Source organism: Cricetulus griseus, chromosome X, assembly GCF_003668045.3.
Source record: "Cricetulus griseus strain 17A/GY chromosome X, alternate assembly CriGri-PICRH-1.0, whole genome shotgun sequence".
Classification (NCBI taxonomy): Eukaryota; Metazoa; Chordata; class Mammalia; order Rodentia; family Cricetidae; genus Cricetulus; species Cricetulus griseus.
Window position 1 is genome coordinate 80,350,312 of NC_048604.1, and position 144,179 is coordinate 80,494,490.

Here is a 144,179-nt window from a genome sequence, read left to right on the forward strand (position 1 = left end):
AGACCTTATGTGGATATATATGGCCCATAACTGAGTGCCATATGTAGCAAGCTTTCTGGTTGGGACCACCAGCCTGCAAATAAATACACAGAGACTTCTTATAAATTACGAAAACTTTGCCCTTTAACTTAGCCTTGTCTCAACTAGCTCTTATAACTAAAATTAGCCAATTTATACTAATATATGTGCTATCATGTGACATTAACTGTCTTCCAGCTTGCATTTGCTATTTATGCTCTGTGTATCCTGGCATCTCCTGTGAGCCTAATTTACCTCTCCTCCAACTTTTGCTCCCCAGAAATCCTGCCTATACCTCCTGCCTAGATATTGACCATTCAACTTTTTATTACGTTAATCATAGCAAATACATCTTCACAGTGTACAGATAACCCAAAACAGTGGGATTTTGAAACCTCTAAGCCTGCAAGGCCACATATACTAATCTTTCTCCCAAAGTTCCACCACCTAGTGACCAAACAGTAAAATATATGAGCTTATGGATGTTATTCTTATTCCAGGCACTACAATAAGAAAGCTTAAGTTTATACTATCTTGTTGAATGCTTAAAGTGAGATTGCTCAAAATTCAATGAGATGCAATAAGACAATGTAGAAAAGAGTATCATTGATCAATATATGCCTATTTGACATAACTTATGATACAAGTTTTGAAATAAAAATTACCATTTTTGAAATGTTCTTACACAGTTAACCTGTGGTCTGAAATAATCTTACATTGCATTTGTCAGTAGCATCTCCATTGCTGAAGTCTCTTGCCATTCTTGGCCCCCAAGATTCTAAGATTCTAACTTCAGTCTTTGTGTAAATGTTTGTGCTTGGATACACACACACACACACACACACACACACACACACACACACACACACACACACACACACACACACAAATTACAAGTAGATTTCATTCCAGTGTCTTATATGATTTGACCAAGAGCAGTCTTTTCTACACTGTGTTGAAACATCTCACTGAACTTTACAAAATGCTATTGTAGGTACCTAAGAAGATGGTATAAACTTTAGTTTGTCTATGTATTTTTACAGAAATGAATCTAAGTACAACTACTACATTTCCCCAGGAATATACTGCATTTTACATCTTATATAGCCGGCATCTTGCTTGAGAGCATCTCTTGTTCTTTCACTGTAACCACCAGACACCTTCCTCTCTGGAATTCAGCTTTCTTTCCAGTGATTGACACCCTTTTATGCTTTCAATTTTATGCCACAGCAGAAGCTCTTGATGTTAGAGTTAATTTCTTACTTCTCTAGGTGGATAGTGTGAATTATATGCAGTATGAAGAGCTCTCTCCACCCTAAGCTATAGGTGTTCTTGTCTTTTAAAGATATTCCAACTTTTCTTTCAAACCTTCCTTCTATTTCTTTCAGCATGGATTCTGATGGGTCAGGAAACCCAAAGAATATTTCATCCAATCATAGTTTTTTTCTTTGTGTTCAAAGTGGGTGTAATCCTCAAATCGATTTAGTAGATGTGTGAGAGATTTTTATTGCAGCATTCCAATTTAACACACAAGAGAAAAAATAGAAAATTTTGTTTGTCTAATAACAAATTCTGAAATGTTTAGACGGTTATATAGTTGAGACTGAATCCTCTTTATTTACCTTTGATTTTATTTAATTTTATCATGAATCTTCTCTCTATCATTGTATATCATTTCCATTCTCATCTATTAATCATTAGCCACACTGTCGACAATTTTCCTGCTCTTCAAGTTGAATGTTTTTGCAAAACGATCTAGTTATAAATATCATATCCATAACTTTTAATTTGGAGGGAAAGCAAGATGGTTTCTGAGCCACATTGGATGTTTGCCCTAATGTGTATATGGATGGCATTCATTGGACTTACTGGATTATTTAAAAAAATTGAAGTTAAGAGAGAAACAGGAGATACGTTTGGGGAGCCTGAGGGAAAGAACTGGATACAGATATGACCAAGAGTCATTGTTATATGCACAGAATGAAAATAAATTATTTTAAAATCCTTTTCTTGGATGTGTTCCCTAAACAACAGATCAAATGATCTGAGCATTCTTTTAGTATCACTGGTCCTTATTTTTCTCTGCACATAGTATTTACTGTTATTTGATATCATGGTGTTTATTTAATGTTTTTCATCTAATGGGTCAAAGGTACAAAAGAGATGGGACAATATCTGTCTTGTTCTCCAATACTTCCATCATATAGTGTCAAGGAAATAATACAGTTTCCAGAAATATTTGCTGGGAGAATGAATGAACACATGCTGAATTTCACATTTCTCAAATCCTCAGTTATTTCTGGCCCAATTTTTCCATCTTTGTTTTTGGAAACTGCATTTATCCCATGGAACCTTCCTTTTCATGGTTTCAAACCCTTCTCACTGCTCTTAACCATGCCACTCTATGAGTAATATACCTTTCCTTTCTTACCTGTATTTCTGAAGGGCTTCCCACGTCCTCAGTTGGACTTTTCATGTGTTTTTGTAGCATACTACTTCAAAGACTGCATTCCTTTCCAGACTTAAACTTGCTACTTCCACAGCAAAACCTTTCTATTTAGTCTTTTGAAACTGTCCCATAACCCCATAATTGACTTCTTAGCTTTGATGTTTCTGTATCAGCAAAAACTGTCAGCTAAATCCCTGTTTGCTTATTGTTTAATGCATATTCTCATTCCACTCTTAAGGAGACAGAATATATTCAGATCAAAGGCTCCCTCTCCTTAATTTATTTACTTAAACACAAGATCAATTTGAAAATTTCTTATGAATTTTGTTTGGTTTAAATTGCATAAATATATAATTAAAAATTTTCCTAATCACAATTAAATGCACTCCCCAGATACTGTATACTGAGAATGTAGCACTGATATTAATAGTTTTAGGGAGGAAGAGGTGTTGGTAAGCCATTCACTATTCACTTCTTCCTTTCTTATCTCCTTGTTTTAATAGGATTTAACAGTTTATTTTAAAACTTCTTAACATTTACTTATCTGCTGCATGTGCATACCAATGCATACAGATGGAGGAACCAGGAAAACATATAGGCATATGTTCCCCCTTTACTACCTTCACTATGTGTGTCTTGGGAGTCAAACTCGAGTTCTTAGGTTTCAAGAAAGTACCTTTATTTTATGATCCATATCACCATTTCTCATTTGCTTTCTTTTGTTCCCATTTACTTTCTTTTGAAAACAAAAATTTTATGTCTGCTATACCTAGTTGTTACATTTTAAAAATATAAAAGTGGAAACGTTGAGTAAATTCTCTTTTTAAATATTCTTATATTTGATGGTCAATCATAAGACTATGATTTTGAAGATCTAGGCAGAAATAATCTACTTAAATATTTTTATATAGCATTAAGTCCTTTTTTCAAATATAATACTCTTTCATATTACTATTGCCCAGGAAATTCATTGGTGTTAATAAATTTAAACTGTACAAAATTTTACTGAATAAAAGCATCAAATAATCTACCTGTTTCAGTTGTACTTGTAACACATTTATTTCTCTAATATAAGATTTTATTAGTGAGTTAAAAAAGAAGCAAAAATGGAACACAACAATGGTACTACACAATCCCCTACTAAAATTTTATCTGTGTGATCATAAATCCATTTATGATTTTTATTACTCAGTTAGTAAAGCAATTCTCTCAGCAAAAATAGGTTATATCTCTATCACAAAGTTTATGAAAGGACCCCAGGCACCTGTCAAATTCTTTTGTCATGAGGCAAAAGTGCTACTGCATAACCAAGGAAATTGGTTATAATCATAAATGTTTTCTGTGAATTAAATCACTAACAAAACTCAATCTTTATCAACAGAATTTTAAACTAAAATTCTGCTTTTTTTCAAGATTCGTTGGAATGGCACACTACTAGGTATCCCATTATTCTATTATATATAAGTTTCTAGCCTGATTTGGGGTTTTGAAAAGAAACCAAAACTTAGCTCTTCCTCAAAGATAGTATCTACTCTATAATAGTGGCCTTATACCTTAATGTTGAAGAGTTATTCATGTGGGGTATATGCTGGCTAGTTTTATGCCAACTTGGCATAAACTAGAGTCATCAGAGAGAAGAGAGCCTCAATTGGAAAAATGCCTCCAAAAGATAGAGCTGTAGGCAGGCTTTTGGAACATTTTCTTAATCAGTGATTGATGGTGGCAGGACCAGCCCATTGTTGGTAGTGCCATCCCTGGGCTGGTGGGCCTGTGTTGTATAAGAAAACAGGCTGGGCAAGGCGTGGGAAACAAGTCAGTAAGCAATGGCTCTTCATGGCTTCTGCACCAGGTATTGCCTCCAGGTTCCTGCCCTTTTTGAGTTCCTGTCCTGACTTCCTTCAATAATGAACAGTGATCTGGAAGTGTAAGCCAAATAAATCATTTTTCTGCCCAAATTGATTTTTGGTCATGGTGTATTATCTCAGCAATAGAATCCCTAACAAAGACAAGACATGAGATAAATATTTTCAGTCAATGAAAAAATGTCAGAAAAGTCTACCCAATTACCAGCTTTATAACGTTCTATTGCAGAAACAAACATTTTTTTACTTCAGGTGAAATTCTTAACTCACCTATGGAGTCTGCCTATCTATCTATCTATCTATCTATCTATCTATCTATCTATCTACCTATCTATGTATCTATCTATCAATCTATCATCTATCCATCTATCTTCTTCCTTTTACATTGTGGCACTTAGGCTGAACTTATCCTCTGGGTTTCTTTATATGGGTCATGCCGTAAAAATATCTATTTGAGCACTTGTCAGGTCAGATTTTCTGAGAGAGCCATTATACTGTTATGTATCCTTTGTCCTTGTCAACTTACAATATTTTCATTCATTGTCCTTGTACAAATCATGGAAGGAATTGTTATGTATGGATAAAGTTATGGATTTTGTTGTACCAGCTCCTACTTGGAGAATTTATTGCAAGGATGTTTCATAATGGCCTGGCACTAGGTCAGAAGCTGTTATCAGTAAATCAATTTATGTTACTCAGTGTGGTTCATGCAGCAAGACAGACAGCATCAGGCTAGAAGCTTTGAGAAGGCTAAATGTTTCTTGGACACTAGTGATATTTAAAACAGATCTTTATTTCCTGCCTACATTGCACTGTGCCAGTAGAAATGAGAATAGAAGAAAAGCAGAAGGTTGGATTATTGGTTAAGGAATGACTCTTTACTCTTTTACCTTTTATCTCAAAATTGAAAATCTGGCTTTGAGGAATAAAGCCCCGATGTCTAAATGACAAAGCAGAACATCCTCCTGAATGCATATCTATTTCTTTATTGTGGATCATTTAACAAATGTAGGAATAGTTTTACATATCCTTTAAGTTAATAAGCAGTATTGGGAGAAGAGAAAAGGAAAGATCTTTGAGGCTGTGCTTTAGAAACCCTTAGTGTCAACTAGAACTAAGAACATTTAGTACTTCTTTTGTTTCTTGCTGAGATGCCCTGTTACCAAAAAGTCACAGGCTTTAGCCATTTCCCTTTAACTATACAAGAAGAAAAATCGTTTGAACACTGTGCACATTTTAGGAAGACTCAAAAAAATAAGGTCAACTTTTTCAAATGTGTCCATGTCACTTTCGGCTTGTCCTCTCTTTTCTCCATTTTCAAATTTCCTCTACTTTAGATGGGAATTAATTGTGAATATTTACAATAGGATTAGAGATAAATTGACTCTCTTCCTTTTAAAATTCTTGTCTGAGACAAATGGAAAACTCACTTTATACCATATAATGGGCTATGTTTGATTCCTGTTCTTTTCAGTTATCAATTTACTTTGAGAAGCCACTCTCTAAAAATAGTCTCCTGATTTCCCACGACATTACTACTGTTGAAATTTCATTATATGTTAGGCAAAACTTCCTCAGACGAATGTTTACTGAGTCATGTTGAAATGGTGACAGTTGTACTCCTGCCCCAGCCTACTAATAGACTCTTCCAAAGGTGCCCCTGCAAACCAAGTTCATTGCAACATCTGCACAAGCAATTAGTAACACCCTATTTGCCCCTCCTATGCGATATTTCTTTCTCTCACCATTAGACCTGTTTCCATCTTCTTGAAACCTTTTTAGTACTCACATCACATAAATGTTAAAATCCTCTATCATCATCATCCCAATGTTGCTTTAATCTATATATTCCCCCACCACCTCTCCCTTATTTGAACCATGCATTTGTAACCTATCGCACAGGACTCTTATTATTCATGCAGTTGTTTATTTTATTATTTCCCTTTGATTCCACACACAGTTTATAGTCCTCAGAGAGTTGAATCTAAGTTATCATTCACTTTTAAATATTGTATTGTACCTTTACTTAACTTTCTTTAGAATAATTATGCCATTGTGAATGAGGCAAGGTTACGCATCTTCTCTGTGGAGCTTTCCATGCCCACTACTTTGGTTGGAACATAAATATAAATTGTGTGAATCACAAGGCTGGGAAGTCCTAACTGCATGTGAGCAAGAAGCACAGTCTTTACACGGTAACCTGTTACTTGGGTAGATCTGAGGATATTAATGATGAAAAGGAGTGGCCAGAGGAACGACTTTTCCCTTCTCAATTGCAGCACTGTAAGTAAGTGACTTCTGCTAGATCAAATAGACTATTTTGGGGATTCCTGCTCACCCATCTCCTCTGTGTTTTCAGAGCTGCTGTAGAGCTGTTAGAACAGTGAACTGACGCTTTTTGACTTGCCAAACAGTGGGAGCTTTCTATTTAAATAGTTATCCCTTAGAAGAGCTATATTAGGGAGCTCAAAGGAAAGGATTTAAGGGCCCACACAGAGTAGAGAGGCAGCAGATCAGCCACCTACTGAGTCCTTGTTCCTTCCAATGCTTCAAACTACATATTTGTAAGGCAGACAACCTCCTGCTCACAGAACTGTGTGCTCCTTGCCTGCCCTTTTGTGTTTAGCAAACACATGGGAAGGACAGGTCTTTGCTGCTAATGTGTCTTTCCTTGTTTGTGGTAAGTGATGCCATACAGCCAAGTGGGCAGAGATCCAGGTGTGTTTCTGGCATCCAGAGATGTGACCATAAGAAGAATTGCTTTTAGAGTGGAGATGCTCAACTATACACATTTAATATACATCCTCAGAAAATATGTAAAATGACACTAGACTAAGAACTCAAAGAAAATAATAAAAAATGTAAACCAAACTTTCTTGTCCTTTGTTAAATGGATTCATTTAATTCCCAATTATAATAAAGTTTACCATTTAATGATAGGGGATCTTCTTTGTCATTTATTGTGGTCACAATCTCATTATTTCCTTAGTTTTAAAGCTGTGAGACCTTTAATAATTTCTTTGAGAATCAATTACATTCTCATGTTTAATTTACTTTTCTTATACCCATTCCATTATCTACACTAAGACAACAGAGAAAATATGTTAGCACCAGGAAACTCGCTGTCCTAACAAATAAAGGCTTCTTTTCAAATCTCATTGAAACCTGACATTCAGAAGTAGGCCAAAAAAATAGGCCTAGATATGCACTCAGATACCTCCTTTCGTATTATCATTAAACATCCACTGGAAGTATCTGCTTCCTTGGTGGGCACTCTGCATTCTTAGACTAGGCTTTTGGTTTTTGTTTGTTTGCTTGTTTGTTTTGTTTTTGCCATTCTGTGCATATATGTGTGCCTTGCAAAGAGAGAGAATATATATAAACTATTTCAAGAGCCAAATCTAACATAATAGTTGTCAAATATTCTCCAACTTCCTTTCTTCTTTTTAAGTGAGTGCACACCATGCCTCTTTTTTCAGTCCTTTCTGCCCCTCCTTTTTTCTGTAATTATTATATACCATGACTTACAATTCTTTTCAAGAGCTAATTTCTTCCTTCTTATGGCTTCTGCAGTTTAAAAGGGGGTAGTTCTGAGGTCTGCTCTTTCACAGCTCCTTTGCATACTTCTCAAATTTAGTGTGTCAAACTTAACCCACCCTCTCATCTGGTGTCATTGGTGTGTAAATATTGTTCCCCCTTGGGAAGTATTCAAGGGTGAGTCATTTTGACAGCCAGTAATGTGAATCTTAAGAGCTTTTAAAGTGTTTGGGACATTCTATACGCTACCCGAAGCCACACACAGCAATTACTCAGATCTTAGCATTTTGTCCTTAGCTGCCCTGAAGACCAATGATCCCTCCTTTTGGACTCTGTTTTGTTTTTATCACTGCACTGCTGGTAGCTCTCATCTTAAGGTAACTAGACCCACAGAAAAATCTAACACAGTGAGCTAAGGTGACTTGCTAAGACTGAAGCATACACTTTGGATAGCCTTAATTTGTAAGGTATGGTATGCTTTCCCACTCCAAGGAGTGCATCATATTTTCTTGGCTTTGTATCCAGCCAAATCAAAATAAATAACACAGGTGAAGAAGCAGAAGTTGGCAGCTATGTGGTTTGTGGATTCAATTGTTCCTACATCAAAAGGTTGATGAACTGTGCATTTTAAACAGTTCTTGGTTCATGACTCTCTTTAACAGATTTGAGAGGAAGGAAAGGTGAGGCAGATGTGAAAGAAAATGGCCTAGGCTGTTCAGTTTTGTGTTATAGATAAAAAATTTATCCAAGGTAAGTTGAAGAGGTATAATCTAAAGACTTGAAAACTCCAATTTTAAAGGACAAAATGGAAAGGTCGGGAGTAAATTCAAAGCAGCAAGTTTACAGAGACCTCCTCCTTTGCTGCTCGCTGATGCAGCTCTTCTGTGGAATAGAAATTTAAATAGAAAACTCACAGTGCTTTGGAAGCAAAAACATTAAGACATTGCTTTAACAGCTTTACAGATTTTGCCATTTTCATCCTGCCTACAGTGCTAAGAAGTGAGCAGTAATCTCTAGGGTGGGAGCACGGCCCACGGTCAACACCTATGCTCAGTCTGTGCTTTTTGCACTTTCACTTTTCATTTTCCTTAATCAATATTTACCATGTGACAATCACAGCTTCAGCGGCTTCTGTTTTCTACTGATCTTTCTGTTGCCAGTCTTTTAGACTTTCAGTCATTTCTTTGTGTATAGTAATTTCTTTGCTAATTCTTTTACAATTAGCCACATCAATTATTCGTAATTTTTAGGATCAGGTGAACATTTAAGAAGCTGAGATTTATTATCAATGAGTGACATTTAAAAATCTCCTCCAGTATACTCTTCATTTACCAGGTCATGTCATTTTCTTCATTGCTTATTTTAAGCAATGCTATTTCAGGTAATTGTCCTTTACAAGGTTAACTACTGCTGTGTAACAAACCGCTACACAATGTAATCTATTAAGCGCTAAGCTCACCAGTTCTTCTGGCTTGTCTGGACTCAAATGATTTCACTGGAGCTTGGCTCTGACACTTGTGTGTTGGCTAAGGATGACTGATCTGGGACAATCTCAGTCACATGTCTGAAAGTTGGCTGTATGTCAGCTAGGCCATGTGTCTCTAATGATCCAGCAGGTTTGCTTGAGCTTGTTTTCCCACAGTGTTCATAAGGTTCTGATGGAAAGAGGACAAAGAACACATGTATTTTCTTGAGCCTAGGCTCATAGCTAGTATGCCATGACTTCTGTTGACTAAAATGAGCCCCAGGCCCATCAGAGTCAAAGAGAAGGCCGATTAGTTCTATCTCAGTATTGAGCAGAATTGAAAAACTGTATTACAAAACTGCAAAGTTGTAGGGATCAGTAAAGAATTTTCATCTTTTTTTGCCATTTCCTGCATGTACTTAAGCTTTAACCATGACATAGCTATCACAAGCAATTACTTTTGGGGAACAATTGTTTTGATATGCAGGAAATATTGCTGCATCATACTTAGGAAGAAAATTGCATCACAGAGAGGATTTTTTTGGACACCATAGTTCTTTACAAGATTGAAAATTGCTACAGTCTTAATAGAGTGTCTTAAGGAACCATTTATACTTTTTTTTTTTTTTTCGAGAGAAGGTTCATTTCTTAAGTGCATGATTTTTACTCTTCCCACTGTGGACTCTTGTGTTATTTCAATTAATGTGACTCCAAATGAAATGTGTTCAATTGCATTAAAAGCTTGACTCATTTTCTTACTTTGCATCAAACCCCACTCTCTGATATCATAGGTATACAAAAAGTGTTCTATGCGTGCTTAAGTTTTCTTCTTATTGTCAACTATAAGTGTTACCCATGAGCTTTGTATTGTCTGCTCAAAAAAAACCATCTTATTCTTTTAAGAAATTTTCTTATCTGACTAATTAGAGAGTTTTTGAGGTGTTTACGAGTTGGCATCTTTTGGGGTACCATTTTATCCTAAGGAAAAGTGCAGCAAAATAAATGTATATTTTAAATAATTATTATTTAAATTTTACAAAATCAAAATGCCTTACAAAAGATTACTACTAATAATACATTATATTTGAGAGGAGGTGACACTTCCAAGGGCACAAAATTATTTCTTTGCACAAATTCAGTGAGCTTCCATCACAAGTGTACCTTGTATACAGTGAGTAGAATGGCAGAAGAACTAATAATGTGAAAAAGAGAAACATGCATTTTTATTTTTGACTTTGTTTTAATAATATATTAAATAATATATGATATTAAATAATAATATATGTAATAATATAAAAGAAATATTAGGTTTGTGGCTGGAAAAAACTTGAATGCCTTTTTGGCATAGTCCTGTGTGAAGGCCCTGTTGATGGAAAACATACTATATTGAAAGAATGCAAGTCCATTGCTAACTGGCATGTTAAGTGGTCATCACAAGAGGTGTTTGAGAAAAAGCTTGTTAACAGTAAGAGAACTTACTGCATGACAATACTTTTGTCTTCAGGAAAGACACAGTCTGCCTCAGATAAAATAAGTACAATGAGCTATGAAATGTGCATAAATATACATATATAGTGGGATGATTGTCTCAATTACTTTATTCATTATTGTGTTAAGATATGTGATAAAGAATTACTTGAGAGAGTTAGGGTTTATTTTAGCTTACAGTTTTATTCATTTATTTATTTTTTTGTAAATAGATTTTATTATTATTAGAAACAAGCTTCTTTTACATGTCAATCTCACTTCCCTCTCCCTTCCCTCTCCTCCTCCTGTGCCCCCACCCCCCATCCCAACCCCTTTCTGATCCCCAGGGAGGGTGAGGCTTTCCATGGGGGAACTTCAAAGTCTGTCATATCATTTGGAGCAGGGCCTAGACCCTCCCCAGTGTGTCTAGGCTGAGAGCATATGTGGATAGGGCTCCCAAAGTCCATTCATATACTGGGGATAAATACTGATCCACTACCAGAGGCCCCATAGATTGCCTAGACCTCCAAACTGACATCCTCGCTCACGGAGTCTGAAACAGTCCAATGCTGTTTTCACAGTTATCACTCTGGGGTCCATGAGGAACCCATTGTTCAGGTCAGATGTTTATGTGGATTTCTCCAGCCTGGTCCTGACCCCTTTGCTCATCACTCCTCCTTATCTTCAAATGTATTCCAGAGTTCAGCTCATTGTTTAGCTGTGGGAGTCTGCCTCTGCTTCCATCATTAGCTTACAGTTTTAAAGGATGTAGTCCATTACAATGAGAAGTCATGGCTATAGGGTTAGAAGCACTTGTTCACATTGTATCTCATAGTCAGGAAGCAGAGAGCAATGAATGCTTGTTCTAAGCTTGACTTCTCTTTTTTCATGTTGTTTAGGACCTTAGAGGGAAGAACAAACAGTGTCATCCTGGAGAAATCTTGCTTCCATTAACCTAATCTTTATGAACATGTTCTTAGGATCATCTAGAAAAGTCTAGATTCCATTAAAATGGTAATCTAGATTTCCCACCACAAGGACATAGAGAAAAGTCAATTTGTTTCTCAGTATAAAGGCAACAACATGGTAATTTTGTCCATAGGAGGAGAGCTAAACATGCTTGATGTTATCACCTGAAACAGGAAAGAGCTAAGTATCAGAATTACTTCACACATACCAGAACACTCTGTACCATAGCATTCAAGGGATAATGCCACATTTTTTTTCTGATATGAAATTCTATCCCTGACCCATTACTGACATAAAGCTTGGACATCAAATGAACAACTGCCAAGATTGTTTTTAATGATAGGTATCCATGACAAAGAGAGGCTCCAATTGACTAACATATTTTCTTTGCAGCCATCCCATTCCCCTTGTGACAGGTTTGAGCAGTGTGGCAAATTAATATTTTAATATTGTATGTAAATTTGATTCTCCTCAGCAAATTGTTTCATTAATTTTTCTAGTTACCTGATGTGTTAAAAAACAGGCAAAATCAGTTTGTTAATTCTAGGATGATTATTGTTACAATAGAAGTCCATAGTAAGAAATTAACAAAAAAACCTAAAACAGTACCAATAACAGAGACCGAAGACAGACAAATCAATATCAAGACACCCTGTTTTTATCTTCTGTATCATGCAATGTTTTGCAGTCAGTGATATATATACTATTTTGTTTTATTTGTTCTCATCCTCTGGCTGATCTTGGCTTCATTTTTGTGTCAATTTTCCCTAGCTTTATGTCCAAATAGTATCTATTTCCTTTTCACAAACCTTACTTCACCCTTTATCATTCTCTTACTGGAATAACTACCCCCAATAATCTAGCCAGGGTATTGTTAATCAGTTTCTTCCAAGGGTTTATTTGAGGTTTATTTGATCATCCTCAAGTAGATAATTGTCTGTCTTTAGAGCTGGATTAAAAGGCAAAGAATGTAACACAGAGAATTGGAAACCATCCTGTTGCACTGTCTCTATATCCTTGCAGGCAACATAGGGACACTTCTTCAGAAACTTGAAAGTATTTCAACTTCTAACTCCTGTCTTTTCCCCCCATTTTTCAATCCTTTCCCAATTCAAGTTTCCCATTCATATATTGCAGTTCATCTGTTCAATGAATTTTAAATGAGATAAAAATAATTCTTCGGGGAGATATTTCACACTAGGTTTGGAGTGAGTGATCTGAAATCCACAGAAGATGCATTATGAATAGATTTTTGCATATGAAGGTATTTCTAATGGAAATATACGTGGAATTATTATGTACGGGTTATAGTTACTTCTATAAATTACTTCCTTCAAGGCATTGATTAAATGCTGGTTGCTTGATGGCTTCTTTAATTGAGCTTGCATTCAAATAAGTGAGATTGCATTTTAATTTGGATTGCATAATAAGCAGGATTGAGACTTAAGTTTAGATACAGATTCACTTAGACACTAGCAAATCATGAATCAACATGTTCTATTTGACATCAGATCTGTCCCCCATTGAGTATACCTAGCCCAAAAATTGTTTATATTGTGTACCTTCACTATTTGAATTGTGTATGCTATCATCTGAAATTGTCCCAATATCGATAGCAGATAATATAATAGATAGCATGAGAATGGCATTAGCATGAATGCTTTTTCCATAAATCTTATAAATATAAACATAAATAAAATGTCATCAGAGAAATCAGCATGGTGGTGCATGTTTGTAATCCCAACATTATGGCAGAGGCATCAGAAGTTAAAGGAAGCTAGCTATATAACAGGTTCAAGGTCACTTTTTGCCATATGAAATCCCATCTCAAAAAATGGGTCATCAAATGTGTTTCCCTGTCAAGCCAGATATATAGTAACCTCTCATTCACAGTCTATGAACTTCTATTGTTTAAAGCTGAGTAAATCTCTCCCTTAATATGGTGTGTTATCCACCCTACCCCCAGAAGAATGTGTAGGCTCCATTTACCCAAATGTGGTCAGTTACTGTCTACCATGGGTCATGGTTAAGGAAATGTGGGCCATCAGTGTGATTTTAGAAGATAAGGACTGTCCATGCAGCATCTTTGACCTTCTGGACTTATTTCTTTTCTCCAAGAGCATAACATCTAAGAATATAATATCTATAAGATATTGGACATTTTCAGTAAAAATATGAGCTATAAGTTAAGAAGATCAGCATACTATTTGTTAACCTAAAAGATTGTACTCTGCTTTTTCTTAATAAATTTAGATTTGAGTGCTTTTGTGAATGTGAGATGATGAATAGTAGACAATTAGATTTCAGAAACATTATGATCACATTCTGACCCGTGATTATCTTTATACCAGTCCTTCACCTTTCTCTGCTTACTTGCAGGCTATTATTTTAGTGTTTATCCTCTCAATCATGTTATTTGAAAATGTAAATTAGGGTCATTGTAACTTAGGGAAAATATTTAGTGTAGGGCTAAATAGACATGATTTTTATTATATATATCTTGAAATATTATATTTAGAACATAACTAAAATAACCCATTTTGAGGAGAGGAAGAAATTTCCATACCAACAATTCTATAATTTTTAAAATATTATATTTATGCATTTATTTGTGTGTGTATGAGAAAGACACACACACACACACACACACACAGAGAGAGAGAGAGAGAGAGAGAGAGAGAGAGAGAGAGAGAGAGAGAGAGAACCTGTTTATAGAGGTCAGCGTCAGTTGTCAGTTTTCTCCTTCTATAATCTGGGGCCAAGAGAACAAGATCTAGTAGACAGCAGCTTGGTGGTAAGTGCCTTTAACCACTGAACCAAATCACTGACCTCAATTTGATAGCATTAATAAAGATATACAGAGGAAGTGGAACATTTTGAAGAAAGGATTTCCCCTATCATTTTCCCCTACATCAAATATTTTTGGTGTATATTATGAAATGTAACAACTAGTTCAGAATTCAAGATCTGAAATGGTATAAAGTAGGAAATACAGGATACTAGAATAGAGAAAATCCTCATGAGTGAGGGAGTGAGGCATGGCATGATGGGTATTGATGAGGAGAGCATTCCATCAAAATAATTCATACTACCTTTGATTTCCCAAGAACATGTTCACAATTTATTGCTCATGTGAAATTTCTAACTTGTGTTATCTTGATCTTTCCACAATACTTATTCTCTTAATAGGTTTCCCTGGAAGCCTATTGAATGAAAACCTACTGCTGTGGGAATATAACTCCTAATGGACTTAAATGCAAATGCTTTGAGCAATAATAAAAATACAAGTGCAGTGGAACAGTGGTGTATTTGTTTTCTCTCTTCATTTAAGAACAATTAGATGATCAGTGCAGGATGGGAAATGACATTCTTGTACAGGAGAACTGAAAAAGTTAATACTACATGCCCCACCAGTAGGATGGAGTGGGTATCAGCATGTCATTTCAAACAGCGTTATTTTATTGACTGGTGAATCACTGGACGCACATTGTCTTTAACACATTGGCGGGATGTAGAAATTTTGTTTACCTAATACACTAACAAAAGTCCTTTATAAATCACATACATCCCACATAGTGTGTTAGGCAGCAAACGTGACTCTAATCAATACTTTCTTACTGACATGAGATCATCATGTGTAGAAGAGCCTGGTTTTGGTGACCATACAGACAGAGGCTTTCGGTTTTTCCTTTTTGCTTTTTTTCTATTTTGAGCCAGAATTTCACCTTGTAGCCCTAGCTGATGTGGAAATATCTATGTAGATCATGCTGGCTTGAAACTCACAGAGATTAACCTGCCTCTACCTCCTGGGTTCTGAGTTTTGAGATTAGAGACATGTGACCCCATAGCTAGTTCTTGAGTCTGTTCTTTCATAAATCTGCAATCATGGGCACTTTGCCTAAACATTCTGATCCTCAGAGTTTTCCTTTGTAAAGTAGGACTCCTTTCTCTAAGAGAGTTAGTATGAAGATTTAAAAACTACATTGAGCACTTTAACACATACCCTAGCATTAAATGAGAGTTCATTATGTATTAATTGCCTTCTAATTTCCCACATGAGAGCAAAGTTTGTCATTCAATTGAGAAGAAATCTCAGAATCACAGCATTATTGCTTATATATTCATTTGTTGGTCCCTTTGTTATCACTGAGTATGTTATTTGCATTATATAGTTCATCAGTGGTGTGTATAATTTGAATTAAACTAGAAACAATATCATTACCATCAATGTTGATACCAATTCGATTACCTGACCTTCAACTTGGTGGGAAGCAATACTATGTTTTACAATTATGGAATTAAAAACAGTAATAATCCTCATATGCTGTAATAATTACCAAATAATCAAATCAACAGTTAATTGGATGCTTGGTCATATTTGTTGCTATAAACAGGTGATGGAAATAACTGTTAGATAGAAAGACAAAAGAAGCTGACTTAGAGGCAAAGATTCTAATGCAAGCGATATGTTAAGGAACTGCCTCCAGGAGTAAGACAAGTAGCATAGAAACAGGAAAGATTCAATTTTAGGTGAAACACCAGACTCAGCTTGTATCATGGATAAGTTCTTGAAGAAAAGCTTCACTTCTGAGTTTGTCTTGTGTAAAGGCATAGGTTATTGTCATTTATTTAGCATAAAACACATGTTTTATGCTGCTACCTCAAGGCACATAAATCCCCAAGAACTTCTGACTCTCAGGGTAATGAGGCTGCAGTGTTCATAGTCAACACTCAGAAGGAGAAGCTGTGTTTACAAAGCTCAGAAGAGTTATTGAACAGAAGATACCATAGGGAAAAGAGATGAAATGCATCATGACACAGAACTAATTGTGTCCAGTTTACTTTAATGGTCCCTAGCATTTTATGTTTCAGAAATATTCAAGGAGCATCAGGGAATTATTATTTCCCAGTATGGCAAGGTGGTTTTTTTTTAATTGGACAGTATGCAAACATCAAAAGAATTAGCTGAATTGAATGTTATGTAGCATGGAAAGTTGATTTCATTGTGCCTTAAAGATTTTTTATAGCAAAGCAAATATATGAACAACTATTTCTCTGGTTATCAGTATCATTAAGGTATAGGATATGTAAAGCTGCAGATTAGTGATTTATGATCTTTACCATCTTATCAAACATCAAAGACCCCTTTTAGTTACGAAACAGTTGATACAGGAGATGTTTAGAAATTATATATATAGCAAATGGCTAAACTGCCTTCCTTGTGCAAATCCAAAACCATCATTTCTTCTCATAAGACCAAGTTTGCTATTGAAGAGCACTAATAGACTCCATCATATAGTAGGATGCCATTGGTATTAGTTACCCATTGCTGTGTAGAAAATATGTTGTTCCAATCCTAAAAGAATTGCAATTATCTATCATCCTTACATTTTCCATACTTTGGGGACCCTGAAATAGCTTCTCTGGTAGCTGGACGCTTGTGTCTTTCATATGGTTTCCAGGGAGGTGTTAGCTAAGGATACAGTCTTCTGAAGGCTTGACTAGAACTGGAGGATCTCCTGTGCAGGTAGATCATTGAATCCATTGTCAGATTCGCATTGTAGCTTGGAAGGAAGCCTCAGTTTCTTGGCTACATTTTCCTCATCACAGAACTTCTTAAAGATCTTCACAAAACAAAAATTGATTTCTTCCAGATAGAGTGGGTCAACAGTGAGCAAGTTGGAAGTCAGAATGTATTTGGTGACTTTGCCTTAAAATACACATCATGTCATGTCCACAATATCCCATTATTATATGATCACTCTACTCAGTGGCTGAGCATACTGCATAGGGACATGGAAACCAGGAGCTATGGATCATTGAAGCCTATCTTGGAAGTAGATTTTCATGCAGTGATATGCTGATTTTCTTTTGTATAACAAGTGTTAACAGTTTTCTTTTCTCCCCTCTGAGGATTTGCAAAGTACTTTGTTTTTGCCACCCAAGAAATTTTTAATTAAAAGTGGCAAAGTACAATCCAACATCACATTAGTAAGAAATTTGGAAGTTACTGAATATTTAGGAGGAAGATCAACATGAGGAATTATATCACACAACTCTCAATGTCCACAAAATTTAAATTTCCTTTACTTGTTCCTGCTTTCCTTTCCTAAGTCTCTCTCTTCTTTGTATAGCTGTCTCAATTTGCTTTATCTCTTTCCCACATAGCTTCTAAAACCTTGTTTGTTGTGCCAAATATTCGTCCCTACTCATGAGTTTATAAACACATTCCCATCATGACAAAATCTTGACAGCCTTCTCACTTTCTTTAGAATGTAAGGAGCAGTCTGCCCTATCATGAAAGATTTTGGAGATGGGTGGGTGGAGTAGCTTAATGATATTCGTGCAACAACAAAAAAGTTTGTCTCCAAGGATGCAAGGAAAGAGTACAATATGCTGTCCTGTATTTATAATATGTTTCTCCTAATATTTTTATCTTTATATTATGCGCCTCTGGATTTTATATCCAGGGAGAACAGTGATCCTTAAGTTTTATGACAATTGTATTCTTGTTTAAGGATATAGCTCTCAACGCTTTGCCGTTGTGTTTCTTGCCCCATTATTACTGAGCACTTAGACAGCTAGTCAACATCCTATTTTGTTTAGAAACAGTCTCATGATCAGTGTTTCAGTTCATCTGATTCTGGAAGCCACTTGAAAATTTTGGTGCTTAAGGACCCAAGCCAGTCTGAGAGGATGTATACAACTAATGGATTCTAGGTTGGTTTTCCTCCCTAATACACACCACATCCAGTCCACTGTCTTTAGCAGAAATGATTCACATTTGTGTTAATTGGCTCTAATTGACTGAGGGTCTTATGATAAGAAAAACCATGAAAACAGAGGTTTGTCTGCCAGCATAATCCCTACTAATGAGCTCCACTTTCCTTTGATGCTCATGATTTTCCTAAACACAAAACAAGAAAATTAAAGAAAAAAATACTCTTTCAAATTCTAAGGGAGACCATCATTTTAATTTTGCTACATTTAATCCATAATATAATTTTGTGGGCATTAAACAATCATGAGTAATGTTTTTGCCCTGTAATTGCTCTCAGTTTTATTTGAAGGAGAACAAATTTTATAACAACTGAACATAGACAGAAAGTTTGAGAAGCTAAGTATAATTAAGGTTATTTTATGTTTGTTCTTCATTTTCAGTCATCCATAAAATATGAGATATATTGATTATATAGTAATTGAAGGCTGAAAACAAGAACCTAAGAAAGATGGCAAGGACTTTGGTTTTATGGGTAGTACAATATCTTTGGCAAAATATGAGTACAAGAGGGAGGTGGAAATGGGAGAGTTAATTAAGAGGTAATTACAGAGATAAATCTGGAAGACACATTTGAGAAACCCTTTCATGGTTTCTTCTGACTGTAGTGGCCATTGAGCAGCAGGAAAGTTTATATTGATGGCATGAAGTAGGTATAGATGAGGTAAAGAGATATATGATGAAATATTACTTTAGGGAAAATTAAGCTCATTTACCATATGTATGGTAGGTAAATGAAAGAGAAAGTGGAAACTTGAATAATAAAATTTAAAAATACAGAAATGTGAGTTAAGATTATGACTATATCAATGTAACTTAATGTTCTTTATTTTTACTCATTTATTTTTTGATAGATTAATGCATGTATATGAGACATTCTGGTCATACTTATCACCTCATCTCTTAGCCCCTGCTACTTCCCACATGCTCCTCTCTCCCTTCTACTCCTCTTCCCGCCTTCACATATGGAACTATGTTTTTGGAGTTCTTACATCTAGGATTTGAGAGCTCTTCTTTGAAAGTGTGATGGTTACATTGATTTCTTGATTCAGTAATTCCTTCTAATTTGCTGATATTTATATGGCACACTCTGAAAACTTCATTTATCTGTAGGTCTCTGTAAATTTGGTAAAAATGTTGAAGCTTTTAAAATGGCCTTGGTAAATTACATAATTTTGCCAGTACATTGTATTTGAAATTGTTACCAAAATGATTTTGACATGGTTTTTACTTAGTGGCAACTAATATAAATAAGGATTCTAAATGTTACTTCCAGACATGTCAGTATACATGTATCATTTTATACTCATATTTTGTTACATTTTAATTAAGATGATTACATAATCATACTCCCAAACTCATGTTTTCTAAAGTAATTCTCATGGTAGATTTGTTTAGTGTGATACTGTATATTTTACCTTTCTAAAGAGCAGTGCAGTGTGGCAGTACTGAATATACATGTGCTTGTGATTTTCTCCTCTGTGGGATAGAAACAAGTCAGATGGATATAAAGAGAAAATCCTACAAGTAATACTTTTAGAGCACTTCTTAGTAGCAATTTCAATTTGTCACCAGCACTACATGTATTCCCAACTGTTACTCCTTTCATTCCATAATTTTTATTCTCAGATATTTCCATTTCATATCCCAAAGATAACATTTGCTCAAACATAAAAATAACATTTAAATGCCTTTACATGGCTCTTGCAAATTTATCTCCCAGCTCTTGTTTCCCTTAGTTTCCCAGTAGCTTTGAAAAATACCCAAGTTGGCTGAATTCTAAACTGAATGACTGTGACATTCCCATCTCCACAGTAGCATAATTCCAAATGCCTGTTTGCTAGTTTCAATTGATGGCTAATCCACCCTCTTAATTTAACATGACTAGCATGGAATTCTTGCTTATCCCTCTACTTACATGATGAATCTCTTATTGTTTCTCTAGTTTGTTCATTGTTCTATCAAAACATGGGTGCCCAATTTAAACCTAATAAATTTAACATGCAAATATGAATACAAATCTATTGTTATTAATAACTTCCAGAAACCAAGTTAGTACTGCAACGTGGGAGTATGGCCATCAACTGGGACATGAGAAAACTACAACTGACCTAACTTCCAAAGTAGATTAACTCCCTCAGCAACCATCAAATGGATATCTTAATTCTTCTCATTACCGAAGTATACAAGTATGTAAGTTCCCAGAAAGCCCTGATTGAAAAAAAAAAAACCAATATATCCCTTTAAGAATTTGGAAATGTTATTCTCTTGTCTGATTTTCATTCTGTTCTGTATAGTTCTTTGATTATGCAAATTCAAGTTTCTAAATCTACTATCAGGATGGAATATCGAAATCAGAAATATAGGGTACCCACTTTCCCATGTTCAGGGGGCCTGGCTTGGTCCTTTGCTGGTCCCCATGCTGTCTGGCTCAGGTCAGCTGTTTCTTGCTCAGTTCAGCTGTTTCTGTGGGTTTCCTCAGCATGGTCTTGACCCCTTTGCTCATCACTCCTCCCTCTCTACAACTGGATTCCAGGAGTTCTGTGGGGCCTCTGGCAGTGGAACAAGAATTTATCCCTAGTTCATGAATGGACTTTGGGAGCCAATTCCCCCATGGAGAGATACTCTCTCAGCCTAGATACCCAGGGTTGGCGGGTGGGGCAGGCAGGCCTAGGCCCTGATCCACATGATTTGACAGACTTGAATGATTACCCATGGAAGCTCCCTGGGGAGTGGATGGGGGTGAGATGGGAGGTGGGTGGGGGGCATGGGAGGATGGGAGAGAGATGGAACTGGGATTGCTATGTAAAATAAGATTGTTTCTAATTTAAATAAAAAATAAAAGAAATGTAGGGTAGATATTTATTTTGTTTCAGGTCATAGATGCCATGGATGAAAGATTTTACTGTTTGTATGGACAGAGACTGCTAGAGGGCAGGCAGATTTTATTATGTGGACTTGTTTGTTGGATACATTTGGTGGAGTGGCTTTGGAGTGCTTGGTATGGAAGATGTGACTCAAAGGTGAGGGTTTTTCTTTTTAGTTAAAATTATATATTGTGTGTTGTCTTGTGTGTGCTATAATGCAAGTGTGAAGGTTAGAGGATAACTTACAGGAGTTGGTTCTTCCCTCTCAACAGTTTAGGTCCTGGTGATGAAATCAATTGGTGAGGCTGGGTTGTACTTGTACACACATTTCCCTCCAGAAGTGGTGTTCTCTCTCTCTCTCTCTCTCTCTCTCTCTCTCTCTCTGAGTGTGTGTGTGTGTCTCCCTCCTTCCTTCCCTCCCTCCTTTCCCTCCCTCCCTCCCTCCCTCGTTTCTTCCTTCCTTTCCTTTTTTGTGTCTTGAGACTTGGTTTTTCTATGCAGCCTTCAATATCCTGGAACTTGCTCTGTAGACCATTCTGGACTAGAAACTAGCGATCTGCATTTCTCTGCCTCCTGAAGTTTGGGATTAAAGGCATGCTTTGGCTTGCTGGGCTTCCTGAAGTGATGTTTGCCAAGTAGGTTCCTAGGCTTTTGGTATAAGTAATGATATAGGAAAAAGTCTTTTATCATGTGCATATACTAGTTTTGGAACACATATTATTTAACATAGTTCTAATTTCATAGAGAAAGGGAAGTGCATTTCTTTTTTCCTTTATTTTATTTAATTTAGAAATGAGATTGTTTTTAAACATTTGAGCTTAAAACAATTATACATGTCTTTGCTTATAATCACTGGAAACTCCCTTGCTACTTTCAAGAATAAACCAAAACTCAGAAGATAATCTGTCTGTTATCTCCTCATTCACTTCAATTCTCTCTATTCTTACACTTTCTCTGTGTAGTCCAATCTATACTAGCCTTTTCCAGCTTGAATAAATTATGCCTTTTCCTGGAATTTGCTGGTTGCCTCTGTTTAGAATGCTTCTGTTATTCTTTCCCATCAACCATTTTTGCCACAAAATTATTTCTCAGGAAAGACTTGCTAGAATACCCATCAAAATCAGCTTGTGAGTCCAACATCACTTTGCCTTGGAATTCATGGCATTCACTTATACTGCTTTTAGTACATAGCCCAGGTTCAGCTCTAGTCATGGTACTTATTAACCTTCAGAACTTTTCCATGTTACTCTGCCATTCTGTCCCCCATTCACAGGGCATGCTTTCCCATCCATTAAAATCCTTCAAGAAGGATGTCAGAATCCATACATTAAATGCTTTGTAGATTCCTGATTCCCCAAATATTAGCCACAAGATGTGTTGATAAAAGAATTGTAGCAAGAGTAACTAGTAACTTATTGGAACTTGGATGTCTTTCTGAAGGGAGAAGGCAGGATCAGAATTGGTTGAGAATTTTAAGTTTCATTTCAGTCAGTAGATTTTACATAATGGGAACTTTACCCTGTATGCTGGTTTTGAGCTCAAGCGTTACTAAAATGAGGGAGGACTTTAATATGATTGGGTAAGTAAGTCCTAGTAAGATTGGGTACTCCGTGATTTGTAAAACCTCAAAAATTGGATACTGAGAGAGAAATTTAAGAAGTCTAATTGTTAAAGCTGTATTTGCTCTGTGGAAGAGTTGATGGGTTTTTGGAGAAGACACTATGAAGAATACAGAAATAATTCATGTTTCTAAGCATCAACATTAATAATGTCAGAAGAAAAATGCTACATCATTACAGAGGGATACAGATAGACATCTTGGGTCCTTGATGTCCAAGATGAAAGTAGCTGTGGTTCTCAACCTAAAAAATACATAGAATAATGCCTGTCACATGATAACAGCTTAATAAAAGTGAGTTAAAAATAATTTTTTTGTTTCATTTATTATTCACATAGAAGCCATATGTTAGGCACTTTAAAAATTCGTAAGCACCTGGTGCAAACAGTGTTTGGCCCAAAGTAGTTATTAAGTGAATTCTTATAGAATTGCTGATTGTCTTTACTTACATTTACACTAAGTTGTTACACTAAGTTAAAAATCATATTAGAAGAAATATCTTTAATTCACTGCAATACCCAGGGGCATGTATGGATCACACAGTACCTAACATATAGTAAGTACATAATGTGCCTTTCATTACCTTCAGTATATAAAAAAAAAATCAGCACAGGATGCAAATCTTGTCTCAGCTCTTTACTGAGTCTGTTGATATAGAAAAACAAGAAAAAGGAAAGGAATTATAAAAATTCTAGTTTTAAAAGAATTGAACAGTCACTTTTCTTTTAAATAGGGTTTATGCCAAAAAGTCATTTCAGATCATTTATTCTGAAAAAATGTGTTTAATGAATAGCAAATTGGTGAATTACGTGTATATTTACTTGACCATGGAAAGTTATTTTCCTCTTCTGGTGTGAGGACAGTTATTTGGGTCTGAGGAATTAACCAGTGATAGTTGTGAGGAAGTTTGGGGAATGATGAATTCAGCCATTTTATCTCCCCCAAAGTCAGTCAGTCACCATCATTGGAAACCAAATGGAACTTGTTCTTATGTTGTCACTTCCTGTTAATGGAAGAAGCACATATGAAGCTAGCACTATGTTAATAAGGATGGGGCTGCTCTAGGGCCTGTGCATAAATGGGTTGTTTCTACAACAAATCACATGGGTATGAGGAAGTGAGTGTGTGATGCAATGTCTCTCTACTTGGTGAACATTTTCCAATATCAGTTCCCAGTTCTATGTGTATCTTACATGAGAGAACTATTTTCTAGTAGACATCCAAGCTATAATTGTTCTTCTATTTGACTATGACATATTACTTCAATTTGAATTGTTAATCTAGAAGTTTGTATTTTCTTACTGGCCAACCCAAACCAGAATACATGAAGGAGATTATGTCTTGTAGCCTGTTGTCTTCACTTGACAGGCAAACATTAGCCCACTTATTTCATATTCATGTTGCTTCTGTACTTCAGGGGCAATTTAAGTGCCATGAATTATAGTCTGAGATTTGTAATTATGAACTTAGCAGCATTAGTGTGGGTTGAGTCCAGGTCTGCCTAAACAGACATCTGGGACCAGCAAATCAGTAACTATTCTTAGAGGCATGAATCAAATGCAATCCTGTTTTGATTTTCTCTAGCTTTATAATTTCATTGGGAGAGAAAAAACTAAAAGGAAGTTTTTTGTTTTATATGTATGATATAAAGATTATTTCACCTGTAATACAGTGTGAAGCTAGCTTTAGAAAGTTGATTGCTCAACTGGATCTTCTTTCTCCAGGGAAGTGAAGAAGAGAATATACCAGTAATAGGATGAAGAATCTGTTACAACAAAGTAGTTGTAAAATGACAATATGAAAAAACCAAATTAAGCTCACATAATATTTTTGTAGAAACTGCAAGCTAAGATATTTTCGCAGTTTTGAGTGCTTTAAAAGAGACTTAAAAACATGACTACTTCATCAGGCATGATAATTACACAAGATTCAAGTTTCATAAGGTATTACAGGAATAAAAAGATACCTATTTATTTATGAATACTTTGCCTCTTCTTCTTGTCTGTGGAGCTTCAACAGCAAATATTTTCCAAGAGTGTTTACTATCTGGCCCTTTCCAGGAAAAATGTGTTGAGACAAGACCTAGAAGATCATTCAGATCTCTTTCTTATCAGCAACATGCTTTTCTTTATCTTTGTTGTATCATATTTTATAGATGCATAGGGTTCTGATGAAGGGGCCTAGAGTGTTGGTCCAGTGGATAGACCACAAACTGTTTTTTTTTCAGAGGCCCCTAGTTTAATATCTAACACCCAAATTGTGTTGCTTACTGCCTCCTTGTAACTCTAGCTCCAGGAGTTCCAAATCCTTTGGACTCCATTGGCACCAGCAATTGTGTGCACACCTGACCCTGCTAGAGTCACATACACAAATATAATTAAAAGTAATAAATGAAATATTCACAAAAATAATCTGATCAAAGCACATTGAAGTAATTCAGGACTTTATCTATTATGACATAAATAATCCATGTAATTTTGCTTACTGGGATAATTTATAGTTGAGAACATACGATTTTGAAATAATCCATATCTTTCATCTTTCTTTCTGAATGCTGTTTTGTGTTTTCCACTTTATTACATAACAGCATCTTTCAAATTATATTTTCAAGGGATAACACAACTAACATGGCTCCCCTGTAATGTAAATATTTTAGCATTATAAAGTATCATGATTATAAGGATGCTTAAGATACCATCTAATCTTTCCTTCTCCTAGAAAGAATTGAACATTAATTCCCCTGGAAAGATTTTGGCTTACTGTAGTCTTTAGAATTCTCAAAGACCATGCTTAATCAGTATTGAAATGATTTGTAACTTGGGTGCCTATGTCTGACTAACAGTACATTTAGTGTTGTTCTGTGTTAAGGCTTTCCATGACTTATTAATGTGGTAGTAACCTCAGTTACTTTAACCTTGATTCTTAAATCTGGCTGTGGATCTTAAACCCTGGGAACAAAATCTTCTCAGATGGGGCCATGATTTAAGGGGCAGAGTATGCATACTATAGTTTCCTTGCATGCTGTGGAGGCCTTGTGCATAAGAACAGGATTCTTTTTCAGTGAATTCTCATAGCACAGACCTAACATGTTGAAAAATATTCTGCCAACCCCTTTGTGAGCATCTTTCTTACAAGAAAAAAGGGGAAGGAGGGTGTATCTAATTGAATGCTTTATATTGGAAAGCAATCAAGTTTCTCTGTGCAGGCACTTCCCTGTATGATCGATAATAAATTAGCATTTTATTTATACTGTATAATGCAGTTCTTTTCAGAAGTCTGATTGGAAAGGCAACTACTGTTGTGTTCTCCAAAGTGGTTTTTGATGGAGTGCTAATTATGCTCTACCTCAAGTGCAGTGATAAGGGGGGACTGCAATCACCTTACTGTAGAAGGTAGATTCAGATGATGAATCTCTCAAGGTAGCTTCATGCTACATTATAGGTAGCAAGGAAATGTGAAATCATATTTGTGAACAAAGAAATAGTACAATTTACATATCATGAACTGCTTTTGCCCTTGTAAAACAGTCATATAACCAGGGAATGATTTTTTTTCTAGTAGAGGGGAAAGTAACACAGAAGAAAATGTATATTAGTTCAAAAACTGTCTGAATATGGGATTAACTGGTGCATAGCATGACTATATTTTAAAGTAAATCTAGCTTGAATGAGTTTTTGTTTCAGATGGAATAGTAACTTAATAAATTAGTCCTGAGAAAAGCTATATGTCACATTTATCAAAGAAGAAAATAAGTGCAAATTAAGGCAATATTTTTCACTTGCACCAAATGAATCTTGTCATCTAAGACTTTGCACTTTTATTTTAACTTGGCTCATGGAGACTTGATCCAGATATTTTTTAATATAACACAGTATCAATTTGCAATACAGAATAAGTGATGGGAGAATTGTTTAACTCCACTACACACACACACACACACACACCACACACACAACACACACACACATATATATATATATATATATATATATATATATATATATATATATCTTCCATGTCTTGAACTATTATTTTCAATCTCCATTTTTATCATCAAAGACTTTGGGCATTTCAGCTTCTCTACCAAATATTAATGGATGAATTGATATATGCATATGTGTATTCAGACATGACGGCGCTGTCATTGATATAGGATCATAGAGTTACTATTACTATGTGGGCTTTTAAAGCATGTACAATCTCAGAAGGGCAACTATAAGAATGTGTTAAACCTAAATCCAAGCTATCATACTTGTACTGTCACAAAGATTCTTAGGAATCTTGCTTTGATAATCATAGCATTAAATTCAAACTTTTAAATAAGGCAACTAATGTCATTTTATAACCAGGTATTTTACAAAATGTCACAAGTATTAATTATATAATATATAATTCATTTTATATTCACCATTATATCAAAGATTACTACTATAGTATGTAGTTAATAAAGATTTGTTATATTCTGAAATTAATCATCGTAGGGGTTAAGGAAAATAATTGCAACTTACAGAAGTTCACTTGCCCAAGGTCATTATGCTGGCACAGGTTATGGCACCAGTTATTAGTTTCTGCTTCAGGAAGTTAAAAATGGATCCTTACTGTCTCCACTCATCTGTTCCCTCTCCTGATCTTTCCTCCCCACCCTCCATTTCTTATAGTGTGATCTCCTTTTAAAAAACTGTTTCAGCAGTGTATAATTTGGTGTACTTCCTTGGTAAAATAAACTCTTTAAAATAATAATAGTTACTTGTTATGGAAGATTTAATGTGGCATAATAAACTGCAAAGAATTCTTTTCACTTATTGACTTACTTATTCTTAGCAACAAATCTACAAGGTAGGAGTTATTATTCTCACTTATAAAATGCATTATATAAAAATATCACCAGTGATTTTTAGACTTTTATTATGGTCATATGAAGTTTAAGGAAACAGATTGTGTCTAGTCTCTCTCTCTCTGTCTCTGTCTCTGCCTCTCTCTCTCTCTCTGTCTCTGCCTCTGTCTCTCTCTCTCTCTCTCTCTCTCTCTCTCTCTCTCTCTCACACACACACACACACACACACACACATCTCCTTATTTCCAACATATATAATTAAAGGTTTTTATTAATACAAAATAATCCACTTGGAATTCAAATGTGTTTGGAGGAAGACAACAATTCTGCATGGAACTTAATTGATTGTTTTAAACATTGTGTCTGTTATTTCTGATTCTAACAATCTGCCTTTTCCATATATGGATAGGAAATATCACACCAGAGAAAGAAAGTGTTAATATGTCTTTAACAACTGTTATGCATTAGGCAAAGTACTTGGTGCTTGACATACTTAAATGTCACAAGAATCTTTTGAGACTCTTTTAAACATTCTTTAATTAAAAATGAGGCAACCAGGGTTCATAGAATTAAGAACTTTATGCAAACATTTTAGTTTGTCACTGAAGAAAATGCAGGTAGCCCCAAAAGACTGCCAGAATCCTTAGATTTAGGGTTGTATACGAAGTCTGTTTAAAATAAAACCATTTAAATGGGTCTTGAGTGAAGACAAAATTAGGGAACTTTTTTCTTGTGAGCTGGGGAAAAGGTAGAGGAAGTGGAGATGGAAAATCAGGTCTGTTTGGGACCAAATTTAGTTCTGTTTAAAACACTGAGGTTCCTCCAAAGAAATTAAACTCATGACCTTGGTCTACATGAAATGAAGCCAGACAAATTAACCTGACATGTACACTTATATAAGAAATCCTTGAAAAGTTGGAGCTGATGAAACCAAGGAACCATAATTCCTGGGAGAAAATTCAAGTGGTAAAAATACAGATTTGTGAGGTACTTTGCTATACCATATCTGGCGCTATCAGGATCACAAAAACCCACATGAAATTGGGAAATTTTGATTTAGAATAATGTAATCCACAAACCATGGGGCTATGTTTTTTTATTACCTTTCTTATTTTAAACGTTGAAAAAAAGCTCCTTTCATGCCCCATGAGGGTTTGGGGGACACCACCAACAAACAAACCCACCAGACACTTCTTAAGAATGATGTGTGGATCACAGGAAGTGCATCTCAGTTAAACACAGCATATACTGTAAGTAGAATTTGATTTGAACAAAATTTCTAATGGGAATAAGCAAGTTGTCAACAAGCTAAGAAAGTAACTACTTCATCTTTAAAAAGTGTCTGTAAAGGTGTGAGTACACAATAAGCTTTCAAACAGGTAACTCAAAAGATGCTAAGATTTCTCTCTCACCAGAATATTTACATACATACATACATACATACATACATACATACATACACACACACACACACACACACATATATATATATATATATATATATATATATATATATATATATATATATGAGAGGGAATGGGAAAAATAATTTTAAAACTCAGTGAATTACTCTTGGGTTATAACTACCTGGGAAAGAGAATAGGCATTTGTCAAAGCAAATTGTAGGATAAGAAGTTGTGTTAGTTAGTTGGTCTGGAGTTTCTAAATGACAAATATTTTCTGCTTTCTGACTGAGACTCTTGCTGTGGCTTTCCCATTCCCATGCCAGCATTCTGCAGCATCTAAGTTAGACTTTACCAACCTGGTCTGGGCCTTCTCCTGTCCTGTTCTTCTTACTACTATCCCCTTTTGCTGCCTCTAGATTGGCTGAAAAACCTACTGAATTGACATTTCCAATGTGGGGTGGCACCTCTTTATGAGATACAGAAGATTGGAACTGGAAGGCATTTACACACAGTGTGCACGCGCACCCCCCACACACACACACTCTGCCCAATAATTTTATCAGTGCTTATTCTCAGCTACACAACTATTTATAATCTCCCTTGCTCCTCTCTGAATTCCAGATCTATCACATTTCTTTATGTGTCTGACCACTTGGCTCTGTATGTGGAGGCTGAATCTGCTTCTTTCTCTTTCGCTATATCTCATGTTGACCTCTAACTTCCTATGCAATTGTTAATAGCCTTGAACTCTCAATCCTCCTTTTCCGACTTCCTGCATGCTAGGATAATAGCCATGCTCCACCACAGCCCTATTTGTGGCATGTTAGGATCAAAGCCAGGGTTTCATGCATGCTAGCTAATCCGACTACCAGCTGAGCTAAATTCTCAGTCCACATATTTTTTGCAAAGTGTTTCATGCTTTCTCTACTTATCTCTAGGACTGTTCATTAAACTCTCAACATAGGTGAAACCTCCTCATAAATATAGTAGATAATGAGCATATTTTTACAGTTATCTTTTTAAAATTCATTTACTAAAGTCCTCAAGCCCTACCAGACTATAAATTACACAAGGTATGTATTATACCTATATTTTGCTTATTATTATGTCCTTAGCACATTGTATTGGATTCTGCATTTAATGAATAAGGAAGACTTGTTAAATAAATAATTTGAGATATGTAATATTTCTATGTTTAAACCCATTTCCCTACTAAAAAAAGAAATCAATTGTCAGTACTTTGCATTTCAGACTATTGCTTACCAGTGATATATATTGAAATTTTGCTTTTGGCATTGTTCCTCATATTTTAGTTCCAGTAAGATTCAGCCCCTAATGAGTGCCCTACCCTGCCTGGGGAGTGGAGGGTGGATGGGGTGGGGGGTAGGTCAGGGGTAGGAGAGTAGGAATGGGGGTGAGGGGAGGGAGAGGGAGAAGGGATTGACATGTGAAACAAGCTTGTTTCTAATTTGAACCAATAAAATAATTAAGAAAGAAAGATTGTGAATATGGGAGATTTACTATTGTGGCATTGCTCTCAAAATATTCTGGGAACATTTGAATACAAAGTCTGATAATGGAGAAAAAGAAATAAAGAGTCAGAAAAATTAAAAGATATTCCTGATGTAAAGGATTTGAATATACTGACCAAACGAAGCACCAAGAACATTTGATTAAAGATGAAATAAATAGATGGACATTTCCATATTTGACATTCAAATTTCAAGGACATTTTCTTTAGCGAAGTAGTCAAGTGCTTTACAATATACGGGTGGTGTAACCCAAGTTGAGCATCAGAAGCATTTTTTTTGTCTAAGTTTTGACACAGTCACCATCAGTAAAGTATTACATATGAAATATTGAAATTCAAATTCATTTGTTGTAATATTTTATTTTTTGAAATAATAGGGTATGGACTTAAATCTAGAAATGTATATTTCATAATACAGTGATTCAGAAAAATGTTAAATTTCCTAAGTATTTACTTGGAGCACAAAGAAATTTAAAAAAAGAGATTATTCCCTATCTGCAGAGTTCTTAGGGAACAGTTCTTAGGTGTTTTGGAATATTTGTGTACATTGTAAAGATGTGTCTTTGCCTGAGGCATCTTCTGCTTAGTTTAATAAAGATATGAATGGCCAATAGCTGAGCAGAAGATAATAGGTGGGAATTCAGGGGAGAGAGAGGAATCTGGAAAAAAGTAGAAACAGAGATGCCAGGAGACACTGAAGAAGTCAGAATTACAGTACAGAGAAAAGCTCAACAAGCCACGGGTGAGAATGTAGATAAATATAAACAGATTAATTTAAGCTATAAGAGCTAGTTGGAAAAAAGCTGAAGCTAAGGCTGTGCTTTGCTACTGAATAAGTCTCCATGAGAACTGGCAGCCCCAAAGAGAAAGTACTACTATACTTAGGAAACAGATGAAGGGTGATCTTAACTATTAGAGCAAATTTCAACTGCCAGTAGGCTCTACCATTTATATTGAAGTCACAAGTAAATATAGAGATGTGTCACCCTGGGAATGGATAACATGGAATAAGCCAAGAAGGCCAATGGAAAGAAGAAAGTATTACAAGTACAGTTTTAAAATAGTTTTGGCAAGGAAAGGTCAGGGGAAAGCAGAGTAAGCTATAATAATATTTATAACCTAAAGATGGGCCAGATCTAAATGTGTACTTTGGCCTCTTTCCATCCTAAGATATTCTGTATTACTAAACGGTGTTATGATTTATAATCATTTCTAGGTCTAGACTGGTTCAGGCTCCCTGGTTAGATTTATTTTTTTCATTTTAGAGAGAGAGAGAGAGAGAGAGAGAGAGAGAGAGAGAGACAGAGAGAGAGAGAGAGAGAGAATGTGTGTATGAATACATGTGTATAGATAGGGTTCTCTAGAGAAATAGGACAAATTGAGTGGAGATTTATTATACATTTGTATTAAAAGTATTTCTTTTATCATCTTATGTTAAAATAGAAACAAATGTTGTCTCACACTGAGGAAATTTGGAATTCGTAGTTGAATGGTCCTTGAGGGCAGGTGCCTAAGCTGTCAGTAGTGTCACAGTGGATGTCTCACACTGGAGACAACCTGTGTGCCTTGGTAGTCACAGTCTGGTACCAAAAAGCTGGAAGGTTCCAAGAGCATTGCTGATCCTTTTTCAAGGATCAGCTGGGAAATGCTGCCTCTGATATTAGGGAAGGATAGCAGCAGCTGAAGCAGCAAAGGGGTCAATCAATTTTGCAGCAAAACTGAAGACTGACAGGAGGGATGACTGAGCAAGCAAAGGGTGTGAATAATATTTCTTCTTCCTTGCCCTTTTTCATCTGGTAAGCCGGGAGAGGTGCTGCCTGTACTCAGAGTGAGTTGTCCCACATCAATTAAGAGAGTCAGGTCTACTCAGTTGAATATAAAATTTGACAAGTTGACTATCACAGTGTATGTGGATACTCGTAGAAGTCAGAAGGCATCAGATACTCTAGAGCTGGAGTTATGGGTAGTTGTGAGCCAATCAATTTGTGTGCTGAGAACTGAATTTGGGTCTTCTACAAAATCAGTATGGGTTCCTAATTGCTGAGTCATCTTTCCAGCCCAAGGATCCCTGCTTCTAAATCTGCTTCTTTCTTACAGGAAAATGAGCCATCTAGAACATAAGCGACCTATGTAATTACTCCATAAAATATAATTTAATCCAAGGAGACAAGTTTGTCACTAAAATGAAATAAAAATACTAGCATTTCTGATAACACTTAACCTAATTAAGTACACTATCATGGGTATCTTCAAGATAAATATGCTATTTATTCAGGAGAACAAAATTCAGTTGAAGGTAGTTACTGTATCATTAGAAAACAGAAAACGGCATTTATGTCAAAGTCTAGCTAATAATATAAAAGATCAAGCAAATGTTCACTGACAATTGCATACTGATGGAATTATTAACTTGTTGTGGTCAAATATGAATCAAAGTGTTTTTGAACAGTTGGAATTCATTATGCTAAGTAATTTTCAATGTAATGCTAGAAAAGATTAGTAATTTATACTAAATTAATATCTCTCAGTGAACATACTCTTTGAAATGTACTTGTTTTTTATACTTATAATGTTCTGTGTTTAAGGATAAAACAATCTGTTTTTAAAGGGTTGGCACTAGCTAAAATATAGACTGTATAATAGTCAATTTTTCTAGCTTAAAATTCTAATAATTAATGATGGAGCAAATATAAATAGAATGAATTAGTGATAATCAAGGACAGCTAATTGTCACATAATAGCTGCTGGATGTATTACAATAAAACATTTTTATGCTCAGAGAACACTTTGTATTGTACAATGCTGTTATGTGTTAAGCCTGTGCATTTTAAAATATGGTACATATCTTCAAATATCTGTCCCATGTTCTAATCAAGTTGTGCTACTTGTCCTTGTCTAGAAGTAACAGCTGCCTGAATTACAGGGAAAGTAATAAAACAACATCTCTATGCAGAAGAGATATTCACCTCCAACCTTTTTTGGCTAGGAGATTGATCTAAGAGGGTGAAGAGTGGGAAGGCCCTAATTGTCTGTTATATCAAGTGTTACACATTTAGATGGAAGTTGAAGGAAGAAATAGAAGAGTAGTTTTGCATATAGCCTGTATGATATGGGTATGGACAAGATTTTGTTTGCCAACCTATTTGGAAAAGATTTAATTATTTAAGACCCGAGAAAGCTTTAACCTTTTGAATGCTTGTCTTTTATACTCATCACATAGATCAGAGTGAGTGAATCTTGGAAAGAATCTCTAAGGAAAGCTTCAAGTAGGCACCTGCCTTGTGGTTTGTGTTGTAGGAAATCTGCTAGTAATGTTAAAGATTATGAATTAGACAGGCTTGAACATAGATACAGGGCAATTTATTTCAAAACCTTGGCAAATAATTGAGATAGCAGGTAATGTACATAAGTGGATAAGAAAACGTGAAAAGTCTTTTGAAGACATGATTTTATAGAGTCATCAACAGCTGGAAAGGGGTGTGACCACAGCCAGCATTAGAGAATGATTTAGACTTCCAGGATTCCAGCTTAAAGCACTGTGGAAGAGTATCATTTCCTAAGAGAGGAGACAAGATATAATGGTGTTTGTAGTTTACTTGCTTTGTTGCTTAATTCATTGACCTTATTTAATTAATATTCTGAGGACTGTTGTATTTATAAGCAGCAAGCAAAACTGCTAATACATTTATTATAAACAGTGCATATATATCAATTTTACTCTTTAGACACACACAAATCTGATAATGGAAGAGATGAAGGAGGTGAGCAGCAATACCTTTGTCCTATTTTTGAATCACATTCATATTGCACAGAAAATAATACTACCATCATTTCACAACTGAAAATCCTAGTTTACAGAATCCCCCTGACTTAGCAGAAGGCACCTGCCCTATTTTCTCAAAGTCAGAAATCGGCAGTATTGCAGTCCAAACCTGGTTGTATATCTGAGGTTTTGGTCTTTGAACTATGTGTAAATTAAAATGAAAAGAATCAAAACAATCAATGTATTGAAAAGGAAATGATGCAAATTTAAAAAGTGGGCTCATCATTAGCAAAAATGCACAGTCCAGTGGAAGGGAAAGGACAGACTTATCCACAAGCAGTACCTGCCATCAGCTAGCAAGTTCATTATGCTCTCTAAAGTAGGTGGGTGAGAGGTTTAAACAGGATATGAGCACCTGACAGAAGTCAGTAGATTGATGGTGACCTCTATATAGCCTAGAAGTGAATTGGTGTCAATTTTGAACCGAAGCACACTTTCAGAATTGTACTTCATAATGTGATTTGCCATAAATCCTCACATGATTCCTGCCTGGGTGGGTAACGGAGAGTAGTAAGCTGTTAGAAGCTTTTATAGAAGTGCCACTACCTAATGATACAACTTCTGGATCCAGTACTTTCAAATGGGCTTGTTTCATTTTTTTTTTCAAGTAATTGGTATTGCATTTAAGAAAGACAATCTAGCTGTGCTGGATTGGGAACAGAGGCACAAAAACTGGCCCTTCACTACAGATCATTTGAGAAGGAATGTTATACAGCATCGAAAGTGGGGGAAAGGTGAGGACATCATAGGTGTATTTGTACTCTGAGTAACATAGACTTCCTTTCATAACTGTGAAGTATTAGATAACTGTCTTCACACAGTCATCTATTGACCCCATATACAATTATAATCAAATGATTTCTGTCATCAGACATACACAATAGATAAACCAGTTTTGTAATTTAACAAAAACACTCAATTTATGTAACATATTAGCAGACACCCACAACTAATCACCGAACTGAACTGGAACCCAGATGCAGAAAAGGATGAGTGAAGAACAAGGGTCCACACCAGGTTGGTGAAACCCACAGAAACAGCTGTCCTGAACAATGGGAAGCTCTTGGTCCCCAGACTGATAGCTGGGATACCAGCATGGGACTGATCCAGACCCCAGGAACATAGGTTTCAGTGAGGAAACCTCAGAAATCTACGGGACCTCCTGTAGTAGTTCAGTACTTATCCCTAGCATAGGTGTGGACTTTGGTAGCCCATTCCACATAGAGGAATACTCCCTGAGCCAAGACACGCAGGGGGTGCGGGGCCTAGACCCTATCCCAAAGGATACGATAGACTCTGATGACACCATATGGAAGGCCTCACCATCCAGGGGGAGCATAAAGGGTATGTGATAGGTAGGGTTTTAGTTGGGGGGATGGTAGGGAAGGAGAGGAGGGAGAAGAGAACTGGGATTGTCATGTACAACAATCTTGTTTCTAATTCAAATAAAAAAAAAACAAAAAAATTACCAACTTGTTTTCTCCTCAAAAGACTGTAACTATTAAACCCCTTAATTACTTCATTTTCACTCTCAGTGTAACATTAGCACTTTAGCACTTCAAGTAAAAAATGATTAATGAGTCTGATAATTCATTTGCATATGGATTACATTGCAGCTTGACATAGCCCTGAAGCCTATTCTGTGGTTATAGCCATAGACATACCTTCCAATCAAATTATCTTATTGCATATAAAATGCACAATCATTACAAAATATACATAATTATATCCACTCCTGTTTTTTCTATACAAGTGGAAAGAAAATAAATCAAATGCACTCAAATGTTGATAACTTTTAAAACAAAACTATAAATCCATAGGGAATATCTTGATTTTTGTGAAATAGCTGTGAGGGCAAATTCAATTGTACTTTGAGGTCAAATGTCACATATCTAAAATCATATCTTCTTCAAATGTTTGAGTGTGAAGGAAAACACTCCCAGTTTCTATACTATATCCAGGGAAGAGTGTTATCTTGGAGAAAAGAACATGGACGTCTCTATTGGGATTCATGGAATAAGATTTTGTTTGAAGTGACTGAAAAAACATCTGTAGGGGACTATTTCTGTCTAACAATCCTTGACTTTCATTGGTGGCACGACTCTTTTAGCTGTAATGAATTTAATTTTCCCATCTCCAAAATTCATACTTGTCAGCTATTTCTAGAGCTTAATCTCTTAAATGTGATTGGGATACTGTTTTTGTTGTTGTTGCTGTTGTTGTTGTTGTTGTTGTTGTTGTTCCTCCCTTCAGTCTTCCTGCTGTATTTAGCGCAGTTCTGGCTGATAACTCTCTTTTCTGTACATGCTCTTCACCTAAAAGCTGAGTTCTATTCTGACTCAGTACCACATTTGGAAGGACACATGAACTTTTGCTCAGAACTCAGAACTGTGCTTGTCAGGTTTGTTGTCATGACACCACATCATAGCCACTGAAAGGTAAAACACGCAGTTCCCATGGGCCTCCCTTTGTGCAAGGGAAAAGCAGAACTGTAGACTGTTTGTGGACTCTAAATCATGTCTCTCAGCTATTCTGTTCAAGTAAGTAAAGGGACAGCATAAATATGTATTGGCTTCCATTTGCTTATGTGAGGGAGACATTTAGTTTTGGAACAAAGCATGCATTTGTTCCACAGAAATGGACATGGTCAAATTAGTGCAATGAAAAATTTAAAACTGTAAATAGACTCTACTAAGGCACAGATAATATTATTACTGACTAAATCTAAACATTAATTTGCAATTATATGGTTATGTGTTGTTGATTTTCTTTTAGATATTGTAAAGAAAAACACTCAATTAATTTTTGAAAAGCTGACTAGGATAAAATTGGGAGTCTATAACTAGAACCTTAGTTGATCAGCTTGTTAAAATGCAGGACTCCCGCATAAGGGAACTTTAGTGTAAGTATGTCCCAAGAATTATATGAAGTATACTTATATTAAAAAATCTAGTTATTTATCTAAAATACCAATTACATCAAGGGTCCTATATTTTTATTTACTAAATGTGGAAACCTTACTTATAAGTGGCATTTTATAGGTTGCAGAGAAAATTTGAAATATTGCATTTTGTGAGGTTAGTGACTAATGAGATTATTCCCATATCTCCAAATGTCATGGAAGTGGGAGGAAATGTGAAAAAAGAAAATCAAGAGTGGGTGCCACTTCTGGAGCATGCTCATATACTCCAGAACTTTCCTACGATGACTTGGCCTCCGAGGGCCTAAACTAGCCTGCTTCATGCCCACACAAATCTACTCTGGTCTACACAAAATCACACTAGCCCACACAGTAAGTATCACAAGAGTCCACACAGGACTACTGTCTCCTGTACTTGCCTGCTCAGAGTACTTCCCCAGCAGATGGTGCTGCTCTGTGGAGTTGCATTACAGTAGTCTTAACACGAGACTCTATTACATACTGTTCCTGTTCTCTTTTCGGATATGATACCTTTGAAGTTTGATACTGGCATTGCACACATAAAATGTTTTTGTGATGCTACTGCAGGATTCCCAGTGAAAAAAGAATATCTCAATGTTTCCTGTGTGTAGGTAAAACTTCTTAAAATGAAGCAGTGATTTCCTCTTATTTGTGGATTGGACCAATGAAAATAATTTACTATAATGAAATATACCTTGAACATGTGGAAACTGATGGTAAATACATTTGGCTCCTTCTATAAAACAGGAAACCCAAGAAGAAAATGTGTTAAAGAAATAGTAATTCTACTATTAGGAAGACACTTAAATACCTCTAAAACAAAATGGATTAGCTCCAAAGGAATAAACAAAGTGTATTACTTTTTGGTGTACACAGTATATTGAACTCAGGGCATAAAGCATATCTGCTCAATCTACTGCTGATCTACGTATTGAGTGGTATTAATATAAAATATCCTTTGTTTTTTAGTAATTTATCTATTTTTTATAGCTAGGTCCATACTAGTGTTAAAAAAGAATAGTGATATGGATGAGTACACAGAAACACATATAAAACCATTTCTATCAGCAGAAAACCAGGAAAGTTTGTATCTTTTCTTAAAGCACCTCGTATGAAAAATATATCTAGTATGCATGAAATGTTTATATCAGGCAAGTGTTATATCCATGTATTTTTTTCTGGCAGTTGGTTTCTCTTGCTATATAAAAATAATTTAGTATTAACTGATACTAGCAAATAGTTTTCACATGTTCTTTATTCAGTGATATTACACAAAAAGAAATAAGTATAATTCAACCATTCATTCAGAGCTACATTTGTTAATTCTTCTTTGTCCAGCAGTGGTTTAATTCATGTGTTCTATACTAACAACTTTTGTCTGGAATTCAGCAGTTTCATCTTATTATAGATATCATTAATGACTTTTAATGTCATGGAGAGTCTCCTTTATTACTTTTGTTCATAATTTTAACCCACTTAATGTAGGCATTTTGCTGAAGTGTAGTAGCACATGGCTATAACCTCAACACTCAAGGCAGAGGAGACTTATGAGCTAGAGGTCCATTTGTGATATGCTGAGGCAGATAGATGAAATGACTAATGAAATAAAGTAAATAAAAAGAAAACCATGAATGTTTCAATGTTGTGTACAGTTTTTTTGTCTTTTATTAATAAGACATTAATCACATCAGTTCTTTGGTCTTTTAAAAATCAATTCAAATTAATACATGGAATTATTTGTTCATCTACTCTTACTGCCACTGGATTAAAGAATTTTGGGAAATCAAATAAATTATTTACTTTTGTCCATGTGTATTAATTGTACAAAGTATAATTTAGGATGGCATTTCCATAGAAGCCTGTGAGGTATTTTGTTTTTATATCTCTTCTAATATTATTCTTTTCTTATTGAATTTTGAATCCATACTATACCGTGTGAATTACATATATATGTAGGCAATAGATGTTTCATCTATAATGGATGTAATATTTAATATTCTAAACTCCTAGTCTTACATTGCAAATATATTTCTACTGACACAACTCTTAGAGTACCCTATTTCTCCTACTTGGAGGTCTTATGGAACTTGCTTCCTTTAGACACTAGTAATTTACTATCATACTATGCTTTATTTAGAAAGATATTCAGTATATACACTCTTGCCCAGGGACAGTATATTGTCGTCATGAGACTGACAGTAAAAGACACTGAACTGAATTTATGTCCTACACATGAGCTTGCTACTAAACTTCTCTGTGCCTGTTTTTATAAGATTTTGAAAATTGTAACATTTATTCTTTCTCACATTGGGTAAAAAGATAACAAAGAATTAAGTATTTGATGCATGTTTCAAGCCAATAAGCACTCATAAAATTTGCCCTCCTCTATTATGTTGAACAAAAATGGACTTATTGTAGCATACATTATTTTTTAGATAAATATAGATAGTAGAATCTCTGATTATTCAGTAAGCAAACTATCTCTCAAGTGTTGTTTTATTTCAGGCCAGAATTAATTATTAAGCTAATCTGGGATAGAAAGTTATTACAAAGTATAATAGAGAATGTGACATGCTGAGATGGCTAGAAAAAGGCATGATATAATGCTGTAACTAGAGCAGATAAGCTAAAACTAAGGCCATAAATTTTAAAAACAATGGGAAAGTGATAAACAGAGTGAATGTCATTGTAGGAAATTCAAAGGTTACATTACAGATATTGCTGAGACTTGAGGCTAAAAAATTATGAGGTTTCAATTATATGGACTTGGTTGATTAGATACTTTTTAGGCACAGGAAGAGAATCACGGCTGTATTCCCATGTAATTTCAGAATGTCACCATTATAAACACTTTGGCATTGGTGTTATTTTATATTTCCAGACATGCCTCCAATCTAGACCATAGACTTTTTCTATGTCTAGACACTGACCATGGCATCACTAGGAGTGGGTCTGAGAAAGTAAGTCTTTCCATGCTGAAACAAGGGATGCATTGTACAGGATAGAGTCACTTAATCACCTTACTCCTCAAAGCAAAGACAAGACTGTCTTAATGTTCATAGTCCTGCACAGTTTCTGGTACTTTGAACAGACTCAATAAAATATATTAGGTGGCCTGTGAAAGGCTTGTGATTTTGGATGAGTGCTCAATTAGAATACACTCCAATTCCTTAAGCTTGAGATATGAGAAAATGTAGACTTTCTGGCTTAAAGAAAATCTAGGAAGGAGATCAGTCTCAACTACAACATCTGGGGAAAACAGGGTTCCCTCTTTAGTTCATACCTATAATTTCATCCTTAATTTTATGTGAATCCTTGAAATTTTCACAGTAAAGTTTCTCTTAGGCACTGATGTAATGAAATCACAGCAGGGGGTGAAACTGAGTCTCACCCACAGCTTCAACACTCTCTGATATAAGGCTGAGTTAATCACTTCATCTTTAACTATTCTTACCTTCAACCCAAAGCATGCACATTAAAACAACTTCCTCATAGGAAGCCACCACATATGAACTTTATAAAATACATTCATACATCTTTAAGGACAATATAAATTGTAATTATTATATTTATTAGTTATGCTGTGTGCTGACTTATATGATCCAAATTACATTAATCATGTTGTGGTACTGAGAAGACCTAAACAATGAAGGTTATGTTTCTATGTGCACAGTTAAAGCAAAGTAACTGTATGTATCTACTACACATGTCCACACTTATAACCCTTATTGAATAGCAGTATATAAAATTAAATTTATAAATTTAATATATAAATTTAACATATAAACTATATAAAATTAAATTTGTGTGAAATTTAAATCTGTGATGTCTTAAAATGCCCACACTATCTTTCAATTCACATGAAATTTAGGTCTTCAGCTTCCTAAAGTGCCCACACTGATTCCTTTACTTGTAAATTATAATTAGTGTTAGTACTCAAGTCCTTAAAAAGTTTTTAAATAAAACATCATCAAATAAGAAGGGGAAAGGGACAAGATTTCCTAAGCAAATTGGGAGCACGGAAAGAAGGGGGAGGGAGCTAGAATAATGAGAAGGGGAGAAGAAGAGAGGTGAGGAGGACATGAGGGGACAGAAAGGTTGAGTTGGGGGAAGAATAGAAGAAAAAAAGAAAGGAGATACTGTAATAGAGGGAGACATTTTAGGTTCACAGAGAAATCAAGCACTAGGGAAATGTCTGAAGGTCTACAAAGATGACACCAGCTAACGATCTAAACAACAGAGGAGAGGCTACCTTAAATGCCCTCTCCTGATAATGAAATTGATGACTGGCTTATATGCCATCCTATAGCCTTCATCCAGCAGCTGGTAGAAGTATCAGCAGACACCCACAACTAATCACCTAACTGAACTGGAATTCAGTTGCAGAGAAGGATGAGTGAAGAGCAAAGGGGTCCACACCAGCTTGGTGAAACCCACAGAAACAGCTGACCTGAACAATGGGGAGCTCTTGGTCCCCAGACTGATAGCTGGGGTACCAGCTTGTTTGGTATCCAGACTCCAGGAACATGGGTTTCAGTGAGGAGACTTTGAAAATCTACAGGACCTCCTGTAAAAGTTCAGTACTTATCCCTAGCATAGGCATGGACGTTGGTAGCCCATTCCACATAAAAGGATACTCCCTGAGCCAAGACACACAGGGTGGGCCTAGGCCCTATCACAAACGATATGATAGACTCTGATGACCCCCTATGGAAGGCCTCACCCTCCCTGGGGAGCAGAAAGGATATGTGACAGGTGGGGTTTTAGTTGGGGGAGTGGTCGGGGAGGAGGGGAGGTAAATGGAACTGGGATTGACATGTAAAACAATCTTGTTTATAATTCAAATAAAAACATCTGCAAAAAATAAAAAATAAAAGGTCAAGATAATCCTTGAAATAATAACAAACACATAATGTCAAGGCCCAATACATAACTAATGAGAAAAAGGGCTAGCTAGTTATATTTTTATATATAAACAGAATCAGCATTGTAAAAATCTGTTCTAATACACATGCCATCTTGAATAATAGATTATATTTAATCATCCAAGTAATGCATTTAGTTTTTCATTGCAGTTCTTTTACTGTGAAGACAAATTCAGTTGGTCATCCAGTGTTCACATTACGCTTAACAATTGCATTGAAATTTATTTTCAATATTTTCCCCTATTGACCACATTGTCTGGTGAAAAAGATGTTTGGATTTCTTGACCAGCTGGGCAGCATGGTAATAAGGATCATTCAGCAGCAATGTCTGGACTAAATTTATTAAATAAGAGGAGAATGTGCATGAACCAAGCACATAAGCTTAACAAATCTGGTCAGCAAAAGAAATTCATTTTGGCAACAGAAATTAAAAAGCATGCTTTTCAGTAACTTTTGCCAGAGTTGCTAGACCAGAATCTGGGCCTTCCTGCTGATCCTTAAATATGTGGGGGATTTTTAGTAGAAGGAGTGGTGAAGTTACTGAACTGTTGTCTCTGCCTACCCAATTTAATACGAAATATTATTGAAATCAGTTAGTCTGCATTGGTATTTATTTTCCAATGCTTTTCTAAATGAGTTTTGTAGTATTCAGAGCATAGTGTTAAATTGATTCACCTATCTCAGGATGAGAATCGTAAGCAATTTTGATTAGCTTTTCTCTATTTTCATCTTCTGACACATTCTGTTATAACGAAAAAAATCATAGCTGTATGTTTCTACTGAAAATAATTTATATTCAATAGTATTTTTGTGCCTTCACATAACATAATTTCTGCAGGTTTGAGCATTAACATTTATAAATGTATGGATATAACAATATTAAGCAAAATTTCAGAGACATTTTATACTTCTCATAATACTAAAGTTTATACTTCATCCTTATAATTGAACTTAGCAAACCAGACTTACTCTTGTGTGTTTCTATAGTGAAGCAAAGAAGGAATGTAAAAGAAAGAATAAAACTAGGCTCATTTTTGTATGATTACTAAACACAGTAAATTAAAGGTATCTTGGTACTATGGGAGAAATAACCCTACTGATAATTCAGTTAAAAATTGCTAAGTGAGTGAATGCAAAGAAAAGACAAGCCTTGGTATCATTCCTCCAGGAAAACATCTTGCTATAATAAAGGTATAATGACCACCAACATGGGGCAGGTCTGTAGGCTGTTTTCCTGCTTTTATCAAGGAGTCTTCTAATACTGTTCACCACTAGCGTCACCTTCCTATCTTTCTGTTTAGTTCACTTTTGGGAATAGGTTCCTGGCATCTAATCTAACTTGTATTAATACTATAATTTTGCTCTGGTTCATGAGCCTCATACACAACACCTTTCTAATAGCAAAATTAAAGCTACTTGCATACCCTCTTCAGCCTACATGCAATTTATCAGATATTTTAATGCCTTACTGGAAGCTCATCTCAGTCTTTTAAAAATTCATTTATTGTAGTGAGCTCTCCTCCCCCTCTCTCTCTCACACACACACATACACGCACACACTCACGTACTGCAAAAGCTCACCAGTACCTCTTCCTCATTCACTTAAACAATCTAAAATAACTGTCTATTATGTGTCAGCAATGGTTATAGACTCTGGGGGTGTGTCATGAGCACAACAAATACATATTTCTCTTTTCATTTTTAATTTTATGCCAGGAAAATATTTTGAAGGATGAATTTTACAATCAGTTATTTTCACTTGTGTAATGGTCTTTATTCTAGATTTGTTGCAACTGTCCTAATTTTGAAATAGTCTGATTATTTACTTGTATTTCATGTGGGTGACCTAATTTGGTTTTGAAAAATACAGTCCCCTGAAGACACATTTACTTTGAAAAAAATAAGGACTTTGGAATTTTTATTTTTCCTGAATGAAGATAGATTTATGCATTGATAGATACAAAAAAGTAACTTCAAAATAGTTAACACATTTAAAGTTAGAAAATAAATATACTTATTGTAGAGATACTTTATTTAAAGTTTAACTCTTACACCAACCAATAATGCAACATGAATATCCTGGTCCTTTTTATAACATGTAGGCAATATATGCTTATTTTATAAACCTAAACACTTGGATTATTTGTTTCTGAAAATATTAATTCGAAATGAGAAATAAATATTCCCTTTCAATTATGATGCAAAACATAAATACTGAAAAATAATAGCCTGCTTAGTGTACTGTAATGGCTAATCCTGCTTGTCAACTTGACATAGCTAAGAAAAAGGACTCTCAATTGATTATCTGCATCCACTGTTTTGGCCTGAGTGCATATATATGAGGCATTTTATTGGATGCTAATTGATATAGTAAAGCCAAGACCACTGTGGGTGGCACCATCACATGGCATATTGGCCCGTGCTGTATAAGAGTGGTAGCAGAGCATTGAGCCAGAAAACAAGCCTGTAAGCAGCATTCTACCATGGTCTCTTCTTCAGGGTCTCCCTCCCAGGTTCCTGCCTTAATTTCTCTCAAAGATGGATTCTAAACAATAACTCAAGTGATGCTGTTTGCTTTTGGGCAGTGATTCATCACAGTAACATAAAATCAAACTAGGACATGTATATAAAGAAATTTATGAGAACATGGGTATATTACGTTCTGTAGTGAGTTTACATCTCACCATAATGATATGCCAACATTTTGGACAGATAATTTTTGCCTATAGCACCATCAATGTGTAGTTATTTTTATCTCTTCCTTTTATACTTATATGCTTGGTTTTAGTTACTTTTCTATTGCTATGAAGAGACACTATTAGCAAGACCACTTACAGAAGAAAGAGTTTACTGGGTGCTTTCTTATACTTTCAGAGGATTAGTCCATGACCATCATGGCAGAGGTTATGGCAGCATGTAGGTAAGAATGGCACTGTAGCTGTAGCTAGGAGCTTACATGCTGAGGTAACAAATATAAAGCAGGGAGAGAGACAGTAAGAGACAGAGACAGAGACAGAGACGGAAAATTAGAACCAACTGGAATGCATGGGCTTCTGAAACCTCAAAGTTCAATCCCATTGACATACCTCCTCCAATAAGGATGTTTTCCCTAATCCTTCCCAAACAGTTCAACCAGCTGGGACCAAGAGATCAATTATATGAGCCTATGCGACAAGTCTCATACAAGCCACTATAGGCTTTAAATGCTTAACAATTTTATCTCATTTCTTTTTTCTAATATTCCAGTCCTTCCTCACTCTACACTGATGCTCATAGGTACATCTCACAGCACCCATAATGGATGATCTTGACCAGCATTATATCTCTGACTTTTCATATGATGATTGCTTGAGCATTCCGATCACATTGTGTATGTTTTCCAAGTCTCATTGGGTTGGTAAGTGCAAGCATTACTGTTGTTCTTAGAGATGAGTTATATTAGGAGAAAAGTTTGTAACACAAATTCTCTTTGGTCTTAATAATCAAAACTTGGAGTCATCTATCGGGGATGAAAGCTGAGGGAACAGAGAAGCAGAGCAGACAGCCACTAGAGTTCTTACATCTACCAATGCTCAGACCAAAGGGGTGATCCTATCCTCAGACTGCATCCTTAGACTGACTGCTGCTCAGACTACCTGAGGTCCTGTCTCCTCCTGCCTTATATTCCTCTCTCCTCCCAGCCATATTACTCCTGTCTCCACCTCCCTAGTATTGATATTAAAGGTGTGTGATCCCAAGTGCTGGGATGACCTATGTGTGAGCAGTTTCTCTTTTATACAGATTCATTCTCATGTAGCACAGGATAGCCTTAAACTCAGAGATCTCTGCCTCTGTCTCCCAAGTACTGGGATTAAAGGTGTGTGCCACCACTGCCTGGCCTCTATGGTTAACTAGTGGCTTAGCTCTGCACTCCGTTCTTCAGACAAGCTTTATTCCTTATAGCATAAACATAATATCATCACACATATTTGCTGATTATATTGTCTTATAACTGAAGACAGTCTGTGCAAGAGTCATCCTGAAGAGGACATTTTTACATATAATTGCCCAGGAAACTATTCTTTGGGGACCTCCAGTTCATAGGGAATCCCTATATGACTTCCACCTGTGAATTTTGAGACATGGAAAATAGAACTCAGAGAAAATTGGAGTGGGCAAGAGAAGTTACCTGCTTAGTGCCAGTGAAGTAAAGAAACTGACATGACTTGTCACAGTAAGTGGGCCTCATTATCCCTCAGTAGTTTCTACCAGACTACCTAGTAGAAGGAATTATCTTCTTCCTGAAGCATAACATATAAGCAAAGGAAAGTAACTCTTTTTGATCCAAATGGGCAGGGGGTAGAAGTGATTAAATCTGAGAATGAAAAAGAAGAATACACTTAATTATGATAGCTTTGATTGGAACTACATGAATTGTTATCAGAAATTTTAGCACAAAGTCCTTGGCTTCTAAGGCAGTCTCAACAAGCTAGGCTTGGCAACCCACTTGCCAATTACAGAGATTAGTAATAGCAAATCCAGAAGTAGATTTTATCAGTGTAGCTACATTGGGAAGAGGAATAAGTGAAGGAGTCCAGTGATGACCAAATTATTCCTTCTTTTTTTAAACAATCTAATTTTACACATCAATCCCCCGGTTCCCTCTCCCTCCCATCCTTCCATATGGTCCACCACCCCCCAAAATCCAACCCCACCCACTCCCCAAGGATATTGAGGCTTTCTATGGGGGATCATTGGAGTCTGTCACATCATTCAGAGGAGGGCCTAGACCCTCATCCATGTATCTGGGCTGCAATATTATCCCTTCACAGGGAATCGGCTAGAATGTCCATTTGTGCTCTAGGGATCAATAATGGCTCCACTGTTAAGAGGTCCCATATACTCCCTAGGCCTTCTAAGTGGCACCCACATTCAGAGGGCTTGGTTCTGTCCAATGCTGGTTCCCCAGCTTTACAACTAGGGTCCCTGTACTCTCACTTGGTCAGGTCAGCTGTTTCTGTAGGTTTCTCCAGTATGGTCTTGACTCCTTTGTTCATCACTCCTTCCTATCTACAACTGGATTTCAGGAGTATGGCTCAGTGCTTCGCTGTGGGTATCTGCTTCTGCTTCCATCAGCTACTGGATGAAGGCTCTAGAATGGCAATTAAAGTAGCCAGCAATCTCATTATAGGGGAAGGGCATCAAAGGCGGCCTCTCCAATACTGCCTAGATTCTTAGTTGAGGTCATCTTTTTGGATCTCTGAACATTTCCCTAGTGCCAGATTTCTCTTTGAACCTATAAGGCATCTCTATTCTTGCTCTCTTTTATTCCTCCCCTGACTCAGTCTTCCTGATCTCTCTTGTTCTCCTCCCCCTCCTCTTCTCCCTGTCTCCTTTTCCTACCCTGTCTCAAAAAACCAAAAAAAAAAAAGAAAAAGAAAAAAGAAATAAAATATATAATAAGTTTAGTCCTGAGGTTTTCTACATTAAAACTACAAAGTCTATTTCTAATGCACTATACTAGGTTGAGGTTCAAGTAGAGGGGAGGAAATATGTATAATTATTTCTGGTCAAGGTGTGGTTCTCTCCCATCACTGATGTATGGCTGTCTAAGTTAAGGTCCTTGTTGTACAAGTGAGAAGCAAATTACTTTTGACAAAAGCAACATCTATGTTCCTGTTTTAGGATCAATTTAGTTCTTCCTTGTTTGAAAATGGAAGCTATTCATTTAAATTCTATCTAGAATAGGGCTAGAATCCAGCTACAACATTTTCCATAACATTTATATTAATTTTGTCTAACAAATTTTCATGGATTCAGGGTAGTCTCTCCACTGTTGTTTAGATTGTTAGTTGGTGTCAACCTTGTAGATCTCTGGGCATTTCCCTTGTGCCAGATTTCTCTTTAAACCTATACTGGCTCCCTCTATTATGGTATCTCTTATCTTGCTCTCTTCTATTCTTTCCCCGACTCAATCTTCCTGCTCCCTCATGGCCTCATATCACCTTCTCTTCTCCCCTTCTCTTTCTCCTAGCTCCCTCTCCCCTCCACCAATGCTCCCAATTAGTTCAGGAGATCTTGTCCCTTTTCCCTTCTCCATGGGACCATGCTTGTCTCTCTTAGAGTCCACATTCTTTCCTAGCTTCTCTGGCAGTGTGGATTGTAGGCTGGTAATCCTTTGCTGTTTGTCTAACCTCCTCAGCAATCTATGGGGCCTCTGGTAGTAGATCAATATTTATCCCTAGCATACAAATTTACTTTGGGATCCTACCCCACATAAAGGGATACTCTTTAATCCTAGACACAATGGGGAAGGCCCAGGTCCTGCTCCAAATGATATGACAGACATTTAAGATCCCAAAGGAAGGCCTCACCCTCCCTGGGGAGCAGAAAGGGGATGGGATCGGAGTTAGTGGGCAGCAGGGGAGGAGGGGAGGGAGAGGGAACTGGGATTGATGTGTTAAAACAAGCTTGTTTCTGATTTAAATAAAAAAATAGAAAAAAATCCTGGATGTAGTACCTCAAAAGAATCCAACATTATTATCTTTATGTCATGGGTGTCATAAGCCTGGTCACATTGGGCTAAAATCAAGGTTGACAGAGCTTTATGTTTTCCTCTAGGCTTAAAAGCAGAATATGTTTCCTTCCAGGTTTTCCTCATCTGTCAGCATTTTGGTTTCTGCATTCTCTCCAGCTGTAATCACAGCAGTGCCATTCCTATACTTGTATTGTTAAATATTTGTCATGTATCTGACTCTCCTACTTTCTTCTTTCACTTACAAGAATCCTTGTGAAACCACCAGATAATGCACAATGATTTTCTCATCTGATGATCCATAGTTTAATCATACCTGTCAATTCTGTTTTAGCATTTATGTAAGGCAACATGATCACTTGTACAAGGTATTTGATCATATACACCATTATTCTGTCTAAGACAATTTGGCAATTATTCTTTAAGGAAAACAAAATACACACATTTCTCTTCAAAGAATTTTAATATTTTATTGACAAATACTTTAAGTCATGGAAAAGGGTATGTTATACTTGTAATATTTACTAATACTTTATTATGCAAAATTTGTTCTTACTGTCCCCTTCTTGGATGTGCAACTGAAACTTTGAGGAGAAAATTTTGAGAATAAAAGATGCTTCTTGGATATGAACTCCACATGAATTCAATTATAATTTCAGTTTGGGCAAGATCATAACCACTAAATGACTGAATATGCTAGTGAAAATTTCTTTAACCCCTTGAGATTTGGTTGAAATGTTTAAAGGCTACTGTGATATATGTAAGTTGGTTTGCAACTAATATTAACTAAGTTGAACTTCTTCAAAACTTCCCTTGCGAAAAGACATCATTATTCTGTATGTATCTTTCGAAATACTGTAAAACTTTGTTTTTTTCAAACTGTGTTAAAATTCTGCCTATTTTAATGTATTTCAAACCAAATTTAATCATAGGACTTCCTCTAGTTTTCTTTTTTAAAGGATTAGTTTATGTGTATGAGTGCTTTGCTTACATGTGTGTTTTTGTACTACATGCATGTCTCGTGCCTGTAGAGTTCAGAAGAGTTCAGAAATTACCTGGAACTGAACTTGTAGACAGAAAGGAAGGTGATTTATATTTTACATAATTGTAATGCACTAGAAGCCAAATAATTAGTATAAGGGGTATGAATACCTGATGATTATTGACCAGTTAAGAAACGTGAGAGTATTATCAAAGTATCATTTTTATTATTTGGAATGTGGCATCACTGTGTAAAACAAGCTAGCTTGAAACTTGCTATGTAGCTCAAAATGGTCTTGATCACATGCTCTTTTTTCTTCTGCCTCCTGAATGTTGGAATTATAGGAGTCAGCAACTGTAACTCCTGGCTTATATTTGAGATAATTATTGAAGATAGGAATCATGTTTTATTTTCTTAACAGTGTTTATCTGTGGGATGCTTATAACTAATCATCCATAGCCTTTTTTGTAAGGTATTAGTAAACCTAATGCTGGAAAACTTCATGCTCAAATAGTAGAGTTTAGTGAGGAAATACTTTTACTTGTGAGACTTTAGGGTAGTTACTAGTTGTCTTTTAAATATTTTAGTTATTTATTTTCAAGTCTCTTTACCTTCATTTGATGAAATCAAATATAACTTTTGTTGAAATCAACTTGTAATATTTCTGCTTTCAATATTTGTTACTTTAGAATCACAAATATTAGATGTTATATATCTTTTATAATTATTACTTTACCTCGTGCAAATATTTTTTAGTGTTCTTCCTATCATGATTCTCCCAGTATACTAAAGATGTTCAGATTTTTAATATATAGAACAATATGAGCACTATGAACATTTCTTTATATAAACAAATTTGCTAGATTATGAATTTGCTTTTTGTCAAAAGGAAATTTAAGTTATTTGAATTTATGTTTCAACTACCCTTTGTTTATTTGAAAAGTTGATATTTATTAAACTTTTGCCATATGTAAGGTCTAATGATAGCAAGAAGTTTATCAAGGCCTAAAATTGATGCTTTATTTTCACAGCACATAAGTAGTTCTATAAGTTATACATTTGCAGAAATAAGACTTCCATTGCAGAAATTATGCTTTACAAGCACCTATCTTGTTCCAATGTGTCATATTTATTTATCTTTATATTAACACTTGCAAGGTACTTTTATATTTTAGGTTCCTCTTAACTTTGTGAGTCAGGTATATTATTTACAAAAAGGGAAATAGATCTTAGAAGAGCTCCAAAGTTTTTAAAACACATTTTTACATTACCAATAAAATAATTAATGTGTGCTGATTTTGAAAGTGCAGCCCTTTCCCATGAATATATTCACTTGGTTTGTCCTTAAAGGTTTAAAGTGTATGTACATATATATGTGTGTGTCCATACATGCATATTTTTTTGTGTATATGTTTCTTTCTGTGTGTACATGCAAAAGTCGTAGTAAAGAAGCTATTGTATTCTTGTCTCATTCTACTTAACTCCTTTGAGTCAGTGTTTCTCCTGAATTGGAGCTGCAATTTTTCAGCAATGCTGGCTGCCACAATCCTCTGATCTCTTGCCTCCTTTACCATCCCCAGCACTGGGGTTACAAAGCACACATGAGACCACACCCTACTTTTTACATGAGTATTGGGTTCCAAGCTTTGTCCACATGGTTATGCCACAAGTGATTTTAACCACTAGAGTAATCTCTGCGTCCCTAGTTCTTCAGCTTTCAAACATCTATTAAATGATAATTCTAGGACATTGCAAGAATCTATGAAAGCACCTCGAACCTTGAAATTTCTGAGAATTTTTATCCACTAGAGAGTTTTGGAAAGATTATGCATATTTTTATAGTCAAATCAATATTGAGAGAATTATTAATAAAGCTATAATATAAACCACACTTTAGCCATAATATATTTAATATACCATTATATATGCCACTGTGAGGAAGAAAACATGAGTCTTTTGTTATGAATGCCATACATACAGATGTGAGGCCAAATATATTACATTTTTATTTACCCTAAAAATAGTTAATCTGAAAGCACTTAATTTAATTTGAGGAATAGGTATTAAAGTCATGTCTGCTATCACTACCCCATAATCTCAGCACCTTGAGGGAGAGGCAGGAAATTGCAATGTCAAGGCCTGCCTGGCATACAGAGGGAGTACAAAGTTAGTCTGAGAAACTTATGAACCATAATTTTTTTTTAAAAAATATATAAAAGGACTAAAACTGCACTGGTAGAACTCTTCAGTAGCATGCATGAGATGCTGGGTTTAATCCCCAGTGATGGTAAAAGTAGATATGAACAGGAAAATGAGAAAGGTTTTTCTAGCCCATTTATTTAGGTTATTATCAAAGTTACTTAAATTATTTTTAATATTCTACTTTGCATGGTGTGAGAATTCGAAAGCTCCTTTCAAATATTTATTTTTATCATTTTCTAAATTTAAAAACAATCTTTTCTCATTTTACATACCAATACTATTTATCACTACCTCACCTCCTTTTGACATTCCCTTCTTCTCCCTCTCAATGAACTGGAACTCTGGCACCTTCCTTCGTGGCAGGATCGAGCCCTCTCCATTGGACCACCCTGGGAAAGGGAAATAGACAAGATCCCCTAAAATATTTCTATAAAGGTTGTTTATTACTTGTACATTTCTGTTTTTCATTGCTACACAATCAAGCTATATTTGATGATGTAAAAGCAAATCTTTATTAGTTTCTAAATGAAATTCCTGTCTTTAAAATGGCAAGGAGAATGTTCTTGAAATAATGCCACTGTTCTCATAAAACCCAGTGAAACTTTGACAGTTTTTGCTGTGTCATGAAAATTCTTTCACAAATTTCTAGGCAATAATCCTAAAGTAAATAATTTGGTATTTATGTGTACCTACACTATTTGTGCATAAAATGGGAATTATAACCTTTATGAAGGGGAAACTTTAAAATATTTGAAGATCAACTAATGCAGCACATCTGAAGCAGAAAACAACAACAACAATCATCTATTTCTTTTAGTTGCCTTAACTGCAAATGTACATATAGAAAGACACACCGGGAAGAAAGTATATGCTGAGTCTTTCCTTTGAATAATGACTTCTATTTGGTGCTTATGAAAAATTTCTTTGAATAAGAAATCCCCTTAAATTTTAATAATTAACTGCTCATCAGCAACTATCAAGTTATTAATTAGTTCGCTCACAATTAGGCTTTTTTGTCTGAAAGTCATTCCCAGGAAATATTATAAGTGTCTCGCTGGATTATTTGTGATGTTCTAGGAACTTAACATTAGGCACTGGGAACTTAAAAGTGAAAATCCTTCACACATGTTTATTTTTTTCAAATAGGCCAGCTGTAGTGTTTTATAGAAAGTATATGTTTTGATAGGTCAATACATTTCTACCCTTAGAACCATCTTCAAACTGTAATTTTATTATTATGTTTAGTGTCTGTGTGTGTGAGAGAGAGAGAGAGACAGAGAGAGAATGAGATCTACAGAGACAGAGAGAGAATACTTGTGGAGGTCAGAGGACAAGTTTCAGAAAGAAGTTAGTTCTTTGGTTCTATTATGGGTTCTAGAGACTGAACTCAAATTTTCAGGTCATTACAAGGCTTTGTGGATGAATCATTTTCACCCACTACACCACCTTATTGGATCAGTACTAAATTTAATATTAACACAAGCCTACCAAATTATCATTGATAATTTTATGGTATACAAGTCACCCTTGTCGTAAAGTTCATATGTAAACTTAGGTCTCTAAGCATCTCTTCATAAAGAATAATCAAATGCAGAATAGGTGTCTTTTCTTCTTCCCTTTTTTGAGAATCACAAATAGAAAGTGCTTCATGTGTTATGTTGAAGATGGTTGCTATCTGGCCTTACCAATTGATGCTCTGAATAATTACACTTGAGCTGTTGTTTCCCACTAGTTTGAGCTTAGCAGACATGGGTCTTGAACTTTGTTTTGGAAATTATTACTGTTGGACTCTCTCATTTTGAATGAAATTTCCCCTCCATTGTGCTTTGTTCATATTCTCTTCATTCTTTCAAAGTCCCACCCCCTCCTCAACCCAGACTATTTTGGTCCTGTCTTCATTAGATGAAAGGCTTCCGGATGAGATCATCATGATCACTTTGTTGTCAAATCCACTGCAAATTTTTCATTCATCTTCCACATTTGATCTCTTTGTAGCAATACACACTTGACCATTCTCTTCTTGAAGTGCTTGCTTCAGATTTTTTCCTGTGTTAGAAAATTATCCCAGTTTCTTTTTCCCCATTCCCTTTCATTTTCTTTTTCTGTTGAAGGTATTTTCTACTAGAGAAAAAAACTATTCTCTTCCTAGGTGATTTTGTTCACTTTTCATGTGTAGTTCTCATCATGTCCTTGATAAACCACCACAGGCTAGGTTGCAGCCCAGACATATGTTGTTCCATTTCAATGAATCAAAAATAATCAAGATAATTTTATGCCCTTACTACTTGTTCCTAGTGATCCAAGTAGAAGGTCTTTCTTATATCCTATGCTACCCATTCTAAATGGCATATGATTCACTGTCAGTTTGCCTGGATTTGTAATCATTTATTTATCTAATAACCTGTTGAGTAGAAGTATTCCTCTTTCTCTGCTTCCAGGTTACTTTTAATGCAAGCAAGTGTGGTATCACCACCATAGATCTGTCTTCCTCCATGCCTTTTCTGACATGATGGAACATATTCAGACAAACTGAGACCCAGAATAAGTACTTCTTCTTTAAATTGCTTCCAAGATGCTTGGTCACAACATGAACAGTTAGTAATACATGGGGTGGTTAGCATTTGACTCATTGTCCATCTTTGTTTCAGAAGGAATAAGAGAATTGATATCAGCTATTACATGATCCTTATAAAGCAACATGCTTTACTTTTTAACAATCACTTAACAAAATCAATCATATAATTCAATCTAAAATAAATTCCCATTCAGAACCAGAATGAAGAAATTTACCAGTGTTGTCTTACTTCTTTTTTTAGAACTTGTGAATAGCCCAGTGTGCTAGTTTGTTCTAAGGCCCCTTACTCACCCTTATCAACCTTGGCTATGGTTCACAAAGACTATATTTCCCTGGCTATGTTTTATTCCTGTGAGTTATAAGTAGTTTTGGCTACTTGAAGGTATTCATGAGAATATGAAGGGGCAGAGGTGTGGAGAAATAAAATTATTCAACCCATATCTCTTTCTATTTGAGATAGAATATCCAGCATCAGTAGCTGCTTTGACTCATCTCCCAGCAGACAGTACTCTTGCAACATGATCACATGGCTTTGAAGGCCTTATAATAATAATTCCTTTTGGATTCCCTCTTCTGAAGACTCCTTCGTTGTTCTTTTTTTTTTTTTTTTTCATTTTGGCCTTTCAGGCCTTGCAACACATAAGCAAACACAAATTCCCTGGGTTGGGGCATGCAGAGATACTGCAGACCATATGAGTGCATACATCTCTTGCAAAGACCTGAATTCAATTCCCAGCCCTCACACTCATGAAGACTGTGAATAACTCCAGCTCCAGGAACACTTGATGCTTCTAGCCTCTATGCACACCAGCCTTTTTATACAACTTACGTATACATATGCATATACATATACATGCACATACACATACACATACACATATGGTTAAAAATAAAATTTAGAATTTCTGGTAATGTTAACACAGACTCTGTTATGTTTGTATAATTTGTTTTGAGACAGGGTCTCATTGATTAGCTCTGGTTGTCTGGGAATTCACTATGTAGATCAAACTGGCCTTGGACTTACAGAAATCAGCCTGCTCTGCATCCTGGACACTGTGATTAAAGGCTTTTGCCGCTAAGCCTGACATGGCCTCTGTTTTTGAAGAATGTCTGAGTAATGAATCTATGTTAGGATGTTCAATCTTAGTCTGTACCACAGAAAACAGAGAATGAGAGGTTCTTGATGACAAATTATTATAATTGTCTTGTTCCCAATTTATATTTAGTTTGAAGTCATCCTATCTAGCCAGACCTCTACTATGAGATCTAGAATCTTTCCATGATACAAGGGTACAATATTCTCAGCATATCAAGATACCAGGCACATAATTGACTCTCAACACACTATCTCCTTCTCTTCCTTCCTTTATACACTTTGTGTATCAGAAGAAAAACCTAAGGGTAATTGCTGAAACTTTATTTCCCCATAGGCTGCACAAACATTCCTGTAAATATAACCTTATCCTTTTACCATATCAGCAAATATCCACAGCAGTATTCATAAGTATATTGATGAGGTGCTAAATACCTCTTTTTGTGTCTACATCTCTTGTTTTCAATGCTGTCCCCCTTATCTAATTCCTGTTTTCTATCAGATAACATTTTCATCCTAACCTTTTTCGCAATATCATGTTTCAATTGCTCTTATAAGGAGCTAGTCCTTTCACATAATCCTACAAGACTTGGTACCAGCTATCTCTTCAGCTTTATTTCCACCGACTTCATACTCCATATCTCTCCTGGTCTCACCAGAATTTTAAGCATTTTATCTTTCTTTATGCTTTTTACCCCAAACAATCTCAGACTATTAAACCCATAGTTGTCATTGCTAATATGTTAACATCTATTTAGTACTCTTATTTTCTTCAGTGTAATTGCCTCAGCAAAGACTTCCTTAACTAACTTAACTATTCATACACCCTGTTGTGCAAATGAGGTAAAGCCTTTGCACTTTAAAGCCATGCAGCCATACCTATATTTTGATTTTATACACTTAGTTATACACTGTAGGATGATGAGAAGTCAATACTTTTGTTAACCTGTATCCCAAGCTGTTAGGGGAGAGTCTGGTAAACAATTAGCAACAAATAAATGAATAAAGATACTTCTCCCCTGTCTTCTTTCTCATCTTTCTCCCCAACTCTCTCCATGAAGAAAATTTTCTTCTACTCTGTACCTAATGTTGAGGTGTGGTTGTCAGATAATCACTTTGTAGTTAATCTATGGGCAATGAATGCTAAATACTCATCAGTCTTTTTGTTATCAATGGTGTTATCCTGGCAGGACATTTATAATAGAAGCTAACACACAAAAGTAGAGAGAGAGAGGGTACAGATATTGAACTTAAAAATGTCGATTTTTTATGCTCATCTTTGACATTTGTTTGCTGCATGGCTCTGAACTATTCCAGTGATCCTGTAAAGTCAGTTCTTCCTTGGTGTAATAAGGAAAAATCACACATGTCTTAAGTAGTAATGGTATGGATAATGAAAGAACTTGACATTTAGAAACTCAATAAATAGGAGTCACTTTGGCTTTCGTTGAAAGCATTAAGTAATTACCAATTTTAATAAGGATTATTAAGCAGCACAGGGTATTGAAAATCCATTACAAAATACTCATATGAAATATTTAAATCAGACAAATTTGATAGTTGATAATTACAAGGTATGATTTTGGAGGATAAAAATACACTTTAGTAAATACCTTTAGGAGTAATTTGTATGTGGTATATTAATCACTATATACATGTATGTGTGTATGCAACTTTTTTGTCTATGAATTCATTTAATCTATATTTATATTTTCATTGATGCCATTTAAGTTGATAATTCATATTTGCATATGTTTATTGTATACCACTTGATATTTGCCTTTACATTTTTATTAACTTACTATATATAAAATGCTTGAGGGACAAAGGACATTGTAGTTTTTAATTTTCTAGAAATGTAATACCACTGGGATAAATGCCTTGATCTCTTACTTCCATAGCAGGAAAGTGGAGGAAGAAAAATTGTGTGCTTCATTAATGGTACCCTTAACAATGTCTGTCTTTGTGGAGGAGGGATTGATGTCATTTTTGGCAACTACACAGCTGATACTGTTCTGTTACATTGCATCATATCCAGTACATTCCTGATACCCTTTCCAAGTGGTAAACAACCCTTCCCAAGGCAGCTTTGCCAGAGCTCTGTTTCGCTATCCAACAGGAAATCACCAAGACAGTCTTTTTTCTCTTTGTTTAAAAAAGTGTATGTTTTTAATGATGATTTATTGTGTGTGCCATCTGCAGATGTGCTATCCATTGAAATTTGCCAGAGTTAGATTGTTAATTTTTATAAATTATTGCCATTATATCATTATGTTTTTGCCAAAAGATTATTATTCCATATAACAAATCTAGGGAAAGAAGTTCCAAGGCTGAAATGGAACCCAGATTTTTGACAAACAGTGGCAAAATACACTTTCCTGATTTGCAGGTATTTCAAGTATCAAATTAGGTGAATCTTTTTTTTTAATTTTCTCCATCTGAATTGACTTCAAGTGAATTTTCTAGAATTATTGGGGCTTCTAGTGCCTGAAATGGCAATGATGACTTCCAGAAGGAATCAGCAGGACTGACAATGTTGATGAAGGAATGCTTTAGACCCTTCATTTGTCAGCAGGAAACCCTGTTCTGTGATCCATCTATTGAGTACTTCCCAGCGCAGTGCCTGCCTGTTTTACTTGGAAGACACTAAATGCATCTTTTCAGTCGATATTCAATTATGCAGGACAAGAGATGCTGGTGAAGTAACTACCTGTTGAGGAAATGCACTTCCAAAATGAGTTGTTAAGACTTCTGGCTCATTTCATCTTCTCCATCTCTAGGTGAATAGCTGCCCTGTTGCACTTGTTGATCACACAGAGATGAATAGCTGTCCTGTTACACTTGTTGATCACACATGGCTACCTTCTAGCACAGGGTCTCCTGGGATGCATGTTTTTTTTTTCTTTTCTTTTCTTTTGGTATTACCTTACACAGCCACATTCTTTGAAGTTGTTGGCTTTTGTTACCCAGGGAACCAGAAAACTTTCTCTGGTTTTAATGTACTTTTCAATCTCTACTTATAGACCATTGCCAATCAGCTGTCTTGTTTTATTTTGCAGTATTTTTTATACCAATCTGTATGCTTTCCCTGTAAATTTGGAGAATTTGGATCAAGTTCCTTTTGCAAGGAGTCTGACTAGGTATTTTAATTTAAAAAATTAACCGTCACTCCTGTTTTGTTCCACTGGAAATTGACTTAACATATTATTCACTCTGGCCTAATCTGCCCGACAGGCATGAGGATATTGCTTCCTAAGCCATCTTCTAATTTAAAAATATGAAGATTTCATAGGTCAACACATAGGCAGTATGAACTGGAATGTTTTAGCATATTAATTGGGCTCAGAAGAATTCACCACAGTTAATGAAAGTTGTGCTTGTTATCTAAGATAAGTGGAGAGTACTGCTGAACCTTTCTTAGGACAATTAAAAAAAAACAGAATCAAATATTAATGTGAAATAGTTAAGCAATTAAAAGATGGGTTGTAATTCATATTGTGAGATGTTTAAATCCATTTAATTTAATTCCTGTATTCATCAACCAATTCAGATATATTCATATCGCAGTTTAATTGGCAGACTTAGAATTTCTTGCTGGCTAGTAGAAAAAAAGCAAGGAATTTCTGACAATGATGCATTATCCATAAAATTTGTTTCGTTACTAGTATACACAGCTATTATTTTCCTTTGGTCCCGTTGTGTCTTCCTATATTTTTTTTTGATCTCACTTGATTTAACCAACAATATCTCTTGATCTTTAGTGCTTGTTTTCTATTCATTCTTAATAAAAGTTCAAAAGTAAGAACACGGCTTTATATTGCAGGCCTCCTGGTATGTTGCCCATTCTAACTTGGTCACGATCCTGGACCCAGGCTTCAAATATGTTTGTGGGAGATGCTTTGGGCAAATGCAATGCTCCACATAGCATGCCTGCTAAGATTCAAAAGTACATTGCCATTAGTGAGCAGATAATAAAGAACGTGTTGCTTTGTCCTTAATCATACATCATAAATAACAGTATTAGAAAACCACCTTCTGGCACAGGCTGGGAATTTTATGTGCCATTCCTCCTGTAACACTGATGTTCAGAGGAAACACAAAGAGGCTGTGTGCTACCTCTCTGGATCACACCATTATTCAACAACACTTTGAATCCTATCAATTCTTTTGTACAGCCCATATTTATTTTTTTGACACTATAATAAATTAAACTACAGGACATGAATTTATTACTAATCAAAAAGTCCACATACTCTGCATTTCAGTCTATTAATGCTGTCCTGTAAATTAATCTCAATTTCCTTTTTTTCTTTTTGGAGTATCTTTCTATCAAACCTAGGGACTTCCCTACGCTAGATAAGCACCATACCACTAATCTACATCTTCGACCACTAATCATAATTGTGGCTCTGTTTCCTTTTCAAAGGGGTAAGTTTTAAGTGTGTGTGTGTGTGTGTGTGTGTGTGTGTGTGTGTGTGTGTGTGTGTGTTTAGCAATAAGAATTAAGGAAGAGGTTATAAAGTTGAAAGGCAGTGGAGATTGTTGGCAAAAATAAAGTATGAAGCAGAATTGATTTACGTATAGTTCTCATGCATAAAATTCTCAAAATAGTAAAATACATACTTAAAAAGAAAGTTATTTCAGTGAGAACATAAAATTGACACATGTTAAAAACTTAATGTGCTGTTTCAATATATGTAGCTATTGTGGAATGGTGAAATCAGGTTAAGTGGCTTTTGTTTTTTTTAAAAGCTGGTCATTTCTGACTTAAAAGTATGAAACTATAATAATATAAAAAATCATATTTAGTTACTTATTCCACAAATTCAACAGCTATTTCTTCAGTTTCTATTATGCCTAGCACATATTAAACATGATGGAGTTATACTAGCCATAAAGGAAAATTCTTCTTTCATAAATTTACAAATTTAATTTATATATTTGATGAACTATGAAAGGAAGAACCACTTATAGGAATTTATGAAGCCTTAAGTTCAACTCAGTTAAAAACAGCCTAGCAATATATGTGTATATGTTTCTATTTATTTATATATAATGTATATATATAATATGCTATATATACACATTTACAGACATACTGTGTAATGTGTATGTGTGTTTATATATATAATATAATAAATATAATATATGTTATATATGCCTACATATATATGTGTAATGTGTATGTGTATGAGAGTGTGTGCAAATCAGTTAAAAACAAACTAGCAATATAAGTATGTGGGAATGTGTGTGTATAGTGGCACCCAAAAATGGAAGTAATTTCATTTACTATTCTAAAGATATTAACACAAATTTACTTGCAAACAAAAATATGAAAAAAGGATATTACAATTTTCCCTGAATACTATTTTAATTTAAATTTAAATATTTTGATAATTTCTTTTATTTATTATCATCTCACACAAATGCCTAACTTTAATCAAAACATTCTCATCTTCCTTTCCTTGCTTTTTATTATACTCTGCTTCTATCATTATTTTCCCCTTGATACATATCTACTGCTCCTTACAGCCACTCCAATTAAAGTCAGAACACATTAGAAACTGAGTGTGTGTATTTGCATTTACCCCCTCTGTGATCTTATATTTATATTTAAGAATCACAGGCCCATTCTCAAATAAAGAATTTTATCACCTATTAGAAATATTTTATGAATTATTGGCTTTTCTATGTCCTGCTTTTTGCACTCAATAGTAACACATGGGAATATTTGTATGTCAACAGTGAAAGCACAGATGTCTTGTATTCTTTTCTTGCATAGCCACACTTTGCCTTAATAGGAACATAACATTCCTTAATAAAATGGCACCTTTTATTTTGTTTTTACATTATTTCCAGAGGCAAGTCTTAGGCTTTGATAATACAAAATTAGTATAGATAAACATCTTTAAATATATATGCTTAAAGAATTCTTTATCTTTGGGAGAGATTCCAAAGTGTGCCAATGCTTGAATAAAGGATACGAGTTTTATATTTTCATGTAGCTGGTAACAGACTTCTTTAGTGAAACGTCATGCATAACATATTGCCATTATTGCTCTCTCTCTCTCTCTCTCTCTCTCTATATATATATATATATATATATATATATATGCTAATTGAAACTCAAATATGTGATGAATCCAAGGTGTTTCAGTGAGTGCTCACCTGTGCATACAAATTTGATTTCATCTTTAGTAAGTAGTAAAGTTATATGCTTGCCAAAAAAAAGTGACACACTGGAAGACAAATGTCACACAATTTCAATTGTATGTGTAACCTAGAAGTGATGAACTTATGGGAACAGAGAGCAGAATTGTGGTTATTGGGCTTCAATGTGGGTCTTTTAACAATGGGGAAACGATTGTTTTAAGGATATAAAACTGCAGTTGGACAAGAGGCATGGACTCTGTGAAGTCTTGAGGTCTACTGAGAGCATGATAAATATGGTTGATAACAATATGCTATATTTTAAAAGTTGTGAGATAGTATACTTTAAGTGTTCTCAAAACAAAAATGATGAATATGTGTGATATAACATGTTAATTGGTTTAATTTAGCCATGCCATTGTGAACATACTGTATTGTGTATCATAACTGTGCATGACTTTATTTATGAGCTAAACACATAAATGAAAAAAAATCACCATTAAATCGGGAAGAAAAAAAAAAAGAAACATCATGCCATTTTTGCTTGTACAAATATGTTTAGTCCTTTCCTTACATGTATACAAGCAAGATTTGAGAAATTTATAATTTTATAAATGTGAGATAATTGTAGAGTTATTACTCATTGCTAGCTTGAATTTGGCTCTTTTCTTATACATTTAAACATTTTTAATGATAATCTGTTGCCCTTTTAGATTTTTCTCTCTAACTGATGTGCTTCAGAAACTTTTGCTATTTTTTTGTTATGTGTATCCTTATCAGTATGCAAGTGCACTTTGTATGTTATAGATTTGAACGGTGTGTGTTTTCACTTTTGAGCTTTTTTTTTTCAATTCTATCATTTACCTTAAATTAATATATTTCCTATTAAAAGAATATTTGGGAAACTTTGGGCAATAAGTGTATGTTTTATAGGTTGGTCATCTTCAAGAAGTACTCTTTTCCTTGTGAGAGTTTACATTTTTTTCCTCTAGAATTTTTATAAAAATATAATAATTTGAGTTTTAATAGTTACAATTATTTGATAGATCATGTATAAACAAAAATGCATGATTTAAGATGAATGTACTTTTAATCCTACAGATGAAAGAATATTCAGTTATCATATATTTTAAAAATCATTTTCCAACAAATTTCACTGCAACTATTTATTTGAAGTGTTTTTATTCTATAGATTTACCATTTCTCCATATACACATTGCTTATTTTTATTGAACAAATATTCAGTTATGTCTCTTCTCTAAGTTCCATAAAGGGGAGAGTGGAATAAAAGTCAAGATAACATTTTAAGATGGCTTCTGATTGACAGAGATCAAGCATTCAATTACAAATACACCCAAATCACAAAATCCTGACATCTATTGATGACTCTTTCAGTTAGAATTTGATAGTTTCCAACGTTCAAGTGTACTATGGTTCACTTTTCTTAAAATCAAATGAAGAAGCTTTGAGATCAAATTGGGGATTCATTCATCTCCAGTGTCCTTTCTAGTTCTCATGTATGGCAGCACACTGTCATATCTACTGTCTGAGGCTGTTGTATATCTTTGTCTTCTGCCCAATGGATCAAATGTCATAGCAGAATAAGGTAGAAGGGATTGAGGGAAAGATGTAATGAATATGAATAACTAGGTATATTTGATGTCTCCAATCAGGAATAGAAGTAAAAGCCAAGTGATGATTCAGTCTTCATGATTTTGTATAATCACTGACAAGGAATTGTGTCAGGATTACACCATTATGTGTCCATTCTGATACCTGTGTTTCATAGGTGTTGCAGCTGGGTAGGACTATTGCATGCTTTCCTCCTTTGAAAACTTGTATGGTAACTTCATGCACTGTGCAAGCTATTCCTCAGAGAGGAGGGCTGTAAGTCATATATTGTTCAGGAGATCTGGTTTGTGTGTTCAAAATGCATGGTGTCTTCAGTGGTCAGGACATAATCTTCAGCCCCTGGCAGGTGTCCTGAGTGTTACATGGACTTTCCTGATAAGCTGCTCAAAAGGGGTTTCTCATGCCTGGTATTTGGGATTTTGTTAGATAGTCTGTGCCTCTTGAGAGTTTTGTAAACCCATGTTTTATAACTTCACTTATACTATACATGTATATCAATATCAATATATATATATATTTGTGGTAAATACATAATAATATTATGTATGTCTTTTTCAAAAATCCTTAGGATAATTTCACTTTGCTTTTTCTCCATGTGCATTGAATTTCTTCCCTTTCCCAATTTAAAGCATACCCTCATTTTACCCAGTTTTCCTTCCAAATCTCTTAGGCCCTGCTATTTGTTTCTAGTGCTCCACTGTGTTGTCCCTTTTTAATTTTCTTGTTTCTATGATTACTCCATGTTATATGCATCCAAATCTCAAGAGTTGGAGCTAGGAATCACAGATGAGAGATAAAACACATTGTTTGTCATTTGGGGGGTCTCGATTACCACAATCAGTATGAACTTTCCAGTTTCATCCATTTACCTACAGAATTCAATTTAATTTTTCTTTATAGCTCAATAGTATTACATAGTGTATATATACCATATTTTCATTATGCATTCCTTGGTTGAAGAACATTTAGGTTGTCCCCATTTCCTAGCTAGTGAACAGAATAGCAATAAACATGGCTGATCAAGTATATGTGGAGTGGGATGTCAAGTCCTTTGAATATATATATATATATATATATATATATATATATATATATGTGTGTGTGTGTGTGTGTGTGTGTGTGTGTGTGTGTGTGTATGTATGTATGTATGTATGTATGTATGTATGTATGTATGTTGATGACTGGTACACCTGAGTCATATGGTAGATTTATTTTTAATTTTTGAGAATTCTCCACACTGATTTCTAGAGTTGCTGGATCAGTTTGAATTCCCACCAACAGCAAACAAGTGTTTCCTTTCCCCTACATAAAGTTGTCAAGTATAAAGACTGAAGAAAAGACAGCAACTTCAATAGATGGTGCTGGAAAAGATTGGTATCCACAAGTAGATTAATGCAACTCGATGTGTATCTTTCACCTTTCACATGTTTTCTTGTTCTTTTAAATATTTTTCAGACTCTTTGCTCTCTAGTCTCTTTACTTTATCTTGTATTCCTGATTTTTCATCTTCTCAAGCTTTTCTACTAGTAAGGGTTTCTCTTGAGTTTTCTACTTGGATTGTTGAGTTTTTCAATTCCATCTTCATTTCAACTTATGTTAATTATTTCTATTTTTAGTGAATTTGGTTTTCAGATCCTCTATTATCTTTGCTATTTCACTCAGCTTTAATGTTTTGGGGGCATCATTAAAGCATTTAGTGTTTTTGAGTTCAGTCTTTAAATTCATTGAGCTGTTTGTATCTGTTTTAAACTCCTTGAATTATTTGATGGAGTTTATTACTGTTCTTTTATGTCTTGGGTTCTATCTAGGTATTTCTCAGAACAGAACATTTCTATAGAACTGGTGAATTTTCATGTGTGTATGGGAGACATACTGTATTGTCTTTTGATACTGTTTTTTTGACACCTGGTCAAGTGGACTTCTTGTGTTGGTTTTGTGTCTGATGTAGCCACAGCCAGCAGGGCTGGAGACACAGGATAGGTTTTCTGACTTGAACTAGGTTGGGTCAGAGCACAGGACGTGTGCTCCAGGCTAGGTTTGAAGAATGGATCTGGCACAAGGAAGCGAAGGGGGTGACATCAGCAAGCAGCTGTGCATAAATACAGTTTGTGGGAAACTGTTTTGGGATGGACCTTTGTCTTTGCATCACATGGCCTGGGTAGAGGATCTCTATTAAGGAATGACACAGAATCTGGTGAGTTCAAAACTCTGGGAAATGGTTGTGATCCCTCATTTTTTTATTTTTTGGGGGCTTCCATTGTTATTTAGACATTTCTTACTGATACATTATATGAATTATGGTGGTGAAACACAAATTTGAAAATTCATTTTCATGAAGAATTTGAGTCACTTCATAGCTCCTTATTACACTATGTGCAGGTTTTCTTATGCTAATGGTAATTTTTGAATATTTAGAATCATCACTATCAATTGGGATAATAAAAATTAGTCATTTTAGTGCATATGTGTTATATGCAAAGCACCCTGGAAAATTGCTTTTAGAAACAATGAAAAAACAATCTACCACTTTTCATGTCACATCACAAGTATATCAATAAGCAGCATACTTTGCAGACATACATTATTCATAATTTATATTTAGTGCATACATATTTTAAAGCAAAATAAAACATTAAAATGAAGAAACAATTTTGTCATGGACAGACATTGGAACACAAATAAATTGAAGTCTACATAAATTACCATTTATTATTGGCATAGGTATATGAGTTATGAAAACCAATGGAGGTCATCAAGAAAAGAATTCTTGGTATATTAAGTCATACAAGACTTCATAGAAATAACTCATAAGTCTTCAGTATCTCAAAATATGAATTCTGTTCCTATGAGCTCTTTTGTATGGTCAATTTACCATTATAATGCATTTACCAAAGCCTTGCCTGCTAAAGCAGGCCTCCCTCTACTCCTGAGAAAAAAAGGGATGTAAATTCAAGGATGGCCTACTCTATTGAGTCAGATCACAGCTAGCCCAAGCAACTCTTAGTGAGACCTTGCCTCAAAATTAACAAGAAATTAGAAGGCTAGAGATATAAATCCATGGTAGATTGTTGCTGTAGGATGCATAAGGCCCTAAGTACAAATGTTGTAATAATAAATGAATAATCAAATGACAAACCAGTTTTAAACATTCGTCATATTATTTTTAGGCATAACCATATGACTTTCATTTCCATAGTTTTTTTCTCTTTAACATAACCTGTGGATTCATTCCTATATCTTTTGTCATTATTCATAAGGGCACAAGTATTAGATGGTCCATATCTGACCACAAAATGCACTGAACCAGAGAGTGGTTTCCTATCTGAGTTTTATTAGAAATAAGCTATCTCAAAGCTAATAGAATTGTAACTTGGTGACCATAGTCTTTTAACATTTCAACAGAATATGCTTATTTTTCATTTGGTGATATAAAATATGCCATCACTCTTATCAGAGTACTGGGTACAAATTTTCTAGTCAATGTGTCTGATACCAATTTAAGTTTAGCCAATTAAGTTCACTTAGCTTCATTGACATAGGTATTGTTTCCAATTGTGGCCACAATAAGAACATTTATCCAGAGCAGCAAAAGCATAGTATGAAATAGGTAAAGTGATACCTAAAAATGTGGGTAATTTTCTTAATAGGTAGATAGGTTCACACAGATATTTCATCCAAACATTTTCTTTGAACTGAATTTTCTTTCCTGTATTAGAAGAGGACTGCAGCCAATGAAGATAATACATGCTAGATGAAAAAGACCCTGGCAGGTGCTTGTTGCTTCATATTCCCTTTTCCCTCTGTTTATTGACACCTCACAGCAGAAAAAGGGCTTGAGTAGTCTTGTCTTACTGACAGCTGTCAACTGCTAAGGAACCATATGCAGTGATTGTAAAGTTGTCACCAACTACGTATGAACCATATGCAAATGGTGAACAGAGAGACAGACAAACATTTTGAAGCAACCAAAGCCCTTCATTAATGTCATACTTAAAAATAGGTTATTTAAATTAGGTCACCGTCATCTTATCTGCATTTACTTTATCCTTTCTAACCAAGTTGAGGGACATAAGAAAATATATACAAATGAAAAGATGTATGTCTTAGTTGTCTAAAATCCAGATCTGGAAGAGATTTTATTGACAGTCATATTTATTTTTCAATTTTATGAATGAAAGGGAAATTGATACTAATCCATTTGTTGCTAATGGTAGAAATCTTGAAAAAGTAAGTTATTTAAAAGAAGAATAAAGTTCTAGATTTACTTGTGTACCAAAAATTGTCTATTGTCTATCAAAGAAGAACATGAGATTTTTAATCATTATTTGATGTGGGATTCCGTTTACTGATTAATAACAACATAATGTTCTTCTAGGCATGGTGGCATATGCATATACTCCCAGAACTCTGGAGACAGAGGCAGGTACATTTCTGTGAGCTTGAGGACAGCCTGCCTTACAAAGAGTTCAGGGACAGCCACATTTACATAAAGATACCTTCTATCAAAACAAAACAAGCCAAAATATTGTTCTATAAACAGAGACAGTGACAAAGTACCTACTTACTTTACAGAGGGGTGTGCAAAGTTTATATCTAGCCTACATACTTCTAAAGTAATGTATAGTAATGGTAATTATTAACAGGTGGGAGAGACTTTACATATGGAAATCATTTTGTTCTTACATCATTTGTATGATGTAGGTAGTATCACTGTCCTTATTTTACAGATAAATAAGATAAACCTAAAGAAAGTAAAACATAAAAAAATTAGACAGCTGAAGAAAAGACAGTTGAGTCTTTTGTCTCCAGTCTGCTTGTAGATTGCTACTCAAACCTTAAGTGCTAATCTGTATAACATCAAGTTAATAATGAATTTATTTTATATGATTTAGATCATTTTTCCAGTGAATGACCTAGGTGTGCAAATAGCACTCATGAAATACTGTATGTATGTGCTAAATAATTATTCAATCTAAAAATAAATGAATGGATGAAACATACACAGTGAATGACCACCATTCCTTTAATATTCTGTAGGAGGAAGTTATATGCTATAATATAAAGATTACAGATAGTTGTAATATTTGAAAATGATTAATTATGAGAGTGCTATAAGTCTTCTTTGTAAAATCCATATAGCAAAATACTGCAAGAGTCTTGATCTCCCAGGAAAAGTAAATGAATTTTATTGAGTCTTTTCTTGAAGAATACATACATACATACACACATACACACACACACACACACACACACACACACACACACACACACACACCACACACATATATATATATTATATATATATATATGCCTAAAGAAAAAAGTCCACATGTCTATGAGTCTTAGAACTTTCCTTGATTATCATATGGTTCATGTGAGCCGAGACTTAGCAGCCTAGTGTTTAATCCTTATAGCTTTATCTGTGCCTTCAAAACCCTATACCCAAATCTGGTGATATCACTGAGTGAATTTTTTACAGAAAACTTGCACAACAGGAGATGTGGGAGAAGAATTTAAGTAGAGTTGGGAAAGAGGATTAAAGAGAGTAACTTCACACTGAAATGAATGTGAAATTAACAGAATGTATTATGCATTGAAAATTTTAAGTCAAGAACATAAATCAGTGTCCCTGCTTAAAAACCACTCCATTCTTTTGTCTGCCTTAGGAGCATGAGACATTGGGGACTGTTCCTGGAGACACTTTTACTGAAGTGATGTTTTTTGTGAGATGTGCTAAATCTTATAAACATTTAAACTGTAGATAATTCCTTTAAGTATCTGTGGTTTGGATTCCACGTTATTTTTCTTTGTGTTTGTTGGGGAGTTATTTGTTTTTCAGTGTTCAAATTATGAATCAGGGCCACTATGGTCTTCATATTTGTAGATTATAGATTGTTGTAAGCAAAGATTTTATTCATAGGTTACATTGAATAGAACATAGAATAAAAACAATTTAAAAATAATTAAAATGTTTATCACAAATTACCTTAAAAGGTTATCATAATACAGAAGAGAAAACCTGTAGTTGGTACTTTAAGAAAACTTTCAGTACAACTGACAGATTTTCAAAAGGAAGAAACTCCAATATATCAAGAAACCACTGACCTTTGCAAGTAATCATTGCTATGGTGGCTCTAACAAAGAAACAATCTCAAATGCAATAATCAAGTCATATATGTTTAGATAATGGCTACCTCACTAAGTCATTGTTAATTAAAAGAAAGAGTGCTTTCAACTTTATGCTGAAATACAATGAAATTCAGTAAATTAGAAAAAAATCTCTCCATTTCATTATTAAAGTAAAGGTGATAACCAGGGGCACACTACTTATCATTTTTAAAGCATGTGATGAACTTGTATCACAATAAACATTTATTTTTTTCTAGTTATTTATTGTGATTTTCTTACCAAAACTAAACAATGTAGTTTCCCAATCAGATTGGTGTGTTTGTGTGTTCTGTTTATGAGAAAACGTTGAGAAGATGTCTAAAGTATTGCCTGGGTAAATAAAAATCACTAGCTTACTATCATTTAAATTCATCCAGAATCTCCTTATTAGACTCTCATCTTTATTTTTAGCAGTTTGAACTTCCCTTGACTTAAATTTTTACATTATTTAGAGACACTTAATATTTTCTAGGAGTGGTGAACACTGTTATAATATCAGAAGAAGGGGAATGAAGTAAAAAGGTGAATATTCTGAAATAATTTTGGGTTAAACTCTGTGTTCATGAAACAACAGGCAATGATTTATCGATAAGTATCTTTATACTCAATATTTCATACATACAAATTTTGCATATTGCTTAATCCTTATTTATAACTGTGAAATGACTGTCCAGACTACTGAAATATGGCAAATATAATTACTTATATATTTATTCTTCAAAGAATTATATAATTTATTACAGCATTCTGTGTCTTATATTTATTTTTATTCTAGTGTAAGCAATCTTCATTTATTTTATCATTGCTACTCAAAAATCAATCATATTTCTTCTCTCATAAATGTATCATTTATCTATTTGTACCACAGAATGCCTATGCACTTCAAAGACACACACACACACACACAGAGAGAGAGAGAGAGAGAGAGAGAGAGAGAGAGAGAGAGAGAGAGAGAGAGCCTCTCCAGATATCTGGGACTGAGATACAAAGGCAAATTCAACAAAAAGATACTTCTCTTGGGCACTTTTGTCTAAGTGGAAAGTAGAATATAAAAAATTAAAATTTCACAAGGAAAAAAAAAATTCCAGGTAAGTTCACATTAGATGTGGTTATGTAAGGAAGAGTAGTTAGACATCATCTTTAATGAGGTTGTAATTTATCCTACATGAATGAGCCAGACAAACGTAGATACTGGAAATACATGCAAGGATCACATGGCAGGGCCAAGTTTTAATGTTTGAATAACAGTAAAAGGAATGTGAGTCAGTCACTTGACAGGTGAGTGTAATCACAGGTCAAGACAAGAGAGATGTTCATAGGCCAGTTCATGATTGCCACTGGCAGTAAGGTATCATTTTTGCTCTAAATACAATAGGTCTAATACAGAGTTATAGCTCTAATGGTATAATCATTTTTTATTTCAAATTTTCCAGAATGTTTGCTTTTGGAAAATGTTTTGTGGCCAGCTGAATTTGGTATTGTGAAGTATGTTAGGAGGATATTACAGTTTTCTCATATTGATCTACAATTGTGAGAATTTAATTAGTGAAATTTGATAAATTTCAGGCAATTTTAGTGACAGAGACAATGGGACACACCTCTAGTTCTGCTTGTAATCCAATAGAAGTGCTCTGATTATAGTTGATAAATCTAACCACAGTGCCAATGACAAATTTGAACCTGAGGTAAGAAAATTAAGTATTGAATAAAATCTCAACAGGAAAAAAACACTATAAACAAAACCAGCACAATCAATCTTTAAAAATTTAAATTCATGAATCCCCTTTAAAAGGTGCATAAGTTTTAATTAGATTTACCAGTCTCCCTTAACTGTATAAAATTTTCTGTAAAAAGATGTTTTTCCTTTCATGAAAAAGTTCTTATTCTTATGAGTCATACATTCTTTTTTATTTTTTATATTTTTATTATAATAGAAAAAGTTTCTTTACATGTCAATCTCAGTTCACTGTCCCTCCCCTCCTCCCCTGCCCCCCACCAACCCCCTATTCAACCACTTTCTGCTCCCCAGGGAGGGTGAGGACTTCCATGGGGAATCTTCAATGTGTGTCATATGTTTTGGAGAAGAGCCCAGACCCTCCCCAGTGTGTCTAGGCTCATAGAGTATCTGGCTAGGTAGCGAGGGCTCCTAAGTTCATTTGTTCATTTGCGTACTAGTGGTAAATACTGATCCACTACCAGTGGGCCCATAGATTGTCCAGACCCCCAAACTGACCTCCTCATTTAGGGGCTTTGGAACAGACCTATACTAGTTTCCCAGCTATCAGTCTGGGGTCCATGAGAAACTCTATGTTCGGGTTAGCTGTTTCAATAGTTTTCTACAGACTTGTCTTGACCCCTTTGGTCATCACTCCTCCATCTCTGCAACTGGATTACATTGTTCAGCTAAGTGTTTTGCTGTGGATGTCTGTATCTGCTTCCATCAGCTACTGGATGAAAGCACTATGATGGCATATAAGGTAGTCATCAATCTCATTATCAGAGAAGGGCATTTAAGGTAGCCTCTTGACTATTGTTTAGATTGTTAGTTGGTGTCATCCTTGTAGATCTATGGACATTTCCCTAGCACCAGAATTATCTTTAAACCTATAAAGGTTCCCTCTATGATGGTATCTCTTTTATTTCTCTCCTCTATTCTTCCCCTGACTAGATCTTCCTGTTCACTCATGTCCTCTTCCCCCCTCCTCTTCTCCCATTCCCTTTCTTCTAACTCCCTCTCCCCTCTCCCCATATTACCCATTAGCTTAGGAGATCTTGTCCTTTCCCTTTCTATGGGGAGCCATGTATGCCTCACTTAGGGTCCTCCTTGTTTCCTAGCATCTCTGGCAGTGTGGATTATAGGCTGCTACTTCTTTGCTCTAGATCTAGAATCCATATATGGGTGAGTACATACCATTTTTGTCCTGTTGTGATTCAGTTACCTCATTCAGGATGGTTTCTTCTAGTTCCATACATTTGCCTGCAAATTTCAAGACTCCATTGCTTTTTCCCCCCCGCACAGATACTTATAAACAGTTCCCTCCAAATTGGTATTTTTCATGTTTCCTTTACAAACTGATTCTTACATACCTACTACTATTTTAGTGGATGTTGCCCCTTTCTTATCGGTATTTACTCCTCAATCACAGCAAGAATGATTAGTTCCTTCTATGTATATTTTTTATAACCAGTGTAGGCTGGATTGCTTACCCACTCTTCTCGACTCTCATAGCATATGTCTGTCACCTTTTAAAATTCATTGGAATTAAAAAAAATATAGGATCATCTTTTCCAAAATATGTAATATATATATATATATATATATATATATATATATATATCTATAAATACAATATATAATATATTCACAAATTATACATGTAATCATATATATATATATATATATATATATATATATGTGTGTGTGTGTGTGTGTGTGTGTGTGTGTGTGTGTGTGTGTTTTCTGACCAGCTAATTTATATCAACATAATCCAATAACCTGTGTGATATTTTTGTCTATTTAGCATCTGCATGCAATATAGTTAATAAGTTTGAATATCAACTCTGTAATTTCCAAATAAATGAATATTCCAGAAACATCTATTAAAACTTCAGAATGAACTGTTCCAGATTATATAGAATAATTAGAGTTATCTGGTACACATAAACCAGATATCATGCCTCTGACTAATTGCCTTAACTACTGTAACAGTACCCGGAACAACTATTTTGGTGGCAATGATACCATGAAGAAATATTTGCATTCATATGTATGATTTCTACCCAAATGATGTTAAAACCATATACTTATTCATATGTAGTCCAAAGTCAAAAAGAAGGCAAAAATACCCACTAATAATATGAAATGTGGTGCTGTTGACAGAATTTTGTAGTACATTGCCTGTGGTGAAATGTGTTAGTGCAGTTGGCAGGATGTCTTTTTATTTTTTTCAAAACATCAATTTTTTACCTAAAGTCTCAATGAGTATTTCAAATAGAGTTGATATTTAGAATAGAAGGAAGTATTCTTGTCTAGCAAACTGGTCAAATTATTGAGAATATCTACCAGTTTCCCGAGTGTTTCAACAATAATTAGATGTTTAAATGAATGGATGACCTACAGCAAATTTCTGGAATTATGCACATTTACAGACAAGTAAAAGTTTCCATACTTATTTATAAGACATTCCTTTCTAGAGGAAAATTTTTTACTTGTACCCTTAAGTCAATATCCTTAATGAGTACTTAAGGCAAGACTCAAAAGTAAAAGCATTGTAAATCAACCAGTTTGTGAACAATTTTGATTGTCCTTCATGTACATTGAGTAATGTTAGGTGTTTTCAACCATGTAATTGTAATGCATAATTCCCATCCTCAAGGAAACTGAAGTTTTATGAGAAGATTTAAAATATCTGTAAATGAACTTGACAATATGCAAGTACCAAATAATTTAATAGAGTTGTTCTCAGCCTTTGAGGTGCAACCTTTGAGGATCAAGTGACCCTTTCATAGGAGTCACATATCAGATATCCTGCATATTAGATATTTACATTATGATTCATAATAGAAAAATTATAGTTGTGGAGTAGCAATGAAAATAGTTTAATGGTTGGAGGTCCCCACAACATGAGGAACTGTATTAAATGGTCACAGCATTAGGAAGCTGAGAACCACTGATCTAATTATGAGTAAAGATTTAGGAAGCCTATCTAGATAAAAGGATTCCAAATGCTTCATATCTTGCAATACAAGTAATCATCATTAGAAAGTTAGTGGGAAATACTGTGCATTCCTCTCTTTCCAATGAAGAAAACAGGCACATAGAGATGTTAATGGATAAATGAAGTTCACTGTATTTAATAATGGAGCAGGCTATTAATCCCCAAATCTGTATGCTTAATAATCATCACAATCAGTAATCTAATACGATAGTGATTAAATAAAGAGACTTGGAAGAGCAGTAGGAACTTGCCTAGCTTAGAGTGAAGGAATGCTAAAGATGAATAGAGGAGGAATGGAGTGGGTTTGTATGGGTGTGTAGATCTAGAACTATGGTTGTGAGGAGAAAGAAGTGACCATATTTCAAGCACCAGCTTAAAAGTAAAATGAAGTTGGAGCACTGTGAATATATGTATAGGTAAAGAATGGGTAGCAATTTCTATCCAGATGATTTTTCACAGGAGACTAGTAGATATTAAAGAGGAATTCCAATTGCTTCATTTTTGTATGCAAGTAATTTCAAAGTCTGTCAAAGTTTAAAACATACATGGTTTTTTTTTGTGAGGGGAGTGACCAGGGTTTTCACAACTACTAAAGCATTCCACAGCAATACTTATGTTTCATTGTTTTTATACTATAAAGGTGTGACTTCTGAGGCAGTGTCTAGCCTCAAACTTGCTACATAGCTAAGATTAGCGAACTTTGAATTTGTAGTTCTCCTGCTTCTGTTTTCTACGTATTGGTGCTAGAGCTGTGTGCCACACACCTAGCTCATTGTATATAAAACTGAAAAAAGTGATGAAACAGATAGTTCTGCTAAAATTAAATGGTCACAAAACCAATGCAAAAGTCATAAATCTTTGAAAGGGCAGGTACTAATGAGTAGCAGTGAGTATTGGTAGGGATGGAAGGTAGATTGGAGATGATAGAAGGAGAGATATTAATGGGAACATAGTATACACATGTATGAAACTTTCAAAGATCCAAATTAATTAGTAAAAATGACCCTGAAAATGAGAACTACTCTGAACTGAAACATGGAATTATACCATGGAGTATTAAAAATTTGAAGGTCATTAATTTTGATACTGAGTTGTGGTTGTCATTATATATGAGATTATATATATGCATATATATATGGTTTATGAGAAATATGTATAAAATGATTTTAACTTCAAAAAGTTAGAGCAAAATAATTTCCAGAAATGAACTTTTGGTGTTGGCTATGTACCAGTCCAAGTATTTGGAACACAGTAGTAAACCAAACAGGAAAGCTTATGCAAACAAGGAGATTTCCTGGATGGAATCAGGAAATGGCATTCTAGAGAAGAGACAATACACTAAAATTGTAAGAATTAAAGTATGTCAAATAATTTGAAATAAATAGCATGTAAAAGCACAAAGAAAATATGATATGTTTGGGACTATTAAGAGACTAAACTGTGAAGGTAATATAATATATTGTCAAGCTAAACATCAACCCTGAGTTGAAATTTCAATAAAGATGTGAAAAATCTGAAATAATCACAAAGTTGGACAGCACAAAGAAAGAATCTTATGGGTTACTTGTTATAATTTACTTCTGTATGAAGAAAAACAGTGGTAGAAATTTGAGCAGAAAAGGGATTTGATATAACATTCTAAATGGATCATTTGCATTATGTTAAGAAATGTCAAAAATCAGAATGGGAGAGGTGTACCATGATAGAAGCAGAGAGACCCAAAAGGTAGATTGCAATCAATCCAAGGGAAATATTACTGTAATTCAGGCCTTGGTGTTACAGATGAGATAATCAAATGAGTAGAGGTCGATGAAAAAGTTAAAATTCCCAAGGAACCCTCCAAGATTATAATGTCAGATACAAGTTTTGATGGATTTATAACATGCTGACAATCAGCTTGACCAAGGAAAGGGCACTATCACTAGGTATATCATTTTTCCACAAATGTCTGATACTTCAATTTCAGCTATGATGTGTACATAATAAGTAATTAATAAGTAATTACTACTGCCCCTATAACATGAAAGAGTTTGACTAGTAAAAAACAGCCAATTTTCTTTTACTTATCTGAAAACTGAGCTTTCTGGAACAATTTCCTTCACTCTGCCCAGAGAAGCACATTGAGATATCTGCTTACTTGAGGGTGTAGCCTGTAAATGCCTGTAAAGAACATTAAACTAGAGTCTCTCATGGATTACTTTAGGACTATTGTGAGACAGAAAGGATGAATACATTTGTCTTTACAGCTTAATAGTATTCCACAGTGTATATATACCACATTTTCATGCATTTTGAAGGTAACATTTAATTTACTTTCCTTTTAATTAAATAAGGATCCAAAGATTTTGTTGCATTTTTAAAAAAGAACATTGGCACAATTATAAGTTCTGATGCATGCTAAGTGTCTTTGAAAGGAGATTTAATATGTCTGTTTATATCCTATGAGTGTGAGAGAAGCTACGATACCAAAATATTATAGATCATATATTATGTATTATGGCAGCACAGATCAGAAAATAATGGAGCTAGAATTTTCTAAACATATAACATGAGCCTTTTCATAGCATGCAACTGTGGAGAGTTATGAGACAGAAACACTCTTTTTTTTTCTCAAATTCATCCATATTTGCACTAATCAGTACCTAAGGATCTAGAAGTGAATTAACATGTAAAAGACATGTGGAAGGAAGGCAACCAGTTACATCAAAAATGGACTATATGTTACAAAAGACAGAGATATCACTGATGGGTGCAAGTTCTGATTGTACTCTAGAAATTCTAATCATGTGAAGAGGACCCTTGATTGAGATGTAAAGTTTCATCTTTTGGGAAACCAAATAATACACACAGCAGGAAATACCAATATTACCTTCATAGACACATCTTGTAAAGGTGAGTCTCAATGAGTATTCTCAGCATTCAGAACACTGTTATCACACATTTAAGTAAGTAGGTCAATGTTATCATTTATACATGCTTTTATTGCTTTAGTGCTGAGTTTTTATGATAATTTTACAAACGCTTCACTAAGAATACACTGAAGTCCCTAGCTGGTTTTATCTTCATTTCTGTTTTACCTGAGAACTCTTAACTTTCAGTCCTCACTTAACAACTTGAGCAGCTTTTCGTCCTTTCCAAATTACACAGAATATCATCTTTTTTTCCTTAAATCACTGGCATTTTATTAGATAAATTGCATTTTTCTGAAAATTTCGGTGGTAGTATCGTTCTTATATATTTAATTATTTCCTTGTAAAATTTAAGAATAGCATTACAATAGCACCTATATTTCTACCAAACACTTGCAGAGAGCTGGACAACATTGTGGACTTCTAACATTCATTGCAAAAAGAAAGGAAGAAAGTAAAGAAGGAAAGCAAAAAAGAGGAAGGAAGAAAGGAAGAGAGGGAGGGAGCAAAAGAGGAAGGGAAGGAGGAAGGAAATTTAGGGTTAATATGCTACCAGTTATGTCTCCAAAAATGGCCATGTTTTTACATATTGTAATAGGTGTGAAGAATTATTAGTGGTATGGGTGACGGATCTTTTAAAGAAAGATGAGGATATTTTGCAAAATGTGATTTAGGTCCTATTTATGATTATACTCAGGTAGCTGTCAGTTGAGAAAATTAGATCATGTTAAAATAATTTGTGAATAATTTAGCATATATTGATACCCAAATCTCACTCTTGATATTTGAGGCAATGGTGATGTAGTGTATTCTTTTTAGTAGATAATAAAGCCATCTACATTGTAAAGAAAGTATTTTCTTTCCCCTCTTTTTGGTGATACTATGACATCCTTAAACTTTTAATCTTATATTTCAGTATGTTAAGGTGATCAAAGCTGCATTTTGGATAATAACCCTGGAAATGCTGGTGCTCTGTGAATATGTTAATTAACACATATGAATTCAAAGTATGTATTCATGAAATTATTTAAAATAATATATTAGAAACCCTGAAAAAATCACTCAATAAATTCAAAGTGTGTATTGAGAAGTTGAAGTCCTGAGTGAATGTGTGTTATCAATACGAACAAGGCTATGTCAAGGACCCTAATGTTTCAGACCTATAGAAATAATAACGCTTTCTCTGGCCCAGGCTCAGGGGAATGGCAAGGCCATCCCCTCCTCTGATTAGATAGAGCACAGATGTTGACAGTGTATGCAGAAAATATCAACCACATCTTCCTCCTCCAGAATGAATGCAATCTGAGACTGCTCCACTACAGAGCCTGCCTACTGGGATTAGGTACCTGGTCTCCTTTAAAGGTTTAAAATAAAATAAACACTCTGTCTTTCCAGACTGCAAATGCATCATCATTGGAAACCATGGCCCACCTGATCCAAACTTTTCTGTATGTGTGTTTATCATTTCTTCATTCCCCATTGCCATTGTCAGGTCAATGCCAAACTGTTCAGGTCATGGCAAAGGTATTCTTGCCATTAAGGAGCATTTTCTTTTGAAATACAATGACAAATAAAAAAATCCAAGAAGAATCATGAAATACAATACACTATGTATATTAATAAATATTTGAGCACATACTCTCTATAACTAGTACAGTTATAGTCAACTGGAATATACCACTGAAAACATTATATATGTTAAAATATGTATTATGTATTCATATATTCCATATTCATTTGAAAGATTTTGTTTTATTTATTTTTTTCTCTTATTATTAATATCTTTTCATCTATTCATTTCTACTCATAGGATAAATTACTATTCCAGTTCATTTCATATTACTTGGGTATAAGTTTAATGTATTTATGTGACCATTTCTTTTTATGAATACTTTGCAGAAATGGAACTTTAATAAAAATACATTAACAAAACAAATGTATTACTGTAAATCATAGACATGAAGATAGTATTTAGGTAAAATTTCAAAATGTGATATAATATTAAAAGCTAACATAAACAGATTTACAAGATGACAAATGAAATCTTTACCCCTTTTGAAGGGATGCCCTATGCAATGTTGACCTCTAAGTCTGTACATCCTAAGCCAAGGAGAGGATTCTCCAGAGGATATGCTGAAGTTTCAGGCCATACAGTGAAGTAGTAAATGCATGTACTTTGGAACCCATCCCCCAACTCTTCCCCAGGGATAGTGAGGCCCTCCACAGTGGACTTCAAAGTCCCTCATATCATTTGAGGGAGGGCCTAGGCCTTCCTTGCTATATCTGGGCTGCAATAGTATCCCTCCTTAGGGAATGGGCTCCCAAAGTCCATTTGTGTTCTAGGGATAAACACTGGCTCCACTGTTAGAGGTCCCGCAGACTGCCTTGGCCTCCTAGCTGGCACCCACATTCAGAGGGCTTGGTTCAGTCCAATGCTGTCTCCCCAGCTTTATGACTAGGTCTCCATGCTCTCACTAGGTCAGGTCAACTGTTCCTTTTGGGTTTCTGCAGCACCATCTTAGCTGCTTTGCTCATGGCTCCTCCCTCTCCACAGCTGGATTCCAGGAATATGGTTCAGGGCTTAGCTGTGGGTGCCTGTCTCTGCTTGGAACAGCTACTGGATGAAGGCTCTAGGAATGGTAACCAAGGTAGACATCGATCTCGTTATAGGAGAAGGGCATCAATGGCATCCTCTCCACCACTGCCTGGATTCTTAGGTGGGGTCATCCCTGTGGATCCCCTATCATTTCCCCTGTGCCAGACCTATCCAAACCTGTACTGTCTCCCTATATCAAGGCATGTCCTTTCTTGCCCTCCTCTATTCCTCTCCTGTCTCAGTCCTCTTGTTCTGCTCACCTTCCCCTTCTTCCCTTCCCACCCCCTCCCCCCGCCGTGCTCCCACTTTGCTCAGGGGTTCTGTGACCATTTCTTACAGGATTTACTATATCATTTTCTTCTTTTGCTATTAAATACAAAACTGAATTATTATGAACATGAAGTATTTTAATGCATCATAATGAAATCTAAAATATAAATTGGAAGTTGGTCAATCCATGTGAACTTTTCTAAGGTATAGCTTTAATATGTAGCTCTTTCCAAAAGTCTCTTACTATGGTAAACATGGAACAAGTTTATAAACAAAATAAAACTTCCCTTTGTAAATCCCGCAATCTATAGACATTTTACAAAGGTGAATACAACATTTTGTGTTTGGATTACAGGTTGACTTGAAGCAAGTTGTGGTAAATTAATTGTGGTAGATCTTTGTCTTTTTTCATTAATTATTATTTTTTATTTTAGAGGCACTCATTTACATATCCATCCCCCATTCCCTCACCCTCCCATCCTCACATGTTGTCAACCAACCCCCCAAACCCATCCCCCACCTCCTCCTCAGGGATAGTGAGGCCTTCCACAGGGGACCTTTAAAATCTGACACATCAATTGAGGGAGGGCCTAGGCCCTCCTTGCTGTATCTGGGCTGCAATAGTATCCCTCCATAGGGACTGGGCTCCCAAAGTCCATTTGTGCTCTAAGGATAAACACTGGCTCCACTGTTAGAGTTCCCATAGACTATCTTGGTCTCCTAGCTGGCACCCACATTCAGAGGTCCAGTCCAATGCTGTTTCCCCAGCTTGAGGACTAGGGTCTCCATGCTCTCACTAGGTCAGGTCAACTGTTTCTGCAGGTTTCTCCAGGTCTGTCTTGGCTCCTTTGCTCATCCCTCCACCCTCTCCACAACTGGATTACAGGAGTTTGGCTCAGTGTTCAGCTGTGGGTGCTGTTTCTGCTTTGAACAGCTACTGGATCTAGGAATGGCAGTAGTAGATCTTTGCAAATAAATAAAAAATAAAAAATTAAATAGATATTGAACTTTGTAAGTCTACAAAACAAACATGCTTTTATTTGTTTCAACCATTAAGATTTTAGGGTTGTCTAAGTATCAGAAAGTTTCCAGAAAAAAAAATGATAAGATTCTTCCATGCTTGGGTACAGAAAAAGTCTCCAAATCCCCATATAAATTTCATAAGGCTCACCTCAATTTTTCTTTGTTATTGCAATGACACTGGGTTGAAACACCATTTTTTATAAAAACATATGTTTATAGGAATTTGGAAATTGTAAGGGCTTTAAGTAAAAATGATTTGCAAGTACTGTAGGTGCAGTCACTATGAACGCTCAGGCCTGATTGTTCTCTTTTACTTTGTTTTACCAAATATTGCATTAGATATAATAATATTTAACACATAGGGTTGTTATAGACCAAGAATATTATGAAAGTGGAGAAAGTTCAATGTGACTCATAATGAGGACACAATGGATATTGTTATAAAGCACCTACTTACTGATAAAGATAATATTACAGAATAGTGTGCTTCAAGTCTAGCATATAGTTAAGGATCTAAGGGATATAAACTCGAAGTAGGGAAAACAAAATAAATGCTAGAGATGAGAATAGTCTTTTAAATGTAAGCATTGCATTTCTTTTCACAACAGTATTGTGTATTGTTCATATATGATACCCATTTGTAATGTTCATTAAGCAGAAACTGTCTCATTGATGACCTTCAGTAAATTTTGTATTGATTATTAGCATTTTGAGGAGTCAAACAAGAGGCAATTTAGTTTTTCCAGTATATTACTCTCTGAATAATAGAAAGGTGTTACCTCTTGTTGCTGTCAAGTGGAGCAGATTAAAGGCTAGTGCAGCATGTAAGGGCTGCTCCTCCAAGGAATATACCAGTTCAAGTGAGAAGTGTGCAGGGGGGGGTCAAATGTAGACAGTTCTTCTTAGGAAGGAAAAGAGAGCATGGTATCTGGGGAAATTGTTTTGGGTAACAATATTATTGAGTGAATTTAATCATATTTCCCCTAAAGAATGAATGCATGCTAGTGGAAAAATATGAGGAAAAAGAAATTATTTACAAAAATCCAAATAATGCCTTTGTAAACTGACAAGTTACTTGTGATTTTTCTTTCCCCTCATCCATTAAAAGTACTCATTTGTAATAAAAAACAACCTGACATGCAATTTTAAGATTCATCTTTATGAGGAGTTGAGAAGGACTCAATTTGAATTTTCTTTTCTAACTTGAACAACTGCCAATGTCGTCTCTAAGATAACTAAAATGCTCCCATATGTTTCTGATTATTTCTAGTATAAGATAGTCATGGATTGTCATTCTGTCAACATAAGTGTTATTATTGAAATTAACAACACTGAGAACAATGCAACTCTGGTAATAGTCACTGCTCTACATGTTTGCTGAATTGGAAGGAATGGCAGATTTTAGTCACATATTTTCAATGATATGCAATTGTTTCCTTCAACCATTCTACAGGTTTTATTTTTGGCATATTTTATTTATTCTTCAAAATGTTCACACATGTGTAAAATACATCTTGACTATATCCTCTCTCCACCACGTATTCCAAATCCCCTCAAGAATACCCAAACATCACTCTCAACTTCATTTTCTGTTTCATTTTTATTACAATTTTTAAATTAGTTTTAAACTAGCACACAAAACAGTAGGTGCATTATGACATTTTCCCACAACTGACAAAAGAAAGTGTACAGACAAAGTGAGTGTGGAAGGAAAACACCGGTTCAAGCCACAGACATAGAACAATGTGTCCTTGAAACATGCACATAGAAGCTGATTTTTTTCTTAAAAAATTAATAAAAATACAAAACCCCTGCATCCTTCCTTTTCTTCCCTACTCACTCTCGCAGAGTTCAAGAGGAAGCAGAAATTTTGAGTCAGGTGTAGATTAGAAGAAAGGACATATGACAGGTAGGATTTTAGTTGAGGAGTGGTAGAGGAGGAAGGGAGGGAGAAGGGAACTGGGATCGTCATGTAATTCAATCTTGTTTGTAATTCAAATATATAAAAAAATACAAAACCCATCCCCATTTAGGCCCACAGTTTATCTCAGCCTTTGTTTTACATCTCCCTGTTTTACCCCTTTGACTTTCATGCTGGCTAGTCTTATGTTTATTTGGCACAAAAACTGGAGTTACCTGAAAGGAGGGAAACTCAATTGAGAAAACACCTCCATAATATCCAGCTGTAAGGCATTCAGATGTAAGAGATTGATGGGGAAGGGCCCAGCCCATAATGGGTGGGGCCATGCCTGTGCTGGTGGTCCTGGTCTCTGTAAGAAAGGAAATAGAGCAAGCCAGGGGAAGCAAGCCAGTAAGTAGCACCCCTCCATGGACTGATGCAGCCTCAGGCACCTGTGCTGTTTGAGTTCCTGTCTTGACTTCCTTTGGTGATGAACAGCAATATGATCAGTAAGCCAAATAAACCCTTTCCTCCTTAACTTACTTTTTGGTGATGGTGATTTGGTGCAGCAATAGAAATCCTAACTAAGACAACTTTTGATGAGGCACAGAAATAAACCATTGTCCTAAACCTTTTCTGTGGAGTCAATTTGGATCCTGGAATAGCAGAAATATACAAGTCAGACAGACTAACCCCATGCAAAATATGGGAAACTATCCGGGATGATGAGGTGCACCTTCCAGCAGAAGTGATCAACTTTTAACTATTAGATTGACTCCCCAAAGATCACTGTGCTACATCCACAGATCTCTTTCTTTGGGTTAGTTTGGTTAGAGTTTCATCAGTCTTTGTCAAAAAAAAAATCTCTTTGATTGACCGACTTTATTTCCTGTTGTTTACTCTCCATTTCATTAATTTCTGCCCTAACTCTTATTATTTCTTACCATTTACTGGATATGAGTATGGCTTATTTATTTTACAGAACCTTAATGTGCATTAATTGTTTGAGAACTCTTGAAATTAACCCTTATATATATTAATTTATTGTTATTGTTTTGTGGGGGCAGAGAGCAAGTTGCTGGAGATAATTGTCTTTCTATCATTGAGATTGAACTCTAGTTATCAAGCCTGTGAATTGATAATTTTCTGAGCTTATAGATTATCTCTTCAAGAAGTAATGTTTAATTTTCCCTTAGAACATCCTGTTGTTTTACCTTCTTTCCAGCCATCCTGTGTATTAATGAGATTCCTTCCAAAATGGAAAGTCATTTTAAAGAAAATTTCAAAGTAACACATGAACCACACTGTGGAACCCATTCCCTTCAACTCAGTTTTTGCTTCAGAGAACTGACAGCTGATACTGAGGCTATTAAGACTCACAATTCCTGAGATACCAAATTCCCCAGTGAAGATGAATTTGGATAGCCTACAACTGTTTAGCAAAGACTATAATAGATTCTTTCAGGCGGTATGTCCCAATTGGGGAAATATAATAATCTGTAATCAACATTCAGATGCATGGCAGAGTTCACAATCATCTACTCAGATCAGTGTAGGTGTTTGAGTGGAGTGTTGATGCAAAATCTGAACAAAACATTCTTTCTTGGGAAATTAAACAATTACAATTTCTTGGAAAAGAGCTGGAGTTTCCTTAACACTATTTTGTGAGTTTTATTTCACATGTTTGCCTTATTCTTATATAAGATTTTCATTGTTGTTAACTGAAGATTTGTTTGCAATGCAAATATGTATTGAATGTTAATAATGTGATATACAATGTGCCACAGACTAAATATACTCTCTTTCTCTTCTATTTCCATATGTGTCATATCGGTAAATGTAATTTGGCATATAATACATAATGAATCCTGGGAAAAGTGAAAAATGAGTGATCATACAGGAAAGTTGTGAAGATTTTAGTAATCAGTACTCAAAAAAATTGTATTCATGACTAAGACTTCTTTGCAATGGGCATTATCAATAGTAACTCAGTTGCTATGGACTGGTGATCCAGCTTACGGACCTCAATCAACACACATTTACAGTCAGTAATAAATCAGTCCTGATGGAGATGAAAATTCTTTTCCAAGTTTGGAAGCTATTATGTTACTTTTATTTGGGACATCTGATGCCTGTAGATATTAGGGATTTAGGAAGCATAATTATTTTGCCTGGGCTTTGGTGGTGCATGCCTTTAATCCCAGCACTCGGGAGGCAGAGGCAGGTGGATCTCTGTGAGTTTGAGGCCAGCCTGGTCTCCAGAGCAAGTTCCAGGATAGGCTCCAAAGCTACACAGAGAAACCCTGTCTCAAAAAACCAAAAAATAAAAAGAAAGCATAATTATTTCATGTGACCCTAACACAGTGCCTGACAATACAGCAATTTTAATAAATATACAGTAAGCTAATCAGTAGATGAGTTGCATCAAGTTTATAAGACTTGCGTCCTATAGCAGGATTATTTTTCATATTCTTAATTTTTTCTTCTTAATATTTTTTTGGTATTTCAAGACAGGGTTTCTCTTTGGCTTTGGAGGCTGTCCTGGAACTAGCTCTTGTGGACCAGGCTGGTCTCAAACTCACAGAGATCCGCCTGCCTCTGCCTCCCGCTTGCTGGGATTAAAGGCATGTGCTACCACCACCCGGCCCAGAAAACTCAACACAAATAAGCCAGTGGCTTTTGTATATAATTTCTTCCTTCTTTTCTCCATACCCTTCTATCCATTTTATTTCCTTTTTAAAATTACTTTACACATAACAGGTATCCATAGAAGAATTTCATATGTCTTTCAGTTTGATTGATGCTCTTTCCTATTTACCCAGCTCCTCTCTCATCTTCCAGCTTGCACTTTCTTCATTATAGCTTCCACCTGGGTAAGTCCGATTCCACTTTCTATTTTCTCTCCATCTACAGAGAACCTCCAATACACCTGCCAACTCTTATGACCCCCTTTCTAGCATTGCCTGCATATACTTACCCTGGATATGCTTATTTAATGAAGCTATGATCCAAATGTGAGGAACCCAGCAATTCCACTTCTAGCAGTGTACTTTGTACTAAAGAAATCATTCCTATTTATCAGGGCTCTTTTCACATTGATAAGGAAATAAAATCAGCCAAGATGTCCATCAACAGATAAATGGATAACAAAATGAAGTAAAATGACATTTATTTCAGCTGCAAAGAAAAAAATATTTATGAAACTTACAGGAAAAATCAATGGATTTGAGAAATATTATATCAAATGATGTAACCCGTTTCAGAAAAGCAAATACACTATGTACTTTTTTTCATTTTCTATGCTATTTCATCCATCCTTTTCTTCCTTCCTCATATTCTCTACTTCTTTCTACCTCTTTTTCTCACTATACTTCTTTCTATTCCTTATTTAGGACACTGAGATTATTCCCTCAACCCTCTAAAGACATGTCAGAATCACAGGAAGTTGCATAGATAAAGGAGGCCATGGTATTTTGAAAGGTTTTAGAGTCTTTAACTCAATTCTCACTCAGTTCTAATAGTGAATTTCATAGCTCAGTATCCATATATACAGCTTGGAAACTACTAAACTAAAATAATCTAGCATTTGGAAGTTATAACTTTCCAATTAAAGAGGACAATCATAGCAACAAAACTCTGAGCCATAGCTTGAAATACTTGTTTTTCAGCTGTCATAGGGAATTCTAAATAAGGCATAAGTTGTGATTACATAATGTACAAGTGTACAAGTTCTTTGAAAGTCAAACATGAAAGCCAAGTCTTTATTGGATCAGTAGCCAGTATTATTGATTATTTCCAGTGATTTTGCTTAGTAAGTAGTAAAAATATGTAGTTTTAAGAATCAGAATTTTGGAAAAGTGAAGAGTTACATTTAGTATAAGGACTGATCTTCTGGGTAACTACAGATGGGTCACATGTGGGAGTTTTCTTAGTAACTCACAGAAATCCAATCAGAACTTAATCCTAACTCTGTTGCCTACAGGAAAAAATATTATCAATTGTTAGAGACTTCCTTAAGTATGTAACATTCATGTTTTTTTAGTCTTCCATACACCTTGTCTCTAAAAGTATAAAAGAAAACCATTCTGCAGAAGAATGAAGAAAGGTATTCCTTGTGGAGTTTCTTTCCCACCAGCCTGCTGCTGTTGAGCCCCAAATAAGCACACAGACACTATATTAATTTTAAAATTGTTGGCCGATGACTATGGCTTCTCATTGGCTAGGTCTGTCTTAATTATTTATCCATTTCTGTTAATCTATGTATTTTCACGTGGTCTTAACTTATCGGAGAAGGGTCCTGACATGTTGCTCCTTTGGCAGCCTACATGGCGACTATCTTTGGCCAACTTTATCTGCCTAACTTTCCCAGAATTCTCCTCATCTCCTAGTCCTGCCTATTTTCCTGTCTCATTGGCCCAATAGTGTTTTATTTATCAGTCAATAAGAGAAACATATACACAAGGATATCCCTATCAGGTATTCTACCCTCTCCCATGCCCAACTCAACTTTGATATCTTACTTGTTGCATGTAAGTTTTGTAGCATCTTGCTTCTTGAGCTAGGCAAGCTAGTGATCCATCACAGAGCAGAAGTATGATGGACCTCTTTTTAGAATGTGACAGTTCTAGGTTTAATAAGTCAGGGAATGATACATAACTGTACATATTAATAAAGTGTCAATAAAATTTTAAATGTAGTTTCTATATCTGTACTTAATATCCAATTACTTTATCATTTTATGAGTTAAATATAGCTTTTTTGATACAGTGCTCAATGCATTATATCTGTCCAGAAAATTGTCCATTTCCTTTAAATTTTCAAATTTTGTGCAGAATATTCTCTGGATGTCCTCAGTGTCCCTTGTTATGTCCCCCTTTTCATTTCTGATTTTGTTAATTTGTATATTCTCTCTCTGCCTTTTTGTTTGTAAGTCTTTAATTTCTTTCTTTATTTCTACCATGACCCAGGAATGGTGCAATTGCATGTTGTTCAATTTCCATGAGTTGTTAGGTTTTCTGCACTTTGTTTTGTTTTTGATTTCTAACTTTAAAGCATGGTGGTCTGATAAGACACAGAGGATTATTTCAATTTCTTTGTACCTGGGAGGTTTGCTATGTTGCCTAGTATGTAGTTGAATTTTGAGAAGGTTCCATGTGATACTGAAAAGAAGGTATATACTTTTGTGTTTGGATAGAATGTTCTATAGATGTCTGTTAATTCCAATTTGGTCATAACTTCTGTTAGTTCCTTTGTCTCTTTGTTAACTTTCTGTCTGGTGGTCCTATCCAGTGGTGAGAGTGGGGTGTGGAAGTCTCCCACTATAACTGTGTGAGGTCTTATTTGTGATTTGAATTTTAATAATGTTTCTTTTATGAATGTTGGTGCCTTTGTATTTTGAGCATAGATGTTTAGCATTGAGACTTCTTCCTGATGGATTTTTCCTGTGATTAATATGAAATGACCTTCTTCATCTGTTTTGATTGATTTTAGTTTGAAGTCTAACTTTTTAAATTCTAGGATAGCTACCCCAGCTTGTTTCTTGGGTCCATTTTATTGGAATATTTTATCCCAACCCTTTACTCTGAGGTAATGTCTATCTTTGAATTCGAGGTGTGTTTCTTGTGTGCAGCAGGATTGATTCTGTCTTCATATCCAATCTGTTAGCATGTGTCTTTTTATAGGCAAGTTAAGACCATTAATATTGAGTGACATTAAGCTCCATTGAGTGTTTATTCTTGTTTGTTTTGATTTGTTGTTGATACTGGTATTGTATGTGGATTTACCCTGCCTTTTTTTTTGTGTTTTTCTAGAGTGGGATTATCTATTGCCTATGTTTATTTGAGTGTAGTTAATTTCCTTAGGTTGGAATTTTCCTTCCAGTACTTTCTGTGGGTCTGAATTAGTGGTTACATATTGTTTAAATCTGGTTTTGTCATGGAATATCTTGTTTTCTCCATTTATAGTGATTTAAAGCTTTGGTGGGTATAGTAGTCTGGGCTGCCATCCATGTTCTCTCAGAGTTGGTAGAATATCTACCCAGGTCCGGCTTTCAGAGTTTCCGTGGAGAAATCTGGTGTAATTCTGATAGGTTTGCCTTTATATGTTACTTGGCCTTTACCCTTGCTGCTCTTAATATTTTTTTCTTTATTCTGTATGTTTGGTGTTTTAATTATTATGTGAGGAGGGGACTTTCTTTTGTAGTCCATTCTATTTGGTGTTTTATAGGCTTCTTGTACTTTCCTTGGCATGTCTTTCTTTCAGTTGGGAAAGTTTTCTTCTATGATTTTGTTGAATATGTTTTCTGCACCTTTGAGTTGGGTTTCTTCACCTTCTTCTATACCTATTATCCTTAGGTTTGGTCTTTTCACAATGTCCCATATTTCCTGGATATTTTGTGTTATATGGATTTGTTGGACTTCGGATTTTCTTTGCTTGATGTGTTTATTTCCTCTAGTTTATCTTAAGCATCTGAGATTCTGTGTTTCATGTCTTGTATTCTGTTGGTTTTGCTTGCATCTGTGGTTCCTGATTGTTTACTCAGCTTTTCCACTTCCAGCATTCCCTCAGTTTGTGTTTTCTTTATTGTCTCTAATTCAGTTTTCAGGTCCTGAACTGTTTCCTTCAGAAGTTTAATTGTATTTTCTTGGCTTTTTTGGCTTTCCTTGATTTCTTGCATCATTTGGTTCGTCTTTTCTTCCATTGCTCTGAAGGATTCTCTGATTTCCTCTCTTAGGTTCTCTATCATCTACATGAAATTGTTTTTAAGGTTGGTCTCTTCTGCTTCTTCTGTGTTGGGATGTTCATATCTTGTTGGTGTAGAGTATCTAGACTCTGGTGGTGTCATATTGTTTTTCCTGTTGTTGGTTGTGTTCTTATATTGTCATCTTCACATCTCTTTTTCCAGTGGGTACAGGTGGTGTCACTTCCTTTTCTGGTGTGTATGGGTCCAGTTTTCTCTTCAGGTGGGTACAATTGGCTCCAATACTCTGATGGGTCTCAAGTTGTGTCCTGGCAGGTCTAAGGCACTCTCTCTCTAGGTGGGTGAGAACAGTACTGGTGCACAGATATCCGCAGACGCTGGGCTGCTTGGTGCTCAGGGTTGAGTCCTCCAGTCTGCAGACCCTTGGGCAGGAGTTGCTAGAGTGGACAGGCAGAAGTTGGGCCCAAGTCAGGGGCTGAAGCAGCTCACCTCTGCACTCTCTGCACTCTGTGTGGGCCGGAATAGCCCAGCAATCTAAGCAGAGTCAGGGTCCCAGTCTCCAAAGGTACCGATTCAGTCTGCCTGCTGACCCTGGGGCAGGATGTCCCAGGGTGGGTAGGCAGAAGTTGGGCCCGAGGCAGGGGCTGAAGCAGCTCACCTCTGCACTCTCTCCACTTCATGGGTGCTGGAATAGCCCAGTGATCTCAGTAGAGTCAGGGTCCCAGGGTCCTCAAAGGACCGATTCAGTTTGCCTGCAGACCCTGGGGTGGGATTTCCCCTACAGTTGTCTGTTTATGAGTTTGAAATAAGCTGTAGGTTCTTTTAAATGTCTGGATTTTACACTAAACTATACTTTGGGGGAGTATTTTATGTAATTTTTAATTTCTCTTAATATGAACCATTTATTTATTATGTAAATTTTATTTATTACATAAACTTATCCACTCATTAATTTATTTGGTATGTGTATGTTTGTTTTTGTGTTTGTGTGTGTATATGTGTAGACTAGAGGATAACTTGTGGGAATCAGTTCTTTCCTTCTACCATGTAGGTTCCCAAAATTGAATTCATGTCATTCAAGTTTGGGTTCAATTTTCTTTGTGTAACCATCTTGCTGGCCCCTTAGTATTTGACCTAAGTAATTCAGCCCCCTCTGCATGTTGATTCTTAAGTGTCAAGATTTTATCAACCTCTGGGACTGGAGATGGCCCAGTGATTAACAATACTAATTGGTATTTGCTAAGTGATAAAAAATATGTCATCAAGTTCTTTTAATGGAAATTTAATAAAAACATAGCTAAAATTTCTCCTGTTCTTTTCTTTTCTTTGCTTCTCATTTACTTTACCTTCCTCCCTCCCTCCTTTCCTTCCTGAAGAGGACCCCCATTTGTTTTCCAGCCCCACATAGCTGCTCAAAACTATCCATAACTCCACTTTTAAGGGATTCAACACTATCTTCTGATACTTGAGGGTTCCAGGAAGGCACATATATACATACAGGCACAACACTCATACACATAAAATAAAACAAATAAATCTTAAGAAAGTTGTTAATCAACAATTTCAAAACAATGGGTGGTTGTGCCTCCCTCTAGTATTAGCACTCAGGGAATGGAGTAAAGAGGATCATGGTAACTCTTAGCTATATGTACACAGGAGCTTTTCCAAAGAAAGAAAGAGTGAGAGCGAATGAGAGGGAGAGAGAGAAAGAGAGAGAGAGAGAGAGAGAGAGAGAGAGAGAGAGGGGGGGGGAAGGGAGGGAAGAGATAGAATAAAAGAACAGAAGAGATTTTTGAGGTATGTTTTTATTAAATTTCCATTACAAAATTGATAAGGCATATTTTATCACTTAATGAATATCAATGTTAAGTATGTTAAGTTTTCTTTAAAACTTAATGTATTATTTTGACCAAATTTTCTTAAATAACATTGGACAAATAAATCTTTTGAATTTACTTCAAGAAAATAAAACAAATGTCCTTTTTTACTTGTAAGAATATGTAAATATTAAATATATAAAACACAACATGCTATTTTAATGTAGTTCACATCCAATGGCAAACCTATTCATCAGCATCATTCTGTTCCACTAAATAATTGTTCTTCCAAGAGATCCTACATAGTTAAGACTTCAAATTGTCTGATAGTAGTTTGCAATAAATGTAAATGTTTTTATGATTTGTTTTAATTTATAAGTGTTAAGGATTGTTTTCATAGACAAGGTGGCATTTCTAAAACTAAGAAAATCCTGTTGCTTCAGAAAGTAAAGCCATTTGCTGAACTTTATATTGCTGTATCAATTATTTCTTTGAAAACTTTATGACTGAGGCAAAATAATGATGACATTTCAGATTAAACTTTTTCCTGCTTAACTTAATCAGCACACACTGACCTAGAAAAGGTGGGTGACCTGGATTATTACTCCTTTAATATAGTTTTCTTGAACATAAATTATATTGGATGTAATTATAATGAAAATAGGAAGCTTCATGTTTAAATAATGGAAGATTTTTCTTTCTATTCTTTTTTACTGAAATTATATCTGTTATACATTCAGAGAAGAATTTCAGAGTAAAGCCAATATGAATTATTGTTCACATATTCTGCTAAGTCATCAAAAACAACAAAGTTATTTACCCAATAGCTTCTATGTCTTACCCCAGTTACTTTATGAGTACAATGAACAACATTTCTCATATAATGGATTATACTTCTTAAGCTGGAATTCATGATGTTAATGTTAAGCCACTAAATAATATTTATTATTTCATTAATACTTACTGATTACATACACACTTATATATTATATATATATATATATATATATATATATATATGGTTTTCACTGATTAAATTCAACCTATCTTCATATACTCCACTTCTTAAATTTATTAAGTGTTCTGTGTGAAAGAGTACATGCAGTAGTTGACTCTGGATGTTTTCTTGCTTTGTAGTTCTAGGCCTGATGCTTAAACATACATGTGAACTTTGAAACCATAGTCATGCAATGCTTGTGATAGATGGTTTTAATTGATACTTAATAACTTACTTAAACAAATAATTAGTTTCAATTACAAATGTGTAAATTTGACACTAATTAATGAATGTGCCAGGCTTTACACATTGGTTTAAGTGGAATTGATCTTAGGGCCACTGAGATCAATTTAAGTGTTGGCAAAATGACAACAAGTAGGAAATGACTAAGAAGTAAGAATGCTCAGTACCAGAAAGATTAATTGGTATATTAGTGATAAAGTACTAGGTGGGTGATACAATAATGATATCCTCATATTAAGAGGCCTCAAAATAGGATCACCAATTCTAAAGCTTTTAATTATATATAATTACTATGTCAGATACACACTTTTAAAGAATATCACATTCACTTGTGCTCTCTTTCCTTTTAGTTTCTTATTCATCAGTTGAAAGGAAAACAATTTAATAGAAGCACACAATTGTTTTACATTATACTTTGAAATGGTCTCACATAACTGAGTTAGTAGGCCTGCACATTGAAAATCAAGAGGTTTGTTTTAAAAAGACAATGACTGATTGCTGACTAGTATTTTTCCATTTCCTTTGATGTTAGCTAAATCTGTTTTCCATGCCCTCTTAACTTCTCCCCATTTTGAAGGTGAAATCTAGAAAGGAAGAATAACAATGTAAAAGAACATTTTTTATTATGCCACCACATTCTTTATTCTCTGAAAAGCACCTAACATCTGAGGTATGAGTTAAAAGCTAAGATGGTACAATGAGACTGAATGGTGGGAAAAAGTCAAAATTTATGAAGCACACATCTCAGCCAAGTATGTGAAGGGTCACCAGGAGAGAGGAAGGGAGGGAGGGAGGGAGGGAGGGAGGGAGAGAGAGAGAGAGAGAGAGAGAGAGAGAGAGAGAGAGAGAGAGAGAGAGAGAGCTCAGAATTCTGCCATGAAAAGAGTGTTAGAATAGTGGTTGTTAAGTAGGAAGTTGGGGTAATAAAAATCCTATATAGTATTTGTTTTGTTTGTACCCCAAATATTTCTGTCTTATTTTTATTCTCCCTTCACCTGGGCATGCACTGCCTAACCCCAGACAACTCCCTTAATAAAAAGATGTTTTTTTTGAGAAAGATGTCAAAGAAAATAGAATTTCTCAAGAAAAGATGTCAAAGGAAATTGTTGAATACAGAACAGGGGCAGCATGAGAACAGCGTGGAGGAAGATGATAAAGGTCCTTTTCAGAAGTTCAGCCCAGAAAAGTGGGGCACTAATCAAAGAACACTACAGACAGGAATGAGGTAGGCAAGGCCTGAAGATAATCATAAGGAGCTGGAGTCTAAAGCAGGGGGAAAAGGCCAGCTTGGTTAAGAGGTTTAAGGCAGAGGTTGACCTACTTTGTCAACAACCAGACTTTGGACTGGAGGGAAAATATATCAAGAGGCCTAGGACCAGGTTACCCTTTCTGAGAGCACGTTGTTCTGAGTGAACAAAGCAATTTAAATGCCTTATGAGAGTATTAGTAAAATTAATAATAATATGAAACAGTATTCACACTTTAAATTTTATTGTTTAAAATGTTACTATTAGGAGAGTTGTTAATCATATATAGAATTTTAATTTGCACTGCTGTTGCATAGCAAGCCTCATGTAGACTATTGGAAAAATATCCTAAATTTATGAATTTTCTAAACAAGGTAGAATTTTACTGCTTGTCAATATATAAAAGTGGTCAAGCTCACCTTGTATACATCATAAACTCCTTTGTCCTGTATCTAAAAATGAGAGTCTTTAAGTGACAGAATAATGTGTGTGAATGAGAGCTTGTATGATGGATTTAATTCACATAACTGGAATAGGTTGATGTTCTCAATAGTTCAAGACTCCTTTTTAATGCCTTTTCTGTAAACATAATTTGCTCTATAGTTCAGCTGGATAGTTGATTCCTTCTTTTTCATTTTCTTTGGATATTGTAATATAGCATTCCCATTTCCTTTCCCTTACTCTACACTCTCCCATATGACCCTCATTGCTCTCAGACAAATCCATGGCATCTTTCCATGAATAGTTCATACATGCATAAATTGTATATTTCTATACGTATATATTCCTAAATATATCCTGTTCAGTCTTATGTTACTTGTATGTATGTTCACAGGGCTGAGCATTTGGTATTGGATAACCAATTGGTGTGCTATTCACTGGGGAATATATTTCTATTAATTTCAGTACTCCTTATTTATCCATATTTCTTTCTGTAGGCCCGGGGCCTTGTGGGCTTTCCTCTGGCAATCATGCTAGTGAAATATTATGGATGTAGTTTCTGACACTACTAGGAGACACAGACTCACAGCAAACTCCCTGATCCTCTGGCAATTATAATCTTCTCACCCCCTCTTCCACTGTGTTCCCTGAGCTTCAGATGTAGGAGTTATTTTGTAGATTTACCTATTGGGACTGGGCTTCCCAAATCTGCATTTTGATCTGTGCTATAATGGTCTCTATCTATTGCAAATAGAAGTTTCCTTGATGAGGGTTGAAGCCTATGCTTAATTTGTGACTATAGGGACAAATATGTGGACTATGTCTCAAAAAATGTTGATCATTCCTAGCTATTGGGTAAATGCAAATCAAAAACCTTTTCAATTTCATTTTGCACCAGTCAACATGGCAGATCAAAAAAAAAAGACTACACCAAATGCAGGAGGGGGTGCAGGGAAAGGGGACCTTTCATTCAGTGTTTTTGAGATTGAAATTAAATGCTGAAAATGCTTGGTACTGGAAATCTAGCCAAATACCTGGGGCTGGTGGAGTCATGAATTTTGGAAGAGAACCTGAAGTGTGTACTTTACTAAACTACCATACTGTTTTTGGCTATATTTGGTCTTTGTGTTGCCATATGAACTTTAGGATAGTTTTATTTTTTAATTTCTATTTCTGTGAAGAATGAGATGGGGATTTTCATTGGGTCTGTATTGAATCTGTAATAGGTTTTGGTAAAATGATCAATTTCACCGTGTTAATTGTAGCAATCCATGAGCATGGGATGATTTTCCATTTTCTGGTATCTTTCTCTATTTCTTCGGGGCTTTAAAGTTTTCATTGTAGTGGTCCTTCATTTCTTTGGTTAGGTTTATAACTAGCATTATATTTTCTTTTAGGATATTATGAATTAGGGTGTGGAGAGTAGATTCTTTTGCTTTTTTCTTTTGGTTTTTCAAGATAGGGTTTCCCTGTACAGCTTTGGAAGCCTTACTGGAATTTTCCCTGTAGACTAGTCTGGCATGGATTCAAAGAAATCCACCTGCCTCTGCCTCCTGAGTGACTGGATTAAATGCATGTGCCTCTACTGCCAGGTAAGAACAAATTCTTAAACATTCTGGAGTTACATTGTGCTGGATTGAGTCCTAGTTCCATTATTTGGTATCTGCTTAAGTATATAAACCATCTATGTATATTTCTTATTTATTGTACCTACAAACAAAGTTGCTAATCATTCAGATTTTATACAAGACTTAAAGCAATTTATTGTATGTATGTCATTTAATACATTTGTGTGAGTATAAACCATATATGCTAAGAATAACAGCAAGAGACATTTTATAGCACTATTAGAATCATAACCTTTAATTATTTCCTAAAATATCTCCTACAAATGAATATAACAATCAAATTCTCATATTATAATCATAATATATATTTCCTTTATTGATTGATTGTATCTGTATGAGAATTGTGTATATGAAGGTGTAGATGTCTGTGCAGGAGAATGTACACACATGTGGAGGTCATAGGTGAATATTCAGTGTATATTTTATGTACTTTTTTTGAGGTAGAGTGTCTCAGTGAGATGTGGTGCTTTCTAAATTGGATGAACTAACTGTCCCACAAGTGCTGAGTATTTGTATATTTGTACTTCCACACTGCTGTGACTTGAAATACATGCTACCATGACTGTTTTTTTTTTCTACATGGAGCACGGGAATAGAACCACTAAACTGTATCCAAGGCCTTTAAAATCATTTTCACATCATCTCTCCACTCCTCCTCCCATTTGCTCTAAATTCTTTTTTTAGTAATACTAAAGAACTTCTGGTATTTATTCTTTAGTGTTTGATTTCTTCCTCCTCCTTTTCTTCCTCTTCTTCTTCTTGAGACAGATTCTCACTATGTATTTCTGTATGTCCTGCAACTCACCATATGCACCAGGCTGGCATCGATCTCAGTGATATCTACCCACCTCTATATCCCAAGTGCTGGGTCAACCATGTGGACCACTAGTTGTGGATTCCTGTTTCTCCCTATTTATATCCTGTTTCTGCCCATCTACATTACTTCCTAGCTGTCTGTACAGATCTCCAGACCTCTATGTTTATCTTGTGGCAAGCTCTATTCTCTGACCTCCAGACAGCCTTTATTTGTGCAAGAAAGATATCATCACAACTAAGCCTGACTTCTCATTGCTTGTCTTAAATCTAATCTAATTGAGGTTTTACAGCTATTGTTTCAACTAACTTCTCCTAGCAAAGAACCTCAGTTGTCTCCACATTGCTAAGCCCAATAAAGAAACAAGTCCTTAGTTCTTATTTACTTGATTTTTACTTTGACATATGACTTTCCACTTACCTCACACTTAATAGATTTTTGCTTCTCTTAGATTTAGTTTAGGTCAAGTTCTGCTGTTCCTTCTAAGTCATCTCTCATATATCCTTTAGGAGAGCTGTCTGAGTAGTTGAAAAAGTAAAACTCATTCCTTAGTCTTGTGGACATGCATCTTGGTCATTTCACCAAGAACTATAGTATTAAATATTGTTTTCTGAAGATTGGCTATTTAATATTTTTTTAACTTTTTCCCTGTTTCATAACTTATTCCTCTAAATCCTCATTTAATGTCCTCATGTATAACACACTAATGCACATATTAGGTTAAGAATACCCAAAACTGTAGGCCTGATATTATACTCAGAAGTGGTTACACTTACATCTCTTTGATCTATCAGTTTCTGTGATACCAGACTTCTCGCTATTCAGAACAAACACTCCAGATTCATCTTTCACTTACATTATTCTGCTATTATCTATAACAAATAGCCCCAACATTCTGTTGTCTTGACCTTCACTATAAACCCAGATAGTGACTGCATTATACTCTCTATATTAATACCACCCTGTGCTGGATCACTAGCATTTCTTCCTTGGATTTGTAGTAGCAGCTGGTCTGCCTGGTTCTTCTCTTTTCCCTTTCTGATGTATAATAAAAACAGAAGCCAAATGTTAGTAAAATCCTGTCAGTCCTCTCCATTAAACCCTGCAGTTGGTCCCAAATTCACTTAGAGTAAAAGCCAAAGTCTTTATATGAATTTGTAGTATCTGGCTTCCATTGTATTTCTTATGTCATCTTCTACTACTTTCCTCGTCATTCATGCAGCTCTAGCCAGAGCACTTCTTCACTGTTCTTGATGTATTCTAGACATTCATCCACCAGAAAGCCTTGCATTTAATGTTCCTTGCATAAAACAATTTTATCTTACAAGTTCCCATCATTCATTTTTTTTCATGTCTGGGCTCAGATGTTATTCTTGGAATATGGCTTTGCCTGCGGTTTTAAACTTTTACTTTTCCAGCCCTCCACTGCCATCCCTGTCACTTCCCATCTTCCTTACACTGCTCAGCGTTTTTCCAAAACCATGAGTTACTTATTTAATGTATCTTTAAATTTTTAACAATTAACTCATTTATTTTATTAGTCGCCTGAGGTATAATTGACATAAGGTAAATTGTACATATTCAGAATTGCACCGATAGTTTTTCTTTATATCTGTGTATAACTTTTCAGCTTTCACTGCAATCAAGATCGAGAAGTTAAAGTCTCAAAACATTTCATCTTCATGTTCCTTAATTATTCCTCACTTTACCCCATTGCTACTAATTTCTCTCATATGTTATCTTCTCTCTCTCTCTCTCCCTCTCTCTCTCTCTCTCTCTCTCTCTCTCTCTCTCTTTCACACACACACACACACACACACACACACACACACACACACACACACACACACGCACTGGTGTGCGAGTGTAAAAATGAATGAAAACTTTGAGGTGCATTTTCTATTGATTTTTATCTTTTAATTTCATACAGTATATTTTTATCAGATTATTTCCTGCTATTCCACTCCTCCGCTCTCCCTATGCTTTCAACTATGTTTTTCTCTCTTAATAAAAGAAAAAGCCACTAAAAATGTAGTCACTATGTGTTGGCCAACTGCTCCTGAGCATGAAGCCTGCCATGGAGGATGGTTAATACACCCAGTGCTACTCACTGAAAAAAATTCTTTTCCTCCTGTCAACCTTTATCATTTGTGCGTTTCTACCCTATTGTGACTGGAAAATTTTGGAAGGATATATAGAACATAGTGTTATAAAGGGATGAATGTGAAAGTATTATAGGGGATTAAGGGGAGTTGAGGATGGGAGAGCAGGCTAGAAAAGGGAATATTGGAAAGTATAACTAAGTTAAAAACCTTTGGAAAATCCATATGGAAACTTGTATTGTAGAAGCTTCACACATATGTGTGTGTAACATTTATTTATTTTTTAATAATTTTTATTTAAATTAGAAACAATCTTATTTTACATATTAATCCAAGTTCCCTCTCTATCCCATCCTCCCTTGCCCCCAACTAACCCCCCATCCCATCCCCCATCCACTCCCCAGGGTGGGTGAGGCCTTCCATGTGACATCATCGAAGTCTGTCGTGTCATTTGGGGCAGGGCCTAGGCCCTCCCCTGTGTATGTAGGCTAAGAGAGTTATATATGGAATTTAAATGAAGTTACCATATAATTAGGTAGACAGTACTCCAACTAGACATGAAATGCTACCAAATAAAATCCCTAGTAACAACAACTGGTTATATCTTTTTGAATTTGTATCCAAAGGAGTCATATGGACTCTGTAAGCACTACAGGCTATTGTCAATGCTACTCATTATCCACCACAACATGAAAGTAAAACCCTGTTGTTGAAGACACCACATGCTTATATCATCAATCATAGAGAAGTCAAGCTGGTGCTCAACTAGAAGCTTCACCTCTATCATTCATAGTGCTGAGAGGTATTATAGATGCTCCTGGAAGAGAAAAGTTATCATTAATCTTATCTGGCTAAGATCCCTAAGAGCTTTAATAGTGTCATTCCTAAAAGATATGCCCTGTGGAGTAATAGTGGCACAAATGTTAGGGAAGTAACAAATCACCTCTTTATTGAGTTTAAGGTTCATACCTTCCATTATTAATGAGGCCAAGAACGAGAGACTTGGGCCTTAGGTAAAACCCTCTTCTGTTATTCTGCTAAATGAATATAGTTGTGAAACAATGCTTAATGACATATTGTACAGTTCCCTATAATTAAATGTAGATACTCACTCTCAGTATTTCATAAGAATGTATTTTCAACTATCTGGCAAATCAATAAAAGCATCCACACTCCAGAGCATTTATAGAGTATATTGTTTATGTTAACATAGCCTAAAACCAGAAGTGCTGAAATAATCAGTCACACCAAAAAATACATAATCAGAAATTATCAGAAACAAGTTGAGTTTTCTAAAATTAGTTATTTAATGTATTTCTCATTCATGTATCTCTTATGGATAAGCAATGTCTTTCTATGATTATATACATATTAATAGTCTAGTATGCATAACACAATATGCCCATTTAGAAATTTAAGCATATATGGTATTTTATATGTAGATGGACATTTATGTGCTTGTTAAAATCAAATGTTCAAACTGGAAAGAAATGATTGTTGTTAGAATGAATATAGTCCTATTTATTAAAATGATGGCTCATTGATGATATTCATGAAAAGGGTAATTGCCTTATATAGCCTCTTTTATTGATTGGTTAATTTGCACATAAAACATTAAAATTTCTTGGTTATATCTCAAACTTACAAAGCCAAATAATGTCTTCTCTAGTGGAGGGACTTTAACATTCCTCATTGTGTTTAATGACCATTGATAGTAAGAGCCTGTATAATTATGCATAATCCCAGTAGTACAAACCAGCTCTGTGAGAATGCAAAACAAGATCCATAGATTGGCATAGAAAGAGTGATATTTACATTTTATTTTATATATCTGAAAAATATTTTTTCAAATACATACACTATGTTTGAGTTATGTATAGATATCATCCTGTGGTAAACTATATGCAATATGGTATCTTCTTAATACTGGTTTAACAAAATATTGTGACTGTTTCAATCCTATTATCTTATTTAAATATTATGAAAATTTATTATAATGAAATAACTAACAGGGTGGAAGTGGGGCTTTTAAAAGATTCACAGGAGACTTTGAAGGATTACTGAACCCTCCATGTTTTTACTGTCCTTTCTACAAGTATTAACAAAACAAAAGTCAAAGACTTACCATCTACAGTGTGAGTTGAATAGTTGCCAGAAGGGCCTACATACCAATATTTAAACTCCAACATTCTCTTATGTATTATATTAATATGGAGATTTGTATGTAAAATGTTATTTTATGATTATTTAAATTATTTTTAGGTAATTTCACAGATGTATGCAATGCATATTGACCACTCTCATTACTTCCTTGCTACACCAGTCAATAGCCACTTTTGTTCATAAATCTCTCTCCCACATAGGGGACTATATACTTTGTTTAAACACACATGAAGATTATCTAGGGCTATCTATGTAACTATGGGTTTGGAGCTAACTGTTGGTGCCTTGAGAGTTCGGTAGTTGGTACACAATTAAATAGAGTGGATAATCTTCTCCCAGAGTCTATTAATAGTTAATAGTTCAAGGGTAAACATATAGAACCCCATGAGATTCTTTGTTTTTATTGATTTTCTTCCCATTCTTATATTACTTCACTAGTTTTAAGAAACATACCCAATATGAAGTATTCACAATTTAGATGGATAACTTGTATATTTAAAATAAATCATGTAAAAATATGTTGAATGTCTTCTGAATTCAACCAGTTTGCCAGTCAAATATGGTTGATACAGTCATGGTGATAGACACTGTCGAGCAATTCAAGTTCCAGTCTTCATATTATTTACATTCAGAAGGAAGTGTATGAAATTGAAAAAAAATTAAAAGTGGAAGGAAGTAATAAGAATTTAAGAATTTAAGAGACTTTTCTTCTTCTTTTTTTCCCAGTCATTCTTGGTATTATCCTAGGTCTCTGAGCTATCTGAGTTAATACTCTTAGAATGTAGCCTAGCATAATCATTATCAGAGAGGCTTCATCCAACAACTGAGAGGATCAAATGCAGAAACCCTCAGGCAAATATTAGGTGGAGGTCAGGGAATCTCATGGAAGAGGAGGAAGAAGAATTGTAGGAGCCAGAGGGGTCAAGTATACCATGTGAATATGGCCCACAGAGTCAACTAAGCAGGGCTCATAGGGGATCACAGAGACTGAATCAGGGAATGAGAGAGCCTGCATGCCTCTGAGCTAGGACCTCTGCATATCTGTTATGGATGTGTACCTTGTTGTTGTGGGATTCCTGACAGTGGCATCTGGGCTTATCTCTTACTCTTTTGCCTCTTTTCCTAATGGTTTGCCTCATCCAGCCTTGATACAAGGGTTTGTGCCTAGTCTTTTAGTAATTTGTTATGCCATGTTTGGTTGATGTCCCTGGGAGGACTGCTCTTTTCGGAAGGGAACAGGAGGAGGAGTGGATATGGGGAAGAGAGAGGAGGTTGTTTTGTGGGAAGGTGTGGAGAGGAGGGAAGGTTTCTATGGTCATGATATAATATATGAAAAAAACAACAAACAAATAAGAAGGGAAAATGGAAGGAAATAAGGAAAATATTACTTAGAATTTAGCTGGGTGGTCATAGTGCACACCTTTAATCTCAACATTCTGGAGGCAGAGCTAGGCAGATCTCTGTGAGTTTGAGACCATCCTAGTCTGTTAGAATTTAGGCTTTTATACTGACCTACCTTTGGAGTTCTGACAACATACGCTGTCAGCTGCTGCCACTAAGATCACTACCTTTGCCTATTCAATATGTTCCCTTTTAAAAGGGCCCTGCCCACCTCCCATCCGTTTATCTCATTCTCTCTCCCTCTCTCTGTCTCTTCCCTCTCTCCTGTCCCCAGAGTCCAGTCTTCCTCCTCCCCTGCCCCCATTTTCCATTCCCTTTCCTCTAATTAAAAACCCTTCCGTATGACCTCTGCCACATGGTGTCTTTCTCTCTCATGCAACTTTTTAAAATTATAACAAGGAGTACAGAGAAAACTCCAGGACACCCAGGGCTACACAGAGAAACCCTGTCTCAAAAAGCAAAAACAAAAACAAAAATAGAATGTAGACAATTGTTAGAACAAAAGTACTAAATGTATTAATATTATTAATAGCTAGAAAAATCACTTCCCACACAAATCATTTTTGTATTATATCTTTCTAAATACCTAGATATTGTAAATTTATAAACTCTGTTACAAAGTTTAAATCATCATTGGGAATATTAGTCAAATAATTCACCAGTCTTAGAAATTTGATTCACATTGTCATTATTTAACTTACTTCAAGTATTTAGTAAGACCTGCTATGAACCAGACATTCTCTTGGACATGTGGTAGAGGACAAGACAGAATTTTTCTCCTCATGGGTCTTATGTAAATAATAAGTAATGATTATAGTAGACTTGTAGGTGTATAGTGCTATGGAAACTAAGTAGGGGTGCCTGAAAATAAGTTAAAGTTATTCTCCAGGATAACTAAACAAGATCAAACTCATGCCTCCCAAATCATGAAGTGATCTTAGTGTATATTAGGTCAAAGGAAAACTGGCTTCAAAGACCAGAAGTCATGTAACATACTTGGTGTTTGCAAAGGATAGGAAAAAGTTCTCTGTGGCTGGCATGAAATAAATTGGTAAGTGATAGTGTTATGGGTAGTTTGTAACGATTTAGGGATCAGGAATTTTTTTAAAAAAAATGTCTAATGTCAGGGCTGAGGGCATCAGTGTTTTCTGGTGTTTGTCCACGTGGGTTGTGCCATTGTTAGGCAATTATTGCCATTTTTAGTAGGATGGTTATCCTTCTAATTATCATTCTAATTAGTCTTTCCATCTCTGTTGCTTGTTCTCAAATTGATCTTTCCATAATGCATGCCCTTTCTTGTTATCCCCAATTTGAAATTCTATGGTGACACACCATTAAGCTTGCAAAAATGCACAGGTCTTAAGTAATACTAAAGGTTATTCATAATTTGAACTTTGCAAGACACCTAGATGTCAATCTTCTATGGGCCTTAATACTCATAGTTTACCTGAAATGCATTTCCCTATATCTTTTCATGTGTATTTTTGTTTAATTCTTTAAAATCCTGTGAATTCTATATTAATGGAAATTTCCCTTTTCTTCACTTCTGTCTAAAGTAGAAAATATGCAGTTGGCATTCTGTATATTACCACAATGTTTTTTCTCACAATAAATGCAAATTAAATTATTTTGTTTTATATTTTGATATCTGCCTTTCTAATTGTTTGAAATCCCATGCAGGAAGGGACCTTATTTAACTTGACACATCTTTATCAATACTAACTGCTAGAATATTCTAAATACTAACATAATACATTATATCTGAGATCTAATATCAGAATAGTAAAAGTATCAATTCACTGATTAGTTAACCATGTGAGGAAGGTACTTCTTTTTAGAGTAATCTTTGAGGCCTATTACAGGCTAATCTAATATACACTGAGTAACAGACACATATGTCTATGCCTAACATAGTTGAAAAGATTGGGTCTTAATGTATGCTGTTGGCCTCCAAAAATGCTTCCTTACAGTTTAAATTCTATTGCTTTCGTGAAGCCATCAATGTATTCCACAATGAATGAAACTATGTATTCAATGAGTACTATTTAAACAACAATAGAATTAGTTCATCATCTTATCTGTGTATATTGAACCCCAAACAATATTGACTACTTGTTCTCAGTGCAGCACAGTTTCAAATAGCTGAGCTTTTGATACCAATTCCTGTACTAGAAGCTATTATTTTTCCTTTTTCTGAACCATGTATTATTAGTCTTTTTCCTGATTTTAACCACTATTCATCTAATTTCTAAATTTTTCTAGATGTGGAGATTTATTGTAATTGACATACAAATGCTAAATAGATATTAGCTATATCAGATTGGAATTCAGAAATGCTCATTTTGGACATGAAAATTTGGGAGTCATCAGCATAAATAAACAATTTGGGCCATGGATGTCAATAAAATTGCCAAGGGATAAAATGTAGATAGCTAATGGGCATTGTTTTCAAACTGAACTGTTGGACCCATAAACAATTTAAAGTAGAACAGCCTACTAGATTCTAGTGGAGGTGTAATATACAAAGTATTTCTTAGCAAGAAACACCAAAGAATCAGAGTGAAGAGCATGTTATTTATGCCATTTCTACACCTGTAATTAAAATTATGAACAGACTTAAAAATCATCTAATAAGTAATAGAAGAAAATACATGAAACTGTCTCTGAAAACACTTTTAGAAAATATAGAGGGCAGAGAGAAGATATTATCAATTTATCAGAATAGGGTAAACCCATCCATTTTTTAATCCAAAATTGAAATATCATAGTTATGAGGCACTTCCAGAGGCTTAATAAATTCTTTGAGAATAAAATCAAAGCAATCTCTATTTTTATTGAAAGTATTTTTATACAATATATTATGATCAAGGGTCCCCTTCTCTTATCTCCTCTCAGGTCCTGCCCACTGTTAGTATTCAAGCATTTTTACCAGCCTGCCTTTGGAGGTTTGTCAAGATAAGCCCTCAGCTGCAGCCATTAAGAGCACCACCTGCACACTTTCACTATGTTCCCTTGTAAAAGGGCCCTGCCCACCTCCTGTCTTTATCTCTCTTCCCCTTCTCTGTCTTTCTCTTCCACTACTCTTGTCCCCAGAGACCAGCCACTCCCCCCCTCTCTGCTCCTCTCTTTCCCCCTCTCTGGTCCCTTTTCTGCCCTTCTCTCTCCTCGACCAGTAAACCTCCCATGTGAGTCCCATTGTATGGCATGACTTCTCTTCCGGAGTGTTTTAAAAACATAACTCCTACCTCCCAACCCATCCAACACTATACCTTCTTTCTTTTTCTCCTTAGATAACAATCAGGTCAACAAAATAAACAAACCAGAAAAAAAAAGACAGAGGAAAAAGACAAGCAAAATTAAGGTGCAGGAAACACATACATAATCCTTAAAAACAAAAATAGATAAGTACAAGACACACAAGGTAAAAATGCCTGAACAAAGTTCTATTTTTACACTAGGAAAATAATCTTATGAAAATCTTCAACATAAGTCTTAAAATATGTTGAAAATACAGTTTCCAGGATGAGTCCCGAGAATGAACGTGTGTGTGTGTGTGTGTGTGTGTGTGTGTGTGTGTGTGTGTGTGTGTGTGAGTGTGTGTGTGTGTACTTGCAAACACAGTTTATTTTTTAAGGAAATGAAAAAATAGATGAGAAATTTTCTCATTTCCTTGTTTGCTGAGTTTCTTTCAATTGTGAATTAATTATTATACATGTATTATTAGTCTTAGGTTATTATGTTACAGATACAGATATTTGGAACTCTGTTAATGATTTAAAAAACACAGATGTTATGATACTATTATTAATACCAACGATGTAAGGAGAAAGACTCCACATTACCATGGCCAAATTAACTAAAGCGAACAATTAAAGCAAGCTATTTTATTTCATTACAAAGGCTGTCTCTACCTATGGCAGAATTTGAGAGGTCAGCATTGGATGTGAGGAATACATGGATTTTATAGCTCAGGGGTAGGATGTTTCCAAATGGGTGATTTATTGGGCATAATAGGTATGATTACTGGAGCAAAACATCATAACATGTTAGTTCTAAGGCCCTCCTGAAACAAAGACATGGTTGCAAAGTGGGCATAACAAAGTAGTCATAATAACAAGTAGTCAAAACAAGGTAGTCATAGGTGGTCATATTACCTTTTAATATAAAGGTAGGTTGCAATATGGTTATAACAATATTGCTTTGAAACAAAAAGGCACGATTGCCATTCCTGGAACAGGAAATACAGAACCATTTGTAGTTAAGATTATAGGTGTGGCATAGCCTAGTCTCTGAAACTCAGAGGTTTAATCACAAACAGGAATGAACCTGGATTGTATTTACGATAAGATGGCTTTTAAGGCTAAGATGAAGGCAGGCTGGTTCTTCACTATCAGAAAAAGGGGCCTCTAAATCACAACATATTAAATTGTGAATCAATATCTTTTATTGTGTTTTGCGATTTTAATTACATTCTCCAAGCATCTTCTTTTTCCTCCATTTTTATTTAAATTAGAAACAAGATTGTTTTACATGTCAATCCCAGTTCGATCTCCCTTCCCTCCTTCCCTGACCCCCATTAACACCCTACCTATCACACACCATTTCTGCTCTCCAGGGAGAGTGAGGTCTTCCATGGGGATTCTTCAGAGTCTGTCACATCCTTTGGGATGGGCCTAGGCCCTCCCCCGTATGTCTAGTCTACGGGAGTATCCCTCTATGTGAAATGGCTACCCATATCCCATTCCTATGCTAGGGATAAGTACTGATCTACTCCAAGAGGCCCCATAGATTTCCAAGGCCTCCTCACTGACACCCACAATCACTGGGTCTGGATCAGTTCCATGCAGGTTTCCCAGTGATCAGTCTGGGGGCCAAGAGCTCCCTCTTGTTCAGGTCAGCTAATTCTATGGGTTTCACCAGCCTAGTGTTGTTCCCTTTGCTCTTCAATCCTTCTCTGCAACTAGATTCCAGTTCAGTTCAGTATTTAGCTGTTGGTATCTGCTTCTTCTTCCCCCAGCTGCTAGACGAAGGCTCTAGGATGGCATATAAATTAGTCGCCAATCTCGTTATCAGGGGAGGGCATTTAAGGTATACTCTCCTCTGTTGCTTAGATTGTTAGTTGGTGTCATCCTTGTAGATCTATGGACATTTCCCTAGTGCCTGATTTCTCTTTAAACCTATACTGGCTCCCTCTCTGATGGTATCTCTTATTTTTCTCTCCTCTATTCTTCCCCCTACACAAACTTCCTGCTCCTTTATGTCCTCCTCACTCCTCCTCTTCTCCCCCTCTCATTCTCCTAGCTCCCTCTCCCCTCCCTCCATGCTCCCAATTTGCTCAGGAGACCTTGTCCCTTTCCCCTTCTCTAGGAGACTTTATAAGTCTATCTTAAGAGTCCTTCTTGTTGCCTAACTTCTCTAGTGATGTGGATTGTAGGTTGGTAATCCTTTGTTCTATGTGTAAAACCCATATATGAGTGAGTACATACCATGTTTGTCTTTTTGTGCCTGCGTTACCTTGCCCAGAACGGTTTCTTCCAGTTCCAAACATTTGCCTGTGAATTTCAAGATCCCATTGTTTTTTTTATGCTGAGTAGTATTCCATTGTGTAAATATAACACATTTTCTATATCCATTCTTCAGTTCAGGGACATCTTGGTTGCTTTCAGGATCTGGCTATTACAAATAATGCTGCTATGAACATAGTTGAACAGATGTCTTTGTTCTATGACGTGCTTCTTTTGGGTATATGCCTAAGAGTGGAATTGCCATATCTGTTGTAGACTGATTCCCATTTTTCTGAGCAACTGCCATACTGATTTCCAAAGTGGTCTTACAATTTGGCACTCCCACCAGCAGTGGAGTAGTGTTCCTTTTTCTCCACATCCTCTCCAGCATAGATTGTCATTAGTGTTTTTGATTTTATCCATTCCAGCCATTGTAATATGGTATCTTAGAGTTGTTTTGATTTGCATTTCCCTGATGGCTAAGGATGTTGAGCACTTTATTATGTGTTTTTCAGCCATTTTAGATTCCTCTGTTGAGGATTGTCTATTTAGTTCTGTACCCACTTTTTAATTGGATTATTTTGTGTTTTGGAAACAAGCTACTTGACTTCTTTGTAAATTTTGGAAATGAACCCTCTGTTGGATATGGGATTGGAGAAGAGAAAGTGGAAAGTGGGAAGTACCCACTTGAATATCTTTTCCCATTCTGTGGGCTCCTATTTTGTCTTGCTGACTGTGTCCTTTGCCTTACAGAAGCTCCTCAGTTTCAGGAGGTCCCATTTATTAATTGCTTTCAAGGGTACTTCCCACTTTCTCTTCTACGAGGTTCAGTGTGACTGGATTTATGTTGAGTTCTTTCATCCATTTGGACTTAAGTTTTGTGCATGGTGATAGATGTGGATCTATCTGCAGTCTTCTACAAGATGAGTCCATTTATGCTAACACTATTTGTTGAAGATGCTTTCTTTTTTCCATTTCATAACTTTAACTATAGTCTTCAAGCATCTTCTTGGCAATAGTTTTCTATATTTTCTTGTTTCCACATACTCTTCTGTTCTCAGGGTAGGCAAATTTTAGTCACTGTAACAATTTTCATTGGTTTCACAAAGCTTCTTTCGGTTAACAACAAACATACAGCTATGATATGCTTATGTTTGTTCTTCTCTCTCATCCCTATTATTTGCCATCAAATCTCATTAGCAAATTCTATTGTGTCATTATCTCTTGATCCTTGAAGACACCTGTGAAGTCAAATCATATTGACTTGTTCCTCATTGGCATATTTCTCTTTTGTATTTTGGATTGTTTCCTGTCTTTGAAGTCATTGATTTAGAGGAAAGAATGGACAAAATGTGGAAGACAGAGAAAGAGAGAGACATCAAGAACTTTCATGTTAAGTGTTATCAATTACTGTTTCTTAGAGTTATTTTAAGCATCAGATTCAGCTGTCTTTTTCAATCTTGTCAAATGTATTGCTTTTTTTCTTTGGCATTGTAACATTTCTCTGGGTACTGCTTTGTTGTTGTATGACCTGCTTCTTTGTTTGTCATGTTTACACTTATTTCATATGGTCATCACTTGTTCTTTTATATCTTCTTCTTTTTACTTTGGTATTTGCAATATATATATATAGCCAACATTAAACAAGACTGTATTCCAGTTCATTCTTCTAAAATACATAATTATTGTGATATTGACTGCTATGCAGACATACACAAGACATACACATTCCACTATGCCAATTATCACTCAGCCCTTTATCTAAAAATTCTGAAGGCTACACCAATTGATCTTTCTTTTGTTTTAAATTCAATTACAAACATCTTAAGATAACTTCTCAAATATTACACTCTTACAAAGTGATTATAATTGTGTTGAAATATGAACTTCAATCACTTCTAGTTATTTGTAGCCTTTATATCCTTTTCTGGAACACATGAGAAGCTCTTTTTCATAATATAGAATCCCTCATTTGCCATTGAACTTTGTTTCTTGGATTCTTTTTTACAAAATAAATGGTTTCATTATGTCATTTTAATGCATATATGCCATATACTTTGATCATATTCACCCACATTAAACTTTCTAGTCATCCTTCTTCTCCAACTGGTTCCTTTTATTCCTCTTTCCAAACAGTACACATTGTATTTTCATATCTTGGAAAAATTTAAATCTAAGGTTGGTGGATGGTGGTGCATGCTTTTAATCCCTGCACTTGGGAGACAGAGGCAGGTGGATCTCTGTGAGTTCAAGACCAGCCTGTACTATGAGAGTTAGTTCCAGAACAACCTCCAAAGCCACAGTGAAACCCTGTCTTGAAAAACAAATAAAATAAAATAAAAAATCTAAATCTATGTTGTACACATGGAAGGAAATGTGCAATATTTTTGCTTCTGAATATGATTTATTTTATTGAACATGACAATCTCCTATTCTACCCTTTTTTCCCAGATATGACATAAATTGATTCTTTTTGTTCTTTCTCTGCTTATTTTCTACCAAGTATTTCTCTCATAACTTTAAACCTACCCCCTGCAACTGTACCGGAGTAGCCTATATCTGCTTTGTTGGTGTGCTATTTTTCCCTTGTCTTCCCCAGGAAGTATTTCTTGCCCTCATTCTTTTTCCTTTTGCATGCTGGACCCTAAAAATAACCCAGTTGTGTTTGCTTTTCTTTTCCTATGAAATGTCCTTGGTCATTTAGCTTTTATTTTTGCTAGTTAGTCTGTTATAAGACGACATTACTCTATCTGTACCTCTAAACTAAAGGCAAGTTTTCCAACTTCTCTTTTCTTAAATAGTCTAGTGAGAGTTATATAGTATTTTTTGTTGTCATCCATATAGCTGCAGAATTATTTCTCTTTAACTTAACAAAAATATAATGGCAGGTGGTCAACAAGCTTCAAACTTTGTCAGATTTCTCATTAATAATTTCTTACTGCATCCCAAGTTTGCAAATATCTCCAATGTTTACTGAGCTGCTTTGTATTTCACTATAATTTCAAAACCAATGTTTTAATCTTTCTCTTTAGATTCTTAAATATTGATCAACCTTTTCTTTGTTCTTGTATATTACCTAAAATATTTTGTTTGAAACTTATAGCAAGTATTTTTACTTATCATCATTTGAATGGCTGCAAAGGTTTGCTGTGAATTTATTGTAATTGTACTAATAAGAAGAATTCAGTCTTATTTGTTGTTAGACTAAGTTTTCCATCCAAACAACATATATATTTTTAATATTATGGAAAATTAAGCTATAACATTAGTTGGGAAGATTAATTGAAATCATGAGAGGCTTTTGAAAAGCTAAATTATCATTGTTACCTGAAAAATGTATGAACTCTATACTATATAGTGTGACTAACATAAGTAGAATAAATTAATTGGAGGTCTTATTTGTTATTGTGAGATAAAGAAATTGAAGTTGAAAATAATCAGGCTATTCCAGATATCATAGCAGAAAGACATGTTAAGAAGGCTAGTGGAGCCGGGCGTTGGTGGCACATGCCTTTAATCCCAGCACTTGGGAGACAGAAGCAGGCAGATCACTGTGAGTTCAAGGCATGCTGGCTCCAAAGCTACACAGAGAAACCCTGTCTCAAAAAAAAAAAACAAAAAAAAAGAAGAAGAAGGAGGCTAGTGGAGAAGGTTTGTAGCTGGTTGACTACCAGAAATGCAAGGGGAATAAAAATGACAGAAAATTTCTTAGTCTGGATATCCAGGATGATGTTGATGTGATATTGAAAGAGAAAGTTGCCTAGCTTAATAAGTAAAATAAAAAGAAACTTCAAAATTCACAGGAAAATGAATTATTTTATTTGAAAATAATATGGTAGAATTCTATTAGACATTTCCCTTAGTTGAGATGAGGATGAGTCTGGAAATAATGTGTAAAAATTAGAGATTCATCAAGGCATCACATTTGGAAGATGTTATGTGACTCACTTCTTCAAGTCCAATGGCTACACTGCTGTGATCAAAGTACCAGTGCTCAGGAAACATTCACAGATAAAATACAACACTTGGTCATTACGGTCATAATTTGGAATAGATTTTCTCAAGAAAAGTGATTAATGTTTCCAAATATTAAGATAAGGACAATGAAAATTCTGTTTTATATTCTTCTGGTGATGTACAATAATTTATAAAATTTAAATCTTTTGTCAATTAAAATGCAACGACAATTGCCTGTTTTGTGTCTACTCACCAAAGATAGCCTTTATTGTATAACCTTTCATCTTAGACTCTCAAAAGTCTTCTATTGTTTATATGACATCTTTCTAAAAAACAGAGAAGACTCATTTAAAATAAATCTTTTCACTCTAGGAATAATATACATAATCCTTATTCAATGAGGTAGATTTCTGTTTTGTTTTGTTTGTTTAGAGGATCACTGGGATTCATCAGCATCTCATTATCTCCTGCATGGAAGGAACACTAGATATTCAATTAGAAATGGAGACAGAGCATAAGTTTAATACCATTTTCACTTTAATAAGAATAAATACTACAATGTAGTAGGGCACATCCAATGTTTTAGAACCCATAAATTCATAAACATACTACCAAAAGGTGCCTCGTTATTCATCATTGAGCAGCACTAGGCGCCCAACTCATTACCAAGGAGAGAAAACAATGAAAAGAAGCATTTATTTGTTTTGCATTTTTCTTGGTCAACCACGTTTTATGTTAATCATATTGATGGTATTGCCTGAGTGCAATCTAGGGTCTGAACCAAATTATATATGTATTTTAGCACTGAGCCACTTTGCAGATTCCAGGAAAACTCCTTTTTGAAGAATAATTACACATAGCAAGTACTATGGTGAATATTTTTCATAACCCATAATAGAATGATCATCAAGCCATTGAATTAAAGATTCCTGTGGCCTTAAATATGGAGAAGATCTGTATCCTTCTTAAATATTAATATTGACAACACAAAGCTAAAGTCAGAAACCATATGAAGCCTTTCACATAGGAAGTATTTTTAAATTCTAATTGCATATATTTTAATGTGTATATTTGTGTGCCACATATATATTTTGTGCTCATGGAGATCAGAAAAGAGAACTTATTCCCTGGAACAAGAGTTATTGACAAGTGTCAGCCTCCAGGTGGTTGTTGGAAATTGAACTCAAGTCCTCTACAAGAGAAGCAAGTGCTCTTAACTGATGAGCCCTTTTCCCAATCCTTAATTTTTGTTTTTACTTTAAAACTTTTAACTGTATGTGGTCATTGCACATGGCACTGCATTACATCAGGTAAATTTCATGGAAGCATTTGTTGTATCTCCTGTTTCTCTTCCTTTTAAAATTATTTTCCTTAAAGACTTAAATTAGAAGCAGATACCCACAGCTGAACACTGAACCAAACTGGAATCCAGTTGCAGAGAAGGAGGAATGATGAGCAAAGGAGTCAAGACCAGGCTGGTGAAACCCATAGAAACAGATGATCTGAACAAGAGGGAGCTCTTGGCCCTCAGACTGATCACTGGGAAACCAGCATGGAATTGATCCAGACCCCATAAAAGTGGGTGTCAGAGAGGAGACCTCAGAAATATATGGGGCCTCTTGTAGTAGATCAGTACTTATCCCTAGCATAGGAATGGACTTTGGGAGCCCATTTCACATAGAGGGATACTCCCTCAGCCTAGAGACATGGGGGAGGGCCTAGGCCCTATCCTGAAGGATATGACAGACTCTGAAGACCCCCATGGAAGGCCTCACTCTCCCTGGGGAGCAGACATGGTATTAGGTAGGTAGGGTGTTAGTGCGGGTCAGGGGAAGAGGGGAGGGAGAGGGAACTGGGATTGACATGTAAAACAATCTTGTTTCCAACTTAAAGAAAAAATAAAATAAAATAATATTTCTCGGACTCAAATTTTTACAGTATTTTCTGAATTTTTAGAGGGAAACATTTTTTTTATTTAAGCCCAGATGAGCTACTGATAGTCTTCTGCAGCAAATAGAGGCTTTTTTTTTATTTACATCTTTATTTTTCAGTTGAGAATTTCATAGAATGTGTTTTGATAATATTCACTCTCCATTCCTGTTCTAGTTCTTCTATGATATATCTTTACTTCTGCAACCTCACAAATTTCTTGTCTACTTATTTTTTTGAGACAAGGTTTCTCTCTGGCTTTGGAGTCTATCTTGGGAACTAGCTCATATAGACCAAGCTGGTCTCAAACTCACAGTGTTCCTCCTGCCTCTGCCTCCCAAGTGCTGGTATTAAAGGCATGCCCCACCACTGCCTGGCTAAAGGTTGTGTGTGCCAGTTGCCTTGCTTTTCTTCTCTCCTCTCCTCTCCTCTCCTCTCCTCTCCTCTCCTCTCCTCTCCTCTCCTCCCCTCCCGTCCCCTCCCCTTCCTTTCCCTCCCCTCCCCTTCCTTTCCCTTCCCTTTCCTTCCCTTCCCTTCCCTTTCCTTCTCTTCCTTTCCTTCCTTCATTCCTTCCTTTCTTTGGTCTTTTTTTTTCTGAGCTGAATATCCAACTCAGTGCCTTGTGCTTGCTGGGCAAGGGCTCTACTACTGAGCTAAATCCCCAACACCTTGTATGCTATTTTTGTGGTTTTTATTAAATACTTCAATTTCAATTCATTCTTCTTATATTTTCCTGGATAGGGACCCATCCAGAGAGGTATGTTTAATTTATAATGGGCCACATCCTTAAAATAGATTGTCCTTCTCTTGGGTGTTATCAATTACCATTATCTCCTTCCCTAAGGATCACAATTCATGCCTACTTCCAACTTCCATATTGGGATTTTGTTTGGCCTGATCTTGCTTAGTTCTTGTGTATCCAATAATAACCTTCTTGAGCTCACTTTTGAAATTACCCTGCTGTGCCTGAAAAACAGTTTCAGTGTAGTCATCCATCACCTCTTATTCTTATGATCATTCTGCTCTTGCTTCCATGATGATCCCTAAGCCTTGGGAGGAGGAAGTGAGATGCAGATGTGTAAATTAGGTGTGAACACCCCATCTTCTCTTCTCTGTATGTGGACTACTTCTGGTTCTCTGTATTAGTTGTCATATACTAAAAAAGGAAGCTTTTCTGATGAGGCTTGAGAGCTGCCAAAAGTTGTCAGAGGGAAACATTTTTTGTTTGTGTTGTAAATTCCATTTCTTTTATGCCCAGTTCAGTTAGGAGGTCTGGGCAATCTATGGGGCCTCTGGTAGTAGATCCATATTTATCCGTAGCATACAAATGGACTTTGGGAGCCCTTTACACATAGAGGGATACTCTCTCAGACTAGAAATATGAGGGAGGGCCTAGGCCCTGCTCCAAATGATATGACAGACTTGAAGATCCCCCAGTGGAAGGCCTTACCCTCCCTGGGGAGCAGAAAGGGGACTGGATAGGGTGTTAGTGGGGGCCAGGGAAGGAGAGGAGGGAGAGGGAACTGGGATTGACATGTAAAACAATATTGTTTCTAATTTAAATAAAAAAGAAAAATATGCCCACTTCATATGGCTTAATATCAGTTTAGTTTTCATTATTTAGTGAGAATCTCAGCTAAAATACTATATCCATGGGATATTAGTGTAATCAGTCATTAGTGTCAGAAATGACTAATCATTGGAAATTAACCTTCAACATATAATATCTTTGAGCAATTATCTAGTTCTAGATCATGCTTACTTTTAAAACATACTTATTTTTACTTTTTGAAATTTTCATAAATGTATACAATGTACATTGATCACAAAAACTTTCTACTTCCCCCTCCTACTCTCCCAGGATTCTCTGATCACATCTCTCTTTTCCAATCTCATGTCCTTGTTTTAATATTTTTATTAATTTATCTTTAGCCTATTAGATTTAATTAATGCTGTCCACAGGCACATAGGTGTTGGGTCATTCAGAAGGGCATGGACAACCTTCTAGTACCCCCAACCTCAAACATATGTTACTACCCCTCCCAGCAGCCATAAATTCACAATTGCTCCTTAGTTGGGGGTGGGGCTTTGGGAACCCTTCCTCTCTCCATGCTGCAGGTAACTATAGCTTATTATAGACGTAAGAGTGCAGTAACAATGGCACATTCAGAAAACATTTTATATACCTCCTTCCCATTCTCCAGGTCTTATATTCTTTCCACTCTTATAAATGTTTCCACAACTTCTGAGGAGAAATTATAAGATGTCCCATCACACTTGCTTATTCTCATCACTTTGAAATTTGTGATTATCTGTGATATTCACTATCCTCTGTAATAGAAGCACTTTTTTTTACAAAAATTTAAAACAATTCAAGTGTGTGTATATAAACGTAAAAATTGAGAAGGCATTTTGACAATATGATCATTTAGAAAAAAACCAATAGATTCTTCTCTATGGTCTATGATTTTGTTAGCTATGAGCTTTGGCCATGTTTACAGTTTCAGATTTGAATTCTTTCCTATGAAGCTAGCCTCAAATCCAGTTTAGAGAGCAGTTGGTCACCTGCATAAACAGTCTTGCCACCATCAATGGGCACAATTTTCCTGGCAAGTTGGTATTGTAGCATTACTGGCTCAGCACCATATGAGACCACTGATGTCTTTGATACCACAGCAGTCTGCATAACACCTTCCAGCACTTTGGAAACTAGACAGCCCAGAGTTTAGAGTCCTGATTATTATTTTCTGTATTGCAACCAAAGTGTGTATCTTTAGCAATAGGGCCTTGCCATCTAGTTAAGATGGGCAATCAAGAGCAATGAAAATAGGCTATATCATTTTGGCTACCTCTGAACTTCCCTGGCCAAGAACTAACAAGGAGGTAATCCATGCCACAGACTTATATTTTCATTTCATAACATATGTTTTCTGAAATCAGCAGTGATCTAAAATGTGTAGTACCTCCGTTCAAATTCCTTTTTTATAATTATATTTTTAATTGGCTTACAAATTAGAGAGGCTTTGTAAGGATTCATCATATTTTATATTTTCCTTGTTCCTTTTTTTAGTTAAAATTAGGAACAAGCTTGCTTCACATGTCAATCCCTTCTTCCTCTCCCTCCTCCACCCCAACCCTCCCCCCTCCCCCCTCCACTCCCCATGGAGTGTAGTGCCCTCTACTAGGGCTCCGCAAATTCCACAATATCATTCTGGACCAGGCCTAGGCCCTCCACCATGTGTCGAGGCCAAGAGAGCATCCCTTCACCTGGGATGGGCTCTCAAAGTCCCTTCTTACACCAGGGAAAAATACTCATCCACTACCAGAGGCCCCATAGAGTGCCGAGGCCTCCTTGTTGATATCCACATTCAGGGGTCTGGATCAGTCCCATGATGGCCTCCCAGACAGCAGTCTGGAGCTCAAGTGCTCCCACTTGTTCAGGCCAGCTGTTTCTGTGGGATTCACCAGCCTGGTTCTGACCCCTTTGATTTTTGTTCCTCCCTCTCTGGAACTGGGTTCTAGGGTTCAGTTCAGTGTTTACCTGTGGGCGCCTACCTCTGCTTCCATCAGTCACTAGATGAGAGCTCTAGGATGGCAAATAAAGTAGTCCTCAGTTTCATTATAGCGGAAGGGCACTTAGGGTAGCCTTTCCACCATTGCTGAGATTGTCAGTTGGTGTCATCCTTGTAGATCTCTGGAAATCTCCCTAGTGCAAGATCTCTCCTTGGACCTATATTGGCTCCCTCTGTTATGATCTTTCTCATTCTGCTCTCCTCTATTCTTCCCCCCGCCCCGACTCAAGCTTCTTGCTCCTTCATTTCCTCCTCTCCCCTCCTCTCCTCCTCCTCTCATTCTGGCAGCTCCCTCTTCCCTACCCTCATGCTCCCAATTAGCTCAGGAGATCCTGCCCATTCCCATTCTCCCAGTTGCATGCATTTTACTTTTAGAGTACTTCTTGTTGGGTAGTTCCTTTGGTAAAGAGGATTATAGGCTCATGATACTTTGATCTACGTCTAAAATTCATATAGGAGTGATACATACCACGTTTGTCTTTTTGTACCTGCGTTACCTTGCCCAGAACGGTTTCTTCTAGTTCCAAATATTTGCCTGTGAATTTCAAGATTCCATTGTTTTTCTTCTGCTGAGTAGTACTCTATTGTATAAATGTACCACATTTTCTCTACCCATTCTTCAGTTGAGGGGCATCTAGGTTGCTTCCAGGTTCTGGCTATTACAAACAACGTTGCTATGAACATGGTTGAACATATGTCCTTGCTGTATGAACGTGAATTATTTAGGTATATGCCCAAGAGAAGAATTGCTGGATCTTGAGGTAGACTGATTCCCATTTTCTTGAACAACCGCCATACTAATTTCCAAACTGGTCTTACAGGATTGCACTCCCACCAGCAGTGGAGGAGTGTTCCTTTTTCTCCACATCCTCTCCAGCATAGATTGTCATTGTTTTTATTTATTTATTTATTTTAGGTTCCTTTGTTGAGAATTCTCTATTTAGTTCTGCATACTGCTTTTTTAATTTCATTGATTGGTGTTTTGGTGGCTTGCTTCTTGAGTTCATTGTATGTTTTGGAAATCAGCCCTCAGTCAGATGTAGGTTTGGTGAATATCTTTTCCCATTTTGGGGGCTGTTGTTTTGTCTTACTGACTGTGTCCATTGCCTTACAGAAGCTTCTCAGTTTCAGGAGGTCCCATTTATTAATTTTAGATCTCAATGTCTGTGCTACTGGTGTTATGCTCAGGAAGTGGTCTCCTGTACCAATACATTCAAGGGTATCTCCCACTTTATCTTTTAGAAGTTTCAGTGTGACTGAATTTATGTTGAGATCTTTGATACATTTGACTTAAGTTTTGTGCATGGTGACAGGTATGGATTTATCTGCAATCCTCTGCATGTCTGAGTACAGTTGTGCCAGCACCAATTGTTGAAGATGCTATCTTTTTTTTCCATTGTATAGATTTAGCATCAGGTGTTCATAGGTGTATGAGTTAATATTCAGGTTTTCAATTCAATTCCATTGATCTATCTGTCTATTTTTGTGCCAACACAAAGCTGTTTTCAAGACTATGTATCTATAATAGAGCTTGAAGTCAGTGATGGTGATGGCCCCCAGAGGTTCCTGTATTCTACAGGGTTGTTTTGGCTATCCTGGGTTTTTTGTTTTTCCATATAAAGTTGAGTATTCTTTCAAGTTCTGTGAAGAACTGTGTTGAGAGTTTGATGGGGATTGCATTGAATCTATCAGATTGCTTTTGGCAAGATTGCCATTTTTACTATGTTGATTCTATCTATCCAAGAGCATGGGAGATCTTTCCATTTTCTTGTATTTTCTTTAATTTCTTTCTTTAAAGATTAAAGGTTCTTACTCTGCAGGTCATTAACTTTTTTGGTTAGCATTACCCCAAGATATTTTATGTAATTTGTGGATATTGTGAAGGGTGATATTTCTCTGATTTCTTTCACTTTTCTCTTATTGTCTGTATACAGTAGGGCTATTGTTTTTTTTGTTGTTTTTTTTGTTTTTTTTTTTTGAGTTAATCTTGTATCCTGCCACTTTGCTGAAGGTGTTTATCAGCTGTAGAAGCTCCCTGGTAGAGTTTTTCTGGAGTCACTTATGTAGACTATCATATCATCTGCAAATAGTGAAATTTTGACTTCTTTCTTTCCATTTTTTATCCCCTTGATCTCCTTCTGTTGTCCTGTTGCTTTATCTAGAACTTCAAGTAGAATATTGAAGAGATATGGATACAGTGGACAGCCTTGTCTTGTTCCTGATTTTACAGTAATTGCTTTGAGTTTCTCTCCATTTAGTTTGATATTGGCTGCTGTTGGTTTGCTGTATATTGCTTTTTTCATATTAAGATATATTCCTGTTATTCCTGTTCTCTCCAAGATCTTTATCTTGAAAATATGCTGGATTTTGTCAAAGGATTTTTCAGCATCTAGTGAGATGATCATGTGGTTTTCCTCTTTAGTTTGTTTATATGGTGGATTACATTGATGGATGTTCATATGTTGAACCATGCATGCATCCCTGGGTCAAAGCCTACTGGATCATAATGGATGATTTCTCTGATGTGTTCTTGGATTCACCAATATTTTGTTGTGTATTTTTGCATCAGTGTTCTTGAGGGATATTGGTCTGTGGTTCTCTTTTTTAGTTGTATCTTTGTGTGGCTTGGGTATCAAAGTAATTGTATATTGGTAAAAAGAGTTTGACAATGTCCCTTTTGCTTCTATTGTGTGGAACAATTTGAGGAGTACTTGTATTATCTCTTGTTTGAATCTCTGTAGAATTCTTCAATGAAGCCATCTGGCCCTGTGCTTTTTTTGGTTGGGAGACTTTTGATGACTGCTTCTATTTCATTAGGGGTTATAGGTCCACTTAAATTGCTGACCTGTTCTTGGTTTAATTTTGTTAAGTGATATGTATCCAGAAAATTCTCCATTTCCTTTAGATTTTTGAATTTTGTGGAGTAAAGGTTTTCAAAGTATGAACTGATGATTCTCTGGATGTCCTTATGTCTTTTGTTATATCCCCATTTCATTTCTGATTTTGTTAATTATCATGGTCTCTCTCTGCCTTTTGGTTAGTTTGGATAGAGGTTTGTCTATCTTGTTGATCTTCTCAAAGAACCAACTCTTTGTTTCATTGATTCTTTGTAATGTTTTCCTGGTTTCTAATTTATTAATTTCAGCACTCCATTTAATTATTTCCTGGCATCTACTCCTCTGTGGTGAGTTAGCTTCTTTTTGTTCTAAAGCTTTCATTTGTTCTGTCAATTCTCTGGTGTGGCTATTTTCCAGTTTCTTCATGTAGACACTCAGTGCTATGAACTTTCCTCTTAGCACTGCTTTCAGAGTGTCCCATAAGTTTGGTTATGTTGTGTCTACATTCACATTAAACTCTTGGAAGTCTTTAATTCCTTTTTTAATTTCTTTCTTGACCCAAGAATGGTGCAATTGCATGTTATTCAATTTCCATGGGTTTGTAGGTTTTCTGCAATTTGCATTGCCGTTGAATTCTAATCTTAAAGCATGGTGGTCTGATATGATACAGGGGGTTAATTTAATTTTTTTGTATCTGTGGAGGTTTGCTATGTTGCCAAGTATGTGGTCAATTTTAGAGAAGGTTCCATGTGGGACTAAGAAGAAGGTATATTCTTTTGTGTTTGGATGGAATGTTCCATAGATGGCTGTTAATCCCAATTGTGTCATAACTTCTGTTAGATCCTTTGTTTCTTTTTTAAATTTCAGTCTGGTGGTCCTGTCTAGTGGTGATATTGGGGTGTTGAAGTCTCCCAATGTAAGTGTGTGGGGTCATATGTGTGGTTTGATCTTTAGTAATGTTTCTTTTACCAATGTGGGTGCTTTTGTATTTGGGGCATAGATGTTCAGGATTGAGACTTAATCTTAATGGACTTCTCCTGTGGTGAGTATGAAATGCCCTTCTTCATCTCTTTGGATGATTTTAGTTTGAAGTCTAATTTGTTAGATATTAGGATTGCTACACCAGCTTGTTTCTTGTGTCCATTTGATTGTAAAGTCTTTTCCCAACCCTTTATTCTTAGGTAACACCTGTCTTTGAATTTGAGGTGTGTTTCTTGTATGCAGCAGAAGGATGGGTTCTGTGTTTGTATCCATTCTGTTAGCCTGTATCTTTTTATAGGCAGGTTAAGACCATTGAAATTGAGGGATATTAATGTTCTTGTTTGTTTTGTATTTATTGTTGGGAGTTTCATTGTTTGTGGATTTTTCCCTCCTGTTTCTTTTCGTATTTTGTAAAGTTGGATTATCTATTGCCTATGTTTTTGTGAGTGTAGTTATCTTTGTTGGTTTGGAGTTCTCCATCCAGAACATTGTGTATTGCTGGATTTGTGGATATGTATTGTTTAAATCTGGTTCTGTTATGGAATATCTTGTTTTCTCCATCTATTGTGATTGAAAGCTTTGCTGGGTACAGAGGTCTGGCTTGGCATCCATGTTCCCTTAGTGTTTGAAGGACATCTACCCAGGACCTTCTGGTTTTCAAATTTTCCATTTAGAAGTCAGGTGTGATTCTGATAGGTTTGCCTTAATATGTTACTTGACCTTTTTCCTTTGATGCTCTTAATATTTTCTCTTTATTTTGTAAGTTTCGTGTTTTGATTGTTCTGTGTCAAGGGGACTTCTTTTTGTGTTCCAGTCTATTTGGTGTCGTTTAAGCTTCTTGTACTTTCATAGGCATATCCTTCTGTAGGTTGGGGAAGTTTTCTTCTAGGATTTTGTTGAATGTATTTTCTGTACCTTTGAGCTGTATTTCTTCACCTTCTTCTCTACCTATTATTCTTAGGTTTGGCCTTTTCACTGGTGACCCATATTTCCTGGATATTTTTTGTTAGGGATTTGTTTGACTTGAGATTTTCTTTGGTTGATGACTGTATATCTTCTAGCGAGTCTTCAACAACTAAGATTCTCTCTTCCATCTCTTGTATTCTATCGGTTACACTCACATCCTTAGATCCTGATCATTTATCCAGACTTTCTATTTCTAGCTTCCCATCATTCTTTGTTTTCTTATTGTTTCTATTTCAGCTTTCATGCCTTGAACTGTTTCTAGTGCTTCATTCACTTGTTTGATTGTCTTTTCTTTAGATTCTTTAAGAGAATTACTTATTTCTTGAATTTTTTGGTTGCTTTTTCTTCTATTTCTTTAAGAGATTTTCTTGTTTCCTCTTTAAGGGTCTCAAGCATCTCCATAAAATTGATTTTTTAGGTCTGTCTCTTCTTCTTCATCCTCTGTGTTGTGCTTTTCAGATCTTGCTGGTTTGGAGTCCCTAGATTCTGGTGGTGCCATATTGGTCTTTTTGTTGTTGGGTGTGTTCTTATTCTGTCTTCTTCCTATCTTTTCTTCCAGTGGGTGCAGGTGGGGTCTCTCTATCTCCTATTGTCACCCTGTGTTGTGTGTGGGCCAAGACTTCAATGTCTGCCGCTCTGGATGGTCTTTCTTCTCCTGGTAGTCTCCTCACTCAGGTGAGATCCAGCCAGTGAAGGTGGAAGGAAGAGTGAGGTATTTCCAGACTCAGGGTGGGTCTTCCTGTCTGGGTGTGTCCACTCTATATAGGTGCAGGCCCAGAGAAATCCTGGGGTGATGGGGGCCTTTGGCAGGAGTAAGGCAGGAGCAGAGGGTATACTCACCTCAGGAAAGGTTGGGCCAGCAGAGGGCCAAGGAAGAGTCCATCATATTTTCTTATATTTTGTAACTCTATTCTTTATTTATCTGTTCCACCAAGTCCCTGCCCCCATGATTGCTTAAGCATTTTACTCCTAATATTTCTCCTGTTCTATCATATCGCACGTGTTCCACTACCTCCACTTACAGTTATTTGCTTGTGTTACAAAATCATAGGTCCCCATGTAGTTTCTTCATGTACCTTCATTTGTTTAAGTCTATCCCTAGCCACTGATTTCACCATCGACATCAGGCTATCAAATAGAACTCTTCTGCCTGTAGTTTTATTCCTCTCTACCTTTATTTCACCAATGTTCAAATTGCTTCCTACCTAAATGCATCAGTCCTTCCAATCACCCGTTTCTAGTTTCCTAGTTTCTGTGTGTACTACAATTTAAAAATTGTAGTATTATTTTATGAAATAATATGAAACTCCATAAAGTTATAAAACAATGAATAGGAAAATGGCATTGTTGAAAATGACATTGTAGGATGGCTTAGGAGTTAAAAAGTATCTTTTGACAAACCCTGTGTCCTATGTTCACTTCTGGAACTGACAGCGGAAGTTGGTGGTAATAGATTCCTGAAAGAATTCCTAAGACATCCATTAGGCATGCAATGTCACATGTGTGCCTTTACATTATATGTGCACACAAATGTATACATATATTTATATGTGTACATATATATTTCGTAATTTTGCTTTATTTTATTATTAAAAAATTTATTAATTTAATATATTTGTACTGTATTTATATCATCTTCTCCATTCTCACAAGCTCCTCTGATATCTTCCATGCTTACTTTCAAATTAATAGCATCTTTGTCTTTGGATATATATATATATATATATATATATATATATATATATATATCATATTCCTATTCATACATGTAGATAAATATAAATAAATAGAGCATGCTAAGTTAATTTACTTTACTATTTATCTATCCTTGTTATATATAGAAGACCCTATCTCACAGCAAATGTCCTGGTTTTCTGTGTCTTACAATCTTTTCCCTAATATTTCCCAATTTTCAGTTTAAGGGTTGTGTCGTAGATGGACTCCTTGGGAGCAGGAAACCCCAATTCCTATTATTTTCTGCATTTTAACCAGTTTTTTATTTCTTTGATGTTCTACTTACTCTGTAAAACGAAGCTCCTTGGATGAGGGAAGAGAACTACAGGTATCTGTAGGTATAAGCATAAATAATGAAAAAAAAATCTTTTCTGCTTACATGTACATATACATTAAAAAGGTAAGACAAGTGTATAACTTAAAAGATACCAATTAAAATGTTTAAATTTTAAGAATAAGTAGTTTTTAGTCACTATTAATTAAGATTAACTCCTGGCTTTCCTGCTTACTAAATCATTACCTTGAATTTCTTAGCTTCTATTTTGTCTTTTACAGTATGAGTCTAATAATAGCTGTAACTTTTTGGTAAAAAACAGCATAGAAAAAGGAAGTGTATTTAATTACCTTACCAAAGAATTCAAGGCACTGTGTCAATGAGTAGTAATTATTATGAATAGCATCAATGTGCATATTCAATTCCTAGCAAATTCCAATTTAAATCTACTGAGTTAAAAGATAACAAGGTGTTAAAGAGATAGCTTAGTAGTTAAGCACCCTGGCTGCCCTCCTCTAGAATAAGGGCTGGATTTCCAGCACCTACTTTTCATCCCACAATTGCCTGCATCTCTAGTCCCAGGGTATCTAATACTCTCTTCTGGTCTTTGCAGGTACCAGGCTTCCACATAGTGCACAGACATACATTCCAGCAAAACAGCCTCACATATGGAACATTTTTTTAAAAAAATTAAAATTAACAAACAATGACTGGAAAAATGACTTAGTAAATAAAAGTACTTGCTGCTTTTGCTGAGGACCTAAGTTCTGTTTTCAGCAATCACATGTCAGAACCATCTGTAACTCTAATCTATGAAATCCAATGCCCTCTTCTAACATCCATGAGCATCAAGCAAGCATATAGTACTTACATATACATAAAAGCACATAAATAGTTTTTAATCAACATATAGCAAAATTCAGTAAAAATCGTAGTCTTTTAAATTGCTAATTTTGTTTTATTATTGTTCTGGGGATCAATCACAAGACCTTGTACTTTCTGTTGCTGACCTATAAATGGAAGATAACTTTCTGAATCATGAAAGATATCATAGAAAAGGAATTAATTAAAATCTTATCAGTATAAAAGAGAAAATAATGGTTACTGCATAATTGCAAGAAATATTGAATATACATATTGATGACATTTTTGAAAGTGAGTTAATTTAAATATGAAAAGGAATTAAAAGGCTGTATCAATTTCATGACATACAGGGAGCCACTCAAAAATACACTTACACACAAAGTCAGGAAACTATTGATTTATGAAGTCCAGTCATCTCTTTTTTTCCACAAGATTTTTTTATTGAAATTAGAAACAATCTTATTTTATATATCAATCCCAGTTCCCTCTCCCTCCATTCCTTTCATGCTCCCAATTAAACCCCCATCCCCTCCCTTCTGCTCCCCAGGGAGGGTGAGGCCTTCCATGGGGTATCATCAAAGTTTGTCACATCATTTTGGGCAGCCTCTAGGCCCTCCCCAGTTTGTCTAGGCTGAGGGAGTATTTTCCTATGGGGAATGGGCTCCCACAGTCCATTGCTAAAATAGGCATAAATACTGTTACACTACCGGAGGCCCCATAGATTGGCCAGGCCTCCTAACTGACACCCACATTCAGGGGGACTGGTTCAGTCCTATTCTGGTTTCCCAGCTTTCAGTCTGGGGTTCATGAGCTCCCATTTGTTCAGGACAACTGTTTCTGTGGGTTTCCTCAGCCTGGTCTTGACCCCTTTGCTCATCACTTCTCCCTCTCTACAACTGGATTCCAGTAGTTAGGCTCAGTGCTTGGCTGTGGTTCTCTGCTTTTGCTTCCATCAGCTACTGGATGGCAATTAAGGTAGTCATCAATTTCATTATAGAAGAAGGACATTTAAGGTAGCCTTTCCACTACTGCTTAGATTGTTAGTGGGTGTCATCTTTGTATATCTCTGGACATTTCCCTATTTCCAGATTTCTCTTTAAATTTATAATGGCTCCCTCTATTAAGGTTTCTCTTTTCTTTCTCCCCTCGATTCTTCCCCAGACTGAATCTTCCTGCTCTCTCATGTCTTCTCCCCCTTCCTCTCCTCCTCTTCTCTATCTCCTAAATCCCTCTCTCCTCCCCCTAGTCATCTCTTATTTGCTTTGCTCTTGGTGTGACAAAACAACATTAATTTGGGGGTTCATCATTCCAGACAGTTTGAACATATTACCATCAGAATGGGGAGCATGGTAACAGGTAGGCAGACATGTTGTTAAAACTGGCTGATAACTGACATCAAATCACAAGCATGAGGCAGAGAGACAGAAGAGACAGAGGCAGAGACAGAGACAGAGACATAGACAGAGACAGAGACAGAGAGAGCTTGCTAACTGGGATTTTGAAACCATAAAACCTACCTCAAAGTGGCACTCTTCCTCCTCTTAATTAATACCTCTTAATTCTTGAGAAAGTAGTTCCACTGACTAGAGAGCAAACATTGAAATATATGAGTCTGTAAGAGTCATTCTTATGCAAACTACCACAAGTCATCATACCATATTTATGTTTGTGCTTTAAATGTTTTCTCAAGGCTGATTTTAATTGTGTCCATTTGGCAAAATTTAACTTTTGACACCAGCTTCATGTAAAATCTTACTTTGATTTATAGTTAAATTATTATTATAAACACTTTATCCCAACAAACCCTACTAGGAGAGACTGTAAGAATGATTATTTCACCATATTGTTTTTTGTAGGTTACAGTTCTCTGAAATTAATGAGGAAAATGTATAGTCTATAAAGAAACTAGTTAACTTAATGAGAAATATCAAGTTAGTCAGTTACATTTCTGTTTTTATTAAATATGACATCAACACTGCCAGTAAATCACAACTCAACTTCTATAAATAAATGGAAAATAAATTGCTAATCTTTTCCCACTTGGAAACTTGATAACAAAGCTAATTTATTTTTAAAGGTATCAGATTCTTGGAAATACAACAGCTACAGAGAGTGTTTTGCTAGAGTGGCTTAAAAATGTAGAAAGATATTTTCTTTAATAAATATACTCTATTAATGTACCTAAAACTTAGATAATGTTCATCAAGTATCTTCTAGTATACTAAAAACTTCTCTATAGCTTAATTTGCAAAGTCAAATCTGATTGCAGTATAATTTACCCCAAATTAATAAACCTGAGAAATGTATAGGGCTTATAGTAGGTTTTTTTTTTATAAATACAATACGAAGTTATACTGTCTTTATGTTGGGAAACAATAATAATGGACAGGGACATTCCCATACAGAACCATGAAATTTTCCATTAATTTCATCCTGAGATGATATCTATGTAAAAGAAATACTTTGCTGAAGCAAAGTAGATGAACTAATTAGCAAAAAGCAAGGAATATGGATTTTTCATTGCTAAACCAATCTGTTGCTACCAAAGACATGGGTAGAGTAAAACAACTTTAGGAAAACTTACTGTGTCTTACAGGAAAATAATATATGTCATTAGCAACTAATGTGTTTGTCTTTAACAAGTATTGCTCAAAAGTATTTGACATATAGCTTTAGACATAGCTCAGTGGTTTTTTTCACTGTGTACTCTCCTGGAGGACTCTGGTTTGATTCCCAGTACCCACATAGCCTAATCAATATCATCTGTAACTCCACTGCTGGGAATGTTACCCTCTTCTCTCAAAATAGATGCCAGCCACATTTGTGGCCCACGGAAGCATACACAGGCAAATACCTATAATAAGCATATAATAATAATAATAATAATAATAATAATAATAATAATAATAAATTGTTTTATAGGTCAGGAATTTCCTTTTCAAAACTATTTTGTATACTTGTGTCTGCTCATTTAATTTTTCAACATCCATATTCATTTCACTTAGGATATTGAAATTCTATGGACATAAGCAATTCACACTTTTTGTTGGTAGATTTGATCCTAGACTATGACTGAATAGAATCCAGAGGTAACTTCTTGCTATATCAAGAAAATAAAGATGATTTCTAATATTCAACTTTTTATTTGGTTATTAACAATGGAAAGAATATTTTAGATCAGAGCTTGCCTGACTTTCAAGTTTGTAAACAAGTAGGATATACTACATCTTTATATGGGAGAGAAGGGTAGCATGTATAAGGCTAGGACATTTGTTTTTTATTGTTGTGAGAAACTATTGTGTCACATGAGCAACATATTAAAGGTAATAATATATGTCAATTTTGTTTCCTGATAGATTTGTGGTTTCCCACAAAAGACAAGTTCATCTTATGAAGATTTAACAGGTTATAAGATCTAGTGGGCCAAGCATCATAACTAATAAGAAGTCTCACTGTCATAATTTGTGACCTGATAGGTGGCCTAAAAGAATAAGCGTGCTATAGGGAAGCTGTGGACCGGATGTATTATATGAGAGACTAAGTATACAAACAAATAAATGAAATGCCATTATTAATAGATACACCACTGAGACAAATTGTTAATATATTTGGGTATTTGAAATTGTAAATCTTTTCTGAAATGGAATTCTTTAAAGTTATGCAATTTTAAGTGAGTTAATTATTGAGTATTTTGTCTAACTCCCCAAATGCCCACATATCAAACTGAGAGACAATTGTTAAGTCTCTAAGTGAACCCCATAATATGAGTACTTCTATCTCAGTCAGGGTTTTATTAATGTGAGGAGGCTCTATGACCACAACAACCCTTATAAAGGAAAATATTTAAGTTGTGCTGGCTTACAGTTCAGAAGTTTAATCCATTATTGTCATGGTGGGAAGCATGGCAGCATGCATGCAGACATGGTATTACAAAGCAGCTAAGAATTCTTACATCTTGATCTGCAGGCAACAGGGAGACTGAGACACACTAGGTCTGACTTGTACTTCTGAACCTCAAAGCCCACCACACTTCCTCCTAAACCACCACACCTGCTCCAACAAGGCCATACCTCCTAATAGTGTTCCTCCCTGTAGGCCTATGGGAGTCAATTTCATTTAAAGCACCAAACATGACATAAGATGCAATAAGGCTAGGGACAAACCCTCATATCAATACTGGAAAAGGTAACCCAGTAAGGGAAAAGGGTCTCAAGAGCAGGCAAAATAATCAAAGACACTGCCTTTCACTTTTAGGAGTTCCACAAAGACCCCAAGCTAAACAGCTACAATGAAGAGGACCAAGCACAGACCCATGCAGGCTCCATATTTTTATGAAGAGTAACAAGAGAGAGCTATTGTTTTTAAAAGCAATTGTCTAAAGCGAAATTTAAAGAAAATGAATATTTGGGAATAGGCCAAGTTCAAGGACATGGGAAATCATTTCTACTCATTCTATATACTCTTTCTTTGGAGAAAAAAATTTACCAAATCAACTGAAAATCAGTCTTGTAAGGGCAGAGAAGTGGCTCTGTGGATAACAGTGTTTCATGTGAGATTTCTGAATTCAAATTCTCAGAGTATACATTAAAAAAAGGTAGACACCTTCGCATGTCTGTAACTCCAGCATTTGGGGTCAGAGGCAGGTAGTGCTTATGAACTTTTTTGACAGCCGATTTGGCTGAAATGACAAGCTTCTGGTTCAATGAAAGACCCTGTATTAAGAATATAGGCTGAAGGACCAGTCATGGTGCATGGGAGTCTGAGGCAAAAGGATCTCTGTGTGTTTGAGGCCAGTTTTGTCTACATAACAAGTTCAAAGACAGCCAGGCTTACATGGAGAGACTCTGTCTCAGGAAAAATATTTATATTTTGACTTTTTATATATATCTATGTGTGTGTGTGTGTGTGTGTGTGTGTGTGTGTGTGTGTGTGTGTGCGCGCGCGCGCGCACACGCGCGTGTGTGTTCTTGGGTGCATGCTGTAGAGTGATAGAGGAGGATCTCTAAGGCCCTCCTCTACTCTCTGCATTAACACACGCATACACATACATACATACATACATAGATACATACATACACAGACACATATCACATGACACATAATGAAAAATTTAGCTGTATAATCAGAGTTCCTTTGTAATCAATCATAGGTTAAATGCTGTAAGTTACATATTTTTGACTTATGCCAAGGTCATTCATAATGTCTTATCAAGGATATAGCATTTATAAGATCTTTTAAAGCAAAGTATGCTTTAATAAGTAATTTAAATTGGCTTTTTGATACAGTGTACATAGAAGCATGAATAATTGAATAGCTGTGTAATCATATGTGAATTTCATTAGGGAATTATTTTTTCTGATAGATAACTGAAATAATGAGAGAAGTTTAGAATAATGGAAACTATTTTGGTTTCAACATATATATTGCAGTATATGCAAAATTATATATATATTGCATATGAATGCACACATATATGTCCATGTAGAAATATATGTATGAAATAACTACAAGTGTTAGTGTATACAAATATGTATGTAATTTTGTAGTTGTCCCGACTCACGGGACAGCAACCTAGAGCAAGAAGTCCAGGGAGGGGAATGGAGACAAGAGACGCAAGAGAATGACCACAAGATAGGATTCTGATCAAGTGGCAAATTTTATTTTATTTTTCCAGGCTAGTTTATATAGTTAGTAGTATGGGGTAAAGGGGAGGGGTAGGAGAGGCCAAGAGCCAGGTGTTAGTTCAAGCAGGATGTCAGAAAACTATAGAAAGAGGATGTTGGCAGGGTAAAAAGTTCATGGGTGGTGGGGAGAGGGAGTGTTACCTAGGTGAGTGGTGGGAAGAAGGAGGGTTGCTTAGGTAAGTGGTGAGATTCAGGAGGTTTGCTTAGGTAAGTGGGCTTGTGGTTGGAACAAAGGATTGACATCTGGGTCATGCTGTTCCTTCTGGGTGCTCATGCTTCTAGAAGCCATTTATAATCAAAAGACAGTTCTATAACTATGTGGCTTGCCAAGTTTGGCCTAAAGGTTCATGCCAAGCTGTGTGGCTCCCAACGTGATTTATTTCTCCTTTGTATCTTATTACATATGTGTTTCCTGTGTGCTCATGTTTTAACAATCTAAACGCAAATTTTATTCAGTGAGTTCTGAAATTCTTTAGAATTCATAGACTTTCTAAAATATAGGACAGATATGTTAATAATCACTAATTATAAGCGAATTTTAGTATTCCAGAAGTCTTGGGATTTAGATTCATTGTACCTTTGAATTAAATGAATACTACTGACCTGCATCACACATATACTACATATCTGCTGTACACATATGTGAGTGTGTACATATGTGTGTGCATGCATTACATAGAATACCTTAATGTGAAATAATAAATTCTTTGCAGTATTTTTACATATCATATTTATAAACACATACTAAATTTTGATTTTTCTAGTGCCCTTTGATTAAACAGGTTATGTGTATTTCAATTTACAGCCTATAGTAGTTGGTAAAATGAAGCACAATTTATTTGGCATTATTACTGCAGATCTAGTTCTACAAAATTCTGGTTTTCATCATCTTGACTTCATTGATTTTATGCACTTTGATCTTTACTTTGTATTATATAAAGTCAATATGTTGATCTACAAACACATCTGCTGCTTGGATAGTCGTTATTTTTGAACTGGCTCTTTCAAAGGATTTTAAAGACACTGAAAATTGGTACCATGTGCTTCTGTCAGAACTTCCTATTTATAAACAATATGAAGAATTCCAAAAACGATGGGAAGAAAGCCCTATTGTGTCTAATTCAACATTAAATTCAAATTGGGAGAAAAGATTTTTTTTAAAAAGCAGGTCATTTGTTTTGTTTGTGTGTTCCCTGGAATTTTAATATTGTGTTGGTGTTGTAATTAAAATTTATGATGAGGATTTTTAACCTACTGAATTGGATTTCCTTTATGCATATGGAAATATAAGTATAACAACTATTTTTGTTATGAAAAATTGTGTATTCATGTGTAGGTGGGATCCCTAAAAATCAAATTGTTGGCCCTAAGAAGTGTTTAAAGACAATTTTAAAAAAAATAATATAAATTATCAGTTATAAAAAGCAGCATTTGTATTGTTTTCTACTTATAAGATGAGCCAGAACAATATCCCATATTCAAGATGAGTAGAACAATTGCATAGACATCAGGAAGGAATGGAAATGCTGAACCATATTTGAGAAAGCTAAGAAAAATATACTTTTTTCTTTCTGATTATTCAGCACACTGAATATCACAGAGATTCCATGTGAAACTGTGCACCTATCTCTATAATTAAAGTGATACACATAGACTGTTCAACTACTCATTTGATAAAGCATTGTTTATTACCATATGTCCTCTTAGGTTTCAAACTAATGGGAAACAGAAAAAAATAGTTGTCATTCGCTGATATACTTCCCAGTATATGGTCCTGAGTATAGGAGGATATTAGTATGAAAATTATTTTCTTTTATCACTTAAACATATTAGCATATAAAAATTAATCCAAAACAATAAGGAATATTGCTAGATTTCAATATTTTAAATGTTCCAAGACCAAGTTGTAATGACCCTGTCCAAGTATCATCATAAAGACACTTGGGCTTATAGAGCTTAAGCAACTTTGGAAATACCTTAATGACAATGGTTACTGTGAGTGATGTGAACCTGAACATAACAATTAACTTCTTTGACATATTAGCATGCTACCTCAGATGTCTGTGGTATAAATTACTATTCTTTTAATCCATAGAAGAATGCTATCTTCATCCAATTTTGAAGGAAAAAACTGTCATTTCCTTATAATCTCAATGTTTTCAGATCTCTGGAAAAGTGAAAATGTTTAGTCAACTTGAGAAGAAGTACGATAGTGAGTCACTTATGTGCATATGGTGAGCTGGGGATGATGTGGTTTTTATTGCTTCTAAAGCTTACACAATTTTGGCTCAAATTTGTAAGCAAAAATGACACACAATTACAGCCACCAAATCAAGAATAGAGTTTTATTTTTTTTTAAATTTTCACTCTTTTTAATTTATTCATATTTTATTTTTAATTTATTTTATTAATTTTTCTCCATTTTTAATTTAAATTAGAAACAAGATTGTTTTGCATGTCAATCCCAGTTCTCTCTCCCTCCCCTCCTCCCCTGTCCCCCTCTAACACCCTATCTATCCCATACCATTTCTGCTCTTCAGGGAGGGTGAGGCCTTACATAGTGATCTCACCACTGGACAGGACCAGCAGACAGAAACTTAACAAAGAGACAAAGGAACTAACAGAACATATGAAACAATTGGGATTAACAGACATCTATAGAAAATACCATCCAAACACAAAAGAATATACCTTCTTTTCAGCACCACATGGAACTTTCTCTAAAATTGACCCCTACTTGGCAACATAGAAAACCTCAACAGGTACAAAAATTTGGAATAACCCCCTGTGTCTTATCAGACCACCATGCTTTAAATTTAGAATTCAAGAAAAACACAAATTGCAGAAAACCTACAAACTCATGGAAATCGAAAAATATGCAGTTGGCACCATTCCTAGATCAAAGAAGAAATAAGGAAAGAAATTAAAGACTTCCTAGAAATCAATAAAAATGAAGACACAACATACCCAAATTTATGGGACACTCTGAAGGCAGTACTAACAGGAAAGTTCATAGCTCTAAGTGCTCACATGAAGAAACTAGAGAATAGTCACACCAAGGAATTGACATGACAACTGAAAGCTCTGTAACAAACAGAAGCAAATACTCAAACTGAGGGTAGAAATAAATGAAGTCGAAACAAAGTAAACAATTCAAAGACTTAATGTAACAAAGAGTTGGTACTTCAAGAAAATCAACAAGATAGACAAATTGAATCAAGAACAAATGAGCAACTTAAACATACCTATACCCTCTAAGGAAATAGAAGCAGTCATCAAATGTTTCCCAACCAAGAAAGGCCAGGCCCAGATGGCTTCAGTGCAGCATTCTACCAGAAATTCAAAGAAGAGCTAATACCAATACTCCTCAAATTATTCCACATAATAGAAGCAGAAGGTTCATTGACAAACTATTTTAAGAGGCTATGATTACCTTGGTACAAAAGCCACACAAAGACACAAATAAGAATGAGAACTACAGACCAATGTCCCTCATGAACATTGATGCAAAAATAATCAATAAGATACTGGCAAACCAAATCCAAGAACATATCAGAAAAATCATCCTCCATGATTAAGTAGTTTTCATCCCTGGGATGCAGGTTTGGTTCCACATATGAAAATCTATCAATGTAATCCACCGTATAAACAAACTGAAAAAAAATACAAAAATACACATGATCATCTCACTACTTGATGAAAAAGCCTTTGACAAAATCCAACAGCCCTGCATGATAAAGGTCTTGAAAACATCAGGGATAACAGGAATATTCCTGAACATAATGAAAACAATACACAGTAAACCAACAGCCAACATCAAACTAACTGAAGAGAAGCTCAACACCATTCCTCTAAAATCAGGAACAAGACAAGGCTGCCTACCCTCCACATATCTCTTCAATACTGTACTTGAAGTTCTAGCTAGAGTAATTAGACAACAAAAAGAGATCGGGGGATAGAATTTGGAAAAGAAGGATCAAACTTTAACTGTTTGCAGATATCATGATAGTTTATATAAGTGACTCTGGAAAAACTCTACCAGGGAGCTTGTACAGCTGATAAACACCTTCAGCAAAGCGGCAGGATACAAGATTAACTCAAAAGAAATCAGTAGCCCTACTTTATACAGACAATAAAAGAACTGTGAAAGAAATCAGAGAAACATCACCCTTTATAATAGCCACAAATAACATAAAATATCTTGGGGTAACATTAACCAAACAAGTGAAAGAACGGTATAGTGAGAATTTTGAGTCTTTAAAGAAAGAAATTAAAGAAGATACCAGAAAATGGAAAGATCTCACATGCTCTTGGATAGGTAGGATCAACATAGTAAAATTGGCAATCTTGCTAAAAGAATCTATAGATTCAAAGCAATCCCCATCAAAATACAGGCTCAATTCTTCACAGACCTTGAAAGAACAACACTCAACTTTATATGGAGAAACAAAACACCCAGGATAGCCAAAACAAAGTGCTGAGAATAAAGGTGTGCACCACCAATGCAGGGACCAAAGAACTATTTTAAAATTGGTTTTGGTATTGGATACAGTATGACACATTTTATCCATGAATAAAATATGTAATAATTAAATCTGGATTAATATAAGTATCAGGTAAAACATTTATTATTTATTTGAGTTGGTAATATTCAAATTTCCCTTGCTGCATATTTTGAAATATTCATTAATTTATTGTTAACTAAATTCAGTCTCCTGAGCTCAGAAGTGGTGGTACACACCTTTAATTCCAGCACTTCGGAGGCAGAGTCTGGCAGATCTCTCTGAGTTCAAGGCCATTCTGGTCTACAAAGTGAGTTCTAGGATAGGCTCCAAAGCTACAGATAAATCCTGTCTCAAAAAAACAAAAAAAATCAGTCCTCTGTGCTCTACCAAACGAGAGTATACTAATCTTATTTAATTGTAATTCTGTATGGGTTACCCAACTTCAGTGCCCCTTCTTCATTTCTATTCCAGATCCTAGAAACCAATATCCTATCATCAATATATACATAATAAACTTTATTTTCATGTGTCTGCAGTATTCATTCATTTTTGCAGATGGGTGTGCATATACATATACATGAAAGTGGAGGTCCAATGTTAATATTTGATATTTTTCTTAATGATTTCTTCTTTATTTATTGAGGCATAGTCTCTTGTTATTTCCATGTAGAGCAGGGAATCACCACTCCCCTTTTACTACTGAGATTACAGGTGGACACCATGTATGTTCAACTTTTATGTAGGCTATAGAGATCTAAACATTGTTCCTCATGCATGTGTGGCAAGGATTTTATTGATCTATCTCCATTGTCTGAGATAAAATAGTATTATTGATTCTGGAAGGAAGACTAAAAAATATTACGTGATGCATTAGACTCTTATGCTAAGAAAACCTGTGTATCAATATATTCTTGAAAATTAGTGGTTTATAAATTATATAAATTCACTTTCTCCATTTATATGTTGAGGTCAAGTGAGAATATATTAATGTTTTTATAAAGTTATCGGTTCTAATGTTCAGAGAAAAATGAATATGCATAGATATCCACTGTTAGTATGCCACATAGAATACATGATGAACATAGAAGAAACAAAGGTAATATTTGGTATCACGTAGTGCTTTGCAATAGGCTCTTCTGAACAATATCAGTTGAAGCATGTCAACTTATTTCCCTGAAGTAAGATATCTGGGATTGAAGTTCTGAATTTCAAACACAGAGGGCAGTATGTTTTCATTATACCACTATGTCTTTCCCAAAGACCAGTGGAAGTTTACACCCTAACCACTGTCCTTTCCAACCTACAAATGACCACAGTCCCAAGATCTCAAATTTAGTTTTGTGACTTTCTATGAGTTATTTAATTCAAATTCTCAGCTTTTGGCAGGATAATTGTCAACAGAGGATATTTATTATAATCAATTTATTTAGAAGAAAAAATCAAAGTGAGCAGATAGAAGACAACAAGCACATTCATGATTGTAGCTGCTAGAATATATTACTTGAAGATGAATTTCAGAGGGAGTATCAGTGATCATGAATTAATTTTTCACATCAATCATCTGAAGAAAAAAAACAATTGAATGAAGCAAAATCACATAAAACACAATAAAGACGATTTGGAATATCCCCAGTGTAACATCCTCTTTAATGTAGGAACTTTTAGGAGCAAAGGCAGATCCTGAATAGTAGCATGATCTTGGGTAATGCATTCTGGGGACACCTTTAAACCTTCCTTCTCAGACTAGAGGTTCTGAAAGTAAGATTTACTTACTAATAATAAGATTTTCAAAACAGTGATAAATATCTTATTGCAAAGTAATCACTTATAATATTGGCCATTTGATAATCTGCTAGCATCAAATTGATTGAAAACCACTGAACAAACTTGATCTAAACAAGTATGACTGCTATGAACATGATAAACTTGATGGGTGAAAGCTCATGAGGTCTCAAACTTACACAAAAACTGTAGGCAACTGAATAAAGCTAGGAGCAGGAGAGGTGTCCTTCCCCAGGGAAGTGTATACCAATATGCTGTCAATGCCAAGTGGTCATCCCTGGAAGCATGTATATGTTTAACATTATGTGAAATGACGTGTGTGTGTGTGTGTGTGTGTGTGTGTGTGTGTGTGTGTGTGTGTGTGTAGATACAATAACAATTTTTTGGAAAATTGAGACTATGATTTGAAGAGGAGAGGGGAGGTGTATATGCTAGGATTTGGAGAGAGAAAAGGGAAGGGAGAAATGTAATTAAATTATAATCTCAAAACTAAATGTATAAAAGAAAATTACTGACCATGTAATTTACCTATTATCAAGAATTACTTAAGATAGAAGAAAATATTAAGAACTAGTTGAGAAAACAGCATTTTCACTGGTACTAGCACCTACGTACTCAAAGGGATTTCCTACACTAAATCTTATCTGAAAGCATTTCATTATTGGTAGGTAGAAGTTGAGTGGCATCTTCCATTAAGAAAAATTCTCTCAAAGAAAGAAAGAAAAAGAGAGAGAGAGAAAAGAAACACCCTCAAAATCTAAAGTGAGATCTTGCAATCTGGATGACAATATGAATGTAGTTCTTTATAAAGCTATATCTATTTTAGGTACCCAATCTGGATAATAAATGCCTAAAGACATGGTTATCTGCATAATGTTAACCATAGGGAAATATTTTTTTTTACCTAATTTCCTTGGGAACAATAAGTTTCCCAAAATTAGGATTTCTGCTGGTATGATTGAAGTAAAAATGTGTCCCAGAATTGAAAATTGCGCTTATTTCCCAAGTACAAGTTGTAAACCCTATTAAATAGTAGTGTTAAACCAATAGCTTGCATTGGATTTACTAGGGCAGAAATGGAAAACCTGCCTGCAGCCAGGAGATGTGAACCAGGGAAGAATTACTAGGGAAGAAATAAAAAACCCTGCCTGCAGCCAGGAAATGTGAACCAGGGAAGAATTTCTTACCTCTAGAGTGTAACACTGGATATGTTACCCTGGTTAAAACATAAGGAAGTGATAGAGAACTCAATACTTCCAATGTCATTTTATGTATGTCTGCGTCTTAATCTTCCTTATGGAACTCCTCTGTGGGACTGTTTAAACAAAGTTAATTCTGAATAAAGATGAAATTATATTGTAGTTTAATGTATCAGGAAATATGCTTCTGCCTAGGATATTATCTAACTTTCACATTATAATATTGATATATGTGTTAACATTGTATGATATGTGTGGAGAAACATATTTTATATTTTATACCACCAGTATAATGTCATGTATATATATATATATATATATATATATATAATATATATATATATATGTGTGTGTGTGTGTGTGTGTGTGTGTGTGTGTGTGTGTGTGTTTGTGTGTGAACATTTTCTTTGTAAAATTTCATTATCTACCCAATGAACCTTAAAACTTGTGACCCTTTGTTTTTCAACTTTATTTACTGTAAAATGTACCAGTTAAATTAAATACAACTATCCACCTTCTCCCCATTTTTACTCCAGTTGAACATTACCAAAATAAAGCATTAACTTCTCTCAATTTGTTTTTTATTAGTTTTTCAGATAAGAAAATTTATCATATTCTATACTCCTCCAGCTCTTCCAAGCTCCTACTAAAAACCTTATTCACACAACTTTATGCTTTCTTTCATTGTGTCTCTCTGTCTCTGTCTGTGTCTCTGCCTGAACCCCTCTTTAAAAAAACCCAAACCAAGATAAACAAATAATACAACAAAAATACCAAAAAGAAACAAAAGCCCCACAAAAATCAGTTAACGCCAATGGACATGATGTGGCATCTCAGATTTTAATTTCTTTGGGATATGTATTTTATCACATTCTTACATGATATTTTGCCTTTTCTTTTAATATTGAAAATTCAAACTCTGCATCCTTTACACTCAGCTCTGACACACTGAACTTGCCCTTTTTTCCACTTGATACATTAGAACTCACTGAAATAAAACATGTTTACATGCTTATCACTGAATTTGCCATTTAATTTCTCTTCCATTTATAGTAGGTGAACTGTAATCCAAAAAGAATTCCAACATTTATGTTTTTCAGCTGTCTCAGAACATCTTTATGAATATATAAATGTAACCTTTTGTCACATGGTTATGAAACTGTCACCCAATTTGACAACTTTATGGATGCCACAGAATATTATATAATGGAGGACTCCAGGAGAACTTGGCTCACCAAATCAACTAATCAGGGCTCACAGGTCCTCACATAGACAAAGTAGCAAACATGGGGTCTGTATAGGTCTGCACTTGGTCCTATGCATGTATGTTATGGTAGTTAACTTGGCATTCTTATGAGACTCCTAACAGTGGAAGCTGGTGTGTCTCTGCCTCCTTTGTCCGGACTTGAGACCCTTTTCCTCCTGTGTCCTGCCTCTATATGAGGATTTTGCCTAGTACTATTGTATTTTGTTTGGTCCTGCCTGGCTGTCATCGCTTGGAGACCTATTGTTTGAAGAGGAAATGGAGGAGGACTGGATATAGGGGAGGGGAGAGATAGTGGGAAGCTTGGAGCAGTGGGGTGAGTGGAAACTGTGGTTGGGATATATTATATGAGAGAAGAATATATTTTCAATAAAATAGTTCACACACACAGAAACAGATTGTTTGCACTTAGTATGCTTGCCATCTCACTTTTCATCATCTCCATATCCAAACATAATTGTATGTTAATTCATCGTAAAATTTTTATGTTAAAATCCTAACAGTGAGTTCACAGAAGGGTTGTTTAAAGAATCAGCAAGCTTCTCTAACAGCAACACCACTGTACCTCATCCATTCCTACACTGTTTTTCCTCAGATACAAGTGGGATCACCTGGATATTAGCCAGCCATGATATATCAAGTGAGACTAAGCACCTCCTCTTCTATTAGATGAGGCAATCCAGTAGGATTTTTCCAGTTTTCTGTTTTCATCTATGTTAATGTTAGCACAGAACACCTATGTTCTCCAACCATATCTGGGGAAGATCTTTGATTCCTCTATTCAGCACCTATGCCTATTGTTTTACTAAATAAATCCTATTGTTATTGCCAAGCTATAAGCAAAGTCTAATGACTTTAGATAATTATATTGTTAAAATCCAGACTGAAATAGTATCAATTTTTGTTTTGCTCCTTCATTAGATGCCTCCTTCTAAGATCATGTCCCCATGTCTGTTCTGTTATTTTTCACACTTAACATAAGTGGTCAAGCAAACATTAAAAATGAACAACAATATTTGTTCTTGAACTCAATATTTTAAAGCAACCATAACTACATATGGCCACAAACTGGGTGGCTTCAAAATAGAGATTTATTCAACAATATCTCTAGAAGTTAGAAATAAAAAATGGTGGATTTTTTGAGGCATCCCTCTCTCTGAAGGGTCTAAAATCTGATCCTTCTTGATTTCTGCTTGGATTCAAGTGGTCATCAATATCCTTTGGCTTTCTTGTCTTATCATTGTATTACACATCTCTACCGCTCTTGTTAGTTGCCTTTCTTTCTATGAGCATCTGTCAGTTTCCTTCTAAGGACAGTAGTAATTGGATTTAAGAAGAAGCATAATTTTCTGGAACACTAGTGAAATTATATTGGAAAATAATCTATTTATGAATAAAAGCATTCTTGTAGGTTTTCAAGGTCAGGAATTCAACATATCTTTTTGAGTGAAATAATTCAGTCAATGGGCCAATGGAAAGCACTGGAGGTAATACTAATTGATATTTAGTGTTTCCAGATATGTTGGTAAGAAGAGCATTCGTCATATTAGTCAATTCTTAGAAAAAGCTCAAGCAGAAAAAATTGTAGTATTCAAGTTAGGAAGTTAAGAAGCAACCAGATCAAATAGATGTAAAGTAATTTATATTCTCTTTGAAGAGATAATACAGATAGTGCACTAAAGAAGGAGATGCCTCAGATAGTGAAAGTCTTTGAGCTGAGTGATTATAGCCAGTACATAGCTCAAAATCACATAAATACCACATGGAAAGAATTTCAGTTCATGAACAAACCTTGCAAGCACACTTTTCTGGCAGAAAAATGTCAAATATATATATATTATATATATATATATATATATATATATATATATTATATATATATATATTCTATCACTTCACAATACTCAGTGTAGAATAAATGTTATTAATAAACATTGAAAACAAATAAGATCATATATATGATCATATACAGTCATAAAATACTGCAATTATCTTTAGGCAACAAACAAAAATGTTCTTGTTAGCTTTTCAATGTCTGCAATGTCTGAGATATACTAGATGTCTTTCATTTCTATAGGAAGTTATCATAAAATCTTTTGTTCTAAATCATGTAAACGTACCATTTATAGCTCTGAAAGTGGGAAGTATGTCAGGGTATTGACAATATTTATTTTTTGAACCTTCAGAGAAGTAACTGTTGCATTAAGCTTCCGGATCCTGGTAGTTGTTGGCAATCCTTGGCTAATAGCTTCATCACTCTAGTATCTCCTTTCATCACCATATGACCTTTGTCTTGACTTTGGTATACTAGTCAGCATTTTATGAGAACACTTGTAATTATATTGGACTCACCTCATATCTAAGGATAATTTCCACTTCTCACAGTCCTAAACTGAATCACGTCTGCACAGTGATTTTTAGTGTGAAAAATAAGATGTCTAGTGATTCTGCAGGTGAGAACATGGACATATCTGACGGCTGTTATACTGTCTAGTAAAATTACATCCACTCTATTTTAATGATCACTTTGATAGAAACAGAAAGCTGTCTATTTTTTAATCATCCTTTTTCTTTCATAAGAGAATTCTATTGACACATAGGACAAATGTTCAAATTGCATTATGTGGTAGAATCATTGTTAGATTCTCATTGAGTAACTCCAGGTGAATTTTTTCAAACGGTAACCATTTTTGCTGTATTACATGTTCTCAGGACTGATTTTCTTTTTATTTAACAAAGCATATTACTCTGTGAAGTGATTACACTTGTGATCAAGGGAGAGGAGACAAGCCACAGATCGCTTGGCAACATTTCAGGACATGTTTGCTTGTGACAACTGCATAAAAATTCTGCCAACTGTCATTTGAGGGTAGAGGCAGCAGATGTACCTCATCATCTTATAATTTGATAGACTGTTCTTAACAGCAAAGAATTATCCACAAAGTGTTAATGTAACTGTAGGTTAAAAAATAACACTATAGAGAACTTTGAGAAATACACCTTACTGAGGACTTTATTTTGAATTCTAGTACATATAGACCAGTAGCTTTAGTAACATTTAGGATATTGGTCTCTTTGAAAGCTCCTTACATCATGTCAGTGTAGACTTAGAAACGAGAAACAAATGCCTTTGCTCCTATGCCCAGTTTTCTGATCTCCAAAACTAATATGGGTGCAGATAGAGAGTTTTACTGGAAAAAAGAAACAGGTTTTGTTGACATATTCAATAATACTCAAAGATCTTCAATAAGCATTAAGTCACCTTTTCATCAGATTTGCAGTGTTTTCTCAATGGATTGAAATTCTAACACACAGAAATGTGATATGGGTGAGCAGATTTATTCAACTGTCTGTTAAACGTATTGGCAGGAAGATCTCACAAAGGAGGGCAAATTCAACCAGCTAGGCTCATGTTTGCTGCTCAGCAGAATGATATTAGAATGTATTTGTTTTTCTTCTCTGGCTTGCCATATGACTCATCCAATCTAATTTCAAACCCCAGAATGTTTCTTTGATATAGGTGTTTGTAACTGAATTCCAGTGGAAGGCATGTTGAACACCAAAAGTAGAAGAAAGGTGAATTAGAAAAGGGGAAATGAGCCGAGCATTGGTGGTGCACACCTTTAATCCCAGCACTTGGGAGGCAAAGGCATGAGGATCTCTGTGAGTTCAAGGCTAGCCTGGTCTCCAGAGTGAGTGCCAGGATAGGCTCCAAAGCTACACAGAGAAACCCTATCTTGAAAAACCAAAAAAAGGGTGGGAAACGAAAATTAATGTGCTGTATTTATGTTGACTATTCTGGTGCACAGTGCACTTATCATTTTAGCTGGCCAGTTTCATACATTTACTGGATTTTCCCCTGTCACCGAATAAGCATTAGTAGTATTCAATTTCTGAGAAATTTTGGCAGTGTATGTAATATTTCAAATTTCTTCAATAGTTCCAAGCAACTTAAACTTTGGATTATTATTCACAGTAAATTCAGATAAAACTATGGCTATGAAACAGTCCGGTGTGTTTTGTGACAACAATAAAGATAATGCAGATTCAATCAAGGTACATATGTTTAATGGTGAGTGCATATGATTATGTTTTTTTCCACAGCAATCCTCTCACTTGGAACATCTTTATGTGCCCATTTTACAGATAAAGGAAGTGTTATATGGTAATGATAATGTCAGGCTTCCCACCCATAAGAGTAAGGTTAAACTGGTCTTCCTTCCATATTTATCCAGATGTATCTCTGTAGAAAAACATTAGCTAGTTCTTGGGATTTTCTCAGCTATAGTAGAACATATTAAATGACTTTAGTTTTGCAGAAGATGATACTATAAATTCCAAACTCTGTTATT